Source organism: Ictalurus furcatus, chromosome 24, assembly GCF_023375685.1.
Source record: "Ictalurus furcatus strain D&B chromosome 24, Billie_1.0, whole genome shotgun sequence".
In the NCBI taxonomy this organism is placed as follows: Eukaryota; Metazoa; Chordata; class Actinopteri; order Siluriformes; family Ictaluridae; genus Ictalurus; species Ictalurus furcatus.
In genome coordinates, this window is record NC_071278.1 from 19,588,571 (window position 1) to 19,732,749 (window position 144,179).

At 40.2% G+C, this 144,179-nt stretch overlaps 1 protein-coding gene across 1 annotated transcript; it reads right to left on the reverse strand.

Moving 5' to 3' along the window:
* Positions 1-26,961: 26,961 nt before the first annotated feature.
* On the reverse strand, positions 26,962-76,073 carry tshz1 (teashirt zinc finger homeobox 1). Its single transcript, XM_053612596.1, has 3 exons — positions 75,827-76,073; positions 73,164-73,839; positions 26,962-31,550 (listed from the first exon to the last, which is right to left on the reverse strand). Exons 2-3 carry the CDS (start codon positions 73,201-73,203, stop codon positions 28,180-28,182), a joined length of 3,411 nt encoding a protein of 1,136 aa, XP_053468571.1. The 5' UTR covers positions 73,204-73,839; positions 75,827-76,073; the 3' UTR covers positions 26,962-28,179.
* Between the last annotated feature and the right edge of the window lie 68,106 nt (positions 76,074-144,179).

Consider the following 144,179-nt stretch of genomic DNA (forward strand, 5'->3'; position numbering starts at 1 on the left):
CTACCATCCATACCCATGGCAATGTCAGCTAAGCTTACTAAGAGCTAGCAGTTCAGTGTTCAGTGGTAAGTAAATGCTACCCAGCTAGCTTTCCTGCTAACCTGAGAGGATTTCTCAGAGGATTTTTAAGCAATAAAATATTATCATGTAATATCTAGCCACATGAGGTATAAATAATTTACTTCAGGGGTTTTATTCAGAAACAGAAGACCAGATTGACAAACTACACTGCGCTCATCAATATTGCACAAGTGCTTCCAACTGTTGAGGCTGAAAATATATTTATTCTAACAAAATGATCGTGATAACGTGAAATTATCACGCTGGATTAATCATAAATAGGTGTGTCATCATAAATAAATGATTAATGTTGCTCTAAGTCAGTGGTCAGCAACGCTGTTCCTGGAGCTCTACCTTCCTGAAGACTTTAGCTCCAACCATAAATGTGCTTCTTGATCAAAGAAAACAGGTGTTATATTTTGGTTGGAGATGAAAACAAGCTGAAGTTAAGATCAATAATTAGATCAGATCATATTATGAGTCTAGACTATGAGTTCGGCCTTTTTTTATGTTGTAACTATAGCACCAGCTCATCATTCTGAATCCCAGTGGCTGCCTCACTACACACATCAGCCAAGGCGAGGTGTTCTGCCAGTAGAACTATTTTAACTAGGCAGCTTAATTAGCTGAAAAGATGCCATGATGATATTTTCTGAATCAGGAACGAGCAAGTATCTGAGAATGCTGATGATAACGAGCAAAATAAGGTGCAAAGCAAAGCTGTCATATAACTCTCCTTCTAGCACAAGACACGACAACTAAGAGCTGAAATGTTGGTCAACATCTTACTGATTTTGGTTAAAAACACAAACAGAGTGTAGCTAACTAGCTCGCCATATGTTAATACATTGTTAGCTACCACTTTTTAGTCTAATAAATGAGGTTTTCAGGCAAAAAAAACATGGGACTGGGCAGCACATTGGTGATTTCACGTGCCTGGTGGGCTAGCTAATCAATTTATCTTTTTCCTCCTATTATATTTAAATAAATGGTAAATGGTGCACTTATATAGCGCTTTTATCCAAAGCGCTTTACATTGTGTCTCATTCACTCATTCACACACACTTACACACCAGTGGTAGCAGAGCTGCCATGCTAGGTGCTAACTTGCCATTGGGAGCAACTTGGGGTTCAGTTATATGCATTCGGTATATCCACGACTAAAAAAAAAACTTTAATTTAACAGTTTAACAATTGACCATCCAGCTTAGCTCAGCTGGTAAAATATTGTTGACATAAGAATAATAACAATTGTTTCAGCAAGTAAAATAAATAAATAAATAAATAATAAAACTTTAGTGCCATACAGTACCTTTCAGCTTTATGCATCAAGGGCAAATACAGTTCTAAATTGGCATAACTGAAATTAAACTACATATTCATAAGGAAGGACAGCCTTAAGCAGCAGACCTCTTTAGCATTGTCCTCTAAGCATATGAAATGACTTGACAAAATGGCATATCTGAGGGTAAAAAAAAATGGCACAGCGTCTGCCTGCATGCTTATCAGAGAAGGTGTGTGCTCCTCTTTACCCTTCCACAAAAAGTGACAATGTTTTACATCACAGCTAACAAGAGATGTCCAACAGCTAAAATCAGAGCAACTATAATCACCTACTGGTCAAAATTCCCTTTCCTGGCATGGATATAATCTAAATATACTTTCAGTAAGAATAAGTTGTTCTCCTGCCCTCTAGGCGGTCATGGGGCAGTTTCCGTTAGGGCCGAGTGCTCGTCCAAGGCCCAGGCCATTCTCTCCATATGGCCACACTGCAGCGCTATCAGCAGGGTGCTGCTCGGATCAAAGAGCTCCAAATCACTAGTCCGGCCCGAGGCTCTGTCCTCTACTGCTGCTCATCAACGCTAATACGCCAACAAATTAGCCCAACAACATCGCAATCGGATTAAGCCAAGTCAGATGTCTGTGAAGAAACTCTGACAATTAAGAAATGCTCACTAATGAAGAAGATTAGGGAATGATATTAAAGACATGTTATTTTTAAAAAAATAAACTAAAAAGCTAAGCATTTGCATGTCAGCTCAAGACAGGAGAAATACACTCAGAGAGCCAACGGGTTTATAAAATATTTAATATGCTATTTAGATTTTGCATCTCAGCACGTATATATAACGAGCCCACGGTCACAGTTCTGACACAAAGAGCTTAGCTACATGCATGACTGTTTGATTCACCAGTGTGTCTCTCTACAACCACTATAATACATGGTAAATGGTCTGCACTTATATAGCGCGTTTATCCAAAGCGCTGTACACTGTGTCTCATTCACCCATTCAGACACACACACACACACACTCACACACCAGTGGTAGCAGAGCTGCTACGCAAAGCGATAACTTTCCATCGGGAGCAACTTGGGGTTCAGTGTCTTGCCCAAGGACACTTCGGCATGTGGAGTCACGTGGGCCGGGAATCGAACCGCCAACCCTACGATCAGTGGACGACCCGCTCTACCACCTGAGCCACAGCCACCCATTATATTATATATATTATATATTTATATGTTTATATGGAGCCTATCCAAGGAAACTTGTGGCACAAGGCGGGGATCCCCTGGACAGGGTGCTGACCCATCGCAGAGCACAAACGCACACAATCACACACCCATTCACAAACTACAGACAATTTGGAAATGCCAATCAGCCTACAACGCATGTCTTCGGACTGGTTGAGGAAATCGAAGCACCCAGAGGAAACCCCCAAACCGTAGGGAGAACATTCAAACTCTGCACACACAGGGTAGATGCTAAATTCGAATCCTCAACCCCCAAGGTGCAAACCACTAAGCCAGCGTGCCCCAGGTCCAGTCCAGTCAATCTGGTGTGTTATTATCACACCCAATTCTACAAAGCACCTTTAAGCGATATATTATACTGAGCATCTAACTATACAAGCATCAACCACTGATAACAATTCCTTAACTGTTATTAAGGTCCAGGGTGCGGCAGGGAGCTCCAGGTCCTTGGTTTGATTCTGAACTTGAGTTACTCGAGTCTTGTGTGGTGTTTCACATGTTCTCCCTATGTCCATGTGGGTGTCCTATGGGTTTCCTCCCACCTCCCAAAAATATGCCACTAGGTGGAACGCCAACTCTAAATTGAATGAGTGTGCATGGTGCTCTGTGATGGATTGGTGTCCCATTGAGGGTGTATTCCTGGCTCTGGATTTCCTGTGATGCTGACCAGGATAAAGCAGTTACTGAATATGAATGAATGAAATTATTAAAGCCATAAAATCTGCTGTCATTTTGCTCATTCTGACACTTACAAACTGCTCATGTAAAGCCATATTATTATCCAGGTAGTACATGTATTTGCCATTCTGAATGTGAACGTGATATTAAGGACTTATACTTGTTTGATCGGGTAATATGGAATGAGTTCAGTTCAACAGCCATACATTCATATAAATACTTATAATCAAATTTCTTCACAGAATACGCCATAGCTTCTGTTGCAGAACACTTCCTGTGTGAATTTCCTTAAATATGAACAAGGTTACTAGTCACTCACCCCCTTAAAGTGGGTACCAGACGTGCAGTCTTAATTAAACGCATCAGATACGTTTGGCTATTATGGTAATTAGAAGCCATTATTATAGAGGAAGCTGATATGAGATTTGCCTTTAGGCTGGAGTCTTAACAGTATCCCCCTGCTCTCTCCTTAAACATGACACACAGACCCTCCCTCTGACCTACTTACACACACTCCCCAACCTCAAATAAACACCCTGGACCTTAATGGTGTGGATTTACAATAACTCGGCCTCTTTGAAGAGCATCAAAGCATTTTGTGATTAGTCCGGATCCAGTATTTCACAGCACAATTGTACACTGCGAGTCAAAATGTGCTACAGTGAATCCACCAGGTTTTACAGAAGGTGCCAGTAGTAGAGTCCAACAAGCAATTAAGTTAAAATGATATAGACAGCAATGATATCCTGAAATAATGCAACTATTGTGTGACATTTCAGTGCGAGAACAATCTCATCCAGAAACAGATCGGTCCATATGCCACACTAACACCATACAGTTTCTGCCCTGGCAGCGCTTTCACTCCACTCTATAAATAAACCGTGTGCCAAGCCTGTGCCAGCGTCCCTCTCTCTGTGCCACTCGGACAGGAAGTAGCGCCCAGCACTGCACTCAAAGTCGCTGTGCCAATCCCAGGTACTCCAGGATCCTTTCCCTGAACTCTGTGTGCCCTTGAAAACACTGGCCTTTGCTTACACCTGCCATGCCGTCACGCTGCCACTCATAACACTTTACACACACCACACTGTGATTACACGCCAATGCATGCATGGGCCTAAAAGTGTGTGTGTGTGTGTGTGTGTGTGTGTGTGTATATGTGTTTTTTTGTGGCTCGAAAGGATCACTCCTTAGCTCTTTCTTGCATATTGTAATCATATTAAAGTAATACATGATAGGCAGATTTAGTGTCTTGGCTATTTTTTGTAACTCACAGTTGCCAGGCAGACAAGCAGGGGGAAAAAAACCCATTTCATTTGGTATGTACAGTATGTGTACAATTAAACGCTTCATGGTGGTGTGACATTCTGGATCCCGAAGCCTGCTGCACTACACAGTTAGGCCAAAGCGATCTAGTGAACGGTGAAAGAATTTTTACTAGGTGAATTAATCAGCATGCACAAATGACAGGCTGCAATATACTGTAACTCTACTGCTTACTACACACACCTTGCTGTTAAACATGTCTAGAGAAAAAGACGCCAGTCAGACTCTTACGTGTGGGGCGAGTACAGAACGTCGCAGCTCAATCGTTCACCAAAGATTTATGATTTTTAGTTGAGGGCAGAAATACAATAAGTACTTTCTCTTTTTTAGATGAGGATATGTTCATGGGTTTTGTTAAGTCACTCTCTCATGAGGAACTCATGAGATTTGTTCACTATACACTTTTACATTACATTAGCTACCAATTGATAGCCTTGTCAGGAAACCAAAACATGGAACATTAGAAATTTTACCCAGTGGGCTAGTTTATCTATTTTTTATATTTGTTGACCAAGCTGGTCCACCAGTTTGGTCAACTTCGGCATTTTTTGTCAATTTGTAGCTGATTTTTTAAGCATGAAAAGGACCACTTATACATCAAATTATGTACAAATTTATTGCAATATTTGTACATTTAAAGCCATTCATTTGTACATTTATTTTTTTATATTTACCCCAGTAACCGTTTCCAACATGATCTGCTGAATGTTTGGTCAAGTTTTTCAAAGCTTCTAAAAGAAGTATGGCTGTAATGTTACAAAAATATCCTGGAAATGTTCTGATAACACCAGATTTTCTTTTCTTAGAATGTTTTGAAAGCGTTCCTCACAAGACATGATCGAATACTGTGGAACTGTTGGTGCTAATGTTATTGAAAATGTTTAGGCGCTGTAGAGATTTTATTTTGGGCAGATTATAAGCCAGCACTGAAGGTTTTCCTTTCTTTTTTATATTTCAATTTATTCACTGTTCGACAAGTTCAGTTAGAAGTTTATTAGTACTATAAACAGCAGTTACTTCTTTTTTTGCATTTGTATTGTTTTAACTTTTTATCCAATCTAGAGAGACAAAACTATAAAAGTTAACCTGACCTAGCTCTATCTATGCTAAAAAAATAAAATAAAAAAAAATTAAATAAAAAAATTAATAAACTGATAAACACCACCATGTACTTTACCTGTTACACTTAGGTATCAAAAATGTGCAAAAGTAGGTATACACCTACAAACAAGAAGACAGCAGTCCAAAATCATAAGCAAAAGGCTAATCCAAAAACAGTCCAAAGGGTCAAACCCATAAAACTAAATATTAACTAAGCAATAGAATTAAAAAAAGGAAAAGCAATTCAGGAAAAAAAAAACAAACAAAACAAAACAAAAAAAAACTAGAAATAGATAGTTGAGGGCCATCTACAGCAGAAAATAAACAAACAAGCAGGGGAACAGGCTTCAAAATAAAAAGAAATGCACATCCGTGAGAGAAATATATACTGCTAGTAACTAAAGTGAATGGGCAACAGGTGATTAGGATGATGGAGAACTTGAGTGGGTGTGGCTGCTGGCAGGGGATTCTGGGAATTGGAGTTCATGCAGGATAAAGCGTTCATGACATTAGGAATATTTATACACAATATGTAACCAGAAAACTAAAATAACATTAACGTCTAAAATTGAGAAAGCAGCTGTTACATTACAAAATACCACAGTGCTGTTGAATTCTCTGTTCGGATTGGTCAGAGAGTGTTGATTCATTTTCTATAACAGCTGCTCTGAGAGTAGTTTTAGTTGGTAATATATTATCATTTCTGTAGTACGAGTGTGTATGGTGTAAGAGTGTGTATGGAGTAAGAGTGTGTATGGTGCTCCACATAAACGTGTTTTTTTAAATGGCGTAATTGTTGATATGGTAAAGTTTGATATGGTGAAGGAGTCTCCAGTGTCAGTGCATTTAACAGTCAGAAGTAAAGCTGTAACTTTAAGTCTTCTTATTTCCCAAAGTTTCTATGGTGTATGATGTCTTAAGCCCAAAGTATACTTGTTTTTTTGTGTGTGTGTTTACACGTACACTGGCGTATGTGCACAGTCAAACACATAGCCTTTCGAATTATACTATATTTGACCTTGGTCAACGGCCCTGGGTCACTGTTGCCACTTTGTGGAAGAATTACATAGAGCAAAAGAATTGAATGCGTGTGTGTGGTGCGCGTACAGTACACTCATACTCTGCTGATGACAATGTTTGCGTCACGTGTATCTTTTCTACCAGGCTTTTTGATCAAATTTTTAATTGTTTAAACAAATTTTTTATTGATTTTTTCTGTTGTCTATTGTCTGCTTTTATTTGGTCTAATTCTGTTTCTATTTTACTTTCTGTACTCTGTTCAGCACTTTGGTCAGCGTTGCTGTGTGAAACGTGCTATACAAATAAATTTTACTTACTTACTTACTTTACTTACTGTACACTGTTCCTAGCGTACGTGTAAAAAGTGAAGTATACTTTGGGCTTTAGTGGTTGCCAGGGTTGGGGGTTCGAATCCTCCTTCTGCCCTGTGTGTGGATGGGTTTCCTCCGGGTACTCTGATTTCCTCCACCAGTCCAAAGACATGCGCTGTAAGCTGATTGGCATTTCCAAATTGTCCGTAATGTGTGTATATGTGTGCGATTGTGCTTTGCGATGTCCATGGTGTCCCCGCCTTGTTCCAGGCTCCAGGCTCTCTGTGACCCTGTGTAGGATAACTGGAATGGAAAATGAATGATGAGGCAAAAATCAAGGCACTTCTGTGTTTAAATTGAGTAGACAATTTTTTGTTTTGTTTTGGGGTTTTTTTTTGTTTCTTGTAAAAATAGTATAAAGGTAAAGGCAACTAGAAAATTTCAGTTAGTTTTCATGTGAATTAATCAACTTAGACAAGCGTAATAAGGACGCTGGAAAATGATTCCCCACCTGACCAAGATGGTCTACCAGTTTGGCTAACTTGGGCAGTGTTTGGCAATCATGATTGTTTTTAAGCATGAAAAGGACCAATTATACACCAAATTTATTGCAATATTTGTACATTTAAAGCCACTCATTTGTACATTTATTTTGCTGTGCTGCCGTTCCATTCAAACTTTCCCTCAGATTTGCTTATTGATGGAAGAGGAGCAGTTCCAACTCTAAACTCATAGCAGCATGTGACAGCATTGTAAGCTTCTTAATACTAACACCAGCTGAAGCAATCGTTGTTCATTATTGTCCAAGAAACAGCAAAAGTGACAGCTGTAGATAAACAAAAACACCCAAGAGAGAACACACAATAAACGAACAGTGCAGAGAATAAAGAGCCAGCGCCACAATGGCGGGAAATTGATTTCGAGTTTTGTCAGCCACAATACGGGCGACGTTCCTTCAGAAACACTTCAGAGAACAAAATGTGCTATTAAGACAATAATAGGATTATTATTTCTGTTTGTTTGTTATGGTGGATCAAGTAAATCGGGGTTAAAAGAGAGGAGATTAACTCGCCCTCGTTATCGCCGCTTGACGAAATTAGTGCCAGCCGCACAACTCATCTGCATACGCGTTTATTGTGGTGCGAATCTGCCCCGTTAATTAGACATCGAGAAGAGATCAGGGCCCGTTCTGATAAACACTCAAAGCACCAGCTCCTCGCTGCCTTGGTTTTTTGTGTGGCAGGAGAAACCTGGAGGCTTTGCGACACCTAGACGAGTTCAAGTGTGATAAAGAAGTGGGAGGTGATTTCTTCTTATGTTACATCAGACTCGAAAAGCAGACGCGTGCAAACTCAAGCGTGTCAAAGAGTGTTTGTGCATGTGAGAACACAAGAGGGTGTTTATATATGCATGCAATATGTGTGCACGTGTGTGTGTGTGTGTGTGTGCGTGTGTGTGCGTGTGCGTGTGTGGTTACGTACGAACAAGACACATGACCTTCACATGTGAATAATCCATTTAATACATATAGATATGGATACATACAGTGCCCTCCACTAATATTGGCACCCTTGGTAAATATGAGCAAAGGAAATTGTCTATATTGTTTAAACTTTTGATCTTTTGTTCAAGAAATTCACAAACATACTCTACTCTCATGGATATCAAACAATTGCAAACACAACACAGGTCTATCCGAAAAATATATCTTTGTTAAATATAGGTGTGCAACAATTATTGGCACCCTTTTAGTCAATAACGTGCTACAGCTCATGGAAATCCAAAAGAATCGAGTGCATAAATGAACATACTTTTCAGAAGGTCAACATTTCTGTATTATAAATTCTTTATTCTAATAATTTGAGATACTGGATTTTTGATTTCCATGAGCCGTAAGCCGTAAACATCAAGACTGAAATATTTCACTTTATGTGTAATTAACTTTTCCATGATATTCTCATTTTTTAGATGCACCTGTAGTGCTTTATGTAGTGCTTTATTTTCACATGATTCATTTTTCCTGTTATATATCATTTTTCATGTTTCCATGTTATATATATATATATATATAGATAGATATAGATATAGAGAGAGAGATAGATAGATAGATAGATAGATAGATAGATAGATTATTTTCATGTGTGGTTTTCTCACAATTCATTTTCCACATGATTTCTTTTTTCATTATAGCTTTATTTTTGTGTGATTTTTTAAAAGAATCATTTAACATTTTATATTCACCTGTAATTTCACATTTGCTATTTTCCCATACTTCCTTTATTTACACATTTTCTCACGATTATATTTTGCTTGAATTTTCATGTATTTTCGATTTTTCACTATTATTTTTCACGTTTATTCACTTGTACGATTTCAGTGCCTCATGTGGCGAAATGTACCATCATGTTTTTCACATGTGAAATGTAAGTGATTTTTCTACAAAAGTGTATTCACATGTCCTTCCTTTTCTATATATTAAGTGCTAAATGGAGAACCAGCAGTTTATTATTATTATTATCATCATCATGTGTGAATTGAGAGAGTCCTTGAAGTAGGCTAATTTTTAAGACATGTTGTTCACCATGAGAAGATAATGTGACAGGTTGTTAATTAAAGTTACCAGTACTTGTCATTCGTAGAGGCTAAACATTGCCTACACCTTTTGAGTCATGCTGAAGAAAAAGAAAAGCACGTTCTTGAAGAAACACACACGGTTTTGTCTTAGGGCCTTGCACCCGGGAATAGGTTCGAACTAAAGAGCTGGAATCAGATACATGCACCAGTGAAACATTTATAGGATCACCTGAGGGCAATTGGACGTGTGCTTCACAGCTCACTCTGGCCACTGCAGGTGAGATTCAGGGGGGGACGCCATCTGTCTCGTAGCCAGGATCGTCGCTGGTCTTCTCTCAGGATTTCTTCTTGAATCAGAGGAGGGCTATGGCTACAGTTGCAAAGCAGGTATGGATAAAACAACCAAAATCCCCATTAAAATATAACTACTGTAACTTTACTTCTAATGTCACATAACTACTTGAATAAGATGACACAAATGTACTCACTAGACAGCATGAGATTTACATTTCATATAAAGCAGTGTTGCTGCTTCAGACATGATCAACACCATTAAGGTCAGCAGTAGCAGCTCGTCCACAGTGACACCATTTATATCAGCCGTGCAACAAATTTTAATCTTCGTAATATCCTCATTCACAACTCCACACATTTGCAAATTTCACTGAAATACTACCTGTTTTGTGTAACCAACCATTTTTGGTTGCTATTTGGCAGACGTTAGCCGATGTTCCACTTGCTTGCCTTTCTAGGTCTAGGTGCAATCGTAAGGCGGTGACCTCGCTGCCCCATTTAGATCCATAGAGTTATTATTGTACCTAGTGGTCAAAAATGGGAACAGCAACAAGCGCTAACAGAGGCCCGCTGGGACAGGAATCACACTGCCCCATGCTCTGGTGAGCAGCAACGGACAGGACAGCTAATGGGGTTGCCACATTGGTCTAGTTTAAAAATACTCTGTAGCCGCCAAGTTGTTTCACAGCAAATAATCAGAATTAAATCTATGAATGCCTGCATAGGAGTGGGGCGGAAGAGGTCTAATAATTATGCTAGCACTTAACTGGTTTGCTAAAGGATACTAGATCATGAAGTAAAGGAAATACAATGAAGCATAACACTGGCATGAACCATTACCAGAGAAACTAAAACAATAGAAATGGTGTTATTTATCATAGACCATGGTAATGGTTCTTTCTGGTAATACTTTCTCTGGTAATGGTTCATGCCAGTGTTATGCTGACATATCCAACACAGGTTTTACCACATTTATGTAAACACAGACAAAGTGTAAGTGAAGAAATTGTGTATATGATTAACCCTCTACTGCATAAATTATTAAATTTACATTAAAAAAAAAAAGTTTTCATGGATTTTTATTACTTGAATTACTTGGTAAATTGTTGCTGTATGGCAACAATGTGCAATGGTGGAAAGTATCATATAGTCAGAAATATAGTCATGATTCCAAATACTGCATTTTCCAGACTACAAGAGATTTTTGCCACCTAGTAAGCATGTAAAAGTGTTTAAATGTTTTTCTTTAAGTAGTTTTACCTGAATATTGAACAATTAATCAAATTAATTATGAGATTGCAGAAAAGGAAGTGCACTTCCTGGTCATGTGACATGGCATGCTTTTGTTATGTCTAAGTTAAAGCCCCCTTTTTCCCCCTTTTTCCCCTTTTTTTTTTTTTTGTATCATTACCTATCCAAAAATTGGAGATAGATTAATTGTTGCCATATGTCAACAGCATGCAGTAAAGGGTTAATAGAACCATTAGTATTGTAAGATATATTGCAAAGATTGGGAGAGGTACAGTAGGTGGTACATGTCAAAGTAACATCCACATGAATGCCAGGATCCACCCAAGGTTTACCAGCAGAACATTACCCAGAGCGGCATACCTCCTCCGCCAGCTTGCCTCCTTCCCATAGTGCATCCTGGTTCCAACACTTCAACCTTGTGAGCTGACTGTTCACGTGTTGCCTAATATATCCCACCTTCTTGACAGGTGTCACTGTAACAAGATAATCAATGTTATTCATGTCACCTGCCAGTGGTTTTAATGTAATGGCTTATCACTGTCACGTGAATAATACGTCCTGCATGTAAAAAAAAAACTACAACAACAACATGAAACTAAATGAATCATGTAAAAATTACATATGAAAAACAAAAACGCATGATCTGCATGCAAAAAAAAATTAACATAAATTGAAAAAACCCACATGAAAATCATGTATTTATTCAAATGTGAAGGTTGTGCTTGTTTTCTGTAAAGGACCTTTAGTGTACTATATAATATATGAATATATTGTAGCTCTGAATGGTTTTCACAGCAGACAAAAAGACCAAAATATTCCTTTTTGTTGAAAAACTATATCTGCTAAAGGCAGTCAGAGCTCTGTGTCCAAGTCTCTAGTGTTAAAATAAGATTTTATATTTGGGTTTTAAGTCGACTCTTTCTCGTTCTTCCTTATGTCCGCTCTCACTCTGAGCACAATGTTCTATTCACATGACTGCACTACGAGGTTGGAGGAAATGGGGCTCTACCTTGCATTATTCTCCAAAGAGTAAAATCAGGGGCTCGAGATAGACAAAGTCGACAGAACATCGAGAAACGAACAATATGGCACACTGCATCTACCTTTCTCTCTCTTCCTTCCTCCTTGTTTCACACTCACACTCTGTGTCTGTCTATCTCTGTTTCTCTACTCACTGGCTTGTCCAGCAAGTGTTAAGCATGTGTCCATCACGCAGATCAAAACCCTTTTCCTGCAGCCTGCAGGCCCTCTGGGTAGACAAGCTAAATTAACCCTGTCTCTACCAGAGCACCATGAAGATCCCAGTTAGCAAAGTAATGCTATCTTACATTATTGTTGCCAGACAAGCAGTGCTTTAGAATACATAGCTGTCATTTTGAATTTCTTCTTCTAACACCGATGCTATGATGATAAGCATTTCATTGTTTTAGATGGTAATCAGTTCCAATGACATTTTGTCTCAGCCTCTGGCCACTGGTGTAATGAACAAGCCTGCTAAGAACAGGCAAATGTTCACATTGGCCATGCTGCGATGCTCGGGGCTGAATACCTGTGTAGAACCAAGATGGAAAATCATATGTAAAAGCAAGATCCAGTCACTTATAAAAGCCAAAATCAAATCCAGTGCTCACTTGACTGATCTCTGTTCTAATGCCAGTCGGGAAATAATTCTTAATTCATTCAGTCAGTTTTGTTCTGTTGGTTAAATGTCTTATTATTAATGTCTTTTTTTGGTCTTGTAAACTTTTAAAAACTTTGTCAGATGTTGACTGCGCAGAGTCTAAGAGCTCTTCTCTGTTTTGATGCCAATGTGACAGAAAGCCAAGGCGAGGTTAGAATGTAACCTAAATAATAAACATTCTCATGTCCATCCATCATTCCATCCATCCATCGTATTCTACACAGAGTTGCTGGGGAACCTGGAGCCTATTCTCAGGTAACGGGTCACGAGGCGGGGGACACACACATTCACACACTATGGACAATTTAGAGATGTCAATCAACCTGAAGCACATATCTTTGGACTTGCGGAGTACTCAGAGGAAATCCCCAAAGCACAGGGCATTACATTACATTACAGTTATTCATTTAGCAGACGCTTTTATCCAAAGCGACTTACAAATGAGGAAATACAAGCGAAGCGATATATCAAGCGGAGAACAATACAAGTAGTGCTACTATACAAGCTCTGTAATTGAGTTCTAGAAAAAGCAAATTGCGCAGAGTAGAGGTGTAAGAGCCAGAGTAAGGTGTTTTTTTTTTTCTTTGTTTGTTTTTTTAGGGGTTAGTTAGGTGTTCACGGAAGAGGTGGGTCTTTAGCTGTTTTTTGTAGATAGTGACAAATTCTGTGGTCCGGATTGAGGTTGGAAGTTCATTCCACCACGGAGGGACAGATAGTGTGAAGGTTCTGGAAAGGGACCTTGAGCCACGCTGAGTAGGCACGACTAAGCGTCACTCATTAATCGATCAAACATGCAAACTCTGCCCACACAGCGCAGAGGCGGGGTTTGAACCCCCAACCCCAGAGGTGCAAGGCAAATATGCTAACATGCTTCCTGATATGCTGGGCTATGCAAAGAAAAGAATTTCATTGTGCTGTAATGTATATGTGATTAATAAAGACTCATTAAATCTGGTTTTCCAGACCACCACACATATATTCAGTATAAGTCCCTTTCTCAGGAATACTGGGTGTGTGTGGCAGGAATACACCCTGAGTAGGACACCAGTCCATCACAGAGCACCATGCACACACATTCACATACTTATTTACACCTAGGGGAAATGTAGAATCACCATTCTCTGGGAGGAAACTGGAGAACCTGGAGGACACCCACATGGACACAGCGTGGACGTGCACAGAGACAGAGAAAATATAAGGGCAATATTATAACATTAAGAAGGCTGCATATAACACGTCTCCTGTGTGAAGCAATGTCACACCATAGCTTATTTTTAGACAGATATGCCTTTTCCAACTTTCAAACCCCGGATCTGTTCATCATTCTTTGTGTGCCGCACATGGCTCGGGTGACATGTTTGATTTGTCGACTTGCTGGGTGTGTGTACGTATGTGTGTATAAATACCAGAAGTGACTCTCCTGACAGTGCTTTGTGAGGAGGAAAAGTGAGGATTGCCAGTTCTCGGCTCATCTCCTGGCTCTGACAGTTCTGATCACAGAGTGATGACAGCCTATGATTGTCAAAATACGTGTCGCTGACTGGCAGCACCGACTTTGGCACATACTGAAGCTCAATTTTCCTCTTTCTTTCTGTCTGTCTTCCTTTTTTTTGTCATCCCTCCCTCCTCTCTTGCTCTACGCACTACCCCCCCCCCCCCCCCCCTTGGCATCTCGGTTTGGGTTAACACCAGCCGAATGTGGACAAAGAAACATACGCGGGCGGGAATTAACTCGCCACGTGGTTGTGTGTGTGTGGCTTTGTGTGTTGCGCTGGAGTTGTCACACATTGTGGTGGTGCGGGTGTGTGTGGGCGTGTGCTCTGTTGGAAGTGTTGCACGTCTAAGAGCATGTGCGTGCACGCGTGTATATGTGTGTATGCGAGGTGACAACGAGCAGCGAAGGGACATGTCAGCCCGGGAGTGGAGGCAGCAGTGACTGAGCCATGTTGGAGATAGAGCAGGCCCTGCCTTTCAGATTTGAATAGAGTGAAAAGCGGAACATGAGTGACAGCTTGCCTTGTGGTTGTTGTTTTTCAAAGGGTGTCAATAAAAATAGTGCCGTGTTACAGTGGAGCCTGCCGAGAGGTGTTAAAGAAACACACTTCAGAGAAAGCTCTTTTTTTTTATGAGTGCCTCTGTTGATGGTATTTTAAAAATATTGCTGCTATGCACATGATTAGCTAATGCTTAATATATTTATTTTTTGCTTATTATCCTCACATGAATATCTTTTTTTTTCTCAAACAGGGACCATGGCCTACATTCAGTAGAACACCTTATCCAATATGGCACATATCAGACTATTACAGCAGGGTGCAATTGATATTAAGTCCCTTGAGAGACCATTTTTTCGCTACCCAGAACAAAACAGAACAGGTTCTAGTTCATGTTCCATCAACCTGAAAGACGACAGTAACAAGTGACACCATTGTTAATTCCGACCTGAAAGAATCAGACCGATTTACCAGATTGGACCAGCTGAAATGCTATGACTAACAAAAAGTCGTTCTCTATACGGAGCAAACATAGGCGATACAGGGAGAACATACAAAACTCCATACAGACCGTAATCAGAGCTCAAGATTGAATCCCATCAAGGCACCAACACTTCCTCCTGTGCCAACCATCTATCCATCCATTTTCTGTACCATTTATCAGGGTCGCAGGGAGCTTGGAGCCTATCCCAGGGCACTCGCGGACAAGGTGGGGGACACCCTGGACAGTGTGCCAACCCATTACAGGCCACAATCTGGCACAAACTCACACACTATGGACAATTTACAGTTGCAAATCAGCCTTCAACGCATGTCTATGGTCTAGGGGGAATCTGGAGTACCCAGAGGAAACCTCCAAAGCACAGAGAGAACATGCAAACACAGGGCAGAGGCAGGAATCAAACCACCAAACCTGGAGGTGTGAGGCAAAAATGCTAAAAACTAAGCCACTGTGCAACCCGATTTCGACCAATTGTTGGCAAAAAATCTCTTTAAAGACAGAACCTACAATATAACACATTATATCAACCCAGTGAGGTAACCAATAACAAGCACTGATGTTAGATCAGTAGGTACCACCAACCATACAACTGGAATCTCTGATATCGAACTCGTAACTAATGGAAAAAGCACTGTTCTTGCTTTCTGGTGCCAAAACTTTTGTTATTGTGTGCAGTCAAAAAGGCCTTAAAAGAGGTCCTGTACTAGAACATTCTAGGAAAGCAATAGCTCCATGTGAAGCATGGCACAACATGTTTTTATTATGGATGATGAGGAAGTTTGAAGTGACACCCCCCGATCTATCTACTCCTCTAACTTCCCTATTTATATAAATCCATTCATATGCATGAGACAGGGAACACCAGTGCATTTAACGTTATTGCAAAGATGAACTTCACCCCCTCTGGCAGCTGACAAAGAGAGATTACTTTGGCCGACTGACAGGCGAGTGGCAGCCAGTGCACTAAATCAGCACACGGACAGCATCTATGAAAGTGAAGCTCATCTACAGACTTGTAAAAACGCCTCTCTACTTCACTTTGGGCATTAAGTGGATTGTTTGTCTCCCTATTAATACATCTCTTAAAGAAGCATACGTCCAAGCCAAGCCGATAAAACAGTGGCACGACACACAGTGATTGACGTTCATTAATGGGCCCTTGCTGTTATTTCACTCAATGTGCCCAGTAGACTCGAATAAACTTTGTCCGTGCTTCATCTACGTGTTTAACATGGGCCGTGACTGAGAAATGCACTCTTCACAAGCAAGGAGGCAGTTAACCTTTAAGCAGATGGATAATTCCAACTTGCACTATAAAATTAATAGACTCTAAACATCAGCGCCCACAGCAGTCTGCCATGTCGTCCTGAGCGTGCATATATCATTCATCAGCGAGCACCTGTCCCTGACAGATATGGGACATGTCCTTTTGAAGAATAAAATACGTTAACGGCTGATGCGTTTATGGACCTTGCATACATTCGGGGCATTTCCAAGCTTGAACACTGATGTTGATGCGCCCAGGATTCCATGAAAAATGGAGACATGCTCAAAATGGAACATGGAGTCAGACTGTTTATACGCACCAACCGTTATGTTCATTCAGGATTAGGTGTGGACCTGGGAATGGGGCTGACAGCTAACAGTTGAGTCACTGGTTGTCTTCAAAGACCTATTAAATGCTTCACCAAGCACTTGAATTACCTACTATTCTTTAATGTTGTACTAACATCTTTCAACAAGGTTTTAGCTTGATGGTATTTTCATCCCTGACCTACTGAACAAGCCTTAGGGCTAGTGAACTGGCAAACCAAAGTTCTAGCATTCACTAGAAAGTCTGGTATTTTCCACCTCTAATTGTGACCAATAACCATCAAAAGAACAGGCCAATTAACTTACATTGCAAAATACTAAACAGGGAATTTTTCCATAGCTAACACATCAGGGTATCTGGTATCTCATTTACTCACCACTGACTGCTTTTACGCTTTAATCATTTTTAAAGCTTGGAGACCATGACATTTTTCAATCCAGCAAACTTGCTCCAAAACTGGTCAGTGAGATGTACATTGCAAGAGTTTGTAGCTTGTGGCCAGAGGCAGGGGACACCGTGGATGGGGTGCTCAGCAGGGTTAGGGTTAGGCTAACCCTAACCCTAGGGTTAGGCACAATCACACACCCGTTCACACACTACGTACAATATAAAGATGCTAGTCAGCCTACATTGTATGTCTTTGGACTGGGGGAAGTAACCAGAGTACCCGGAGAAACCCCCCGAAGCACAGGGAGGACATGCAAACTCCACACACACAGGGTGGAGGAAGGAACCGAACCCCCAACGCTAGAGGTGAAAAGCAAGCATGCTAACCACTAAGCCACCGTGCCACCCGCTCTTGAAGAAAAAAATACAGCTCGTCCTGTTTCGTATAAACCACAAAGACCTTCTTGTATCAAAAAAATGTACATCTACAGAATTTACTCTGACTGTTACAAAGCTACGAAACCTTCCAGAAAACTTTATCATATCAATATTTACACATGTTTTAATACCATTATCCACCTTTTTTTTAGTATCATCAGAATCAAGTGTAAAATCATCGCCTTTGAAAATTAGCATCTCTACAAATGGGGTCGTAAGACATATTCTTATAGCTAAAGTATCCTTTAGCACCTCAAGCTAAACATTTTATAATATTTCCTGACTCAGACTTGGTGAATTCTGATGATTCTGCAGTAGTGCGATTTTGTTGGTTTAACCTTTTGACCTCTCTAATTCCGAATGTCCCTTATGACATCAAACATCCATGGAGTATAGAAACACTGGAGGGTTTTGTCTAATTGTTATTTTAAACCATTAAATAATTCGGTCACATTATACCACTCAGCATGGGCCAAAAATGAAATGCCTGAAATCATTCTTAGTCACAGCTTGACCAACCACAACCTACGCCACACCATTTGCATGACATTGGCCCCCGCTGTGTGTGGCTAGCTGCCATTTATCTGACTCCAAACACTACTTAGACCCAACCCCAGGCCTGTGTAGTGTGTTAAGGTAATCAATGAGCCGGGCTCGTTGGAGTGTGCAAGATCTCCTCATTGCCCTGGCCTTGTCAACCTTGTTGTGGTCAAACCAGGACCTTCTCTAAGCCCCCGTACCTTGGCTAATCTTGTTATTACACTTAAGATAAGGATTAGCGCCTGTGCAGGAGGAGGCAGCCACCAATATGACCCCTGATATGCATAATGCATGGATAGATTGATGGATGAAGGGGACAAAATACCTACAGAGCAACAGTGCTGCATACATTAAGTGCTGGGCTGGAAAACAGGAAGAACTCATTCTAAACGTTGATCGATTGGCCGCGGACGCAACGTGAAGGTTTTTATACTGTACATATAAGATGAACTATGGGGGCTTGCAAAGACATAATTAAAGTGTATAGGAATGGATCAGCTTCATTGTAAAGAATGTTCCTATTTATTGCACAGTAGATGTCAGAGGATGGGGAATAGGTATGTGTCCTACAACACTTTCTTTTTTACATTTGATCCTCTGGGCTTTTCTTGTTGCTCGTCCCGACCAGAAATAAGCAGCATTCTGGCGACATAAAGTAACCAGCCATGTCTTTTCTGTCAAATTATGCTGATTCAATTGCATGACAATTGGCACTGGCCTGAAAGGTGATGTCTAACTTGCCAAATAGTGAATCCCAGCTAGGCCCTGTTTGAGGAGGAACCACATTGGCAGGTCCTCTCTTGGACGGAGACTATGATCGCTGCAGTAGCTTTTTGAAACGCAGCCCCTCCGCTTCTCTAGCGTCAAGGGGAAGCAGTCGTTTGAGCCCAGCAGAACTCCCCCATATAAAACCCTTCCATCTCGTCCTCGCACCGATTTCCCCCCCGTCCCAGTGTCCTCTGCTCCTGCTGCACGGCTGACAGCATGCCTGCACACAAACGTGGTGTTACCTCCAAATTATGCGCAAGCGTCCGACATGTGTCAGGACCGCCATGTCTCCGCTGAGCTAATGATGCTGCGCCGGACAGCCCACTGTCCTTCTGACTGTATGCATGAGTGCGAGTCTGTATGTGTGTGTATCTGTGAGCCAAGGCATGTCAACGTCGGTAGGACCCTTCCATCTGATTAAAACAAACCAAAACAAGCAAAGGCATGTGGAAACTAGCATGCACTAGTGTCAGGTTAAGCTAGCGGTGGGGTGGACATGCTCGTGCTCTTTGTACTGGAGAGGATGGTGTGGCATAGAGGGCTAAAATTTTCACTCCCAACCAAAGAGAGGAGGACTGCACTCACATATATCTACACTTCTGATGCATTAGAGCCCAAACCTATGCATTTGTGCAGGAATTATGACAATAGTGATTTTTATTGTTATTTTGACATTTGTTCTACACAATAATGCGAAAAAAGAAAGGAAGTTGAACTCTTCGGGTCTGGATTCACCTATCTTGTGTGTGGTATGCTTACATCATGCAACCTATCAACCTGTCTCTGCTAGAGAGCTGTCATGAACCCCACTGATTTCTTGCTGGTAAGAGGATCAGGGACAGGAATTTTATTATATATTTCTTCATAAATTTGGGTCCAGATCCATACTGCTCTATCATTTTTTTTTTTTTAATTGTTAATTTGCCAACACACAATCTCTCTGTCTTTATTTTTCACTTGCTCTCATTTTTCTTTTTAAAACACCAATTTAAGAAGAGATTGCACCGAATCCCATAGCAACATGTGCAGAGGCTTTTGTTCAGTATGCCGCCCTCTGCAATTACATGCTGTGCAAATATCACTCAGGCCTGGCAAAATTCAATCATTCACTCATGAATGCATGTCAGTAAATCACTTTAAGTGGAAAATATGTGCAGCCACCACAGGAATGGAGGTTTGAAATTATAAGATGTTTGCTTTAAAGAGAGCTCTGCTTGATTTGAATCAAATGTTTAACATTCAAAAAGGAATTGAATATTACAAAAACAAGACTAAGGAGTGAGAATAAATAGTCCTCATGCTGAGGGGAATACGATAAAAGCATTGAATTGAAATGGGGAGGTCGGGAAAAGATGCTCATTCATGTCCAAGTCCTACAGATGCTTTAAAATGCAAAAATAGTGCTTTTTTTATTTTCAGTTCTGAAGTTTTTATGTCCTGCTTGTCTGAGAAAAAAAAAAATCCATTAACACATGGTCGAAGTTAGTATACTGTAGTGTGAAAAAATATGTACACCCCATGGAAATGGTTGTCTTTTTGGACATACTTGGACAAGCAAACATTTGATCATCTTTGAAACAGTGCCTGTTAATAAAGTTGATATACTTGAACCAAACCACAAGGGGAATGAGCTTTTTCAATCATTTATTCAACAGAAATATCAATAGATGTGATATTAATCTAGTGGATTTGCTTGTGTGCTTAGTATCATTATCCTATTTCTTCGGTTCAACCTCAACTTTTGGACAGATGGCCTCACATTTTCTACAAGCATTCTTTGGTATAATGCAGAATTCATGGCTGAATCAATGAATGCAAGCTGTCCAGTCCCTGAGGCAGTGAAGCAACCCCAAACCATAACATTTCCACCACCGTGCTTCACAGTTGGTATGAGGTGATTCTCCTGAAAAGCTGTCTTTGGTCTACACCAAACATGTCTGCTGTTACTGTGGCCAAACAACTCTATCTTTGATTCGTCTGACCAGAGAACATTATTCCAAAAGGCTTGGTCTTTGCCTATATGCTCATTGGCAAACTGTAGTCTTGCAAAGGCTTTTTCCTGGTACGCCTCCCATGCAGGACAAATTTGTCTAATCTCTTTCTGATTGTAGAAGCATGCACTTTGACACCAACAGTTGCAAGACTTACTAACTAATTTTGGGTTTCTTGGAGACTTCTTTTTGCATCAGACCGTCTGCTCTTGGGCTGAATTTGCTGGGACGGACAGCCCTAGCAAAAACAGTACGACAAACTGGCAGTCGTTTGAAATCTGAACCATTTGTAGATTATTTAGATTATTTATCCTTATAGTGGAATGATGTATTTCAAATCATTTGGAGATCTTTTTAAATCCCTTGCCAGACTCATAGACATGCACAACCTTTCTCTGAAGGCCTTACAGAACTCTTTAGATCTTGGCCTGATGACACCACACACCTCAATAGCAAAGGGAACACCACACACTAGATATGAGAGGGGTATAAATAAGACAGGTTCAACCTGCACTCCCTAGGCACGTACTAATCACTGGCATCCAATCATGAACATTCTAATTTTATGGATTTGAAGGTGTGATAAATGTAAGGGTGTACTTACTTATTTCATGTGACTGATCTGTTTTTTGTGAATTGTGAAAATTGCTACAAAATGTCCATTTTATGTGTCATTTCATAGTGTGTAACACCTTTATTAATAGGCACTGATTCAAAGATGATCAAATGCTTGCTTGTCTAAATATGTAAAAAAAAAAAAAAAAAAAAAAAAAGAGGCAAGTTTCAATGGGGTGTACTTATTTTTTCACATGACTGTATGTGGTGGTCTGACAAAAGTCGTTGGATGCCAGTGAGGCAAAATTTTGGAAAAACAGCCAAAAAATGATGGAAAAAAATGGGTGTTTGACAAAGTAGTACTTTGACACGTCAGTTTTAAGAAAACAGAAATATATTTCACCAAAACAATATCAAAAGGTTTTTGTTCAATTGTTTAATCTTGCCTTGGCTATCTGCCTGCAAAAAACATGGGAAACAAGCCAGTCTAAATGCCACACACACTTATTTAGCTATGTGTAATTTCCTCACACAATGAATGTCATGCTTTGATCAAGTTTTTGGATAGCTGCAAGATATAGCAAAATAGATATAAGCCTAATCAATTAGTTTGTAATCAGATACTGACTCGTACAACGGCCACAATGTTCCTGAACCATCATCATCATCATCACCAAAACAGAGATCTTACACACTCTGTACATACAGTACATAGAATACATACAAAAGGGAAACATGTGGAGAGCAAGTAGTTTTCAGAAATATATCTATACATAGAAAATGTTAAGTTTTGCCCATGTTGAATAGTTTTCCCAGGTCACCACACATATAAAAGAGCGCTTCACAGAGGATATGAGAAGTACTGATGCGTCTTTGCAACCCAAGGGTATCCCATCCTACTCACAGTATCAAGACAAGTTAATAGTGTCGAATGAAGCTGATAGAACAACTTGCGTGGGGTTGGTGTGAGGTGTTTATTTTCCGATGACTCACTGTGTAGGTGGACAGCACCAGTATGGAATGTTGGCTTGTTAGCATCAAAAAGATACTGCATGATATACACTACACAAGAACTTTTAGGTAGTTGAGTTGTACAGAGACGTGGTACCTTCTGCCCAAAACCTCAAGTGTTTCGTACAAGATTTGGCAAGATTACGAAGGTCGCTGAGTCCAATGCTGAGGGTCAGAAAATACTAAGCCCTCTTTGTGCTTTTCTAAATCAGAATTGCCAGCGCTTTAGAGAAGAAGGATGAAGTCTTGTCTGCTGCGTGTAAGTGATGAGTAAGAGAAGAGACGGGCTGTCACAGCACACCTGTAGGCCTGCCAGCGGAGTCCATCACGGAGCCAAGATTAAAAACACTGCATCCATTAGGCCCGGTGTCAGCCATCATTATTCGATAAAGGAGCGATTTTGTCACATCTCCATTCTTCACAGCGCCGTCGTTGCTTTGATGAATAACGCACACGTCCCATCTCCAAACACGGCTCACTTTTGACAGCAACACAACCATTTACGGTGCCGACTTCCATCGCGGCGCACGTCAATTCCTAAAGAAACTTCAAATAATTCTCATTGCAATGATCTCGCAGTCCATCACAGGAAGGAATGCAAAGTATTTATTCTGTGAACCGGACGATATGTTCTAGGCCTGTCAATCAAAATGGCCTCACAATTTATCAGCCTCATGTATTTAGCTGACAGGCCTTTGTTTTCTTCTGTGTGCTCAACTGTGATTCAATTTTACTTGATCTGATTCATTTGACAGCCATCATCTGCCTGCGAGATAGACCTAAACGTGGTTCATTTTCGAAAAACAATTTCAGGCTAAACAACATTCAGGAGAGAAAGTGGATTTTAAAGACATGAATATGCTTTTATTTAATTGATTTTGTGTATGTACAGGGACATTTTTTTCATAGCTGTCTCTGTGAATTATAAGATCTTCTGACACACTTAGTTCTGAATGTTTTACTAGCGGTTGCGGATGACAGCTTTGTGAAGAACATTCACCATTATACGTAATATACTACCATTAACATTATGCAGTGCGTAGATTGCATGACTGAGGTGCCATTTGTGTGCCACTGATGTTACATTTACAAATATGCATGTAAGGTAAAGCTAAAAGACATTTATTTTAGTTGATAGTTTTAGCAATTTATGTAATGATAAAATAAATAATAATGAGTCTTTATTGGTCACATATACATTACAGCACAGTAAATTCTTTTCTTCGCATTCCCCAGCATTAGGAAGTTGGGGTCAGAGTGCAGGGTCAGCCATGTACATGTGTATGTTTTAGATAAATGCTTAAAATATTATTACAACCTATATAGCACTTAGAAATCATATTCCCACTGCAACCACACTTTACCTGTGACATACCGTATAATCATTAAAATACTTCCCATAAAATACTTATGTGTGCATGAATGCATGAATCCATTGAACATCTCATGCTTGAAACACCCTTTTCAGTCGTGAGTCATCCCTTTATAGGTTATAATAATATGTATTTTAGTTCCGCAAAATTCAATCAGTCGTGCTGAAAAAATTCACCCTCATGACATATTCGGAATATTCCACACAAATCACAACAGGAAGTTGCCGTCCAAATTTCCTGAAGATCATGATACAAAGAAAAGTAGGCTCTTTCATTCCTTTTTCCTTTATTTTCAATTATATTGTGATAGTGGCTGATTAGATCAATTTTAAAACACAACCCCATTGCCCATACTGTAGATTGAATGCAAATTATTAATTTTAAAAAAATAAGCAAATCATTAGAACATACTTAAGGTCGTCACGCCATTAGCATGGATGAAAATGAACCACACGTTATGTATTTCATAATTATAGGGTAGAAAATAAAATCTCACAGCCGTGTTCCTCATATAAGAGGGAAACAGTTACAGTATAGTCATAGTAAGTAAGGAGCCTTTAAAATATGAGATACTGTTGCCTGAGATGTGTTAAGACACTTTTGAATGGTTAAGTGCATGTTTTTAGATTCAAGGTTGAAATTTTAAGTTGCATTAGAAGAAAAGATGGAGCTACAAATCCTGGAAAAAAGCTACTCTCACAAATAAGCAATTTGCATCTTACTTGCTTATCGGTATGATACAGTACACAAGGTAATAACGTGAAGAAAGAAAATAACGGAAGTGTATTATTCTACTTCTTAATGCTACTGAATATGGAATAATATATTAGAAAAAAATAAAAACAGACTGGCAAAACAAACCTGTGAGGGTGCTTAAATATCTAAATCTCTAAGTGTTTACCTTCTCAGTTGTCTTTAAGCGTTTCACCTTAAGCTTCACCGCTTATATAGAAAGCTAGCTTTAAGGTACAGAACACCAGCTGTGTTCCGTGTGAAGCGATTCAGTGTGAAACACAGCGTTGTTCTATTGTTTCTCAATGCAATGCCTCCGGCAAATGTAAAAGTAAATGGCAGGCAGGCAGGAAGTCGCTCTGTGAAATTCCTCAGGAGAGAAACCTGGCGTGTCCTCTTTATCTTCACTGAGAGTCACGTACCCATGTGTCGGGAAAAATAGAAGGCTTAATTTAATAATACACCTGAATCTGCTAAGTCTCCGAAAGGTATGATTTTAATAACAACGTGTCTTTCATCTTGTTATTCTGGAGGCAAAACTGTGACTTCATGCTTTGTTAAGTCTGTTTAACTCCCAACTTGGTCTCAAGGTTTTCTTGCACCTTCACTTGATTGAAACGGATGGCATAAGCGTTTAACGCTCGTTCTCTCTCGTGCAGATTGGACAATCAGCACTTGACTTTTTTTTTTTTTTTTTTTTTTTAAATGTACATGTACAACACAATTTTATGACCTAGGTTGTAAAATGAATTTTATTTTATGCGTGCGCATTTTGATTTCTGACAAAAGTACATTTCTTGCAGCAAGGACCATTTGAATGACAAATTGCAGTAATTGAAGGAAAGCAGAACTTCGACGCTGAGGCTCGGCATACACACTATGGGACTACTGGGAAATCAAAACATGCCAATTTGAGTGAGATTGTATTCTCAAATAGGACAACTAACCAGAGGTTTGCTACGGTAACTCCCCAAAGCTGCTGCAAATGGAGGATTAGATTATTGTGCAAACACCATGTATATCAGTCATTGGCTCCCTCAGGTTTTCTAACGCTCTAAAGCTCCATTGTCCATAGGCATAATCACCCAGTAATTGAGTTGAAAAGAATAAATTGTTGGATTCCCATAAGATATTGGACATTTTCCTATAAAGTCAGAAAACCTTGAGAAATACCCTGTGGAAATTTTTTTTTTCTTGGAGTAGGCAAATCTGCTTAAATGGCATCTATCTGCTGATGTCCCGGTTGGCTCTCCAGGTACACGCATTGTAACATTTGTTGTGATTATACTAATTTACATAGAATGTATACAGGGATTGTGTTAAATTCCTTAACAAAAGAGGGATCTAGATCTGTGTGTGTGTTTTTGTTCCTGCCTGCAGTCTTGGATAGATAGGTTTAACGGAGATGCATTAAATCCAAATATTCTTTTTTTTTTTTCCTCCTATTTTTGGTGAGTGTGTTTTCAGCAGCATTTGTCCCTGGAAACATTCCCTCATTTACACACAACACAAAATGTTAATGCTGAATTGTCAACTTTCACAAAGGTGAAACTGTACTGGAACATTTAGCCTGAAAAAATGATTTAAATAATGTATTCTATGCTCAGTGTTGGCACACTCTCTGGCTCGTTGAAACCAAATCCCAAAATTTTATCGTTGAACATAGCATTTTGCAGGATGGCATGGTGGTGCGGCTGGGAGCATTACCAGCTCACAGCTGCAGGGTCCCTGGTCTGATACAGCGGCTGGGTTACTGTCTGTGTAGCATTTCATATTTTCCCTGTGTCTGTGTGGGTTTCTCCAGGTCCTCTGCTTTCCTCCCACCTCCCGAAACCATACCAATGGGTAGACTGGTTATACCAAAGGGCTCATAAGTGTGAATGAGTGTGCATGGTGCCCTGTAATGAACGGATTTTTGCCTCTTTCAGGGTGTATTCCTGCCTTGTGCCCAGTGTTCCTGCAATGCTTGACCACAGTCACTTGCCGACTAAAGACAAATGAATGAATACAATTTTGCAGAGATTCTAGGACCCCAATTCGAAATTGTCCAGCCCCACTAGGACTAACTTTGTTTCTCAGAGGGACTTTGGACAGATCTTTTTCTCGAAGGATTTAAGAGTCCCCCCACAGGGACAAACTTCTGAACCCTCCAATGTACTAGACTGAACTTTTTCAACACGCTCTTGCTTGCTGCGAATGCCATAATAACATAATCACATGATCTGAGCAGAACAATTAAAGAATGGAGACTTAGTCAAGAAATCTCAGGATTTATTTTACAATTGAGAGACAAAAACAATATTTTTATGAGTTGATGAGACATTTCACAATGGTATGATTTAAAAACATTGAAATGCACTGGTTTTCCTGTTGTGCATTGCTCTTTTTTCACTCAGGCATTATGTGCATCAGAGGATGCATTCCATCAAACCAATTAATATTAACCACACTGGAGGACCAAAAGGATGAACGTCAGCGCTACTGTTCACATACCGTCTGCATATATATCTATTTACATAATTATTTCCTTTTTGTTTACTATATATAAAATGACAATATAAAAGAATGCACACCATACAAACAAAGCTGCGGCAACTGGCAAGATATGATGATGGAAAAATGTACATGTACATCATTGCAGATCATTTAAATATATATGTACTGTATATAAGGATTTGATTAAGTCTTTACAGGTTAAAATCGAAGCAAACCTATAGAAAGAGAAAAGTCGGTACCAAAGCATACATTTCCAAATTGCTACAGTAAAAAAAGATACTTAACAACAAAACCAACTGATTTAACAAAAACGTTCAAACAAAATCATTTAAAACACAAAGTGTATCATCTGAAGCAGCCAGTCAATCCTTATCCGTTGAAGTTTTAAAGATACAACGCTGCCTTTTGTATATTTTCAGTCATTTAATGGGATGTTGGTATTGTTGGTCTAAAGTCAAATTTGGGAATTTAAGCTCAAAACAATAACTCGATACTCTCTATATATATGCTTTATAGCTTCTGCACACTTGTTTGCTGAAACTGTCAGTTGTTTTAAGAATAAGGGATGATCGATTCAACGAAATGCATGTAGTACTCCTTGTTTTCACATGTTACAGTCTTGTTTTGACCATGCCCATGGATACCATGCTGGTCTCATTCTCAATTCCACAAAGTACAAACAGTGGAAAATTTGTTCAAATCTGGACTCACTAGGGAAAAAAAAACATGCACATAATTAACACATATATAAATACAATACAAAGTAAGATATAGAAATCAACAGAGTGAAAAAAAAAAAAAAAACCCCAGCAACAACTGAAAAGGGAGAGACAGATCATGGTCCAGTCAGGCAGTTGCACAACAAAAGTTTGAATCAGTTTTGACTGAAGGCTCAGTTCGTATGCAGTGCAGAACAGTGATGTAGTGCAATGATTCTCAAGTCAGTCACTTCACTGCCACTGGCCTGCCCCTCTACGCTTTATCTAACTTTTCAAGCTCGGACACAAAGATCAAGTGGTCCTCTGGAGACTTGCCATGCGTTTTGCTGAGGTGCAGCTTAACTGCATGTTTGCTGACAAAAGTCCTATTGCACAGTTTGCACTGATAGATGGAATTAGACTCGTCCTCGTTCAAGCCGAGGGAATTGAAAGTCTTGTCCGTTATCATTTTTGTGACTGCTTGCTGCTCTCTCATAAGGTCTATAGACAACTTTGACAGGTCCTTTAAACTGAAGCCTAAATGAGATTCTAAGTGGCTAATGTAAGTGGAGGGAGTTCTGAACTGGGAGGCGCAGTCACTGCACAAGAACAGAGGCTGGCCGGAGTCGATGTTCTTTAGAAACTTGGTTCCGCCCGTCCGCCTGAGCTGGTACTTCACATTGGCGAGCCAGTGCGAGATTGTGGTCATTGAGAGACCTGTGAACTTACAGATATGTACACGCTCCTGAGGACCCAGGTCTGTGATGACAAACTTCCCCTCTGGAGTTTCACGAAGGCTGGATGCAAACTGAGCCTGTAGGATCAGCAGGTGTTGAGGGTTCCAGTTAGACTGCCTCCCTTTCCTCTTTTGGACATGGGTGAAGTCCTCCAGGGCATCCTCAAATGCACTGCCATCTGCTTCTGACTTCTCCGAGATAGAAGAGGGTGTCGATGACTTTGGTGTCAGGCGGCCTGTGAGGTTTTTCACCATGTCCGAGATGTCCATCAAGGCATTTTCCCTCAGAGGGGAAGACAGCGATTCAGATAAGTTGGAAAGAATGGGTCGATTACTGTTAGGAATTCCACTGTTGCTACTGTTGCTTATGACAGTGGAGGAGCTGTTGTTTGGACGCCCATTGCTGTTCTTGGATTTTGTCAAGTCTATCGGCTGGTCTTCGTTGTCATAGCATCTATTGATGGACTCAACTTGCTTAACCTGAGTTGGACTGTAAAAAGGTTTCTCCACCATGTTGTTGCTGATTTTGTACAGCATTGCTAATGGGTCTAACAATGGGCTGACGGTTTTGGATGCCTTGCCTAAGTGAGTGTTCATGATGGACTGCAGTGCACTGAGATGGTTAACTAAAGGCTGTTCTGGTGAGTGCTCAGTGATTATTCCCAAACTACTGCACCCATTGCTGACCTGCGTTTTGATGGAGTCCATTCCGTTCTTGTCTGGAGTTTCAGCATAATGCTCTATTTGTTCCCCTTCCTTACCAACTGACTCAGTCTCCTCAGTGATGCCATTCTTTGTAGGCTTGCTAAGGTCAGTTGGCTGAGGGAAGTCTTTTTTCTCCTTGGGTACAGGTGATGGTGATGGTGTAGAGACATGTTTTGGGATGCGCTCACAAGGCTTCTCCTCCTTCTCCTTTTTAGACACAATTTTTCCTGTGACTTTCTCCACTAACTCTTCCATGGCTAAGACATTGCTCTTATGGTTTGGAGGTGGGGACGGGCTTCCTGGGGAATGGATGAGGGCACTGGTTTCAGTTGACAAACACTTCAAGCTACTAGCACTGAATGTGGGTTGCATTTTGACACTCTGGACAGCAGCGAGAGACTTCATTGACCCTTGGAGCTGGTAGGCAGCATGGATGCTTGGATAACCACCCCATGTAGGGGTGCCTGTCTGAGCCTTGCTTATTGCACTGGAAACAGTATTTTCCAGAGACTTGAGAATATCAAGACCCTCTTTCGGAGTCTCTTCCAAATCCTCTTCTCTGAGATATTTGTACTGGCCAGGTTTTTCAGAGTTCTCCGGTTTGTCAGATGGGTCCTCCTTTTCTTCTTTAATTTTCCTCTCTGGCTCATTCACCTCTTTTTTCTCCTCATGTGAATCCTTCCTCTCTTCAGTTGTAGAGGTCTGTAACGGAGAGTCTATTTGCGACTTGATAGTTGGAACTGGTAGACGTGTGGTGGTTGGTGGAAGAGGAATGGACTGAATTTTTTCCTCCACCACCGGGTCAAACACTAACTGTTTCCCCTTTTTTGAAGCAGAGTTGGTGACTTTGAGGAAATGTCCTGTCACCATCATATGAGCTGTAAGCTGCTGCAAGGTGTCATGGGAACTTCCACATTCCATACACTTGAGGATCTGGGCTTTTCTGGCTTCAAACTGCCAGGTGTAACTTGCACCGTTCTGATAGCCATATCGATTGTTAGCAGTAACATAGGGATTAGTAACCTTTTGGTCTTTGGTGGGTGTGGATTCTGTCAGTGGAACACCTGTTGTGCTAGTGATGGACTCGGGTGAACAGGGCGACACTAGGTCATGAAAGACTCGTTTTTTGGTAGAGGGCACCAGCTTTGAGGCAAGAGCTGGCATTGGTTCTTTGAGAGGCACTTTCTGGTAGTGTTTTGTTTTGATCATGTGGACACTTAGGTCTTGCAGAGATTCAAATGAGTGTCCACAGTACATGCACTTTAAGACTTTCTGAGCATCCTCTTTGCCCTCCATCTCCATCAAGGAACGCTTCCTTGGCTTGGACCATTTCTTGCCCATGTCATCCTCCTGATCTTTATTGTCATCACGGTAATGGCCTGTTTCATTCATGTGTACTGTGAGGCCTACCAGTGTGTCATAAGCTGCACTGCAGTCCTTGCATCTAAATTTGCTGGCACCAGTAAATACTGGCCCATACAGCTTATTGTTTTGCCGGTACAGTTGCACTGTGCTGAAAAGACTGGGTTCTGGCAGAAGGTGGTATGGTGTATGCTGTAATGTTTTAGCAAGTGCAGCCTGGTGCCAGTCATAAGAGACACTTCCACTACTGGTACCACTTACATTCCCATTGCTATTACTGGTTAAAGTGGTGGCACTGGCAGAAGTGTTGCTTGGGGTGGTGCTGGTTGTGGCACTAACACTAGCTGTGCTAACGCTACTGCTTCCACTGCTGTTAATGTTAGTTGCATGACTATTCATAATGCTATTGCTCCCCTTGTGGTTACTGGTGGTACTGTTGTTGCTGACATTAACTTGTTTGCTTTTTATAATGTCCCTTGTGATGCTAGACCATGAGGCATTCGAGATCAAGTTTGCATAGGCGGCTTTCATCTTTGCCAAGCTGTCTTGCACAGAAAGACCAGGCTCTGTCTCCATGTCCTCATCCCTCTCCTGGCCCTCTTTGGATGAGGTGCTTTTAAAATCGGCCAGGTGGTCGCTGGTGTCACTAAGGGGTGAGCCGTACCCGGCGTCAGGGTTGGTGCCATTGCTGAGAGGGGAGTTCTGGTAGCTCAGCTGCTCACGTGGATCCTCCTCTTCGTTGCACAGGTACTCTGTGTCCTGGCCATCTAAGGAGAGGCCATCATCCTGCAGGTGCTCCTCATCGATCTTGGCTGCCTTCAGCTCGTCCTCAGGCACGTAGGCTGTGAAAACCCAAAGCAGAAAAAAAGAGAAAAAAATGATGATGAAGCAGAAGGTTCAAAAGGAGAGAAAATGCAACTTTCAAAATGGATTAAGTTGTTGAAAGTTATTTTGAGGTTTCTAAGGCATTATTTGATGTATGAAATTTCCCTGCATGTGTGCTTGCACGCCTACATAATGATCCTAAAGAGATTTCTTGTCAATAGTCCTGGCAGAGGACACAGGTTTGCAATTATAAAGTGGCAAACATCCATATCTTGACTATGATAGATAGTATCCTTCACTGCTGAGACTAACAAAGCTATTGAATATTACAGCTCAGCAAGGGTAAAGAAGAGCATGGATGAGCAAGAAAAATAAGTCCCCTTGAGGATGAAAACCAGGGACTACAGCAAAAAAGAACATTATATAAAAAAAATGAGATCAGACAGGTGTTTGGAAAAAAATGCTTCATGGAGTGCCTAGCTGAAAATTAGAAAGCAAAATCCATTTCTACTGAGCATTTATCATGTGAATAACCAGCATTTTTATCCCAATACTACAGATCTTATTACTGCAGAGTTACTGGCCAGATAATGTTGTGGTAAGACTATACTATTGTTGATCGCTTCTTTTATGGTCAAATTTAAACGAGGCCACCGAAATCTCAAATGAATCGCTATGTCTATATCTACATGTCTATAGTAGCTGCCCCATTTACCGGGCAAGTCATACTACCAACACGAAAAGTATGATTTCTCTCTCTGACTCTCTCCCTCGTAGTTAGAGGGCACAGACTGTGAGTGACTTTGATCCAGTTTCCCCCACCACTGTGCCACTCAAGTCAGGCTTTTCTGGGCAGGAGACTGCATCTGAGTTATTGCCAAAGATGCGGTGCTGCACACAGTGTAGTTGGCAGCAGTAGTAGAAGTTCTTGCAGTGTGTCGTGCCGAAGCACGAGTGGAAATGACATGTCTTGTTGTCACGGTCCATGTTGTACTAAATCTCTGGGAGTCCACTGTGTGTGCAGCCTCGGTGTATGTGCATGTCTGAGAATGTATGAGTAAAAAGACAGAGAGAGCAGGGAATGATGGAAAACCTGGACTGGCTTCCACTCTGATTGCGACTGAGAATATTTCGCGTCTGAATGGACCAAATTCTAAGACTGTAAATCATTTTATTTTCTGTTAAGAGCGGTTGTTATGACGCCGTGAGTGCGATGAAGTCGATGAAGATTCATTTTACTGCCTAACAATTAAAGTTCACTTGAGATACTGTTTTCATACTATGATCTAATATAGCATTGAGCTTAAATAAGACCACGGTTAGTCATCAATTAGCCAGGAGATTTGTACAACTCGCCGTACATTCAGTCTCTTTTAATTAGTCTCTGATATCCATTCATTACTGGTTCATGAATGTTGAATTAAATGGAAATTTACCGAAGCACAAAACAAACCCAGCTATTTAAATGAACTTGAATTGTTTAAGGATAGATGGATCATTACCAAATGTTATTAAGTCTGTTATTTAAAGAAATGCCAAGTACGTTTATGATTAAATGATGCGACTTTATGATTTAACACACTGTTGGCAAATAACCTTCTCTTTCTATTATTACATACATCCAAATTGAGATATTGCCAACATGCAACAAAAAATACACCGGGGTTCTCAAATGTAAGGTTTCATTTTCGAGACAAAAAAAACTGTTTCCATGTATTGCAGGCAACATGAGCAGTGACAGAAAACAGAATAATAGCACACTGTCACAGCAGCCAGAAAGATAGAGAAAGGGAAAGAGAGAGGGAAAGAGTTCGAGAGGTACATTATTTCTTTAATTTGCTAAATGAAAAGTGAATAAAGGACCATGAGACCGAGTTTGTAATGAGGAATGGTTGGATTAAATTCCTGTTTCATCAGCTGCCTTCGATCTGCATCAGGAGATAAACAAAATGAGCACCGAAAAACACATCAAAGCACCTCTGCGTCTGTGTGTGTGTGTGTGTGTGTGTGTACGCGTATGTGTGTGTGTTCGGAATGTGTCCAGCACTGAAAAACCCTTTTCTCCCCAATGCAGGAAGTGTGTCTGAGGGGGTTTGTTCTTATCAGCCATTTTGAACACAACACAACACAACACAGCTGAATCTCTAAAAACAGCCTGTACAGGTTTGAAGGCAATCGAAAGAGACAGAGGAGGAAAAGAGGGAGCAGAGGAGGAGACGGCACGAGCGGGGACGCAGGCAGGGAGATAGTGAAGAGAAGGGAACGAGACAGACAGTGTTGAGAGTTGCTCCTTTATCTCAGCGAGCCACCAGCAGCTATCTGTCCTAGATGCCAGGATCCGTCTGAGGCGCTCCAAGCAGATGTGCTGTCAGCTTCAAACAGCGTGCTACTGAGCGTACTGTAATCAGACCGGACGTGATACCTGATGTTTGTTAGCTGCCACTTATGGCTACGTACGAGAAGCTGGGGGAGAGACACAGGAGCAGCTGCAACTGACTGACTGACGCCTGTGTAAAAGGAGGTGTAGTTACTCTTTTTACATTTTTATTAATATGAACCAATGTCTAGCAAGTGTACAGTATATATTAATATTATAGCGACTAATCCTTCATTTAAGTACTTAATTGGCACGACACCGCTGAAGGCTGATCTGAGCTCGGCTTTAAACTTTTCACCGATATCAATCCATGAGGCCCGCTGAGAAATCAAGCAGGCGGCGTAAAGCAACAGCACTCATTGAAATAAACATTACAAACTGTCAAATAACTCAGTTATCGGAAATTGCAGCGAAAGGAATATTCGCCCGGAGGAGCGCAGCCCGGCTAATTCCCTCAAGTCAATGCAGCACTTACGACAGCTTATCACATTAAAACAACAAGAAAAGAGAACTTTCTTCTTCACTATAATTACAGAGAGAGAGAGAGAGAGAGAGAGAGAGAGTGCATACTAGAGAGAGACAAGAGAGAGAGAGAGAGAGAGAGAGAGAGAGGGAACCATTCGCAGGAAGATGGGCAGAAGCTGACACTAAAACGAACACGTCTCTTCAGCCTTTGACGCCACGTGGCGTGTGACAGGCAACGCGTGCTGGCGTGTCACTGTCCGCGCATCAAGCCTTCAAGGCCCGACTTGGCAATTTTTCTTCTTCCTCCCCTCCATCTGCGTCAAGGAGCCGCCAGACGATCGCAACGGCGCTCACACTTAATAACCCAATCAGAAATTTGACTGCTGACATCTTTCATTGAGCCTCTGCTTTTAAGCGTCACGACGAACAAAGAAAGAGGGATTACGGGGGGAGGAGGGGAGGAGGGGGGCCTTGTTGTGTTTGTCAATCAACAAAGTATTTAAAAAAAAAAAAAAAAAAAACATAAAAAAAAATAAAAACCCACACATTGTACTGTCAAGGGTGAGAAAAGGACAGAAGTGTTCAAGAATACATACAATTAAAAGAAGGAGTAGTGATGGAACAGAGGAAGCTGCTGCGCTAGCGGAGAGGAAAGTTCCATTTCTGGATATTGTTCAAAATGAGATGATATAGTTTTAATGAGCTATTAACTACGTTGATAGATGATGAGAACATTTGTGTCCTTTAATTATGTCCTGAATACATTACAGCATTATTTAAAGTTATGCTAAATTTCTTAAAACATTCTTCTTCTTCTTCTTCTTCTTCTTACGTTCTTTCAGAGGAGTTCATTTGTGCTAATACTGAAATGCAAAAATTGTGACTGCAGCATGCTTCCTGTTATTTCTTTAAGAAACAAAGAGAGCAAGCAATCAAATTGAACATGTGAACTAAAAACTGTATTCTTGCATAATAAAATATAAGAGCCAATCAGGTTGCAGTATGCAAATGCAGGATATGCGAAATGCACTGCTTTACCGGGGGAAGATATGGTTAGGTATGTTTACAATTCATTTGAGAATCAAAATGTTTCTGCACCTTTTTCTTTTGTCTACTGACATTTCTGTGAATGTGCCAAGCAGTTTATTATTCAATATAGAAAAATATACATCAAAGTGTATATATACATATATATATTTAAAAGTTACATTTTTATCTAAATCTAAATTTTATCTTCATTTTGATCTAAAAGGAATCGAAAGACATGTTTAGGGATAATGTACAAAGCAATATCTAAAATAATCAGAGGAGATGTGTCAGCTTGTGTTTGTGCATGTGTGTGTGTGTGTGTGTGTGTGTGTGTGTGTGTGTGGTGCAGAAGGAGAGCAAGGCCATCTGTGTCCAGAGCGGAGCTGTCACGGTGGCTGCTGAGACCTCACAGAGTTTGGACAGGTGACACAGCGACGGGACATGAGCAGGACATGAGCAGGTCTCACACACAGATACACACACACACACACACACACACAGTTTCACTGTCACAACCAACAAAGATGAGATGTAGAATATGCCTTCGACACTGAAGACTTTCATCCAAATATCTCATATGTATGTATACACACACACACACACACACACACACACACACACACACACACACACACACCCTACACTAAAGGATCAGCCTTATGCTATGCTGAGCCGACTTACTTTTTCCACATACATGCAACAAAGGTGAAAAAACGGAATGTTTAGTCAGGTAAAGCTTAATTACGTTCAGTAAACACAGCGCTGGTGTTTCACACGTGGCATGTGTGTTTCTTCTGACTCAGTTTTGTTAGACTTTACGAAAGGCCAAAACAATCTTAGATGTATGACGTTCAGGCGTCGTTAAACCATTATTTCTTGGAAACGTGTCCAAAATTTCCAGGGCTGCATCTCCATGGAATCATCTCATTAAAAAGAAAGAAAAAAAAAGTGCAAGATTAGTAATAAACTCTGAATAAATTCAAATGTGGTCACAAACTATAGATTTCTAAGGAATAATACCAAGCTGGCTTTCATTCGTAGGTCTAAACACAGATGTAATGTGATTGGCTGAACTAGAAAACATGCCTGATATGCTAAAGATGACAACATTCACAAACAAGAGATCTTACAAATCTGCATTTGTGTGGCGTTTATTGAAATCAATGTTTACTTGTGCAAATATTTCTGAACATTTATTGATCCATCACCACATAAACTGCTGATTTATGTTTAATTAGACTATTCTGATTCCATACATCTTCTACAGGCTACGGGTTGGATGGATGGATGCCATGAGGTCAGAACAAGCCTGCCAATGTTAATATGTGCACGCATATGGCATGCCCCAAAATCCAGAGAAATGAAACAGGACTGATGCTGAAAGGATGTGTGCAGATGTGCAGAATCCGCCATCAGCCCGAGTGTCTCCTACTACAAGTGGCATCTTCCACCTTTCCACCCCTCCCCTTCCTTATTTATTTATTTTATTTAGCAGGAGAGGGGGCAATCACCGCAGTCATTTGCAGTACTAATGTCCAATTCAGGCGCCTCTCCGTCGGCTGATTTAGCCGGTCAGAGTGGTTTTGGAGTGGCCAGCGGAGAGCCACGCTGTTTAGCCGACATTTTAATGGGAAAACTGGCAAGTCTTATTTGGCTGGCCAATGTGGTTTGTCACCGGGTCTCCATTACATGCCACTCAGCTCTGATGCCTTTGGACAGGTCTGATCAACCCACGTCATATGACCTAGGCGGCCCGCTGAAGTGGCGGACGGTGAGATGGAGAGAGGGATCGCGAGAGCGAGAGGAAGAGGGAGAGAAAATGTGGTGGTGGGGGGGGGGGGGCAGGACACTGAAGGCTGTAAATAAAATGACATTATTATTTCCTCTGTCCTATCATGTAGAAAAGCCAATTATGGTAATGCACAGCATGTCAGTGGGAATGCAGCAATCTCTTTCTCTCTCTGTCTCTCGCCCCCCTCTTTCCGCACGCCGGTTGGAGCGGCGCGATGCTGTTTGATCCAGTCTGCTCATGGCCTGCAGTGATCATGTATGTCTGCTGTAGAATGCTTACAGCCTTCAGTAAGTTTAAAGAAACACTCACTGGACTAGGGATAGGAAAAATAATTGATTCCTCGAAGCATCACCAAAAAAAAAAAAAAAAAAAAAAAATATCAACAGTACCACAGTTTTGGATGAAAATGAAACATGAAGCTAGGCCAAATTTGAATAACTTCTTTTCGTTTTTATCTTAAATTCATTTAAATATTAATGAGTATAATTGTACACAGTCACAGACAACACCACTGTTTGGAGAATTTAAATTTAAATTTAATTTAAAACAATTCATGCTATTTTATTACGTATTTATCATAAATTTGTGTTTCATATGTACATGAATCATTTACGGTGAAGCCACATCCCAAATTAATTTCTAATCACTATGTATGCTCACTACTAAGGGTATAACTTAATGGCATTGAAGAAACTGCATAGTGCACAATACTCCCCTTAAAATAAAACTGCAGTTTGAGATTTGGCCTCGGATTTGAGAGGTATTTGTTGGAAATTGTTAACAATGTACGATGGATTTGATCTAACGTGGATCATCAGGTTTTACACCAACATGTGCGAGTATGCACTGTCATTAAAGCAAACGTGTGAGATAAATGACAGAAATTCCGAAATTCATGTAAATATTTAAAAGTTCTTGATGATAATACAATTTGCAATGAAAATTGTTTGAAAAGAATTCAAAATAGAAGCCCCACACTTTTACTTTTACGATGCGTACTTTTGTTTTTGTTTTTTTGTTTGTTTGGTTGTTGTTGTTTTTTTTTCCCCCAATATTTAATTAACTTATTAACTTAACTAAAAAATCAAAATTAACCTGCACTTATAAGAGAACCTTTACTCCTCAAACGATAGTGTGTGAGAATTTAAACAATCCAAACATGAACTTTTTGCTTTTGAATATGTAAATATATATGTGTGTGTATATATATATATATATATATATATATATATATATAAATATATATATATATATATATATATATATATATATATATATATTTTTAATCAGTGTACAAATTTGTTCTGACAGCCCAAATGAAAAAATACAAGGCTAATGTCTCATGATGGATGAAAACGATAATATTATGTTCTACAAGCAGGAAGTGAGCGTAATGGAAAAATCATGAATTTTCCATGAACCATGTATTAAAATTGAAATCAAAATCAAATCATGAGCATCCATAAATATTCCCACCCCTACTCCTAACATGACTCAAGCCAAGGTTATATGTCCAAAGTGTTCAGTGGATGGTCCTGAAATCTGTCCATCCACGGCTCTGCGTGGGAGTCCAGCACCTATTTAAACCCTTTGTAAGCACTTTTTCCCTGCTCGTAGTGCTGTGTGTGAATGGTGATTAATAATTACAGCCTCCATTTGGAGCGCGGTCACTGATGAATGAACCGTGTGGAGGAGTAACGAGCTCGCTATAGGGATGGACAGATTTCCGGGGGTTCGGATTCGTCCCCCTCGCCCCACCTCCTTCCCCTGGCCCAACGTGAACCTCGGCGCGCAGAAAGCCTTCACATTTTTCATCATCTCGCACACAATCCTTCGCTCTGAGGAGCGTCTTTGTCGTTTTTTTTCTTTTTTTTTTCGCCTCTTTTCACTGCAAGCCACATCTAACTTTATTACAGACTAAACAAAGGGAGGCTTTGAAGTGCAGACAGGCGTTTTTACAGCGACCCAGCCTACCTCTCCTCACCCACCGGCGCTGATCTGGGTTGCTGTGGATACGGTGGAGAGGTGTCTCAAAATGAACGGCGCCATCTCGTCTATAAGTGACGCAGCTCGTGAGAGGCCGGCCCGAGCGGAACAGGCCGCCATATGGCAGGATAACTCCAGGGTCTGGCACAACTGGTGTGCCATTCAGCTTCACGCTCTGCTTTCTCTTTATCTCTTTGCTTTACACTGAGCACGATTAGAAGCCACGTGAAAGGAGATTTTTTTTTTGCCTAATACAAACGTGTCAGGAGTAATTTAGATGAAATCTAGTAATCTTGTAACTTAAAACTATTAAACCAAATTTATATGTGCTTGCTAAAGCCACAAATCAAGTTTTCGTTGGAATATGTAACATTTCTTAAACTGCTGAATGAATCAAATTCAAATATTCACCCACAAATACGAAATATCTTGCTCACCTTGCAGAAAGACATGACTGTTACTGTACACACACACGCGCACGCGCGCGCCCCTGAGTGTCGAGCCCATACTTATGCAAAGCGCGGCCCACTTTGTCATTTAATTTTTAAAAACCCTAAGGTCGTATAACACACTCTCCCTGTCATTTGCAAGCACATTAACTCACTGGCCACGCGACAGCCAAATTATGCTAATGGGCCGCTAAAATGGGTCATATAGACAGTGCATTTTGCATTAGCTTCAAACAATAGGCAGGGAATCAGCGGAGAGGAGAGGCGAGTTCTGCTGTTCTCCTTTAGCCGTGCCGTGACGCTTTCACAACGTACACCACAACAGAGTCCTCGCGCGCCCACGAGCCTGCTAAATGCCGATATCAAAACGCCCGATGAATAATGAAGGAGCTCAATTAGCAGATTGTTAACAGCAATTTACATCAGTGAGGTAATGCGTTCCATCATGTACAGGCCTGGATTGACTGTAAGGGTCTAGTCTTTCAGAGGGGAATGGTGTGACATAACAGTCGTGTGATTTATAAAGCAAAAAAAAAAAAAAAAAAGCGGTCAAATAATTTGTGTCCAATTCCTAAGAGCATGTGTTACAGATTAATATGCAAAATGAATTCGTTAACATTATTAAATTATATACTGTAACCGTCACACACCAAGCAAGTACCAAACAAAAGTAATCTACTTTTTGTCGCTTTTTATGAAAAGTTAATGGACATTAGTCCAAAGACTAATAGACACAAATGTGTGAGTGTAAAAATAATCCTCCATACCAGCAGAGGGCAACAGATTGCCTTTACTGTCATTCATCTTCAGTAACATATTTATTCTGTCAAGGTGGTGGTGGATCCAGAGCCCGAATATCCCTACTACCCTACTACACAGTAGGCGAAAAGCCGTACGCCAAAGGAGTAGTATGTCCGATATCTCAGTATTCATAAAACAGAAGGCGAGAAATACCAAGATGACCTACTGCTTCTACCTCGATTCTGCCGTATGGAACCACTGGACACTGTGGATACTGCGCTATCCCACAATGCAACGGGACTGACACGGAAGAGCTGTCAGAATCTGCGCCGCGTAGTACGTCGGGATTGTATTCATGCTTACCATTTATACTGATCAGTACGTACTGTATCGACAGCCGAGCGGTAGGTACTGAAGGTACTGAATCGAATGCAGTAGGTACTGTCACAGTATGTGATTTCTGATGCAGCCTGGGTTTGAAGCCTGGATGGGACACCAGTTCAGCACACACACCTAGTGGCAATTTCTCATAGTCAATCTACCTACCATCACGGTTCTTGGAGGTGTGAGGAAAGAAGAGAACATATGAAGCTCCACACAGACAGTAACCTGAGCTCAGGATCAAAACTAAGACCCTAAAGGGTGACAAGCTAACAGATAGACACCCTACGGTCCAAAAAAAACACACCTAACTACAAATCTACCTCGTTCACGCATAAGAAGTGAGCTAAATTCATTACACACCAAATTTATGTCCCCTTGGAGACAGAGAGAGAGAGAGAGAGAGAGAGAGAGAGAGAGAGAGACCTGTCTTGTACATTGGGCTAACTTTAAAATTTCAGGCTCAACTCTTCCCCAGTCAAACTACTGACATCCTTTGTGGGATATAAACAGTGAGAAGCTAAAAGCATCTGCAGCTTGGCTAATTAAACACCGAAATTCATGATTGCTGTGTAATTGAGGGCACCTTAACCCAGAGGTCTCACACAAATCATTATCAGCACTTCAACGAGGAAGTGTTTATGGGACGAGTCCGAAATTCGAGCGTATTGCTTCGAATTAAAAGCAGACGTCAAAGGAAGCCTTAATAATGGACGTGAATTAATATGGTGGGCTGAACGAATTAATTAGATTAATTGATTGGGTGTTTCATATTGAGAGTGTTAAGTGGCACAGATTTCTTTGAAAAGCATAAGAATTGCAATGAAACAAATCATCACAGGAATAACACAGGATAACACAATGCAATCTGAAGGTTAATGGCGAAACTACTTAGGACTAAGAGCTGTCATTTCATTTTCATGTTCAAATACCGTTTGAATTTTATAGTATTTGTATTCAAAGGCAAAAAAAGAGAAATCACCAAAATATGTTCATCGTTTAGTCACCTAGTGCATGTCTACTGAAACATGGTTTCAGGTTTGGGTCAAATTCTAATACAGAGGCAGCAACATTGCTAACTTAAAAAACAATCAAAGCAGATTTGAAGCTAACAGAAAAGAAAACAGAGAGAAAAGAGAACAAAGATTTTTTTTTTCTTCAACTGAACTTTGCCATAAAATCCTAGTGTATGTCGTATGTATTTATTTATTTAGCAGCAGAAAAAAAACAGTGAGGCAAAAGTTTGGTGTGATGCTACTTAAAAATTAGCAGCTACTCCATTTTCTTTAAGAGACCAGCCCTGCCCACTAGTTTTCTACTGGCTCACAAGACTGAGGTTTGTGAATTCACAGGTCAAAGTTTACCTCGATACTGTAAAGTCAGAGTGAAACTAGCCGCTAGCAACAGCAAATACATGTTTTTCACACTCCATATCTTTTCCCTTTAGTGACTTATTTTGTGTGTGTGTGTGTGTGTTCGATTTTAATGCTACTTTATGTGGAAAGCTTTAATAAAGACCTACTTTATTAGGTCTTTTCTGTATCACTGTAGTAAGAGCTCAAAAATCCTAAATGCTATGGCTAAATGCTAGATGCTAATACTGCCTCCTCTGGATTTCTTTTGCTAATAAAGTGAGCTTTCACCTTCTATGGTTTATGATATGAACACAGTGTAGCACTACTACTAATGTGTGGAAATCAAATGCATTTTTAAATTTTATATAGATGTTTGAATACTTAACTGCACTTTTAGTAATTTAGTCATTCTTGTTGAATGTGTTTTGTTGCCTATGGTCATATTTTGCCTTAGATCATGTAGTGTGAAAGAAAAAAAGTCATTTCTGCACCCAGGTGCTTCTGCATTGCAGTGCTTTACCCTTTTTCTCTCCTTTTGCTCCCTCGCATGCTCTCTCTGTCCCTTTCCCTCTCCCTCTCAGACTGTGTGTGTGTGTGTGTGTGAGCGGGTGGAGGGCCGTTGTGCGGTCTATAAATCACCTTTCCCCGCTGTCACAGAGGAGCCGTGCAGCTGTGAGACAATGGCCATTAGATCATAAGCACCTCAGTCCCTCCTCCCATCTGCACGTTTTTTTGGGGGTTTTTTTTGCAGATCCTCCCATTTTTTGGCAAGGATCTCGCTTTTTAAAAAAAAATAAAAAATCCGGTCCCAGGTTCAAGCACTTGGAGTTCTCGATGTAACCCAAACATGCCCGAATATCATGGGATGATCTCCTGCGTCATGGCTTTTGAGGAAACACCGATAAGGTTCTATACATGCTGTGCTGAGAGACACAACAGTCTCAAAGCAGACAGAGGACCCCCATGTGGAGAAAGAGAGAGAGAGAGAGAGAGAGAGAGAGAGAGAAAGAGAGAGAGAGAGAGAGAGAGGCGAGGGAGGGGGTGGGGGTTTGGGAGAAAACAGCAGGGAACGAAAATGTTCTTTGTTTCTTTAAATCCCCCATTATGGTGTCTCGACCAGACCATAACCTGTGTTGAGTGTCTGACAGAAAACTCAGCAGACCAAACACACACACTGAGACACACATGTATACACACACACACACACACACACACACACACACAAGCAGCTGCTCCCATTGCCTAGCAACTACCAGGTTGATAGATGATCCTAAAGATGGATAATTGCCATAAATCAGGCAGTTCTGAAGGAGAGTGGAGATGGAAAACAATTAGAGCGGCTGCACTACACCTTGATGACCCGGCACCAACCCCGCTCTATTCTACTCCAACACAATCGCAGCCTTTAATTCTCTCTTTCCCATGGACACGGCCTGCCACCCATTTGAGCTGCTGACAAGGTTTGATGTACAGCTTTACTGCTTAAAACACTGCTAACAGTCAGGGAACTGCTGGGAGAGTGCGTATGGCAATAAAGACCGTACAGGCTTTCTGACAATAAATAGATATTATAATAATAATAATAATAATAATAATAATAACAACAACAAAACAAGATTGTCACACAAAATCATCAAAATCATACTGACGAATTAAAGGGCAATAGGGTAGAAATATAAGGCAATGCTTGAAGATGATATTTAGTAAAACAACTTCTCGCTCTCTAGCTTGCTCATTATGGATCTAAATATGTTAAATGGTAAATGGTAAATGGTAAAAAAACAATACTGTCACAATAAAAAAAATGAAAACAATATCTGTGCGTTTAATTAAATTGTTGACATAACAAGAACAGAAGTATTACACTGTCATATCAGCCACCTGTTTGATGTATATCATGATACTATTTGTAGTGTAGTGAAACCATTGATAAACACACATCTGATCAATTTAAACAGTCCATACAGGAGTTCGCAGAGTTATTTTTTTGTGATTGTTGCGTCCTAAAATGCTTGATTTTTTATTGCGTAAAACGACTTGAATTGGCGGAACTGCACCTGCACGAAACTGTTTTGCGCTGCCTTTCGCAGTGATGTTTGTTGTTAAACGAGACCTATTAGCTGTAGTCATGTTCGATGCACGTGAATCGAAGACGGCTTTGGCCGAATGCGCGTTGTGATAACGAACAAAAGACACAATTTTTTTTTTAAATGGTAAGCTCCGACGAATATTGTGGAGTTTGCTCGATTTTGCATTCTTTTCTGCGATCGCAAAATTGCGAAATCCCGGACGGACCGATTTATAGAAAAAAACAACATAAAGTCTCTTAGTAACATGCTGGGCCTCAACGAAACTTAGCATCGATCCTACAAATCTCCGGAACTGTAGTAATGAATGGCGTTCTTCCTAAAGATCAAAATCTCCTACAGGTATTCAACTGGATTGAGATTTGATGACTGTGAAGGCCAAAGCATATGATTTACATCATTTTCATCCTCATTAAACCATTCAGGGACCTTAGTGCCCTGTAGATGTGGGCATCTTGGAACAAACCACGCCCACGTTTCATCATGGATAGGAACGTGATCAGTCAGAAGGAGTTTTTCATTGGGTCAACAAGTGAAGCCAAACCATGTTAGCAAAAGAAAAATAAACGCCCCCCACACAGCACAAGAGAGCCAGTGTTTTGTTTTATTGTTGTTGTTTTTTTTTTTAATGTGTCACCCATCTGTACAAAACATACAGTATTATAGCCCTAGACAGGTAATAAAGTGCGCACTACTGCAGCCATTTTATCTCCACGTTCCCCCTTAATACTTGGATTCGTTGATGCCAATATATTTTTAGATCGTGTACCACTGCTAAAAGATTATTCACTAAAGCTTTACATTAAGGTTCTCTTAACTGCTATTATTTATCATGAACACTAACACACCCTGTGTGTGTGATTGTGCCCTGCGATGGACTGGCACCCTGTCCAGGGTGTACCCCGCCTTGTGCCCGATGCTCCCTGGATAGACTCCAGGTTCCCCCGCGACCCTGAAAAGGAGTAAGCGGTAGAAGATGGATGGATGGATGGATGGATGGATGGATGGACTAATACACCCTGAGTAACATTATCTAAGTTTCTATTGATGTTATCTTTTTCTTAGAACCAAATGTTCACACCATCAATGAGTAAAACGAAGCCAACGATGACCAACATGAACAACGCCCTAATGAACATGTTTATGCTAGTTAAGGTAAAATTCTCACCTGAGGCTGGAAAGCAACTTCTAATATTTATACCTACAGATCACTTACAGTTCTGTAAATTCTCAACATTTAGGAACGTGCTGTAATTTCATTTGTGCTCATTTATGTGTACTTATTTTTAATCACGGATTGAGTAAACAGTAGTCCGCACGGCTAACACGAACATCCTAGCAGGAAGAGAGAAAACAAAAACCCTAGCGTACGTTGCGTGTCTATATGTGTGTATATGTATGTATATGTATGTATATGTGTGTATGTGTGTATATGTATGTATATGTGTGTATATGTGTGTATATGTGTGTATATGTATGTATATGTATGTATATGTGTGTATATGTGTGTATATGTATGTATATGTATGTATATGTGTGTATATGTGTGTATATGTGTGTATATGTATGTATATGTGTGTATATGTGTGTATATGTATGTATATGTGTGTATATGTGTGTATATGTATGTATATGTGTGTATATGTGTGTATATGTGTGTATATGTGTGTATGTGTGTATATGTGTGTATATGTATGTATATGTATGTATATGTGTGTATATGTGTGTATATGTGTGTATGTGTGTATATGTATGTATATGTATGTATATGTGTGTATATGTGTGTATATGTGTGTATATGTGTGTATATGTGTGTATATGTATGTATATGTGTGTATGTGTGTATATGTATGTATATTTGTGTATATGTGTGTATATGTGTGTATATGTATGTATATGTGTGTATATGTGTGTATATGTGTGTATATGTATGTATGTGTGTGTATGTGTGTATATGTGTGTATATGTGTGTATATGTATGTATATGTGTGTATATGTGTGTATGTGTGTGTATATGTATGTATATGTGTGTATATGTATGTATATGTGTGTATGTGTGTGTATGTGTGTGTATGTGTGTGTATGTGTGTGTATATGTATGTATATGTGTGTATATGTGTGTATATGTGTATATGTGTGTATATGTGTGTATATGTATGTATATGTGTGTATATGTGTGTATATGTGTGTATATGTGTGTATGTGTGTGTATGTGTGTGTATATGTGTGTATATGTGTGTATATGTGTGTATATGTGTATATGTGTGTATATGTGTGTATATGTGTGTATATGTGTGTATATGTATGTATATGTGTGTATATGTATGTATATGTGTGTATATGTGTGTATATGTGTGTATATGTATGTATATGTGTGTATATGTGTGTATGTGTGTGTATGTGTGTGTATATGTATGTATATGTGTGTATATGTGTGTATGTGTGTGTATGTGTGTGTATGTGTGTATATGTGTGTATATGTATGTATATGTGTGTATATGTGTGTGTATATGTATGTATATGTGTGTATATGTGTGTATATGTGTGTATATGTGTGTAAGTATATGACGAGACAGCAATTTGATTTTTTCCCCAAACGGGCGCCGAGAAAAAGTAAACAGCTAGCAAGGTGAAAACTTATCAATTAGCAGCACGACCGTTTTGTTTTTTTTTAACCTATCAAATGGTCTAAACCGTAAATATTGGCACCTCTGTTAGCCAATACAATGTCGTATGTATACAACATTTAAACAAACATCATTTACTACATGCGTTCACTTGGTTTGTTACTTTAGCATTACTTTTGGCTTATTACTCATGATGTTAAAGGAACCTTAAAGTAAAACTTTAGAACTTTTTGTTTGTGTTGTGTCTGAATGACAAGCGCTGGGTGTGGGGCTAGCGTGTCCGTGATTTAATCTCGGCTGAAAGAATGAACCAAAGAGAAAAAAAGAGAGAGATGTAACATGTAACAGAGCTCTATTCAGTGCCCAAAAGTACAGCGAGAGCGGGCTGAGCTATTGCTCACCGTGACGAGCTCTTCTCTCTCTTCTCTCTCTCTCTCTCGCTCTCTGTGCGGCAGAAACGAGGGCTGCAGCGGAGTACAAACACGGTTTGATAGCAGATCATAGATTACGTTGTAAACCATAACAAAAGTGATTGCGATGAGAGCACTTTGTTGAAAAGTTGCTTGAAAGAAGACACGGCTGACGAATTACAGCAATCAACATGCGGCTGCGGAGAATAATTCACCAAAAAAGTACAGGAGGAATCCATGCAAGGGAGACAAAGAAGAAGAAGAAAAAAAAGAAAAAAAAAAACAGGGGGAGTATTGAAAGGAGATGGTCAGCAAAAAAAGAGAGAGAGAGAGAGAGAGAGAGAGAGGAAGGGTGGGAAGCAGATGAAGAGAGCGATTGAGAGGGATATGGAGAGGTGAGAATGGAGGGAGAGAAAAATAGACAGAAGGAGAGAAAGAGTGAGAAAAGAAGAGGGCAGGAAGAGGAAAAAAAAGAGCTTGTGTTCAGGCCACGACCTCACCGGTTCAGTCTAGCTGAGTCTGGTTGCACAATAACCCATCAATCAACTCCCCCAGTACCGTCATCCCTCCCTTTTCTCTCTCGCTCTCACACACACACACACACACACACACACACACACAAATTCCCAGAATCTGACCCTTATGTGACTGGGAAACCCGCACATGCTGGAGACAAATATGGGCAGCAGCCATTCATTTGTGACACCCACCCACTCAGATGCATGCACACACACACACACACACACACACACACACGTGTCATACAGGAATGCTACAACCGAATATTAAAACCTGACATATTTAATTTCACCCGCGATATCATGTTGCATTTTCACATACTTCACATTTCACATAATAAGAAACTACAGTGTTGAGGATGAGGAAACAACGTACATTTCTCTCCTGTGAAGAGATTATGCCTCACTTCCTGTCTGTACAACAGACGTCTAACACAGAACACCATGTTTTAACCATGTGGATGAGACAGCAAGGACTTCTCATCATAAATGTGAGCTCCTCACAGAGTTACTAGCCGGTGTCAGTTTCCTCCTTGGAGTGTGTCTCTGGAGGCCTGGTCTCGTAAATAGCCCCAACCAATCCGGCTCGTAAAGCGGGACATGTCTCAGCACAGTAATCCACGCAGTAATCCGTGCGCCTTGCTATACCGCGTTTCCGATACGACGGCCCGGCGAGGTCCGTGGTCAGACTGGATCTGGTAAAGAGCTGGAAGAGCTGTGGAAGTCGCAGTGCACTGGCAAATGTTTTCTTTCTCAATCAGGAATTTTTCCTTGAATCCCAAATCTAGCACGTGCTGCCTCGTATTAAAAACATCTGTCAATGAATTAATGGAAAACATTGATGCGCTGATCTAAAATCAGAGCTCTCAGTATCAATACCGATACTATTAAATCTTTTCACATTCAAGGAAAAGTCCAGAATGTTTTTCATCCTAGACTCTGTAGCCTATATGTCAATTCCCAGAAATGGGAATTTCAGCAAATTTCCCTGTCCTGGGAAACGAAGAAAAAACTCACATACGAAGAACAAAACTAACTCATAATGGAAGTCTAAGGGCAGCTGTTGGCTTCCAGCATTAAATGTTTAAAATACGCAACTATAATATATGTAGCGTTTTCACAATTACAACTGCTACACTGTAAGAAGGCCTTACCAGTGCTGCTCTTATGGAGTTTTATGGGCACGGTGGCTTAGTGCTAAGCACTGTTAGCACTGTTAGCACTGTTGTCTCACACCTCCAGTGCTGGGGGTTCGAATCTCACCTCCGCCCTCTGTGCGCGGACTTTGTATGTTCTCTCCGTGCTTTGGGGGTTTCCTCCAGGTACTCCGGTTTCCTCCCCCAAAGACATGCGTTGTAGGCTGATTGGCATTTCCAAATTGTCTGTAGTGTGTGAATGGCTGTGTGAATATATTCGATAGTGCCCTGGAATGGATTGGCACCGCATCCAGGGTGTCCTCCGCCTCGTGCCCTGAGTCCCCTGGGATAGACTCCAGGCTCCCTGTGACTCTATGTAGGATAAGCGTTATGGAAAATGGATGGATGCATGGATAAACAGTCAGTTTCACGTTCCCTAAGTTTTGAAAGCAAAGACGTAGTGCCATCTCTAAAAGAATGAATTCACAAAAGTGTTTTATTGATGCCCAACACTTGCCCTTAGACTTTCATGAAGTGTATTTTTAGTAAACTGGGTTTCTGTTGCGTTCTTCCTTTCAGTGCACGGGAACCTGCTCGAATTTTAATACAGTCCATATGCAGTTACCGAATGAAAAAACAACCCAAAAAACATCCCGAATGGCTTCCGAGGGACGCAATAGAAACTCTTCGCAGTCTTGTCGGGAAATCACGGGTTCGAATCCCAATGATGCAACAGCCATCCGTGGCCGGGAGCCAGTGGAGCAAGATCTGACCTGGGAAAGATGGCATACTCTTTCGCTCTCCTCCCTCCTGTCAATCACAGTGACTCTAGCCAATTGTGAGCATCTGGGAGCGCATGTACTGTATGTGTAAGCAGGCAGATAGCGCTTTCCTCCAAGCGTGTTATGCTGCTGTGTGACGGTTTCTTAGAGCAAATATTCTAGTCTAACGAACTGACCAGTAAACGTTGCATCTCAGAAAGAAAGACAACTTAGGAAGAATGTCACATAACCTTTGTGTACTCTAATGATATTGTCATATTTATCAAATTCATGGTATTTATAAAACCATACATCAACTATAAACCAGAACAAACCCAGAACTCAAGTCAACCGAGAAGGCCATTAAAAAGCTGGAGACGTCTCTAGGCTACAACACTGCTATCGTTCCGGACCTGATGATTTACACCCGTATAAACCGATAACAGTGTGTGTCTCTTCTGAAGAATTACTCGGAAATCGGCTCTCCCACTGAATCTTGAATGACTCAACGTGAACTCATCGTGATGTATTCCTCAACGAGAGCAGAGCATTCCCACTCCGAGCGTGGACAAGAACGGGAGGAGACATGTGAAGACGACGAGGAAGCTCGCTTCATCCAGAAGGATCTGGGATAGTGGGCGGACAGAGGAGCGGGGTGTGTGGAGGGTCCGAGAGGAGCATTAAATCATACGGAGGCCCACGCCACACACAGAGGAAGAGAGAGAGAGAGAGAGAGAGAGAGAGAGAGAGAGAGCAGATTTCTCAGGATGGGAGACAGGAAAACATGTCTTACCAGAGCAGTGATAACAGAGAGGCGGAGTGTGTGAGTGTGTATTTGCAATCGAGTGCAAAAGAAAAAAAAAAAGTCCATCTCTCAGCAAAGCATAACATTACTCGAGGAAAAAAGGCATCACAATTTCAAAAGCTTTCCTGAAACAATCTCTCCCAACACACACACACACACACACACACACACTAAACTTTTGCCACCTTCAAACACCCCCGCCCCCCAATCTTGTTCTGTGCCGTGCACCAGGATAATATTCACAATGATAAATGACGCCGTAACTCTGATATCCCCAATCAATCCTGCCTTTAAACATGCATCCTTCTTTGGCAATGTTTGGTGTTAGACTCAGTGAAACGGAGAGACGCGTCCGCTCGACTGACCTCTCGCTGACTGATGCCTGTCAGCTCACATCTATCTGCGAAAATAAATTACGCTTATGAAGACAAAAGAAAAGCCCTGGCCTGTCTCTCACACAGCATACTTACACACACACATGCAGAAGAGTGAGGGAGAGACGGGAGGGAGCGAAAGAGGGGACTGGATGAAAGGATGAGAGGAGACCTAGTGAGAAGAGGTGAGATCGAGAGTGCTCCAGAATGAAACAGTCCGGTGTGTGTGTGTGTGTGTGTGTGTGTGTGTGTGTGTGTTGTGTGAGTGTGGACAGTATGCTTACAATTTTTCACTCCTTCTGTCATGTAACCCAAAGCATACAAACACTCATTTCTAACCTGCTAGAGGTATCAAAAACAATGGAACTCAGCTTCTTCCACTGAACACTAGACCTGTATCGTTTGTGTGGGCTGCAGAAACCCCCCAGAGATCCTTGAATCGTAGCCAATTAACGAACTTTTTTGAAACGAAAAAAAAATAATAATAAGTTACAGTAATGGAAATCACGACCGACCGTGATCAAAGTTCTTGCATGCATTTTTGAGTTCTTATAGTTCCTGGCATGTTTGACTGGCCACGTGATGAATGGACGAGCGATCCAAACCTGAAATAAAAAGTACTCTGTTCCATTTTTGTGCGTTGAATAAAATGCTTGATAACTGCGATAAGTAGATAAAATATCATTGGACGCAAGCCGTGTGCAAAAAATTTGAGATCTCCTGACATATGTGTAATGTCTGAGAAACCATGACACAATGTTCTACACCATTCTGCTTGTTATTTTTGGCTTGGATCACGGAGGTGGATTCGGAGCTAATCCCAGGAACACTGAGCACGAGGTGGGAATATACCCTGGATGGGATGCCAGTCCATCACAGGTCAACCTGCACATACATTCACACCTAGGGAATCTATATAGGCATGTTTTTGGGAGGTAGGAGGAACCCAGAGAACCTGGAGGGAACCCAGAGAACCCGGAAAGAACCCACATGGACATGGAGAGAACATGTATAATCTGTGCTGAATTTGGTTACCCTTTTTTCCCAAAGTACCAAGAGCGAAGTACCAGAGGCATAGGGGTGGAGCTGGAAATAGAAATAGGCAGACAGGACACTTGAATTATACGTGTAACATTTTAAGAAACACTAGCAAGCTGGAGGTGTTTTTCTCTTGGGATTTACATCTTTAACCACCGTGTTTGATCAAATTCCCATCAATTGCAATAATTTTTTTTTTGAAACATAGAAAATTTGATTCGATCAGCTTCTGAGGTGGAGCGGAGGAGCAAATCTAATTAGATCTGGAGTCCAGCATATGGGTTTATCCATTATTGCTACTGGTCTTAGTACAGGAAGTAGTATGACCTCATACTACTTTCATGCGATGGAAAAGCAGACACAGGTATTCAAGGTCTCGACGGTTCTGAACTCGTCCCATGCTGTCACGTTAAAAAGCGCTACACTGCAGTGTAAATAAAGTGGACACTATCTAAAGATCCGCTTCCCCTCCGCCCATGTCTCTACAGAGCACTCGAGCAAAAATACACAGCTTTCTTTGAAGGACTGCTGGATCCTTCCCTAGAGACTCGGGTAATGCGGTGTGAACTGTATTTGACCCTTTCCACCCCCACTATGGACTGGGACAATGAAGAGACTCAGATGGATCCTCTTGTGATCAGCACTCTCTCACCGTCTCGCTTCTGTAGCTCCATACAGCACACCGAGCGCTGGGTCTCTCTAACTATAGCGCATTCCATAATTAGCATGCTGATTAGCCTTAATCAAGCCCATTAACATGTAATACTGATTAAACAATGCCGGTAGTGCTTGTGACACGACCGGTAAACACGGCAAAACATAAATAACTGTAAACAACTGCTGGTAAACAGTCGTGTGAAATATGTTTGGCAGGGAGGAAGAAGTTTGCTGGTTGCGCATGTATGTGTGGGTCAAGAGACGCTGAGAGAGAGTGGGAAAAAGATGGAGAGAAAGAGAGAGAGAGAGAAAGAGAGAGAGAGAGAGAGAGAGAGAACAAGAGGGAGCAATGGTGTTGGGATGACAGAAATATTGCAGGCCTGTTTTTTGGCAACAGGCAAGAAGGTGGGAGGGGACAGCGTGTGTGTGTGTGTGTGTGTGTGTGTGTGTGTGTGTGTGTGAGAGAGAGAGAGAGAAAGAGAGAGAGAGAGAGAGAGAGAGAAATGCTGGAATGAGAGCAGGAGAAAGATGAAGTGAAAGTGTGTTTGTGTGTGTGTGTGTATGTGTGTGTGTGTGCACGCACAGGCAGGGGAGTGAACTCTCCCAGGCTTTGTCATATGAGTTTTCCCAAGCCTTGGCCTCTTTGATAAATGACACATGTCATTCTGTCAGTTTGGGACAGTGCAGCTGGGAGGCCCTCTGATGTATGGCCCCTCTGCAAAAGGAAATCACCGTCTTCTGGCATGGACGCACACCGTGCCCTTTATATAAGACCCCTCCTCCTCCTTTCCTCCTCCTCCATTCCTCCTCTGCCGAAGGAGAGCACTGTAACTCCGGCCGGAGAGTTTTTTTCCCTTCCCTGTGCTTCGGCTCTTTGTGAGGGCCTGAATTGAATGCAGAGATTGATTTAAGGCTGCGAGCCACTGAACACTGCGCGCAGGTCAGTGAGGGGTGTTAGGCGGGGTAAAAAACGCTAATTCCATGGCTCTGGGTTTTCTCGTCCTAACCGCGTGAATGCACACATATGCAGCAGACACGATGTATACATACACACACACACACACACACACATCCACCGGCAAGTCCTGCTGTGTGTTCTAAATTACTGTAACTGCTACTACTGTAATTATAACTAGGGCTGGACAATACTGGCTGAAATGATTCGTTTTAGCGTTAATATAACCCCTTAAAGACCCATCTTGTTATTAATGTGTTATATTTGTATAACTTATTTAGTTATAAGATAGAGAGAACACTATAGGCGTATAGATAGATAGATAGATAGATAGATAGATAGATAGATTGACTGATTGATCGCTTTATTCACACCAAAGGGAAATTCACCAAATAGTAGTAGTAGAAGAACTAATAGTGGGTGGAGTAATAGCAGTAGTAATAGGAGAATTCTATAGATAGATAGATAGATAGATAGATAGATAGATGGATGGATAGATGGATGGACAGACGGATGGATAGATGGATGGATGGACGGATGGATAGATGGAGGGATGGACGGACAGATGGATGGACAGACGGGTGGACAGATGGATGGACGGACGGATGGATGGACGGATGGATAGACGGATGGATGGATGGACGGCTGGATAGAGGGATGGATGGACGGATGGATGGATGGACGGCTGGATAGAGGGATGGATGGACGGATGGATGACGGATGGATAGACGGATGGACGGATGGATGGATAGATGGATCACTTAATTAGAGAGGGAAATTCACCAAATGGTAATAGTAGCAGAACTAATATTGGGTGGAGTAATAGCAGTAGTAATATTAGAAGCAGTATTTAGCAGTAATAGTAATAGTAGGATGAGGTTTAATAGTAGTAACACTAATAGTAGTAGTAATAGTAGTAGCTGTTTTTGTAGTACCAACAGTAGTAGTAGTAGTAATAGTAGTAGTAATAGTATTATAAACAGTACAGTTGTGGTGGTGGTAGTAATACCAGGAGTAGTATTTTCTATTTTGTCTACGTGTCCTGAGAGGTCATTAACATTTCTTCATATTGTATCACATACATTGTGTATAGTGTTCAGCTGGAACGAAAAGTCAAATCAGGCTCAGTGTCTTTACAGTGGTGATCCAAATTTGGTGTGGAGATGAAGAGATAAAAGCCATCGAGGGAGGGGTGGAGAGAGAGAGAGAGAGAGAGAGAGAGAGAGAGAAAGACAGAGAAAGAGGAGGCAGGGGGATGAAATAGAGCCCTACTTGGCATTTTGATGGTTGACGGTTCGCAGGACAGAACAAAACAGGACAAGAAGCGGCGGAACAACACACAACTAACAAAATATCTTCACACAGTCTAAACATGTGCTAAACATGTTCAGTGCGTTACAATCAATCAGCATTTAAAACAAGAAAAAAAGCACACTCGGGCTGACATATTTCAGTGACAGCAGCCGAGAGACTCCTTTCAACTAACACACCACGAGAACAGCACAGAGCCTATAAATCTGCCATTCTGCTCACAAAACACCTCGCACACACACACATACACATACACACACACACACACACACACACACGAACAGACGGCCCGTGAGAAGCAATGACGTTGGTGAGATGGAGAGGAAAGAAAGCTGGTCAACGGTTTAGGGGAAAACCCAAACACACAAACACACACACACACACACACACACACTTTCTCTCTCTCTCTGTCTCTTGCTTTCCTTCTCCTTCTGTCTCTCACGCATACACACACACAAACACACACCTACACACTTGAAGGCACAGAGGTACTACGGTGGCCACCTGGAGGTCGTGAACTCTGCATGACCCCTGCTCTGACTTGCGCAGGCCCGGGAGAATGGGCGAACGGGAGAATAGAGGGGATGAATGAGTGAAGAGTATCATTAACCACTGAGTGATGAGTGTTAGACAGCAATGACACCCATCCCCCACTCCCAATCCTCTCATCCTCACACACGCTCTGGCCCAGCGCAAACAACGCGTTTAATCAACGATTCCGACCGGCGAGTGGATCGGAACGCACGTCTTTTACCATGCTCCGAGTGGAAAACTGTAAACGTGGGTCTGATCCTCTGGATAGCATAACACACACGAGAAATATACAAGACCCAAAACGTTTCCAAGAGAGTTCCAAAAACTGGAAAGCAAAAATAATAATACAATAACATAGCATCATGACACTTATAGCAGTACAGGGCTGGCCAATAACGACATGATATCACAGTATATATATTAACTATAATCACCACACACTTTTTCAGCTGACTCTTAAGTAAGCATTTCTCTTAAATACGTAAACCTATTTATTTTTATTTAGTAATTCATCATTCTTTTGCTATTTACCTGTACCCTGTTAGTGTCTATGTGCATCAGCCGTCATTTGTGCGCAATCGTAATTTCAACAGCTATCCGTACGTTACGTAATAGATGATACGGTGAGGTTTTCTGTGAAGACGTAGTTACTTAGCATTCTTGAAGTGAGTCTCCAGTGTCAGTGCTTTGTAACAGCTTTGTAACTTGAAGTTTTCCAACACTAACAAGTCTGTACGAGGGCTTCGTGGCTCCATGTTCACATGACGAGCTGCAAATGTCGTCTAAACAAAAAAGACATGCCGGTGACGGAATGACGGTTTATAGCTGCTGTAACGTAAATGATAACAGGGACGGTCGTTTTCGGGTTCAACATTAGCCGTAACAATAAATAGATTAAATAAAGATATCAATATTTTCCGTATGATATGATTATCTGATAATAATTGGTAACAGTACCGTGTCATGATGTATTCCTTACACCTTCCCCAGCCCTAAACTCAATATGCCACAATAAAGTGTAACACAATTAACATTGACTACGTTTACATGGACCGCAGTAATCTAATCATTGACCTTATTCTGAATAAGACAATATTGTGATTAAGGTGTTTACATGAGTTGGTTTTAGAATACTCCTTTCATGTTCATGTTTGACATGCTATAGAACATAGTTCGATTAACGGCACACGTCATTACGTCACCGCGCCACGGTGTCCGATGTTCCCTCCAGAATTTCACGTATCAACATACAGTACGTCTTCGTTATGGTACCGTATACAGTTTTGGGTGTTTTTATTTATTTTTTTTTACGAACGCTTTAAGTGCTGTTAATGATTTGTCGTGCTGTACGTGCAAATAGACGACTGCTTGAAGCCGTGGGCTGCGTCCCAAACCGCGTACTTACCGTCTTGCCGTGTGTGTACGTGTCCTGTCACAAAACGCGGTGAAAACTCCCACACGGCATTAATAGTGTGATTAAGGTGTGTACATGTCTGTAATACACGTCCATAATGCGACTAAAACAGGAATACTCCACATGTCTTAATTCCATTTGTGTTTACTTCGAGTGTGACTTTAATCGGATTAAGGTCATTAAAGATCGCTGTTTACATGCTAGTTTCATAATCAGAGTATCGTCTTAATCGGGTTAAGAGTGGATTATTGTTGTCCATGTAAACGCACTGAATGTCCTCACATAACCAGCAAAGACTAGATTTTTTGTTTTCACATACTCTCATGTATACACATACACGCACACAAACTCCCCAGCAGCTGTGTGCAGTGTTGCGCATATTGACGAGTGATGGCTAAAAGTGTTACACTCCCAGCAAAGTGACGGAGCTTCGGTATTTATGACCCACCATCACTGAGGCTCGTCACACACTGCAGCTGCTCTGACGCCCGTAAGTAGGGCTGGATTGCACTGCCATAACCAATTTAACATGGAGATGATGCACTATCCTAGACAAGCTACACACACACACACACACGGATTCTCCTGTGTCTGAGAATAGAGACGGACTAAAAGCCATTCGAAATGTTCACGAGCAGCCAAATTGTAAAACGGAAAAGAAGTGTTTAATTCGTGATACTGATTCGGTTTAACTGAACAAGTCGCAGTAAACAGTAAACAAATCTATTCTCTTCATATTAATAAGAGCGGATGTTTAATTAACGGACTAAAATGCGTTCTGTGTATAGACTTACGCTGCTGAATTCTCAAATCGGATTGGTCAAAAGATTGTTGATTCATTTTCAACAACAGCAGCTCTGACAGTGGTTCGGCTGCCAGGCGAATAGCAGGTTTAGCGCTTGCTCTAATATAGTATCGTTTCTATAGAAACAACTTACACAGGGACATGTCTTTTTTGGGTTCTCGGTAACAATGTATGAACGATTATTTGGAGATGCTTTAGCACAAGAGATAACAGGAAATAACATGAAACCCAGCTTTAAATAGATTTTTTTTTAAAGTATGCCGTGTCATTCGTTAATAAATAAACACATTGTAACTACTGGGAAATGACTGTGGTATAGGAGGAATAAAACATGTCAGTGTATGCATGCTGCTATTGAAAAAGAATTAGTTTCGGTGTAGCAGCAGTAACTCAGCTTCATGTCAGGCCACAGCACACCATATTGCCCATCAGTCAACGAAAGGTTTCTTGTTACATACCGCGCCACATATTATGGAATAAATAAAATACTACCCAAATATGTCCAAGTGAACAAGGTCAGCGCATTAAACTTACATAAACCGTGAATATTTCTAAGCACAGTTAAAAAAAAAAAACAAAACACTCCAGTATCACGTCTTCAATGTACGTATGATTACCAAGGACAAGAATTTCAACACATTTCCCATTACTGAGAAAAGCATGACAACGTGTTTACTCTGAACTGACTTATTAGACTGATTCAGTCTAAGGGCACTGAATTTTGGCAATAACCTGTTAAAATATACACCTATAGATGAGAATTCAAAACTGCATGCACTATATTGTAGCAGTATGCAGGTATGAGTCTTACCAAAGGAGCTCTTTTTTTTAAATTTTTTTTATAAGTTTTATCTAACTTTAAAACATTGAAACAATACAGTATAATAATTCCTTGTAATGTATTTTACTTTGTTTAAATCAGACCCACACCACTACATAATCTATCCCTCTGAAAAAAAAGTAGTCCTATCTATTAAAGAATGAATACAGATTCATGTGATCCATGTGCACATTATTGATTGTCATATTTAAACTGCTCTTAGACTTCCATTATAAGTGAGTTTTCAGTAAACTAGTATGTTCTGAGTGTGTGCTTATATCAGGAGTTGGCATACTCAATTGGCATACTATGGGCCCGGTGTGGTCACAAGCAGGGGCAGACAAGGCAAAGGTAGGCAAGCACCTTAGGGCCTGAGAAGCCAAGGTCCCCCTAAAAATTCACTTATATATATTTTCAAGGTATAATCGAGGTATATAGATAATAGAGGTAAATGAGTGCAATTGAATAGGGCCCTATTCCTATATTTTGCCTAGGTCCCCCAAATCACTAAATCCGCCCCAGGCCCAAAAACATATATATATATTTTTTTTATATATTCTAAACAGAATACTAGAGCTAACTGATGGCTAAAAAATATGAGCTCTAATTCAGCGACTTTTCTAAACAGAACCAGTTGCGGTCAATCGCATTCATTTAGGTACATTTTTTAGCTAAAGACAGTTCATTGGATCAGAGATTAGCTACAGAGATTAGCTAGAGACATTAGCTCGTACACTTTTCGTTTTATTTACCCTCTCTGGTCTGAAGAGCAAACCGACAAAACATGATGTTTTTAATGTTCAACATTAAAAAAAAAAAAGAAAAGAAAAGAAAAGAAAAGAAAAGTAAAGAAAAAGGCCGCAGACGAAAAACAAAATGTTTACCATACATAACGTTACCGCAATACGAAACAAAACCTAACCGCTTTGAATTGTTTTATTTATAGCCATAAACAAAGAATGGTTAAGAATGTAAGGGTAACTGTCGTTGCCGTTCAGTCGTGTTATGTGCTTATCCGGTCCTTTGTAAGAAAGAGATTTTATGCACCCGTACCTTCCAAAATTTTTTACCTGGTTTATACATATTCCAGTATACATATGCGGACATATTTCAGACTCTAGTATTGATGAGTGAGTATATATGCGAGCAACAGAGCCTGTGTCATTCATAAAATCCCTATCTCCTGTCTGCTTCTGTGCATATGGCCTCAATAATGAAACACTGCGATGTGTCAGGCTTTCTCACACTGATAGGAACAGCAGGAAAAGAAGCAGGATCGGTCCCTACGGTTCCCTCCTCTCTTAGACTTGTTGCCTGTATGAGGCTGTCTACACTACCTATCATGTGACTATTTGGCATCTGAGTCCAATCATGTCCGATCTCTATAATTACTGATAAAGTCGAGGCAGAGAGGCGAGTCACGACGTGCTGTCCTGCCTGTAATGAGTAGAAATGCTTCATAAATACACAAACAATACACATTATGCTCATTCAGCCCTGGAATGTACTGGAATGAGCGTAGGATGTTGGATCACATTAGTGATTATGATGCTGACACCAATTACCATATGCTATCAGACAAAATAGTACAGAGGTGAAAAGGAAAAGAAAGAGACAATGGAAGAGATGATGCATGACCGGTAGTGAGAGAGTGTTAATGGTGAACCTTAACTTGTGGTGCCATTTGTGGCTTACTGATATTACATTTACAAAGAAAGTTACAATACATTTGCAATAACTCAGCATGTAGAAAACAGCATTTTGTCTGTCCCAGTCCTCTGTAACTACTTTTTACCTTCAAATATGATCATGAAATTATTTCAAAAATCTAATTTTTGCATCATTTTGTGAATCCGGTGAACATCTCATGCTCAAAACGTCATTTTCTACGAGTCATCTATTACAGCTTGTCAAAAATGTATTGTTCCACAACATTCACTCAGCCCTGTTATTTCAACACAATGGCCACTATGAAATATTCAGAATATTCCAAAACAGGAAATTGCATCTTCTGAATTCCGTGATGATTATGGGAAGAAGAAATTCATTTATTTTCTTTTTTGCAATGCTATGGTCTGACATGGTTGCTTTGAACATATAACCATGTTACCTAAATTATAGACTGAACGTAAATTACAAATTAAACAATTCATCATTTCACGATTTTTTTTTTTTTTTTTTGGATAATGTCCTCATATCATTAGCACTGAAGTTAGTTAAGTACATTTTGTGTTTTTGCTAATTCTGTGCTAAAATACTCAACCCTGTTACTCGAACAGTTAAGTGTGTGGTTATTCTTTAATAAAGTTTTTAATTTGTACGATTTACAAAGGATAAATGGCAGCCCGATCCACCCTAAATATAATAGTCATTGCCCTGTCTGGCGTCCATCTCGAAGCCAAACGGCTCTCGTCGGCCGTATCCATTCCCAGCTGCCTTATCAGCGCTATAAAACTGGTGGCCAAAAAATGATATTCATTACTTCTTGGCCTGCTATCAGTTACATACAAGTTCTCTCCACTGGCTGAAAATTACAGCTACTCCGAGCACTACCTCGCTATTGTCCTACTCCGTGCACCCTGGTCTTTATCGGTGCGGTAATAAAAGACGGGGGGGTGACAGAGTCCTCTTTCACCAGCTTAAAGAGTGATGGACTGCAGATTCAGCCCTAAACACTCCACGAAAAACAGCCAATGAAAGTGTCACGACAGAAACGCTGGAAGTCAAGGCGTTTTCGCGCAACCATTTTAAGACGTGCTTCAAGCTGGCTCATAAAAGAACGAGAGCAGTCTTTATGTGGCCGATTCCGAGCAATGCATTATGGGCTTACAGGGAGAAAGAGAGAGAGAGCGAGCGAGAGAGAGGGTGTTAACTGTGGTTGTCTGCTTCGCTGTTTTATGCTGCTGAGGTTTCGAGAAATGACGAACATGGTGCAGTTCGGGAGGAGATGAAAAAGCATTTTAGCCATGTTAATCACGATCATGCTTGGCATTAATGGCCCAGAACCAACAGGTCTTAGTCCTGAAAATGTTATTAGAGTCTATGAACTGTGAATCGTTGAACTGGCAATGTTTCTGCTGAATCAAATCTGATCTGTAGTCATTGATGTGGCCTCACGATAAAAACTGATTATTGTTTGAAATGTTTTAAATGATGTAGTTTGTGGGTTTTATGATATAGAAGTGATTTTTGCACTTTTTTAAAATTCTTTTCACATCAGATCTACCAAGGAGGAAATCTCTAGTCACCATGATGTCGATAAAACCAACAACATCCAACCAATCAGGCAAGTAGGCAGCTACACTTGCCTGTCAATCACTGTCGGGAATTTTGATTTTCAAAACTTTTTGCAAGTATTGCTGAATATAAACCTTTAAATCGTACAACTTTTCAATCGAAAGCAATACTGCATGAATTGGAGTTTGGTTTTTAGTAAATATGTCAGTAGTTGTTCGAAAAGATTAAAAATACGTTGCTTGTTATTCATCATCTCAATATTTATATTGCAGAGCTCTGTATCATGGGGCAGTGGAGTCTCAGTGGTTAAAGGCTCTGGGTTACTGATCAGAAGGTCAGGAGTTCAAGCTCCAGCACTGCCAAGCTACCACTGTGGAGCCCCTGGGCAAGGCCCTTAACCCTCAATTGCTCAGTTGTATAAATGAGATAAATATAAGTCACTCTGGATAAGAGCGTCTGCCCAATGCCATAAATGTAAATGTAAATCAATCGATACACCAGTTTGTTTTCATATATTGAAAGTCACGCCACGACCTCGACGTGTAGCAGCATATATTATTTTCATCTGGACAGTGCAGCTCTAGTTCCAGATAAGTTTACTATAGGTGTTTTGATCGATCATGGACTCGTAAACCAAAGGAAACGATTGATTTGGATTTTAGGCAATTTCATAAAGGCCAAAGTGTAACCATGACACATCGCCACGTGTCTAGTTTGTTTAAATAAGACAACCCCAATGTATAGCAGTATATTTTAATATGCTTTCCCCCCCATATTACGATTTGCTTGAGTGCTCTTTTGCATATTGGCGTCTGTAGTATTGGAATCTGCGGAGGTCAATATTGTGAGAATGATATATTGCTCAGGCTTGTTGTGGTGTTTTTTTTAACACTGTGGTGTGGTGTCTCATGTCAGATAGACACGACTATAAATCAGTGCTTTAATTGATATGAACTTATATTTTATATGAAAAGGTCCTTTATGAACAGTGAAACAGTTTGAACTGAAGGTCAGTATAATTGCGTATGTATATGTAGGTATGAGGCATATACGTGTAGTGTAAAATCTGGCCACTGTTGTCATTATATACGGAATAAAACATGACAAGGGAAAATAATCAGCAATTGTATGTTGTGATGTGACTCGAATTCGCCAATAATGACAATTTATGACTTATTAAAGAATGATATACCTTTACCTGTGTAACTGAAGTTACACTTATTGGTGTGGAACATCCGTGAAATGCAAATCCCAAACAATCCTGAAGACTTTCCCTTGTTGAGAAAAAACATACAAAGCGCTGACACTTGAGACTCTTTCCATACATGCTAAATAAACTTTTTTTTTTTCTTTTTCAAAACCTTTTACGTGGAGCACTCCTATAGAAATGAATCTTCTGGCCAATCAAATCCGAGACATTTCAATGTGGCATATTTGTATATCTACAGTCTGTAAATGCAGATAAAGATCAAGCTGAATGAAATTGAACTATGTCGCGCAAACATAATGGACTTCAGCAAACACTTCGAGTGTTTCAACAGGTGTCTGTGGGCAGTTTGTCATAAGCTTCTCCTTCCAGCACAATATGCATGGCTTCTTTATACAAAAAGCACAGATGGTCTTCTTACAGCCAGTATCACACTGCTTACTGCTCTATTCTTCACACTGACAATGTAATACAGTACTAATAACATGAATACATACAAAAGACACAACTACCCACACACACACAAAAAAAACAAGCTGTACTGGAGTGTGTTCGGGTCGGCGTTCATTTTAAAATGTGTGTTAAAATATAAAACGTGCTTTTGTCTACGGAGGGACCCGAGTAGGGCTGCGTGCCAGACGATAAAAATACTTCAATCACTGATTTAATCACTGACGTAGTGTGATGCAGCCCAACGTCAAGTGAAGTTACTGGTACCACCCGGAAGTTTATAATTTTCCAATAACCACACACCCCAAAGCGTTTAATTCCTCTTAAATCACAGCAATTTGACAGCAATTACACGTTCTATTTGTTAAAGAATGGCATTTTGTACTTTTTTTTTTTAATCCATTTATACAGTAGTTACATTTCATAAGATAAAATAAGATAAGATAAAATAAGATAAGATAAGATAATACATTATTAATCCCCATATGGAGAAATTTCAATTCATGTTCATAACAAACTGTTAGTTCCTTACGTTATAGAAGCTACTGTATAAACAGTTGTTCCCTCACCAACCTCTCTGTTTCTCTCTTGAAGCTAGTAATGAAATAATAATAATAAGAAGAAGAAGAATTGTTTCTGAGAAACCGAAAAATGTCAAGTCTCCTGTCGTGAAAGACTTTCAAGTGGAGGAAAACTTACTGACTGTTACAAAGCACTGCCACTGGAGACTCCTTCCAGAAATGTTAACCGTCTCCTCAGAAAAAAAAAGTCAACAATGTAAACAACTGGATGTTTTTCGTCGTTAAATAACAACACATTTTTACATCTGTGGAGTGTACAAGTCCCTGTGTAAGTTGTTTCTACAGAAACCGCTCATGTATTAAAGCAAGCACTTTAATGTAAACCTGTGATTTGCCTTGCTGTCAGAGGGGCATTTCTAGAAAATGAATCAACACCTTCTTGACCAATCAGATTTGAGAATTCAGCAGCGCTGTGGTTTAATAAACTGATGTTATGAGGTTAAAGTTTAAAGTATCCTGAACGTGTTTCCACGTATTTTCATCACGCGATTAAAAAGCGACGTACTGTGCTGTCCTAACACCTGGGTGTGTTAGCAGCAGGCTTATAACACACTTCTTTCCATCAGCATCCATCTACTGGCTGCGTCAGATAGGGCTGTATTTCACATCCCACACGTTCATGGCTGTGTGTGTGTGTGTGTGTGTGTGTGTGTGTGTGTGTGTGTGTGTTTGGGGTGGGGGAACTAAAGAGGCCTGTCTGTATTATGGCCACTCATGATGGAGGGTCTAACCGGGTTGCTAACACCGTGCACTAAGATTGTTCTAGACCTCAGGGCCTCGGAGGAAACATATATCCACCTGGCAACAGGGTTGCGAGAGTGTGTGTGTGTGTGTATGTGTGTGTGTGTGTGTGTTTTCGGGTAGATCTAATCACGGGCTAATAACAGCACAGTAGGAGTCGTTGGCCCTCGTAAATCAATGTGCAAAATAATTGCTAATACACTGGTTATCGATTGGCGCTTGGGCGGCTCATTTTGCGAAGGCCGGGGCGAAGAACTAACACAGTGACAAGGGTAAAGTGTTATTTCTGCGGCGCAGAGACAGCTGGGCCGCGCGGACGACTAGGGCACACCGTAATTCTTAATTGACACCTGTCAGGATAATGACTGCAGGCCCAGCTGCTGCGCGAGAATTTCTCTCCACTTCTGTTCATCTGTCAGCTCTAATACCTTTCCGAATGCCACTCCTTTATTCTCGCTCTCTGGCTCTTATTTTAGGCCCCATTCATTCTCTCTCCCTCTCTCTCTCTTTCTCTTTCTCACCGTCTCCACTCTCTCATCGAACTAAAATAGCTGAAAGCTTCTGTTTAAGGATACGAGTTAAGAGGCTGCAACAAAGTACTTTCTCTCACTTTCATCTTGGCCTTTTGTATGTCGCAGGATATTTGGAGTAGGAAGAACGGGGGGCGAGGAACACAGAGTCCCAGGACGGCACTTCCACGAGTTTGAGGAGGCGTTACAACGTGTTTACTGAACATCATCAAAAGGTTTACTTCCATTTCATGTTCATCTGTCGAAGCCAATGTGTATGAGGCTGTTAGCATGGAAGCAATGATACAAAATCTTTCCATCGTGACAACAGTGTGTGTGTGTGTGTGTGTGTGTGTGTGTGTGTGTGTGTGTGTGTGTGTGTGCGCGCACTGCGAAATGCTGGTTTCATCCTTCGCAGGTCAGTAAGCTCATCGTTCTGAGCCAGAGACTCAACACATCAAAAGCTGGACCCCGTGACGCGGTTTAAAGGACGGAGCAGATCTCGAATTGCGCAGATGTGCGAGGAACGCCGATTATCTGCTAGTGTGCTTGCTCGAGTGCTCGAGTTTTCTCCTCGCTGTATAAGCTAGTAAACATCCACATCACCACTTCCCTTCTCCGTGAGGGTGACAAAACGAGAGAACAGAGGAGAGCAGCACAGGACTTAGAGGAGTGAGAGGAGTGAGACGACGTCCCATGGGTTCACGCTGACCTCTGCGTACTCCCCAAGCTCCCAAACTCTCATTACCGGGGCAGGACTTCAGCTTTTCTCTCTTTTGTCCCCCGCCCCCCCACCCCCCAACCCCCACTCCCTCCCATTCTGTCTTCGCTCTGACTCACTGCAGACCAAATTAGCTGAGAAATGAAACATACGGGATCAAAACAGACAGACTGAGAGATGGAGAAAGAAAGAGAGTGAGAGGGACAGAGGGAGAGATAAAATGCAGCTGGCCTCTTTGATAGCTCGAGTTCCCATAATACCGTGCTGCAAGCTTCCACTGGTGTTAAGCTACCTCCTCGCTGTTCCGCATATTCTGATCGGGATGTTGAGTAATTACACACACACACACACACACACACACACACACACACACACACACACATTCAGTGTCCACACTACACATTCATATGATTGATGTTCAACGTAATGTTTATTTTTCAAAATGTCATCACTATTCGAGAAGATGCACCGAGATACGCAGCATATTTTAGCTAGCATTCGTGGTTTGTGTTTGTGAAGACAGCACAAGGACTTCGAATTTGGACAAAACTAATGCAGTGTCATGCGTGTCCTTGTCAAAGAACGCATAATAATCTCATAATCTCATAATTCTGTTCCTCAAGCAAATGTTAAATGAAAGTTCACTTGAATGAAGGATAATTGATTAGTAACATGTTACAGTATTTTATTATCATTATTATTATTACTGTATCACATCGCTGTTGAATTCTTACTCTGATTGGTCGGAAGGTGTTGAATAATATTCTACAACAGCAGCTCAGTATAGTTTGCGCTGCAAGACAAATCACAGGTTTATACAGTATTGATGCACTCGTTCTAATGCGTTATCATCAAAGCAGACACTCCACATTGTTAAAAATATATAAATAACATGTAATTGTTGACATGGTGAAGTTTTCTGTGAAGCTGAAGACTCCTTTTTAGAAGGAGTCTCCAGTGCCAGTTTTCCAACATGGTAACAGCACAAATCGTTTTTTTTTTTTTTTTGTCTTGTTAATGTAAAGAGCGGGGGGGGGGGGGGGGGGGTCGGGGAGTATAAAAAATGTAGTGATAACTTGTTTTGTGGCTGTTTCAAAAACTATAAATGGATTAAAAAAAAGTATGACGTCCTTTAATAAATTAAAAAATGTAACCATTGCCAAATTGCCAAACTGTATAAGAGAAAAAAACACTTCAGGTGTGCTGTTACAGGAAATTAATCAACTTCAGGATGGGAACATTAACCTGGGAACCTGTCATTGTTTACTTTCCAATAACAGCACAACCTGTGGTGTCTTATTCTTTATATACGATAGTGTCATGACAACGTTGACCCATGTGACTAGTCACAGGGCTGTTTCCCATCATACTGTAATAACAAAAATAATATTTATATCCTGATAAATGACATCACAATATAGATATCATGGATGTTGTCAATACTTTTAAACCGCTCACAGTAACAGTGATTTACTTTCTTCAAAAGCGTTACGCTGTGTTCACAACATAATCATAATCATGTTTTAATTTCATGTTCGACTGCCGAAAATGCCTACAGTGGTATAGTATTGTAAAGTAGTATAGTAATGTAGTATTGTAGGCATGGTAACAGTAGGGTGGGGTGCCGTGACGATATAATGTATCGTTACAACACCATATGTTTGTTTTCCCTCCTTTTGCACATCATTTACTTATTATTTGTTTACATAATCTGTAAACGATGTTATAAAAAAAAGTCACTACACTCTTACGTACTTTTTAATTAGTTAATTAATTCGGACCTAAACATGGACCTAAAGATCAAACCTAAATATCACAACGTGTATTGTGTGTATTGCATTTACTTCAAGTATCGTGATATGATTTTTTAAACCATACTGCAAACCCCCAGTCTAATGGTTTGGTATTTATCACAGTATGAACATTACATATAACCACAACCCCAGTTCTCTCTCTCTCTCTCTCTCTCTCTCTCTCTCTCTCTCTCTCTCACACACACACACACACACACACACACACACACACAGGAGTCTGGAGACCTCTAATTCGGTCTGGGACAAGACGGCGAGTTGACATAACTTATGTGGAAACTAAAAACTCCCAATTGTATAAAAGCTCATTATGCTGTGAGCGAGCTCTATTGCACCGCAGCTCTGCATGCAGTCATACCCCTGATGTACGGGAAACCCAAACATATTTTCATTTCGATCTGTGCTTTTCTCCATAAAACCTGTCATCTATCTTCATTACTCAACTCAACCTCGGCAAGCGGCTCGTCGCTCCCGACCGCCCCGACAACTGCATACTCTTTGATTTCCTATAGTCCACCCGCTTTGATCTTGCAAATGCAAATTAAACTATTGCTTTTGAGTGCTGGGCCTAAACATGAATATCGACTGAAGAGGTCAATGTCACCTGTTAATGACAGCAGGCTTGATTCACGGTTACATTATACATTACAGCCTTGCTGCATGCCGATCACTCAGGCTTTTCATGTAATAAACTAGGAATCTATGAAAAACACGGGAAAAGTGGAAAAAGTACAGACATGCGAGTACATTTTATTTAATGTACATTGCCTTTCACTAATATTGGCACCCTTGGTAAATATGAGCGAAAAAGGCTGTGGAAAATTCTCTTTATTGTTTAACCTTTTGCTCTTTTGTTAAAAAATTTCCCCAAAATACTCTGCTCTCATGGATATCAAACAATTGCAAACACAACACAGGTTTATAAAAAAATATATATATCTTTGTTAAATATAGATGTGCAACAATTATTGGCACGCCAATGAATTCATATGAGAAAAATATATTTGAAGTATATTCCCATTCATATTTTACATTTTTTAGAACACCCGGGTGACTAGGAACAGGAAATTGTTCAACCATGACTTCCTGTTTCACAGGGGAATAAATATGGGGTAGCACATAGGCCAAATTCCCTAAGTCATTCATAACAACGGGTAAGAGCGAGGAATATAGCTGTGATGTGCAGTAAAAGGTTGTTGAGCTTCACACAATGAGAAGTGTCTATAAGAAAATAGCACAAGCGTTGAAAATGCCCATTTCCACCATCAGGGCAATAAATAAGAAGTTCCAGTCAACTGGAAATGTTATGAATCAATTGGACGTGTGTCTATATCGTCTCAACGCACTCTGAAGAGGACGGTTCGAGTGGACAAAACATCTCCAAGGATCACAGCTGGAGAACTGCAGATGTTAGTTGTGTCTTGGGGTCAGAAAGTCTCCAAAACTACAATCTGAAGTCACCTACATCACCACAAGCTGTTTGGAAGGGTTTCAAGGAACAAGCCTCTACTCTCATCCAAAAACATACTCGAGCGTCTTCAGTGTGCCGACACGACTGGAACTTCAAATGGGATCGGGTTCTATGGGCAGATGAAACCAGAATAGAGCTTTTTGGTAATAAACACCAGAGGTGCTTTTGGTGCACACAGAGAGGTAGCCATATGGAAAAGTACCTCATGGCCACGGTTAAATATGGAGGAGGATCTTTAATGTTTCGGGGCTGTTTTTCTGCCAGAGGAACTGGACATTTTGTTAGGATACATGGCATCATGGACTCTATCAAATATCAACAGATATTAAATGAAAACCTGACTGCCTCTGCCAGAAAGCTTCAAATGGGCCGTGGTTGGATCTTCCAGCAGGACAATGATCCAAAACATCATCAACATCAACACAGAAACGGTTTACTGACCACAAAATCAAGGTCCTGCCATGACCATCCCAGTCCCCTGACCTGAACCCCATAGAAAACCTGTGGGGTGAACTGAAGAGGAGAGTCCACCAGCGTGGACCATGAGATTTGAAGGATCTGGAGAGATTCTGTATGGAGGAACGGTCTCAGATCCCTCGCCATGTATTCTCCAAACTCACCAGGCGTTATAGGAGAAGACTCGGAGCTGTTATCTTGGCAAAGGGAGCTAGCACAAAGTATTGACTAAAAGGTGCCAATAATTGTTGCACACCTATATTTAACCTATATTTTTTTGATAAACCTGTGTTGTGTTTAAAATTGTTTGATATCCATGACAGCAGACTATTTTTGTGTATTTCTTGAACAAAAGATCAAACGGTTAAACAAAAAAGACAATTTTTCACAGCCGTCTTTGCTCATATTCACCGAGGGTGCCAATATTAATGGATTAATGGAGGCCACTGTAATAAATAATTTCTTTTCTTTTCCCTCCTTTAAAAATGTGTATTAAACTGATTTGTATCCATGTACTGTGTAATTTAAAAATATTTTGTAAGAGTAATTACGATTATGAGAGTAAGCCAAGGTCAGCATAAACAAGTGTGATCCTTTACGGGTGAGCACTGCACACTCTGTAGGGAATAGCAATGCTCACACTACACACACACACACACACACACACATGCACAAAAACACAGCAGGAGCTATCTGTCTATCTGTTTATCTCCTTCATCTGATCCAAAAAAAAAAGAGATTAGAAACATATCTTCAATTAAACAGCACTACTGCAGCCACGATAAATACAAAATTACTCAACGACACACAAAATCCATGTACACACAAAAGCACAGCTACATAAACAACTCTGTCTTTAATCCTCTCCTGAGATTCCTCTAACCAAGCATAATCGCTAAAAGAGTGGTGTGTTTGAAAAAAGTAGTGCACTTGGTTAAGAAGGAGTGCTCAGGGTTTGAGACCCAGGCAGCACGTTCAATAACATACAGGATGGTGGTGATTTAACACCCAGAGATAATGGTGGTGTGTTGACTAAGCACTGCATCTGATTGGGCGAGAGAGTCTGCGGGCCCAGCGGTGCGGTTAAGAGCCAGGATTACCAAGGTCATTAAGCAGCATCGCTGCCGTGACGTGATTAGTCAGGTAGCAAAGTCCATTTGTCACCTGCGCCAGAAAATTGAGTTAATGCGGCACTACGGGCTATGGGAACTGTATAATATCAACTTGATTACATCAAGGCAGCTGCCGAGCTGACACCTAGCCGAATTTGTCAGCTTTAATCGTTAGGCGCTGTCACAAATCCATCAGAAGCTCAGATAATTAGGGCCCCTATCTAACGAAAGCAGCAGACGAACTATTAGCTTTTTTTTTTTTTCCCTGATAATTAAGAAGCCTTTCGTCTTCAGCGAAGGGCCGAGTTTAATGACTCCCTGTGCTGGTTCAAAAACTGTGGCTCCTCGCTGCTTATTTGTCTGGACCTATTCTCAAGCGCCCTGATTTAACCACAGAAAAAAAAAAACAAGCGTACATTTTCAGACCTCATGAGACACGGACTGTTTGAGGTTTTCGAATTAAAGTGAATCTCACACGGTTATGTTTGTGCCCATATATAAGCCAGGACTGTGAAAAAAAAAAAAATATATATATATATATATATATATATAAATAAATAATAATGAAATAAAATGCAGTGCAGTCAATTTTTTGGGAGTCCATCTACCATGGAGGAGACTTCAAAAGGCTTCGAATGTAAATACAGACTTTCGCTCTCCTGTGCTGCTGCTCTGGCTCTGCGCTCGATATGGGAGGCCTGCATGTGTACGCTTCAGAGGAAAGGCAGCAAATCGAAACGAATGGCTGCAGCAGGCCGACACACTCGGCTCCCACTGCACCAACACGACCGGAGCGACGGGCCGAGCGGGGATAATGATTCTGACCAGAAGAGAAAAGAAAAAAAAAAACAACAACACGAGGCTGTAACTGTGAATAAAGCACACCGAGACTGTCTGGAACGGAGGAGGAGCGGAAACAGGACACAGCCGTGTGCCTCAGTCCTCCATAATGAACGCTAAAGTAGTCACGAATCACAGCACGATAACTTTAAAAAAAAATGATGCTCTTTTAAGACTTCCTTTCACTCTTCTCGTTCTCACCTCAAGGTTACACGGACTATTTCGGGTATCCCTGTTTGTTTTGGTTTCGATTGTGCAGAGTGTCATGCCGTGGGATTGATGGAAAACCGGGCCTGCCAAATTCTGATTGACCATAACAGCCAATGATGCATATGGCTGTCAAAAGACAGACAATTAAATCAATATTCACTGCAGGCAGGGGGGTTTGATGGCTTGTTTTTTTTTTTTTAGGTACAACCTGCCAGGTCACATTACCAGCTGCCATCTCACCTCGGAGAGTCTTTAAACTCTTAATGACAGTCTCTCTTTGACTCAGCCAGGTTCGGGAAATAAAATAAAAAATAAAAATCCATTTCACACTGATGCGCCTCAAGTTAGGAGTATGAAATTAAGCCTAGTAAGGACAGGCATGTGCCTAAACGTCAGCGCTTCACTTTAATACCGAGTAGGGTCTCGTGTAACTCAGCTATGCGGTGTCACTGATTTTCGTCTCGTAATTCGGATTTCTGGGCCTAAGTACTACCGAGACGTGTTTTCCTGAATCCTCGTTGTCAATGCTATTCCATCAGAGGGAGCTCTCGTTTCCAAGGGGGGACAGACCTGTCTGTCTCAGAGGAAGGACACGTCCACTGCTAGGCAACTGTCCACTTAGACGAAGCTTCAAAACAAACACTAGGAACAGAAAGTCAGATTAGTAGTAACGAAAGACCGAAGAACTGATTTCGCACGCCGCCTGTTAACAGACAACAATCCATTTCATCCAAAAATGCATTATTATTCATTAAAAAGTCTGTATCTTCTATAAACAAAGAAATGGATGATTTAGTGATAGGACACACCCTGGTTACCTCCTCTCTCTCTCTCTCTCTCTCTCTCTCTCTGCTTCATTTCTATCTGAGATTACAAGAAAAAAGTCCAAGAATGCCTCCCCCTCTTTTCTTTTCTCTCCTCTCCGCCTCATCAGCGGGGGCAAAAGTTGTCCTGCGTGTCCAGGCTCGGGGAAGCGCGCATGCGCGTTTCCATGGTGAATGATTCACTTGATGGTTATCGGGAATGAATAGATCAAAGGCGGCCACGTGACAGGCGATCAATCAAGCATCAAATCCAGGAAGGCAACTACACAGGAGTGCAGAAAACTCTGGAAAAGTGCATTTTATTGTCGGGGGGGGGGGGGGGGCACGATTAGATTCGCATTTTTAACATAGTTTTTAAAACACACACACACACACACACACACACACAAAAAGTTTCTGATTTCAATCCGTATTCACTTTGCCGCTGGATGTAGATCATATACAAGACCGAAAGCATTTGCTTGTAGTAACATGCTTATAGTGTGATTACAGTGAACTCTGTGCGGCCTGTGAGATGCAACTGATATGTTTTGAAACGTTGATGTTTTACAAGCAAACACTTGAACGCATGCGTTCGGTGTGTATGTGTGTGTGTGTGTGTGTGTGCGTGTGTGTGTGTGTGAAAGGGCTTACCTGAAGATCGCCTCGGCGCTTGCTGCTTTCTCCGCGGCATGCTCTTCTCCAACTCTCTCCACTTGACTTTTCATACAGAATCGAAATGCAGGTGACGACAAAAAAAAAAGAAAGGAAATTAAAAAAAGGTCAATCTTGTTCTCGGTCCTTTCTTTTTAACAACCCGGGTCAGGATGTTAGGTTTAATTTCGCATCTGGAGATCTCCTTTATTCTTTTTTTTTTTTTTTTTTTTTGAGTCACTCAGTTGATTTGAAAGTCTCAGCTCGCAGTGTTGCCCAGTTTTTTAATTCTTTATCAAAAAAAAAAGAAGAAGAAGAAGAAGAAAGCAAAGCTTGTTGATGGATCAATCTGTAAACTGCTGCGAAACTGAAGGTAGGACAGTTCACGGCCAGAGCCGTTTGTTGACTCGGTGCATTAGCGGTATCTCCGGTGTCGGTGTGTAACGGCGCACAGCTCGGTCACTGCTGAACAGACGCTCCGTCCATTTCTCCCTGATCGTCCTCGAGCGCGACGTTTCACCGGGACAGCAGTAAAGAAAAGGGAGGAAACTTCCACACACACACACACACCAAAAAAAAAAACCCAACGCAAAAACAACACCCAGTCCGACTGTATTTCCGTCCGTCTCGGCGCTCGTCCCTGGGAGGAGGGCGGCTCAGGATCAGGCTCAGGCTCCTGCACTCGGAGAAAAGACAAGACGGGGACGCGGTTAACGTCAGTCAGTCAGCGGGAACGGCTCGCGCGCGCGGTTTTGGAGGAGCTTTCAGCGTTCAGCTTCCACACGTTGCCTCCGGTATTCACAAACGAGTGTCCGTGCATGCTCGGCCGACATGTGGACAGCTGATCTCGGGCGTGATAAACAAGATTGCAAAAAGAAAGAGAGAGAGAGAGAAATCTAGCCAGGTGCTCTTCCGAAAAGAAGAAGAAGAAGAAGAAAAAAAAAAGCAACTAATTGGTGAAAGTACCGGGAGCGAAACGGTGAGGCTCGAGGCTTCGGCTGGTCGCTGGAGATAAAATATATATATATATATAAGGATCGCACGTTGAAGACGGGAGAGCGTTTCAGACAGTCTCAACTGATAGACAGACGCATCGAGTTGCCTTTCCTGCTCCTCTACACTCCACCCCTCCAGGAGCGTCACTCTGACAGTGAAATCCGAGCTGTCAATCTTTTTAATTGCTCTGTTTTTTTTCTCTCTCCTCTTTCCTCCTCCCGCACAGGGTCGACTGGAGTAAAAAAGGGAAGCTGATTGTTTTGGTTTTTTTGGTTTTTTTTTTGTTTGTTTTTTCTTCTTTCGGAAAACGGATCATATAATAATAATAATAATAATAATAATAATAACAATAATAAACGTCTTTTTTTTATCCTAACGTGTGACTATAACATTCACGCGCGTCTAGTGACATCTCAATGGAAGAAACGGAAAAAAAAAAGACAAGTAGTACTTCACGCGCTTCACTTCACGCACTTCACTTCACGCGCTTCACTTCACTTCACGCACGCTCAAACGCAAGAAGTTTACTGTTTGCAGCATGACGCACTGGTAGGTGTGATCTCTTTTTTTCCAGTTGAAAGTATACTCATTTCATGTTTGCTGCTGAGAAATCTTACTTCACATCACACTTATGATCTGATGACTTTCTCCTTCATCTCTTTGATCGTGCCGCGTGTTTATTATAAGGACGCGGAAAACTTTCACGCCCACAAAACGACCGACTTATGATCCAGTGTTGCGTTTGTGAACACATTATTTGATCATTTCGTGTGGGTTTTTTTTTTCTCTCTCTCCTTTTTTTTGTGTAAAGAACGCGTGGGAAGTTGCAGGATGATTCGTTGCACCTTACTAGGAAGTGAAGCACTTTGCACGGGAAGGGGAGGGACTCCGGGAAATAAGTTCACTGGCCACGTCTGAGAGCGCGTGCTAAATAGTATGGGGTGGAAAGAAAAAAAAAGTACGCTACTGAGCAGCGTGCACACTATTTAATACGCAAAGTATGCACGGCTGCTTGTTAATTAGGCTGCTTATTCCATTGTAATACATGCATAAACTACGTGACGTCTTCCTTGCATTAGCCTATAAAGTGAAGACTGGTTATAAAGCGTTATAACTCAGCAGCACTTTGCTGAGACGAACAAAAGGAGAACTTTTCTTTTCGTTTTTCTTTCTTTCTTCCTTTCTATTTTTCTAGTCGTCGACTCATCACCCATTCTTTTTGAAGTCGATATTGGGGCTGGGTTTGATGTTTTAAGTGATGTTTTTGTAAGGAGGGGTTGGCCTTGAAAGCGCCTGGCGGACGATGCACCTTCCTTCCAGCGGATTTTTAAATAGTCTTCCTTGCGGCGGCTGAGGGGAGCACGCGTGCTTCACACACACACACACACACGCACACACACACACAGAGAGAGAGAGAGAGAGAGAGAGAGAAGAGGATGCTGCTAGCGATCACATGCACGCGAACACCGGACTCATCTATAAGGTATGTATTACAGCGCTCTTGTTTCCGAATTGCAGTGCCTTATAATAAGTGTAACTTCGCTCGCGCGCAGTTGCGGTAACACACATACACACGCACGCGCGCGCGCGTCCATTACGGCGCCTCTAACATGATATACACAATCATGCCAAACCGATTCTTTAGGTGTGGAAAGCGGTCTGCTTACCTTTTATGGAGCAGCGCATCCTTGAGATATTTGCCAGCTGCGCGTTTTACGCTCTTCGCCTGGCAGGCAGAGGCGAATAATAATGCGGAAATATTTCCAAGTTCCGCCCCAGCATCTGTCCATCTATCCACCCATCCATCCACCCATCCATCCGCCCATCCCCGCGTCTCGCGCGAATCTGCCTGTCGCCTGTCGTTGATGCGTCTTACGTCACCGAGCTGCCATCAGAAACTCGTACAAGGGGAAGCGGGACACACACACACACACACACGCCTCAGCATACAACCGGAACGTTGCAACAACAAAAAAAATCTTCCAGCGCGTGGTCGAGTATTGAATATATGCGTTTTGTTGTTGTTGTTGTTGTTGTTTTCTCTCTCTCTCTCTCTCTCTCTCTCTCTCGCGATTCGTAGGCTAGAACAAAATAGTGAAAAAAGAAACAATTTCGTCCTTATTTGAAATACAGTAAGACTGATTTGAAGCATTGGTCTCACTGCACGCACTCTCAGTGTATAAAAAGTGCACTAACGTGGAGTGTTAAGGAAAATAGCCTACTGCTACTAAACAGCACGGTGACTATACAAGGCTCTGCGCTTTATAGGAACTTTATTTACATATAAACCAACCTCTGAAATAAATAACAGCCTACAGAACCTGACCTGAAGAACATCAGGAGCTAAATGTATCCATACACAACCTTTGAATGACCTTTTTATTTTAACTAATGTAGGCTATATTAAATAATTCTACTCGCGTATTATTAGCCTACTATTATTACTACTATTACTATTATTAATAACTTACAACAATCTCACAATCATTTTTTTTACCCTCGAGAATATGATGACCTATATGCGTTAATTAACTTTTTGTGCAAAAACAATAGAAGGGATGTGGCTTTAAAGTCTCACTTTATTTCTCCCGAATCAGTAAAGATGGTCAGAGTTAGTGTGTGTGTGTGTGTGTGAGAGAGAGAGAGAGAGAGAGAGAGAGAGAGAACTCCTCAGGTAAACCACAAGACCACTCTCGCTTTTACGCACAAGTAAACCTGAGTACACACACACACACACACACACACACACACACAGAGAGAGAGAGAGAGAGAGAGAGAGAGAGTCAATCTGTGTATCGATTTAGTACAAAAGACACATGTGGCCTAAGGAGAAAGTTGCTGCGTTTATAGGTGCGCATCTGATTTGCGCATATTTTAATCACTTGGGCTGCGTCCCAAATCCGCACCAAACAATGAGTTAAAAATAGACTAACGCCACATGCACTAGTTATATTAGTATTTTTGTCATACAGTAGTGTAGTGTGAGGATTTGGGACGTAGTCTGCGCTGAAGTTCATCCTCTGAATCATGGGTAAAATCCAGACATTTTGTTTTGGCCATTTGGCTTTTTGTAAGTTTTTTTTTTTTTTTTTTTCTTTTCCATCCGCCATTTTGATATGATAAACCGAACTTATCAGGAAAGTGATTAAAAACAGTGCAGTCAAATGTGTCTTTTCAATCGTGTTGTGGACTATTAGAGTAATTATTAGTCTTTAACACAATTATTAATGAGCAAACACACTCAGGACGCATGCAAACAAAAATATATAAACAGTTTCTCTTTATTCACCAGATGGATTATAGGTTATAACAGATTTTTGCCAGATAAGCTAAGTAAGCATGTGCATGTCTGAGTGTGTGAGGAAGAGAGAGCAAACAGGAGAGATGCATTTTTCTGTGTCTCTGTCCACCTGTGACTATTTTCAGGCACACAATATTATGTAGAAAATCTTATTTTTGCTTTTAGGCTCCTGCACATCTGGATTTTTACCTCTGAGACAGACTTCAGTACATAAGGCTTTATTGGACATTGAAACTTAAATTCTAATAATGAAAAAAAAACAATAAAGCTTAATAAATAAAGCATAATAGAGCTTTTTAAAAAGAGTGCAAAATGTAAATCTAGGTATATTGATTATGAAGAGTTTTAATACTAATATGTTAGTGTTTGTGAGAGGTTGTGACACGACTAAACTCATCTGCGTCAATTATTATTCATAACAGCGTGCAACATCGTCACGTATACATGAATCGACAGGTTTACAGCTTGCTAATCATTCGTCATTTATTCATTTTCCATATTTTCACTCTGTAGTTCTGTAGAACTCTTCTTCTTTTGTTCTGTGGCGTATCTGCGTTTCCATTTTCACACAAACTCTCAGGCTGTGTCGATGACTAACACAAGGTTATTGCTCTTACCTATTAAGTCTAAGGTAGCTGGTGCAGGGATTGGACGTGAAGCACGAGGAGATTCAGGGTGTCCATCTCCGAATGAGATTTTCCTGCACGGATCGTCACATTAGATCAACATTATTATCCGAAATTGCTTGCGAGCTATACGGCGCCATCGTGCATGTCCATAGACACGTCAAAATCTAAAGATCTGAGCATACCATAGAACAGTGTTGTTTTTATTTCTCTGTGTGGGTGGAGAACCTTTGGAGCCTTTTCCAACGACACCGTTTTCTCTTCTGAAAGGAAAAAGAAGCAATTTTTTTTCTTTCTAAAACAACACAGCTTTTAGGTATTTGTGAATTTCTGTTGTTCTTGTTGGAAAGCTGTGTTAAGACTTTACTCATGATATATTTGTGGATGTAAAACAAAGCATCTACACAGATGTGCAAAAAAAAATAGCCAAACTGAAACATCTGTACCATTCTGTGAAGGTTAAACAAGACTGTATATGTCATTTCACCCCATGCTTCACTCACACGGAGATGAAAAGGTTCTTGATCTCCTTTAAGACTTACTAAATCTAATGTCTAATATTTTCATTTTATAGGTGATGACATCATCGTTGAGAACATAGTCAGAGGTCCTCATGCTTATACGATGATTATTACTTAAAAGACACTTACCTATACTTTTAATATTCATGTAAAATATTGTACTGGACTACATTGTTTATTTTTGCACTACAGAATGTTATATTATTAATATATGTATATATGTGGTACGGTTGCCAAACTGGGATATCAGACAACAGGAAAAAGAGTTTAATCATGGATATATTAGGTGTAATTTATGATATTGCATTACAGCAGTTTTACTCAACGTGCTAGCGTTTATAGTGAAGTCATTATTCGCACTGTTAGTACAACTGTATGAGAACCGCTAGAGCAAAAACAACATTTCCTCTCAGGCTATTTTCTAAAAAAGATCAGGGTTTCTGTGTTTAGCGTGATCTGTACTCAGGCACGTTGGAATAATCTTTGTACTACGAAGCATTTGGGGCACAGAACCTTGTACACTAGGGTACTACTAGCTGAATACTATATAACATACTCACCGTTTTATACTATAGTATAGCTATTTAGTAGAAATGGCATGATACCACTTTTCATTTTTCGATACCGATACTCAAACCTTGAATATCAGCCAATACTAATATCCATGATATTATTTTTTTTTTTAACTACTAAGCATTAAAGTGTGTTTTTTTTTTTTTTTAAATTTCACACACAAAAATCACTTACACTGTAAATATAATAAAGCATATACATATAAGTATACATATACTCTAATCAATGCAAACAAAGGAAAAACTGATCAAGTCGCTTTATATGTAAACATTTCCAGTTCCACGAATAAATTTATTTTCCAAATTCAAGTCCAAGCTTTGCCATTTGTTACACAATCTGATATGATTCGATACACTGGGTATTGGATCAGTGCCATTTGTACTATTTATGTAAAATATATAAATATGTTTATATCTTTTTTTCAAAGCCATACCAAATAGCAAAACCGTTTTAGACCTACGTGGTGTACAGCATTAGTATATACAGTACAGTACGTATTTCATTTGTTTTAATAGCCTTGGGTGGAACATGGAATTAAATATTAAACATTTCATAAATATTTTTATGATGATGTATTTGATGTAAGCAAATAAAATAAAAAGGAATTCATTCCTTAGTATATTGAGTATAATAAAATTCAATAAAGATCAATAAAGTACTCTCTATTTTGCAGCTTAAAGAATTCTACATCATAGTGCATCTATATACCAGCTTGGGTCACATGGGACCGAAATACCTCACTGTTACTTCTTGATATACTTGATTCATGCACTTTTTGAACACGATAGATTTGAAAAAAAGTTATTCTATAATGTACAACATGTTCAAACTTCAGTCAAAGTTGGGCCAAATGAGTTTCATTGTCTCATTGACAGGCTGAATCTAAGGATATATGATAAAGAAGAAAACAATAAAGAGCAGGCTTATGACGTGTGGTGAGGACTAGCTGAAAATCCATCAGATAAGGGAGCATAATTAAAATGTCAGCCTGCTCAGAAGAACGAGTCAGTATGTGACCCATCACAGCTTTACATAACTCATTTCTCCTGTAGTTTAACTAAGTACTGATGAAGAAAATCCAAAGTCCTTCCAGCACACAAACTCAAAGTCTTTGCCGCATTACACTTTCATCTCTTCCAGAAAACACAGAAGAAGTTAATATACTGTTGAATATACTGAAAGGGGCATGTCATGAACACGAGCACATTTTAAGTATTGTTAATCCATGTTCTTAACTGTCCAAAGGTAAAAGAGTTGCGTATTAAGTGTTGTTGGTGTGTTTAGCATGATCTGCTTTAGGCCATGTTGTAATTGTCTTTGTACTACAAGGCACTTGGGACACAGAGGCCTGTACACTAGTGTATTCCTACCTATATATCATACTACCTGCTTCCGTAATAAATTTCATTATTCATAATTCAGCGCAGTTCACATTGTTTGCAGTGCTCGTGTAGTCAAATGACTCATAAAACAGCTGCAGCAGTACAAAATTCTAATTATTTCTTCAGAGAAGCTGCTAGAATCTTAAATCTTACATTTTTCAAAAGTACAGCATTAAATAATATGTGAAGTTAGTAATTAGATGCACTGGTATATCAGCAAGCATGATAGCCAGTTTGTAAGCATGATAGTATGTTTATTATCATTCTGACCATCATGCATATTAACTAAAATAGAAATAGAAGTCTATATATATATTATATATATATATATATATATATATATATATATATATATATATATATATATATATATGGTGGTTCAACTGTATTATTATTATTATTATTGTTGTATTTGTCAGTATTATTTGATCTTTGATATACATGTATAAGTATATATTTCATTTATTTTAATCACACTGGGTGAGGAATGAAAATGAATATTTCATAAAATACAGAAAATCATATATATTAGAATGGTGATCTGATTTGTTTTCTTTGCTTGCACAGCTAATAAAGGACTTTGGCTTCTCTTGAAACTTTGCACACTACACATATACTGTATGTATATCTGAACCCTATAATGAACCCCGGTATACTCGCACTATTATTATGTTATGCAGTACCACTAATATCAATAATATCCAAAAGAATATATCTGTTCACAACTTCCAGATGTGGCATGTCATTTGAATTTCTTACTAGCTGTATTTGCTGAAAACTATAGAACACTGCTTAAGCATCCAATTAATTACAAAATATTCGATATTGATTGAAAATATCTTTATAAATCATATATTCATTGGAAAGTTTCAGTTTAAATAAGTTTACTTCAGAAACTTGTGGTAGTAAACAGCATAATAATCTGTCATGCAATACCACAAGTAATAATGTCCAAAAGGCCAAAAAAATATTTCCAGATGTGGCATGTCATTTTTAATTGCCTACTAAATCTACTAGATGCATTTCTACATTATTTATATTCTAACAGCTAGGAGCAGTTTTAACAATTATGGTTTATTTAATGTTTTTTAAAGTGTGTGTATATATATATATATATATATATATATATATATATATATATATATATATATATATATATATATATAATACCAGTTTTTCTAGTCTTATAAATTAGTATTTGCAGTGCTCATGTGCTCATGTAGTGAAGTGTCATACTAAACAGCTGCAGCAGTATAAATATCAGATTTTTTTCCTCTTTAGAGAAGCTGCTAGAATATTTCACTGTTTTTCCGAAAGCACAGCATTGAATAATCTATATGTGAAGTTGTAACTAGATGCCCTGATATACCAGCAAGTGTGATAGCGAGTTGTATGTTTATTATAGTGTGCATATAGAGTTTTTTTCTAATTTCACACATATAATGAGGACATGAATAGATACGAAATGTGTGTATCACTCTCAGTTTTGTGCTTTAAAAAAAAAAAAGTCGGCCATTGCAGCTGACCTGTGGGTCGTGTTCTCTGTACAGACTGCTGTTTTATGTGATACATGTGTTATATATATATATATATATATATATATATATATTTACTGTTTTTATTTAGCATTTTTCATGCATTTTTTCATGAATATTGTATGGTGACTAATTAAAGATACATGCTTTAAACATATAATTGCTCTCCTGTGCTTTGATTTCCTTCATGGCTTTTTAAAGCAAATAGTTCTACATGATTGAATTATGACACCTGTCGGCCTGCTCATTCAAATCATGTGGCAGGACCGCAATGCAGATCCAATGTTGTGCATGCTGAGATGCTTTTCTGCTCACCATGGTTGTAAAGAGTGGTTATTCGAGTTACCGTAACCTTCTTGTGGTCTTGATCAAGTCTGGCCTTTCTCCTCTCACCTCTCCCATGTTTTTTGTTTTGCGCACCATTCTTGGTAAACTTTACAGACTGTTGTGTGAGTTGGGTCAGCAGTTTCTGAAATAATCAAAACAACCTGTACTGCCACATTCAAAGTCACTAAGTCCCTTTTATTCTTCATTCTGATTTCTAAAATGAACAGTCATCTGTATTTGCTTGATTATTTGCATTGCACTGCTGCCACATGATTGGCTCATACACCCGTACAGGAGTTACTATTAAATGACCAATGAGTGTATATGATCATTCAGAATTCAGAACACACTGTAGAAGTGTGCTGTGTGTGTGAACCAGATTTCCTGTTTTCCTACATGTCCTTTTCCTGCATAGCTAAACAAGCTGGACACTATGCTCAGCTTATGATCAGCTCCTGGAACGCATCTGGAGTTAAGCGGCATATTTACCATCTGAGAACATGGTCATTCTGTGTGAGCGTGCTCTTAACGCACGTTTACATCATTTGTTTGCTTAGAGACATGCAAAATCTGCTACAATTAGCATTTTTTTGAGCCATTAAGAAGGAGCTAGTAGCCCTGAAACATTTGCCTGTGTCATTACCACAAGGTGCATAAAGCTTTGACTGGATACAAAGGGAAATGTGCAATATAACACACATCTTGTGGAACTTTCTAGAGGTCCTAGATGCATGTAGTAATGCTTTATATATGTGTGTGACTTTCAAAGTATTAGGCTTTGCATTGAACTGCAATTGTATCTGAATTATGAAGACAAAAACAGATATATATATATATATATATATATATTGGGAGTTCATTATTTAACCGAGAAAATACTAAGAAACAATTGTACATATACCCAATTAACAGCTAGATGTTTTTTTGTTGTTGTTGTTGTTTTTTTGTTTGTTTTTTTAAAGCAGGCACGATATACAATAAAAAAAGCACACACACAACTAGATTTAAGATTAAACTGTATATATATTTATAAATGTGTATATATGACCACATGGACATATCTAAAGTGTGATTTTGCAAATACATGAATGCATGTTTGTGGAATTTTGTAAGCCATTTATTTACAATTTTACATTAAAATTTACATTTAAATTCCATTTGTGTTTGGCTTTCTGATGGTAATTTTTTAAATAATTATATAACTGAAAATGATGACTTATGTACCGGCCTTCTATATTTTCCACTAATCCCCTAGCAGCGTTATCAGATGACAACATATTTGTAGGAAAAAAGGCATAAAAACACATTACTAAACCTTTTAAATTGAATGCTATCACATGATACAGTACAGTTGCATGCAAAAAGTAGCCTCACCCATTTTATTAAAAAATATATATTTATTTGCAAAATAATGGAATTCTGAGAAGTTAAAATTAAATGTGAGTGAGCTACAATTCAAAATATGAGTTAAAATCAACCAAAAAATATTGCTGGTAAAAAAAACAAAACAAGACATAAACCTCTTGATCTAGACCTGATTTGCACTGTATGAGTGTTTATCTCTCAGAGTTATAATATATACATATAACAGGAACAATGGAGGACAAATATTACAACTGAGAGGATACTATTGCCAATCACAGGACATGGAAGAATGATTATTTTATATATATATATATATATATATATATATATATATATAAAGGCAAACAGTGGGCATAAAAGGTTTTTTGTTTCATTATCTATAACTATCACTATCTATAATTTCACACATACACTCTTTGACCAACATTATTAGTTGTGATAATTAAAATAATATCTATGAAACCTAACACATTAAATTTGTTCCTATACATTGCAATATTTTGACCCTAAAAGGATGCAAATTTTTGCTCTTGAACGTACATTACTACCCGAAATCAGTTTTTGTTTAAACGTTTTCTTAATATCAGATGGCTTTCAACGTTTTAGAAAGTAACTGTCCTCATTAGATAAACGTACTGAAAGCAGTAATGATGATAAAAAGGCCTCGTGCTATAAATGTACAAACAAGAATGGGATATTTCCCAGCCCTAAATATTAACATGCTACAATTTAAGATCACAGGCATACGCACAACACCCTTCTCCTTATATGGGCATGCAGAGGAAGAAAACAGGCTGATATATTGCTTTTTCAGCCCCAGATATAGCCCGAGGGCAGCAGTGGAAGCTCTTCGTGTAGCAAAGGAAAGAAAGATCACCTAAATATTCCCGTGGTACTGAAGAACTGCTGCTCCTCTCATATGTCTCATATGTGTGTATATATGTATATATATATATATATATATATATATATATATACATATATACACATACACACACACACACACACACACACACACACATATATATATATATATAGATCTGTGTGAATATGCATACATTTATGCAAATTTATAAGGGATTTATTTTAAGATTTCTATTAAAACCTTTTTTTTTAAAAAAAAATTGGAATTATTTTGTAAATGTAAATTGTAATCATTACAATGTGTTCTGTGGAGCAAGCTTCTACATCTTTGTAAATCAAAGGAGATTTCATTTTTCAAGAAAAAGCCAATCTATACATTAAAAAAAACCCAAACATTTTAAATGAAATACATTGAATGCTATTGGATTATATACAGGTGATTGCAAAAGTTTGCATCCCCCATGGTTGTGGAATGGGGAAAATAAAAATATACCTTTTTTTTTTATTGACAATTTGTTTCTGCAACAATAGAATACGTAAAGAGAGTGAAGAGAAATAAAGATCACCTCCATATTCTCATGGTCCTGGAGAATTGTTTATCCACTCGTGTATAAATCTAGTTTTATTCAAAAGGCCATATATATGTGATCGTTTCCTTTCAGAATCCTCTTCCGTGCTCATAATTATTATAATTTTGTGCAGCTCTATTATAAACTTGGAAGCGATCGATACGATTTAAGCACCAACATGGAGAGTCCCACTAGAATTATTGCTAGTAGGTGAATGCTTAAGCCTCCTGCATAGCGCTGTTCTGAAGAGAGGGAGCTAAAATTAGCCGACACTCTGGCTTCGCTGAACACCATTAAGCAGTGAAAGGGCTGTTTTTATAGGAGTTAGTTTATGGAGGCACCGGAGTGCTCGCACCGTCTCAGCCAAGCCTCCCTCCTCACATCCAGCGAATCCTCGCCCTCGCTGCCAGAAATAGGAGCTTCACACTGACTCAGATAAACGCCTTTTATACGCCTCGTGCCTTTGATCAGAGAGCACGGTCAGGCCGAGCCACCCAGGCCGCCGGAGCTGGTCCAAAAGCAGGCAGGAACATGAACACGGATGCTGTCCTCCTCAATGTGGCTCCTCTGTGTTTTTACTCAAGGTTACACTCAGGAAATCGGAGTCAGGCGGGCACGAATGCCTCAGACGAGTCTGCCAATTCTCACCCCTTGTTTTTTTCTTTCTTTTAGTAGTTACTTAGAATTTCAACCATTTCTCAGCTCATTTTATCTCCACTGCTCCCACTCTCTCTCTCTCTCTCTCTCTCTCTTTCTCTCTCTCTCTCTCACACACACACACACACACACACACACACACATCTGACCCAAGTGCAATTACAAAAATGGTACTAAAGCTAATTCATCACACTCATTTAATCACACTGACAACGCTGTCGGTTGACTAGGTGACATTCCTCAAAATCTGTTTTTAAAACCCCATATGAAAGATTTCCTGTTCTATTCAGCACACACATACGTATACATACACACACACACACACACACACACACACACACACACACCCCACGCACCCCACCCCCGAGTTAACATGTCTCCTTGCGGCTATGGGAGTTCTCGAGTGCACGTTCCCTCCATTGCACTGCGTTTAGGGGGTGAGTGTTAAACCAGCACGAGCTCGAGGAGGAGCTGTCTCGCCGTACTGCATTAATCAAAGGAAATGACAACACGCCCGTCCGTGACGACAGCCGCCGCTCACCTCCCCGCTTCTGCCCTAACTGAGGAGGTGGAGGGAGGCATAACTTTATTAATCAGCTCTCCTGATTAATTGTTATAAAGTGTCACCCATAAATTTTCTTACGATTTAATAATCCTGGCGGAAGACTGAGATGCTCCCCCTTACTCTACCCTTACCCCTACCCCATACCCCTACCCCTACCCCTGATTCTGATTTGCGTTTTTATTGAAGGCTGGAAAGAGCAACGGTTTGCTGATTTCTGCGAAGCAGGATCTCAGTGGCCGGTTTTTCTATTCCTGTCATACATGAAATACAATTATCATCGTAATCTATTTTTAAAACTCCTCATAACAGGCACACACAAACACACACACACACACACACACTCATACTCAGAGGCAACGTATAGACGAGTCACAGCCGATAAGCTCCTTCATCCATTTTACCTGATCATTCTTTTTTTTTTATCCATCAGCTCATTAAGTTGTTTTTAAAACTGAGGATTATATTAGATGCTTGGGCTCGGCTGCTTTTTATATTAAAACATAAATCACCTTATAATCAATCAGTTAGAGACAATGTTGAAACAAATCAGCGCTATCATTATTTCCAGGAGAAACGTCATTAATATGATTTTTATCTGCGATAGCGGGGGACACGATGAGAACGGTTACATATTTTAAAGGATCATTTCAAGTGACCTCATCCATGCAATAGAACATTTTTGTAATACTGTTTCGTTTGTTTTGTTCTTCTGTCGAGAAAACACAGCCACAAAACGTCTAACAGCTTTGCTTTTGCGGCAAGGTAAATGTTTGACAGTTGACATAAACTTATACAGCATTGTATTGAGGCATGCAGCGCTAATGAAGTCTCGCCGTTCTCAAACATAGCTCATGAAATGAACACAACATATTTGCTGTGAAATGTTCAGATGTAATGCAACTGGCAAGTGAGATACACTTTGATGCAAGTGATACACCATTGATGTATAGCTCATTCTTGCTATGTGAAATGCCAATTCTCAACAATGAGGTACACTAAAGAGATGTTTTTATGTCGAGTTATGTTATCAGTAGCATGTGTGTCATCACCATGGACCAGAATTTGAACGCATTATCCTGTAAGGAGAACGAAACCACAAACGGGATACTGTTATTGGAAATATATTGTAGTTGGACATCTAAGGGCAGTATTTGAATACTGTCAGTAAACAAATATGTCACTGCTTAATGCAAATTCATTACCACTCAGTGAAAGTATTCTCTGTAAGAATAGTCAGCGACTGTATTTCAAAAGTCAATATTCATCAACATGTGGGGAAAGTTCAGAGTATTCAGAGTCGGGTTATGCAGCTGCTTATGTTGATTGCCTGAGTGGCCCATTCGGATTATTAAAATGACCTGCGTGTCTTTCATGGCTTGCACCTTTGGGGTTGGGGGTTCGAATCCCGCCTCTGCCCTGTGTGCATGGAGTTTGCATGTTCTCCACGTGCTTCGGGGGTTTCCTCTGGGTACTCGGGTTTCTGGGATAGGCTCCAGGCTCCCCGCGAACCTGTGTAGGATAAGTGTTATGGAAAATGGATGGATGGATGGAGGGAGATCTCCAAGATGGGGTTTTTAAACAACCTATAGACCATCACATTTAAACACAATCACATGCCTTGAAAATACATATTTTTCACAGGTTACTAACACTAAAACATCTGCCCTTAGGCTTTCATGAGTTCAGAGTAAACAGGGTTTCTATTCTCAGTACAGGACAAATGTGTCAGAATTATTGACACTGACAATCTCTATATGTGGATAGAGATTAGAACGAAAATACACCAGAGTATTCCTTATATATGTTTTGTAGTCCATGTTCAACCAATTAACCAGAAAACTAGACTTTGAATCCACACCCACTGCCAGGAGCCCCAGACCAATTTGTAAATGTCCTGTCAGACAGTGTCATAGTCTGGACAGGTGCATTGAGTGACTGCAGGGCAGGAGGAGGCTGAGGATGGACAGGCGCTCTCCCTCCCCTCATTCTCTCACTCTGCCATGGTCAAGGACACAGAGATGAACACGGGCCTGGAGAGCGGCCATCCATCAGGGCAGATGGCTAATAGAAACACCCGATGACAATGATTATCATGACTGAAAACAACGCTCCATAAACATTCAGTGACGCTTGGTGTGTTCTGGGGAAGAGAGGGACTGGGAAGGAAGGGAAGAAAACAGAAAGGTGGAAATGGTGGAAGCATAACAGTGCGAAAAACGATGCTAAGTGATATGAAAGGCATGTGATACGAAGAGGACGTGTTGTTATTGAATTATTACTTGAATAATTCTTACTTGAATAAATAAATTGATTCACAAACACTTTGTCATATTTGCTGTCAAAGACAATGTGCATATTATTAGCATTAAAACTGAATTAGGATTTTTAAATATAGGTGATTTTATCATGTAGTTCCTTTGTATGTATATATAAAAAACCCAACAACATATAGACAAAGTTAAAGTATCACACTATGATGCTGCATTACTGCTGTATATTTGGTCAACATTGTAGCCTGGATCACATACAAATGAACTGAATAGCTGAAGTAAGTCATAATGAATTATTTTCACCCACCTAACAAACTGAGTCAAATCACTTCTGTCAAGAATCGAACATGGTGACAATATTGTTGCTAGGAAATGTGAAACTATTAATGCTGAGCTTATGAGCAGCCCATAGTAGTTAAATCTTTTCTACAAACAATGTGAACGCACAGTGACAATGTAGGCAAGACACAAAGGTCAGGAATATCAACATTTTCCTCAGATGTGTTGGTAAATTATGCCAAAAAAAAAAACTTCTAACACTTAAAAATATAGTTTAACTACACTTTAGAAACCTCTAACAGAACTCCCATGAGTTCTGCCATGCTGAGAAATATCAATATTGCATTACTTCTATTGAACTCGAAGTTGCGTAGCAGTGGATTTCTGAAAAATTCAAGCAGAAGTTAGCTAGTGAATGAGGCGAACAAATTTTCTAGATATCTCATAGCTGTTTAGGTATATATACAAATGATGTGAAGGCATAATGGCAATGGAAACAAGATAACAATGTCAGGAGTATCGCCATTTTCCTCATATGTGTTGGTAAAGAACTAAAAAATGACTCATACATATGAACTTCAAGTTGTGTAGCAATAGATCTCCAAAAACATTTGTGCATAAACTAGCTAAGTGAATGAGGCTAACAGGTAGCTAGTTGGTTCTAACTCTTAAGGATTTTATAGACAAAAACTTCAGGAATATCAACATTTTCTTCAGATATGTTGGTAAGTTACTCAGAAAAGACTCCTAACACTTCAAATTACAGTTTAGCTACGCGTTAGCAACCGCTAACCAAACTCTCATGAGTTCTGCCAAAGTGAGAAATGTATTGTATTACAAATTCTTAACTCCAACTTGTGTAGAAATGGATTTCCTAAAGTAAATAAATAAATAAATTGGTAGTAATGAAGTAGTGGCCTGTTCATATGGATTTTTTTTTTGCATACATGCTAAATTCGAGCCTATTTGAATGTAGCAAATGAATTAGCCATAATGTATTGGCTAAGACTCAGATGCGAGGGTTAAAAAAAACTCGTAGCAATAGCAATAGCAATAGCAGTGTTCTTCAAACATCTTTTTGCCATTATGGTCAACATTCCCAGTTAGACAAAACTAACATCACAGAAACATTTGTGTTCACATCCCTTTAACTCTAACTTTTAGGTACAGAAAATGTGATATGTGAAAATGAACACGAAAATGTGAGAATAATTGAAAATGTGATATGAAAAGCTCCTGAAACCTCAACGCCTATATAAAGAAATGTCTCTGTGAACTTAAAATTGGTAGCTGGGGTATGTTCACTGCAAGGTCAGTGCTAACCGAGAGATAAATGGGTGACTTGAAGGATACAATGGGAAGAACACAGAAGGAAAACATTAAAGAATTCATAAAAAGATCTGCCTGTGATAAAGCTTTATGACCAGTGCCATTGCTATAACAACAGTGAATACACACCACAACAGCAACCAAAGGGTCCCCTTCTGTGGAAAAACGGTGTAGTCCACTCTTTTCTCACACCCTACTTTTTTTTTTTTTTTTAGTATTTTTTCTTATTGTTATTTGCCTATTGGCTAAAAATGAAGACTATGTAGAAGCGTGGAGACATTTCAAAGCAGGAAAGCAGCTTTTCACACACAGAGTTTTTCCTTTCTCTCTCTTTTTCTAATGTTTTTGTCAGAGAAACCCCCACCCGCCTCCCACCCCCAACACCCAACCACACCGCACCCCCATCAGTTTAATTACCCAACATTTGTCTCAGTTTTCTTGAGCTGCGTTTGTTTATCCTGGTGTCATGCCTGACACTGGCCAATTAGTGCAGTGGAACAGTTTAGCCCGAGCGGCGGAGACGCCGGAACGCAGGCAAAATGTTCACTAGAAGGGAGAGGGAAAGGAGAGTGCAGGAAAATTCCAGCAAGGTTGATAAGCTGCCGCATTACAGTAACGATTGATGCGTCTCCTCACTACCTTTAAATTAAACACATTTATATACAGCGGTGGCTATGGGAGAAATTCTAAAATAAGTTTAAAAAAAAAAAAAGTAGTGTATGATGGAGGTGTGTATGATGGAGGTGTGTCAGAGGATGCATTTAGTGATGTATCTGTGAAAATAAATATCTCTTGCTTTTACATTTCCATGCACTGTCAAAAACAGTCGTAGAGACATGCATGCAAACACATACACACACTCACAAACACACACGCCTTTGTGAGCAGCACAGCGAGAAAACAGTGACACCCTCACTTTGATGAAAAACACCCCTGCACTAATAGTCTCTTTAGATGTCTTTCAAAGGCACTGTTATGCCGAAATTAGAATATTTATCTCATTTTGATGGTGGCGGAGTGATTGATGTGTTCTACATGGCACGCTTCAGGTTGTGGAGTATATGAATCTGAAGAGCCAATACATCTCTGGCAAGATAAGCCATTTTTAACCACTCTTGCATGCACAGGCATATCACAGAGCGAGAGTCTGCACACCTGAAGAGAGAGAGAGAGAGAGAGAGAGAGAGAGAGAGAGAGAGAGAGAGAGAGAGAGAGACTTGACATGCACATTACATATTTCCCATTGTTCACCACAGTCAAAGTCCACCAAACCAACACAGATAAGCCACAGATAAATAAATATGCGCAGCGGTCTGCAAAACCCTTTGGCCGGAAAGACAAAAAAAAAAAATATATATATATATATATATATATTTTGGTGAAATATAACATACTTTGACACATCAACTTTAAGAGGCCATAAATATATTACAACAAAATGACATGACAATGGGTTTCATTTATCAAGCTGGATACAAATTGATTTATTCGTAAGAGAATTTCCACAGGAAATGTCATATTCATGAAAATCCCGTAATTTTAGAAAAAATATATCCTACTCTTGCTCCTGAGTGTGTGCCAATTTAGGCATAAGAAGACTAAATAATGTAAACCTTGATAGATTGGCTTCTAAACATATAAATCATGACGAGTTACTTCACATTTATACACCATAACATTAAAACCACCTGCCTATTATTGTGTAGGTCCTGCTTGTGCCGCCAAAACAGCTCTGACCCGTCGAGGCATGGACTCCACAAGACTCCTCAAGGTGTGCTGTGGTATCTGGAACCAAGACATTAGCAGCAGATCCTGCAAGTCCTGTGAGTTGTGAGGTGGGGCCTCTATGGATCAGACTTGTTTATCCAGTACATCCCAGAGATGCTCGATCGGATTGAGATCTGGGGAATTTGGAAACCAAGTCAACATCTTGAACTCTTTGTCATGTTCCTCAAACCGTTCCTGAACAATGTTTGCATGTGTCACGGCGCATTTTCCTGCAGAAAGAGGCCACTGACATTAGGGAATACCGCTGCCATGAAGGGGTGTACTTGGTCTGCACCAATGTTTGGGTAGGTGGTACGTGTCAAAGTAACATCCACATGGATGCCAGGACCCAAGGTTTCCCAGCAGAACATTACCCAGAGCATCATACTGCCTCCACTGGCTTACCTTCTTCCCATAGTGCATCCTGGTGCCTTTTTCCCACCAGGTAAGTGACTCTATGAGACGTTGGAGCCCAGGACCCTGTCGCTGGTGCACTGGTTGAACCACTTATGGTAGGTACTAACTACTGAATACCGGGAACACCCCACAAGGCCTGCCATTTTGGAGATGCTCTGACCCATTCATCTAGCCATCACAAGTTGGCCCTTGTTTTTATTGGCATAGAGGTGAGTCAAAATAAGCTTCACTTCTACCTCTGAGAGCGTTTATACAGGCTGTTCAAATGCCTGGTAACTTACAGGTGATTGGCGTTCATCAACATACTCGTGCAAGTACAAAGAAAATCAATGTTTCCACACAAGTTTACTAAAAGATTGATAACTGAGTCCCAGTGTTTTTATTTACTTTCTAACTTTGTGTTTCTGAAAAAGATCATGTTGTGTCCAGAAGCAGTTTAACAAACGTGGCAGTAACTCAGCCGTCAAAGGTTCTTTGATACATATTAGTCCATTTGCTGAGTCTGAGTCAGAGAGAAATTGATACTTTGGGTTCGTTTGCTGTTTGGTTTGGCCTCACACTGCACATTTTTCACACATGATTACAAATATGCATTGTAGTAGTGTTTCAAAAGTTCAGGTGAGATAGTGAGGTAGTGATCAGTGGCAGCAAATACAGCTAACAATCATCACAATGTCCTGATGGCAGACGGTAGAGGTTGTGTCAGGTAATGCCTTTTTATTTTAAAAGAGTCCAGGTGATTAGCAGACAGGATAACCAGTGCAAAATTAGAAAAAAAAAATGTAGTAGCATACATGGAAACAAAGGCTGCGTCCGAAATAGTGTACTGTGACAGTACGTACTGCATTCGATGCCATTGAAACATTACGTACTAATCAGCGTGTACTTTTGACTCATGTAGTGTCCATCGGTTGCATTCTGCAAAACCTCGCAGTACGCAGTACGCCACCTGGGTATTTCTCGCCTACTGAGAATTCGGACATACTGTACTAGCCCTCTGGCTTTTTGCCTAATGTGTAGTAGTGCTCGGTAGTACACGATTTCGGACGTAGCCTTTGACTTAGTACATGAGGTGAATATGAAAGTCCATAGTTTCTGTTTATAGGGTTGTGGGTGATTGAAAGCAGGTGCGCATAATCAGTAATCAGGTGAGTCTGAACATGGGTGTGTTTTGATCAGCTCCCTAGCTCCCTAGCTTGCGAAATGAGTTTGGGCACTGGTTAGTACCCTGGCTCACTACACATTGGGACACTGATAACTCAATTTCCGGTGACGCAACTATGTACTTGCGTCGTAAAATGTCACCAAAAATGAAAAACATTTCATAAATAATTAAAAATATTTAAGTTTCATATGTCGTATATATTTGTCAGCTTAATCACATGAGTTTCTGTCATGGTACTTGAAGTAGGATCGTAGGCTAACGAGTGGGTTTTTTAAGAAATCATCAAACACTTAGAAGTCGTTAAACTCAAACCGTAAACAAACTGAATATAGAACGTCAAATAAAGTTAAAAATCACTAATGTAAGCAATCATTTGAGACGTACAACAACAATAACAAGCTACTTACATTTGTTGGCTGAGAGTTCGTCTGCCATTTGTCCAAGCTGAGAGGTTTCAGACAACATGATGTCATTTCCAGTAAGGGAACATAGTGAGCATCGATGCTCCCTGGTTTATGCACTGTGGGATTTTTTAGGGAGTGAACGTTCCAGTCCACTGGAAGGATTTTGCAATTGAGACAGCCCTTAAAATGGCCGACTCCCTGATCACTGCCCTGACTACTGAACTAGGGAGCTGATTGAGACATACCCCATGACACACTCACAATGAGGACAATGCGCACACTGTATGTGTTTGGATTCATAGTCCGTGGCAGCCATGTTTGTAGGCCATGGTGCACTCTGGGGAATGGAGTTTGATGCCAATTCTAGCATAGCCATGACACGTTAATGCACAAATCATTCAAGCAAACATCCATACTTGAACTTGTACTCATTTCCCACCTTCTGCTTTGTTGCTATTAGTCAGCGCAAAATAAGTTATTACAGAAATAACTAGCTTTAAACATTTCATTCAGAGTTTATTTTCTCTTTTTGTTTGTTGCTACAAATCTCCAGAACACTTGGCATTTCTGCAGCACTACAGCGCTGTCCTTTTTGCCTCATGGCTAATTTTAGCAGCTTCCATCTACAAACAAATGCTGCAACCCATAATACATGACATGTTTGGTTTATTTCCTGTAGTTAGATCAATTCAGAGTCGAGTCGCTTTCTCGCTGCAGTCGAATCACACTAGGGTTTGATTTGAAGCAGGATGAGACCACCTCGCTCAGACACTCTCAGACCTGTTGTTTTGGACCACACCTGAGTGTGATGGCTGTGTTCTCACCTGCCTAAATGAACAACACTGAGGATGAACACACACACACACACACACAACACTTTCTGAAAGAAGCACAACTGTATCCACATGACTGTGCGTGGAAAATACCAAAACTTCATTGAATTAGATAGAAATTCGGTTAATCTTTTACCCCTTATACTCTACTCAGGTCACTATGATCCATTTGAAATGTTTGAGGAACAACAGAAATCCCTTAAAGTCCCAGTTAATTTGTCAGTTATTCAACTTAAATAATGTTTCAGTAACCACCGTAGGAAATAGGTACATTTATGAGAGAGAGAGAGAGAGAGAGAGAGAGAGAGAGAGAGAGAGAGAGAGAAATGGAAATCAATGACAGGTCCTGGGAGTTCTTTTTTAAAAAAGTGTCTTTCAGCCATAGAAAAATTGAGCTTAACTCAATAGCTTCAGATGTAATTTTTCTAATGAGCCTAAAAAATCATTTTCATAATTGATCAAATTATAATTACAAAAATTATGTTCAGTTCATTTGACCTGAGAGCAACTAGCTGAACTAAAACTATTAAAATAAAAGTGGTGTTTGTAAATGTGAAACCAAAAGGTGATTTTATTGTTCATGTCACATTTTCTTCATCTATTATGAGTGAGGAAATCTCATTTCTGTCACCAGAAATTATGTTCTTTTATGTTCTGCCGCATTACACTTCTGAATTTAATCATGCGAAAACCTTTTTTTTTTTTAAATTATTTTTTTTTTTACTGCTAATGCTTTAGGTGACACTTAATACAAGCTATAATATATATATATATATATATATATATATATATATATATATATATTAGAATACATTATACAATTGTTTTGATTTTCAGGGGTTCATTGTTTTGATTTTGTGGCTTATTGCTAATTATACCACAGTGCTGTTAAATTCTTGATTCTGAAGGTGTTGATTACTTTTCTATAGCTGCAGCTCAGACAGCAGTGCTGGCGAGATTTCAAATCTCAGGTGTATATTCGTGCACTCGTTCTAATACGTTATTGTTTCTACAGTACCACTTCCTTCTGATGCTCCATATATTGTATGATTGTTGCTCCGACGTTTTCTGTAAGGAGATGTTTATTTAACATTAATGGAAGGAGTCTCCAGTGTCAGCGCTTTGTAACTGTCAGTAAGTTTTCCACCATGGGAAAGTCTTCAGGACTTATTTGTGCTTTCTAGTTTATTGGGAATGTGACAAGCTGCATCTTTTTTTTCCTCTTCATGGTATTAACTTCAAGAGAAAGATAGGCACAAAAGGGGGCGCTGGTGAGGGAAGCACTGTTTATAGCTGCTACAACAGGAACTGAAATTGAATGTAACTATAAATGGATAAAGTATAATGAAGTATGATGTGTTTTGTTATGAATTATTATTGATCGTTTTTCTTAAATTGCTGTTGTAAGGGATCACACCATCCTGTCATTGATGATTTTCTGATAACAGCACATTCTGAAGTGCTTTCATTCTTACACAGTGAACAGAACGGGAGAACAGGGCTGGGCAATATGCTGGGCATTCTGATTGATGATATGATATCAATCTCGTGATATTACATCAGTATTATTGTCAGTACTTTTATAACACCGACCAATGTTGTTGGTACTCACAGTATCAAGCATAGTATGATTGGAAAGCCACGTTTTATTCAGTCGGTTTCCTTGTTAAATCAATGATGGCTAAATATCTTGATAGCTCCTGAGATATGCTATTGCATATTAAGTGTTGCTCCATCCATCCTACAGAACACTTAAGTTAATAATACCAAGGATGTATATGACAATATGCCTTAACAGGAATGCATTAAAGGCAGTTCACCATTCCAGTTTGCATGTTCACCTTCTAAACACATCTGGCTTATACTGTCCAGCCAGTCCATCTAGTCTTGTATGTATGGGAAACGTTCGGCTGCTATTGGAGTCTTTGTCACAGCCTGAGGAAAGCGTGTAGCCTGTGGCTCTCCGGCTGAGCCCGAAGCTCCCAATCACACACGCTCATGTCACCCTGCGGCAGCAGTCTCAAACACTTACGCTCACAGAGCGAGGTGTTTGTGTGTGGCACACTCGCTGCTCAGAGCGCCGGCTCCGCCACAAATAGAGCGAGCTCAGAGCACACTGCTGCTTCAGTAGGCGAGAGGGAATTGTATACATACACAACATGCCCAATAACGCATATATATACGAAATGATCTGACGATCTAGCACATCACATAAATGTCTGCTTTTCCTGCTATATCTTTAACAACCTGCTTTATTCATTACTAGTCATTATTAACCCATCCTTGAAAGCAGTGGAAATGCTATTTGAGAAATTGACATCAACATCTTGCTGTATGTCAGTAGAATAGGGAATAGAGAGTAAAAAAGGATGACAGGAGAGGAGAGGTAGAGGAGAGGAGAGGAAAGGAGACGAGGGCAGGGTTCACGTGTATGACGGCATTGCAGCAATGCGAGTGGGCATCAGGCAGATGGACTGTTGACACTGACATAAGGGAAGAAACAACAAAGTCGAACAGACAGGGATAGGGGAGATGAAGGAGTCAAAAAAATACATCTTCCTCCTCCTCTCTGACATTCTGTTGGGCTTGACCTTACCATGCCGGAGCCGTGTCAGAGCCCGAGCACAGACCGACAGCCTCGTCTTCAGTTAAAAGGTCTGATGCAGCTCTCTCACCCCGCAACATAACACACGTCTGCTCTATATACGCTCAGTCTCCATTCCACTGCAGCGTCTCTGATGGCTGCTCAGGTCACGACTTTCAACGTCGAAATATGATATTTATCAAAACTCTTGACTTCACGAGCCAGTGTTGGAATGTCAATTCTAATGCAAATGATTTTTCGTAATCAAGGTGACAGCATTCTTTAGTAAAAACTGTTTTTAAAAAAATAAATATTGGCACCCTTTGAGTGAATTGTTGAAAATGACATAAGGAATATATAAAATATTATACGAAATTGTATATTGTATTTAGTTATTATATATTGCTGGTTACTTATTTTTACTTATTACTATATATTGATATAAGTTATATTAATATGTAATTAAACATTCACATGAAACATGAATGTTCTGTTGCATTATAATTCCAACAGTTTAGAGAACATTAACTTAACTTCCCCTTGAAGATTTCGTGATTTTGCGATCGCAGAAAATGAACAAAAAATCAAGCAAATACTTCAATATACATATGTATTAATTACTACAGATTTGGGCCAAGACTCATCATGTGACGTCATTAAAACGCGCATTCGGCCAAAACCCCTCTACGATTCACGTGCGTTGAACATGAGCACAAGGCATAGGTCTCATTTAACAACAAATACCACTGTGAAAGACCGTGCAAAACAATTTCGGGCAATTGCAATTCCACCAGTTCAAGTAGTTTTCCTGAAATAAAGCACAAAATACGCTGCAGCAAAATCAAGCATTTTTGGCTGCAACAATCAACGAAGACTCAGCGAACTCCGGTACGGACTGATTTAATACGCGTTACTATATTCCTAAAAATATTTAATGCTACTGTTTTTCAGAAAGACAGACACACAGGTGAATAGACAGACAGGCAGACAGATGTACTCTCAGACATATGCCTAGGCAGACAGACAGACAGACAGACAGACGGAAAGGCAGGCAGGCGTTAGACAGACTGACTTAGAGACAGAGATCAACAAAGGGAGATGCAGACAGACAGAAAGACACACAGACAGAGATACAGAAACACAGAAGAGACACAGGCAGATAAAGAGAAGCAGATATGTAAGACAGACAGATACACAGTCACACAGACACAGAGAAACACATATACCGGAGAAGAGACAGTCAAACAGATAGATACCAGGCAGACAAGATATATAGATATGTAGACAGACAGACAGACAGACAGATTGTGAGGCCACACAGGGTCTTTAGTCAGATGGCCTTACAGCATGTGCTCTTATGCACTCTTACAGCTTATTGAGTCATGCAGCAACAATTACAGTGAGCTGGTAAAGTCCCAGAGGAGAGGCAACAAGCTTTTATCCAGCCAAAGCCTCATCTGACCAAAATACACACGCACACACAAACACAAACACACAGACACAGAACCACCCTCAGCACCTCCTTCACACAGTCTGGACTGTAGTGCTACGGGTGCCTATGTGTGTGTGTGTGTGTGTGTGTGTGTGTGTGTGTGTGTGTGTTTATGTGGTGTTAATGGTGCCTGTGAGTGTCAGTATGCTTATGTGGCGTTAAGGGTGCCTGTGAGTGTCAGTATATTTATGTGGCACTAAGGGTGCCTGTGTGTGTGTGTGTGTTTACGTATGTATATGTGTGTAAAAGAAGCTCACCTGCATTGCATCTGGGTCACACATGACTCTCCTTCAACATCCCTCCCTCCTTCCTTTCCTCTCTTCTCACTCCTTTTTAACCCCCTTCCTCTCTTTAGAGTCAGATTTCAAATTCCTCCCTGTGGAAAATCAGGCCCATTAGAAGAGCATTATAAAAATATTATTGACCTTTGCGAAGCGGTGCGACGGCCGGCCCGGAAACAACCTTCTCCGGCGTTTTAAGACTCCTCTCTTCATACGAGATGTTATTAACATATGCCAGGCTTAATAAATGTTCCGTCACTTTATTAAAAAATTTAAGGACAACAGTATAATTTTTATGAACCCATAAAAGGGGCGGTAGTGCATATGAATTTTTTTCACGCATGGTGAACTTTCCAAGCGCTCTCCTTATCAGTTATGTAATAACTCCTGCTTTATGTGAACTCCCCGGTTATATATTTTAGGTCCTCGCCTGCCGATGCTGAGCTGAGAGCGGGAGGTAGATGAAAAGCCGTGGCCCGATGCTGCACCAGCATGGTGGTGTCAGAGGGCATCGATTTCTTACCAATATGTCCGGGCTGCCCAAGGCAAGGTATCTAATCAGCTCTGCCTCTGTAGTTAGAAAACACAGAGAGAGAGAGAGAGAGAAAGAGAGAGACATGTGGAGGACTAGCTCATCTTCTCCATGGTAACGTGCGGAACGAAGGATGGTAAATGGAGGAGAAAGAGGGTGTAATGAGGGGTCATCTACAGGGTAAAGCCGGGCCACGGGGACAAGAGGAAGAAGCTTTTCTGTCTTCTCATACACTCAAATCGCCTCCTTTGGCTCCAATCGTTCTCCTCCTTCAATCTGATATTCCTTTAACCAGTTCTGTGCTATCACTCCACCTCTCATTATCTTTCTTCTTCTATCCCTGCATGTAAGATCGAGGAAAGGATTTTGGTCATTTCCCTTTTGGTATCTGTCTCTCGCTTTCAAACCAGACTCTCTCAATTTGTCTCTTTAGAGGCAGGTCACTGAGGCAGGCTACAGACAGAACCCCAGTAACGGTACTGATTCCTCTTAGGTAACACGTTACAATAACAGTCCATGAATAATCCTGCACTGATACCTGAATTAATACTTACTTAAATATGAACTAATGATGAGTTAGGAATGTACTAATCATAAACTAATGAAAAGCTAACCTTAACTGTGGCGTGAGTCTGATGAATTCCTGCATGAATAACGGCCACCTTAAGTACATGTTAGTATATGTTTGTTAGTTCATGTATCCATTAACACGTAGGGAAAACTAAATCAATCACACATTGTAAAAAAGAATATGAATTAAACGTGCACAATTAAATTTTTAAAAATATATAATTTACCATATGCAGCCGCGTACACAAACATCATTGGATGGCGCTGGATTACTTCCAGAATATACGTTGATCCTGCTTATCAAATGTAGACAGATGCACTAATAATAAACACCAATAATGTAATCTCAATGCCTGCCATTGATGTTTGTCAATCCCTACTAAAGATTTGGGCTTCCCAAAAACAAGTTATACAAAAGCTTCAGTAAATAAGCTCACCTGGATACTGGAGATTTGTACCTAAGAACTGCTGCCATAGTCATAACGACTGCCCTGTGCTCTTATTCACAATCAGCACTGAACATCCTGTAAACACACTCAGTACTGTTTGTCTTCACTCTTCTACACCTGTAATAGAAGAATCCCACTATCACCCAGAAGAGGATCAGAACAGGTTCCTTTCAAGTCTGATGTCGTGTCCGAGTAATGTCTTGTCAGAGCGTTTTTCCTGCCCATGTAAACTCTGGTTTGCGCATTAAAGATCTAAATCTACATCCAGATTTCTGTACAATGCCATATACAAATACACTGAACGTTGAATTTACGTTATTGTAGTGTTTTTAGACAGGACGTGCTAGTTTTGTGATGAAGACGGCGACGGTGTTATTTTAACGGTAACTTGGGCAATTTTACATCTGGGTAATTGTAAAGATTACACCAGAGTTAGAGTGAATACGTTATCAGCAGGGGTGATTAGGCGTGTTTAACACAGTGACATTTCCGTAATGGCATCAAATGATATTTCACTAATAGATTTCATGATGGTAGAAATATACCCGGGTTACAACAAATACATTTTCATTTATTATTTGCCCTTTTCTTTATTTTCTAAATCTTAATGGTAATAAAAGATTTTTGTGAGGCATTCCATTGAATCTATTAATTAGTAGCCATAATTAGTTGTTCTAATTTGTTACTGATAAATGAATTCACTTCATTGTATCTATTTAGAAGTTGGCATTTATACTGAAATGGATTGATGAGTTGTGTACATCCATATACAGACCCGGCTGTAAGATATAGAACAGGATTTTAAAGCTTTGGCTCGATTCAGGCTTAAACCTTTTTTAAAATGACCGCAGATTTTCTGCAGATTTGGGCCAAGACACGTCATGTGACGTCATGAGAACACGTATTCAGCCAAAGCCCTTTTTGAATCATGTGTTTCAAACATGAGAACAGATAGAATGTCTCATTTACCAATAAACATCACTGTCAAAGATGTTTTATTGTTTATAAAAAAATAAAAAATAAAAACAATTTTGTGCAAATGTAATTTCACCAATTCAAGTAGTTTTCTGCAAAAAAAAAAAAAGCACAAAAAACTCCACAGATGGATTTTTTTTTTACACTTTTGGAACCACGGAAAACAGTACCACAAATGTTTGCTAGTAGAAATATACGGAATGGTATGAGATAGAGGCTGGGGTTGATATCTTTCTAGCCCAGACTGTAGATTCTCACAGTTTACATTCCTGGGTTAAAAAAATAATAAAATGGACCAAGCATAAAATGGCAAAATATTAAGGTTTGTGTTGTTAACAACAAACCACTGGTCAGGAAATTAGCAGGAATGAAGCAAATAGCTAAAGTAACTTAGTATGGGGTAATTTTTCCTTCTGATTTCTTTAAATGTTTGAGCCTTATGGGTAAATTTGTGGACATCTTTTTATTTATATGTTTTTATTTATATATTTTAATTTAATTGAATTTAATTTCAATTTTGTACATCCAGACTTTAGTATTAGTTTGAATTTTACATTAAACATTTTACTCATTATCATGATTTCACCTTTGCGTACAAGAAGACTATATAAGTGAATTTCCCTGTTTCTAGCTTTTCCCCAAACAGTTCACTGCACCAAAATTAAATGAGCAAACGGTGGCACAGGATGTCTCAGGAGTGCATTTGTTTAAATCTTGCTAATGGTCTGACCAGTGATTTGTTGTTAAGACCATTAAAAGCTTAATATTTTGCAAATTTGGGGCTTGGTCTATTTTTTATTTTTTTGCCCAAAAAGCTAATTGAATTTACTTAATTCAAATGTGTACATCATTACCACCTGATTAACTTGAGTTCCATTAATACAATTTGTTTTTGTAAATCCAGCATAATGCGACCATGCAATTTCAAAGCCCTGAATAAAATCACACTCTTGTAAAATGCACTCTCACCCAAGCTGAGGACCAAACCTGGGCTAATGCTATAGTGAAACTTTGACACGGACCAGCTGTGCTGCTGTATTATAGCGCCTGTGTTTTAGAGAAGTTCATTTTAATACTACAGTCGTTCTTTGTGTCAGTGCAAACATCCTTGCGAGATTTCATAACGTAATTGGGTCACATTAATACTACTTGAACTGATCACCTTCACTCTACATAACTGAAATAAGTAATTAAAACTTGTTTAAATTAAATTTAGTATAAGCAGTTTAATCACATTTGGAAGAAAAGTGTAATATTTTTATGTAAACTGTGCGTAAAATATTCTCTTAATTCTGACTGAACACGTATTCCTTTTTCAGTCTACCAATGATTACACTTTGCGAAATGTCTTGGTGAAATGTGCACTGAGGCTAATTTATTCGCGCCTGCTTCACTGACGCATCCATAACACATCATCAGGTTTGGCTGAGAAAGTGCATGTGAAATACAATACACATGAAAAAAAGTAGATTACTTTCAAAATGCCATTGGGGGAGAGAAGTAAATCGACAAAGCAGGCATTGTCCAATCAGAGTCCAAAAGTATTGTGTGGTTTGACTGAAATCTGAAGCTGAGTAAAGGAAAGATGCTTTCTTTCCTTTAGTGGTGTTTGCTATTCAGAACAGACACCATCCATCCATCCATCCATCCATCCATCCATCTACTACCGCTTACTCCTTTTCAGGGTCACGGGGAACCTGGAGTCTATCCCAGGGAGCATCGGGCACAAGGCGGGGTACACCCTGGACAGGGTGCCGATCCATCGCAGGGCACACAATCACACACACTCACACACCCATTCATACACTACGGACACTTTGGACACGCCGATCAGCCTACCATGCATGTCTTTGGACTTGGGGGAGGAAACTGGAGTACCCGGAGGAAACCCCTGCAGCACGGGGAGAACATGCAAACTCCGCACCCATAGGGCCACGGTGGGACTCGAACCAATCATGAACGATGTTGCTTTACTGCCTTTCAGTGTGTGTGTTTCTGTGTATTGGTCCGTACAGGAGTTTTTTTTAGATTGATGCAGCCGAAAATGCTTGATTTTGCTGCGGCTTTAAAAAAAAAAAAAACACTTTTATTTGTGATGCAGTTTACAGAGTTTTATTTGAGGAAAACTGCATGAATCGGCAAAATTGCGATTGCACAAAATTGTTTTGTCTTTCCCAGTGATGTTCGCTAGTAAATGAGACCTGTCAGTTGTACTCATGTTCAACGACGTGATTCGAAGCGGGCTTTGACTGAAAGCGCGTTGTGATGACGTCACATGACACGTCTCGGCCCAAATCTGCGGAAAATCTGCGCTGATTATGAAAAATTGGAAGCTCCTCCGAATATTGCGGAGATTGCTTGAATTTGCGTTCATTTCAAATCGCAGAATCCTGGAAGAACTGTGTGTATATGCGTAATAGTTTTACAGCTATGACGAGACACCGTGCTAGAAATCTCAACCATAATGCCTCTGTAATAGTCATTATTTACTTTATTATTATTTTCTTTATTGTTCTCTACTGCAGCACCCATGAGTGTGTGCAAACGAAGAATCTTATTGTACAAGAAACCTCGTGAATGTAGCACCACGCTTTTTAAATCTTGAACATGAAATGTTTCATTGGTTTGTGTTTCCGATGGAAGGTTCTCTCTACTTTAATCCTACGACAGCGGGTGTCCCAGACAGGCTAGTACCACCCTTTTCTGAAAGTGTACTGCTTTTTACCCTAGTAGTTCTGAATTGTTTATTGAATAAATACTCCCTCAACATAGTGCTTGAGATGATCCTAGCTGGGAACAGGTTGGATCTCGTCAGATATCAGCACGTTAATATCGCTGGACAGCGGATTAGTGATAGACTCGAAATATGTTGTTGGATAAACACGGTGTCGAGAGAAGGAATGTCTCCTGTTCATTTGAGTTAACGAGTGCAAGCAAAGATTGAAGGTGTAATCAGCGAACGCTGCCTCGCATTCTCTTTGTGCGTGAAAATGTGAAACCATTTTTATTCAGCTTCCTGTGATAATTGCTTTCTGATGCACCATTTATCTTTATCTCCTTTCTTTCTTTCTCTCCCCTCCTGCTCCTTGTCGTCATCCTCCTCCTCCTTTCCCTCCCTTATTCTCTCTCACTGGTGTGTTTAAACCTCCATCCCCCAGATATTTTAATTAGTCTAACGAGACCTAATTTAACAAATCTCAGCACATGATGGAAAGGGGGAAAAAAAAGTGTTTGATCACGATTTCTTTCCCCTTTGATGCACCTGGCAATATCTTTTGGCGCCGTGTCCTGTTTGGGGTTAAGTGGACATGCAGCTGTTTCTCTAAAGTGCTCCAGGACACAATGTTCATGGTATCCGTTTCCAGAACATTTACAGACAATTTGAAGTTCATGAAGCCCATGCTGCATTTCTATCTATATAATCTATAAAACCATGTGAAGAGGGCTTTGGCAGGAAACCGAGGCATTCATATGTACTCTTACTTTCTGCATTGTGCTCTGCTTTATTAGTCCAGAGCAGCTTGAAGAAGCTTAATGCAGGACTACTGAGCAAATAAGAAGCTTGGAAATGTGAGTCAGAAAAGGAGTGAGGGAGAGAGAAAGAAAGAAGAGATGTCATATAGCTCGCAGTCTCACACTGACGTGTCACACACAAACTGTCCCTGACAGCCCCTAGCCCCGTTGCCCATTGTTCCCCTCTTTGCTTAATTGAGATGCGCAAACATTGACAGAACTCATTTACTGCAGTGGAGAGGTGTGTTTCTTTCCACATTACACAAATTGTTACAATTACACACACACATATTATTTCTTGGTTCGCTGATGGCTTTGTAAATGGACATGCTCTTTTAGTGTTGAAACATGATTTGCGATTTGTTCTTATTTACACAGCAGGCTAGTGTGTGCTGGGAGCTACGAGTTTCCATCGTTAGCTCTCAGGTGTATCCTGAACACACCTTGGAACTGCAGCACCTGGGCAACGAACATGTCAACATCAACCATTTGGATTTAGTGTAATGAAGAAATATGGAGTGATATGTAAGTCAATCTTGTCTTTTTTTTTTCTTTTTTTTTTACCCAATTTCCCCCAATTTTCTCCATTTCCACCCACTAGCTAATTCTCCCTATCAGGTACCAACTGGGGACAGCAAGTCTAACAAGTGCTCCCTCCGAAACATATGAAGGCACATGTGAAGGACAGCTTGAACACACTCAGAGTACACACTTTTGGCCCTTTTCTGCATAAAGAAGCTCACAGCCTCCTATGATTGGTTAGACTGACAGGCGACCATCCATTTCACTGCTCTCTTGGATCACCATCCATAGATGGCTGGGTTACTGTTGGGGGTGAGAGCAGTTAGTGTCTCCTCCAAACATATTCAGCTTTGCTATGATGTAACATGAGTAGCGGTTTGAAAAGATGTGGCTGCTTTAATGCATCTTAACAGAAGCAGGTGTTAGCCTTCACACTTCACAATTATGTGGTTACAAAAGTGAGGAATTTTTAAATGAGCATGCTTATAATGAGAATACTAGCTAGCAAGCTAGCTAGCTCACTAACTGAAGGTAACTATAAGTTAGCCAAATGAGCTACATAATCTGTGATGTCATGTTGTATTAGTTGGTTACATTTTAACCACAAAATGACATATCTGTTAACACAAATGTTTTGCAAATGAAGAAATTTTACATTTATACGAGAGTTTATTCTGCTATGTGTGTCGAATCGTTCACAGTTCAAACTTAGCCAACGTGGGAGAGAGCAGCTCAATTTCCATTTCCAAATGCCTTATTTTAGGAATGCAGATATGCTACGCAAAAAAAATGCTACCTCTTTATTCATTTATTTTCTGTAAGAGCTTTATTTTGGTCAGGGTCATGGTGGGTCTGGAGTCTATCCCAGGAACACTGGCCTTGAGGTGAGAATACACTAAGAATAGGTTCATCGCAGGGGCACCATGCACATACAAATTTATAAGTGTGTGCAGTGTAGAGTAGCCAATCCACCTTCCAGAATGTTTTGGGGAGATGGGAGAAAACCAGAGAGCTTGGAGAATCCTCACATGGATGCAGGGAGAGCATGTTAAACTCCAGGAAGACAGTAACCCAAGGACTGAACCACAGACCTTGGAGCTGTCAGGTGTCTTGGATCAACACTACCCTCTGCTTCACCAAAAAATGTGTCTTTTAAAGGTTTGAATCTTTTCAATTTGAACCTGATCTCATACACAGTCCCCTCTGAAATGATTGGAATGGCAAGGCTAATTCATTTGTTTTTGCTGTAGATGGAAGACAGGTTCTATGTTTTATGTTGTTTAACACATCTCGATGTAAATACCAGGAAATGAAAGCTGAAATCCTAATCCTTTCATCTCATATCTATCGTTTGATCACAAACCCAAATGTCTTTGGTGTATAGCACACAAAAAAATGGAATTGGCCTTCCTGTTCTAGTAAGTTTCAAATTTCTTCTTTTGTCTGGTCCTGGACTGAGCAACAGCTGGGGGAATTTCTGTCCATTCAATAAATCTCAGAAATTACTCTCTTAGCTCTGAGTTCTGAGATGTCTTCAAGAGTATAACACATATCCAGTACCTGTAGACATTTCAAATGACCTGGATGATTCAAAATCATGGTTGAGCTATCAAACAAGCTTCCTGAATTTCAAGTCAGAATTGGAGAATTTTTTTTAAAGGCCCCAGGAGAAGGAGAAACTGTTCTATTTGACATTTGTTAGACACTTTTACCCAAAAAGTCCAAGCAGTTGAGGGTCTTGATCAATTGATCAACTGTCACTCTCTGTCGGTCCTTGGATTTGAATGTATTTGATTTTCTATCTCAGAATCTTAAGCATTAAGATAGCACTACCTATGAACAGTACAATTTATACTGTTACAAAAACAATACCTTGAAACATAACTCTTACAGTTTATCCATGACTATCCATTCTTCACCTCCTTCCCTGTCCATTGGTGTGACACAGCTCCAGCAAGGTGCCGACCCCTTCGGCTTCTTCCTTTATGAGAAACAAAAGCTCTTCTGCCCAGAACGTTCCAGACTCCCTCCCATCCCTCCCTTCTCTCTCACTCTTTATTCTGCTTTGGCTGCTGTCATACTCTTCTCATTAATTCCAGCCTGTCATCCACTAGCCCCGCTGTATCTCCCCAGCAGGTGACAGCTTTCCAATGACTGACAAAGGCTCTTTAGGTGATACAGAAGATCTTCTTCAGGCTGAGTTTTGTAAAGTGCCCCTCAAACGTCACTTTTTTCTCCCCCCGCATGCTGGGAGCCCTCACTCCTATGTTCAGTGGGCCAGAACAGTAAACAGACCTGTGTGTGCTTGTGTGTGTGTTTTCTTTCAGGTCAGTTAAAAAGATGAAGCTTAATCTCAGGCTCTTACGCCCACTCTGCTGCACACTGGCCAAAAAAAATCACTTCCACAGGACTGATTTGCCTTAAAAGACTGGTGCAGGTTGTGATTTCCTGTGGGTGTTTTTCCTTCACGGTCGAGCATGTGTTACATATGTCATGCTAAACCATGTGCAACATGGTTTTGTTTAAGAATATGATATCTCGCAATGAGCAGCATTTGTTTGGTTTGTGTGTAGTGAAGCGTAACGACACTATGCGCTTACTGTAGTTCGTAATGCCGTTCTGCAATGTCATTCTATTCACGAATTCACAGCTTCCTCAAATTAACGTTGAAACACATTATATATGTTTACATTGAAATATTTGGGATGTGTTTCATGATTCTGGGGCTAATTTCTTGATTGGTGCTGCGTTTTCATTATTCCTGTGAGGAATTAGCATTTGTTTGTTGTGTTGATGTCACATGAGGACATTGCAAGCAAGCACAGCTACAACTGGTGTTTAATGGGGGGGGGCAAGACTTTTAAACATAAGTGATAAACATAAGTGATAACAGTCAGGTTTGGTTGTTAGCTCATAAAAAACTAAAGAGCAAGATCTTCCTTCCTCATACACCATTTTACCCTGATGTTCGATATCATATTAATGAGAAATCCAGCAAAGAAGTACCATTGCTCCATTTAGCTCTTAGCTGTAGCAAGAGCAAATTCCTTATCTAATATTAGCATGTTGGCTTAGCGGTTAGCATGTTTGCCTCGCACCTCCAAGGTTGGGGGTTCAAATTCCCACCTCTGCCCTGTGTGCGTGGAGTTCACATGTTCTCCCCGTGCTACGGGGGTTTCTTCCGGTTACTCTGGCTTCCTCCCCCAGTCCAAAGACATGCACTGTAGGCTGACTGGCATCTCCAAATTGTTCATAGTGTGTGAATGGGTGTGCGAGTGTGTGTATGATTGTGCCCTGCGATGGATTGGCACCAAGTCCAGGATGCCCCCTGCCTTGTCTCTCGAATTACATTAGGGTTTGTTTGGAGATTTCTATCTAAGACTCGGTGAGATTCTTTCTGAAAGGAATGCCCTGAAAAATGAACATAAGTATACAAGGAACTGAATACAAGGAACTTTCGCCATGTACATACATTTGAACTTGAACTCAGAAAAGTAATACTCACAATAGTAAAAACAAGCACAGTTCGAGTCAATCATATAGTGAATGTACAGATCTTATATACTGACGTGCTATATACACCATCTTCTTGTCATGCTCTTCTTCATGGAAAGCTTGATGTTTAAAAAAAAATAAGAAGAAGAAAAAGAAAGAAAAAACATGGCAAGTCCAAAAACATTTACATGACAGTACATTAATGTGTCGCCTCAAGGGGAGAATAAGTTCATAAATAAAACTTCAATGCCATGGCTAATTTGTGTCATACCTCAGGATGCCATTTTTCTCTCTTTCTCCTGCACGTGCCCACTCTGTTTCTGGTTGTCGGTGTACCAAATAACGGCCCAGTTGCGCACGTGCGTTTATCTAATTAAAATGTGACACACACTGAGAGTCAAATGAAAGTCGCGGCTGGGGCTCGCCGGAGAGACGGAGAAGAAAAAGCGACTCCTGCTGAACTCACCGCTGGAATAAAGGCACCGTTTGTTAACTGATTCCCACCTTTGTTCTGGTACTGATTTGTGTGTGCATATGTGTGTGTGTGTGTTTAAAGGAGCACATTAACCAGAAAAAGGAAGCAATGGACCTCTACAAACATTAATCAGGATGATACCATAGTGTGTTTTTTCCCCTTTCAGAATCACATCAGGTATTAATAGAATATAGTCCAGACAGACAGGTGACAAATTAAAGGAAAGAAGAAACTGTCTGAGTAAGGTGTTAGGCCACCACGGGTCTCCAGAACAGCTTCAGTGCTTACTGGCATTGATTCTACAAGTCTCTGGTGCATTACTAGAGGGATGAACACCATTCTTCCAAAAGATTTTCCTTCATCTTGTGTTTTGATGATGGTGAGGGAGAGCTAGCAAGCAACAACGCAATGTTACCAAGCAACAAAGTGACATGCGATTGTTAGTTTTCTATGTATGTGCACAAAACGGAGCTGCACTTTCAGCTACAGTGCCACAATTCAACGTTTGAATTGAGATTTTCAAAATTCTACGCAAACGAGGTACAATATGGTAAAGCGACAAATTTAAAATAAAAAAAAACAATTGGCTTGAATGATTCCTTGGGCCAATCGTCCACTCACAGCTTTAGCTCCTACCTGCATTTACTGTTTAACATTCTTATAACTGTGGTTTCATCCTGTAATGTCATATACAACCCCTCATTAAATGTATATAGAAATGTTACAAAGAAAAATAAAGCTTGGAAGAAAGTAGCCGAGGTCGCTGGTGCCTTGGTAGCTAGTAGAGTTAGATTGCTTTGATAATCTGTCGACAAAGCTAGTATGAAGCCAAGCATGTCGAATTTCGTGCAATTAAAAATTTCACACTGATTAGAGCGTTATATATATTTTTTATTTGTGTTTATTGCATTAACTTTAGAAGCTATATATAGCTATTAAGATTTATTATCAAAACCTTGCGCAGTCCCCGCCCACAAGCGACAACAACAGCGGTCTCTACACGCATTCATAATATTGTTCCTCGACTGTAAACAAAAGCTGGCATTTTCCATGTAAATTAAAGGAGTGCATGCGTTCGTCTCAGATGCCCTTTCTGTACTGAGTATTTCTGCTTTTTTATCATCTCTAAGAACATTTCCATTTTCTTTTCTTTTTTTTTTTGTAATTGGGTATCTCATGCATCTGCAATCAATTACAACACATTATATTTGAATAACACTGTCAGCAAATTGAGATTTGATCTTTTCATGTTTGTATTTTCACATAGGAAAGAGGCTAAAGGGTGAAAGGGTAGAAGATAGAAGATGTGTAGCTTTACATATCTATTTGGTGGTCTGGGAAGATCTGTCGGATGTCATCGTGGATGAAGTCTAGAAAACAGACAATAATGTTGAGTTGAGTTGAGTTCTGAACAAATATATAATATACTGTACCTAATGTAAAATGGAAGGAGGATATTTCTCTTCCAAGCCAGTAGAGGTCATGTTCACTGGTATACTAGCACAACCTCAACCTCTGCCGAGGACTTCCAGGTTACTTCCTGGTTTTGAGCTATTTAAGAAACTCAAGTTAGTGAAGTCTTGCCATCTCTTGTGCATCTCATCAGTAATTTCTGAGTTAGTTGTTGTTGTTTGTTGTTCATTGGACCTTTGTCTTGTTATTTGGATTACACTCTGGATTTAGCCATGTTGTATATATTGGACTGTGCCTGCATTTTTCGATCTTGCATTTGAATTACATCTTCACTTTGTTTATTACTCTACTTATTTTTACTCAGATGAGGATGGGTTCCCTTCTGGGTCTGGTTCCTCTCAACGTTTCTTCCTCTTAACATCTTAGAGAGTTTTTCCTTGTCACCGTCGCCACCGGCTCACACAGTTGGGATAAATTCACACACTTAAAATCTGTATCCTGTGTTTATATATTTCTGTAAAGCTGCTTTGAGACAATGACCGTTGTAAAATGCACTATACAAATAAAATTGAATTAAATTGAAATTTGTAAATAAAGACTCCTTGTGTATGGATCCTCACTCTGTGTCTGAGTTGCACTTTGATTCCTCGATGTTGCGAAAACCTAAATATATTTCACCAAATTGATGTACAAAATGTTCTTATTCATTTACTATATAACCCTTTCCCCTGTAAAGATCATAATAGATCAATATAGAGACAGTTTAACAGATGTAGCTGTAAAAACATCCTGCTTTTTTTTTTTTTGGTTTTTTTTTTTTGGTTTTTTTTTTTGCTTTTTATAATTCAAGGAATGTCATGTTTTTTTTTATCAGGTTTTTAGATATGTGCCAGAGCGAAATGAATATAAGCTTAACAGATTTAGTTCATAAGCAGTCTAAACACCAGCTGTCAAATTATCAGCAGTGCAATATTATACAAATGGCAAAATTACTGTTTGAATGCTAATTAAAAAAAAAAAAAAATATATATATATATATATATATATATATATATATATATATATATATATATATATATATATATATATATAGCCAAGTGAACAAAGCACATTGAATGAATTATTATATAAATTATTTCAACACCTGTGTGAGAGTGAAAAATGCTCAGCTGAATCAAGAACAACGATGAAGCTCAAATTCACCAAACGCCATGATTGATATTTACAACAAGTGATAAGACATGTATGGCGCTTGTGATGAAATTACTGACAAATTTTCCATCATAAATGACCATATTTATTGTTTTTATATGTATTTATTGATTCCATACAATATTTCTGAGAAGTGTTATTGTCTTTAAGTAGGATTTAAATTAAACCTTTAAATGTAATTTCCTCTCTTTTCACTTTTAGGTGTAAACAGACTTCAAAATATTAGAACTTTACCAGTAGTTCAGATACACGCAAAAAAGAAAAAAAAAAAGAATAAAAAAAGCATATTTCAGTTCAGTTTTCACCGTTTGAAGGGTTTTCCCATTCCACCACACAATTCTGTCGTCATCTTGCAGCTAGCAGCTAATCTAAATAAGAAACCCTGTTATTGAACAGCATGAGTGACATCAAATATCCCTTTAGAGTTAACATCCAGCAGCTAAACCCAAACAGATAGAAGGGTTAGATGATTTGAAGACCTCATCGCAAACATCTCCCACTTTTAAAAGTCAGCATGATCTAAGGAGGTCATTGCCAAACAGCGCATTGCAAACCTGAGTGAAAGAGAGTGAAAAAATAAAAAAATACTCAGGCTAGTCAAACCTGATGAGAGACGTTGATTTAAACGAGTAGATCTTGCCGTGTCTATTTTCAGCAGATGCAGAAATGAGAGGGAGAGAGAGAGAGAGAGATGGGGGGTGGTGGAGAGGGAGAGAGGGAGAGAAAAAGAGATTCAGCCGAGTGAGTTTATCAGCGTGGCACCTGCTCCAGTACATTCTTGATGAAGCAAAGGTTGTCTTCATTAAGGGCATTAATATTCATGACGCATGGTAATTTTGACACAGAAAAGGTCTCTGTAACCTTTTCTTGTGTGAGAATTTTTTACTTCTCAAGGAAATTACAGTCCGGCAATGACTTAATTAATGCTTGCTTGCTGGGCTGCAGTTTGAAGGCCTGTCAGTTTGGGGCTGCGCTGCCTGTCAGCCCGGCACATGGCTGCACAACACAGAGAGAGATTGAAGGAGAGATGCAGACTACACATCCTCACTCAGAACAAGGCCTCTCTCTCTCTCTCTCTCTCTCTCTCTCTCTCTCTCTCTCTCTCTCTCTCAATCTCTCACTCTCTATTTCAATATACCTCTCTTCTACGGTCCATTTTCTTTTATTGTTTTCATTTCATCAACTTTTCAGAATTATCAACCGTGCCGACTTTTCTTGACCGTGGCTTCTTTTAGATGGTATTTGTCGTGATTAAAACTTTAATGAAAACTGCTACTCAGTTATCACACATCTCCTCTGCCTCAACTCACGGAATCCACGGAATAATTTATTAAACAAAAGCTATTTCATTCAACATTAACCAGGATAGGACACACATATGCATTTCTGTTACTATTACTACTACTGTGTAAGTATTACAAATTTTACTATTACTATTAATAATAATGCAATAATGTTATTAATACTTCTTCTCCTTTTCCTCCTGCCTCTTTCCTTCTTCTTCATCATACTTTCTGAAGTACGTTATTAGACAAATAAATTAACTGAGTCAGTGACTCGTAGTGTATTACACAATAACACACTCAGATAAAAATGTAAACAGCCACTTTGATGTATGCGTTTATGAATAAACGATATATCTAAACTATCTATAGTGATTACACAGTATTTGATAACATTTCTGTTGTGTAATAGTGCAAGACGTTAAAAACTGGTTGTTTATCACACAGTGGTCTTTCATATTACACAATATATAAGTTAAAGTATATAGATGGAGTTTTTCACATTCATTGGTATACAAATAAGAAAACAAATTGGTACAGCAGGTAGAAATGCCATCTCACATCTCATCGTCACTGGTTTTCTCAGGGTTTCCTCTGGGTTCTTTGGTTTCCTCCTACCTCACAAAACGATGCTACTAGGTAGACTGGCTGCTCGAAGTTTCCGTTACATGTGAGTTGGTATTTGAATGTATGTGCATGATGGCCTGCGATGAACTGGCATCCCATCCAGCGTCTATTCCTGCCTTGCATCCAGTGTTCCTGGGACAGATTCAGGATCCACCGTGACCCTGACCAGGATAAAGCAGCTTTCTTCTTCACCTTCATTTATACTCGGGTGAAGCGTGAATATATATATATATATATATATATATATATATATATATATATATATATATATATATATATATATATATATATATAAAACACAGACACACAGAAACGTTTTCACAAATAACAATTGCTAACTGTTTTTGCCCACAAACATCAAGCACACAATAAAAAATGTGAACATAAGCTAGCTTTTCCTTTATCATGTCCCATAAAAATAGCAATTTGCTGAAGCTCTTGTAGCACAATATGGAAGGTGGTGTGCCGTGCTGATAATGTTGAGATGACAGATTGTCCCTACACTGGGAGGTTTTCGAGTCGACGCCGTCGGCTGGGGGAATAAATTGTGTGGAAAGACTGGAGACTGAGACAGGGAGGACACTGAGGATCGGAGGAGAGAACAAGAAAGCGCTGTTTTGCACTACATCAACCCCTGCAGTTAGCGGTGCAAGCTCGGCTGCCGTAATTACACACAGCGGCGGTAATTAGCTCGACATGGCCTCGTCGCTGGCGCAGCCACGTACTCATAGACACTGCCACTCGGTGGTAGAGAGTGCTAATGGGAGACGTGAAGGACTTCCAGCACTCACAGTGGCTTTGGCGGGTCCCTAAAGAGCCTCCGCACATGTTCTTCTACATCTTCCTTTCGTCACAAGTAAAGAGCAGAACCTACGAGCCTTGATGAGGCGCTAACCACACAAACAAAGGAGTTGTTTCAAACGCCTCTCAAGTTTAATTGCTTTGGGAAGCAATCAGAAAGTAGCTCGCACATTCCTACAGCTTGAACAAGTGTCAAGTTTTGATTTTCAGAAATCTTTTCTAAAATGCGAACCACACCTTCTATCCTGGAAGCGAGTACTGAGTAGAACATGTCCCTGTATGCACTCGGAGGAATTAATTACAAATAAAGTTGGCATTGAGAGAACAGAGTCACGCAATCTCTTGTCAGTGAGAAAGAGAGGAAGAGAACAGTATAAATATGTAAATTGTATTGTCACAGCCAGTGCAGATGATTAGGAATGCACTGCTCTTAGAGAGTCAGAGAGAGAGAGAGACGAGAGCTCAGTGGCTGCTGCAGTGCTGTCAGATGCCAAGTCCATGCTTTGATCACTCTCATCGCTCAAAGTGAAAGCTGTCTCCATGACTTAAAATGGGAGAGCTAATGATTTGTTCAGATGGAGGAGTGTAGAAGGAGCGGCTTCTCGGTGTGGGCTGCAGGCCGCACGGAGGGGAACGAGTGTGAGGAACCACAGGAGTGACCAGATGCTCTATGAGGAGTGCAACTCGTTGCAAAGTGCATAGGAATTTCTCAAAGTGTGCCAAATGGCATGGATCACCATTTATGCCGACACTATAGTTAACAACCATTTTGATCATGGCAATGATTTTTGAATAAATTCTATCATCTATAATCTATGCAACTACCCCGTTGCATTGAGCCTGTCCTCACTGTAGCATCAGATTTTTTTTGCCTGGTCTTGCCTGACAGAAGTAGAACCCGTGTGGTCTTCTGCCTTTGTAATCCATCTGCTTCAAGGTTTGGCATGTTGTGTGTTCCATTCTGATATGCTTTTCTGCTCAGCATGGTTATGTCATACAAAGAGTGGTTATTTCAGTTACCTTAGCCCTCATGTCACCTCAAACCAGTCTAACCATTCTGTTCTGAACTCTTCCCTATCTTCAACATGATGGTAACAGATGCCTGACAGCACAGTCAGTCCAGTCACAAAACAATAATATTGACTGTGTGAGATTGAAGCATGCAAATCAGCTGCTGTAGATGTAAGTGGCAAGTACATTTAATGGCTGCTCTGCTCATTATAATACATCCATAAACAGTTTGGTTCAAATTCATTTGTGTATCTTAACAACACAAATCGGCTTTACAGAAACCTGAGTCTAGAACTCTAACGAGCAAGCCGATAGCTATGACAGAGAAGAAAAACTTCCTGAGAACCTTGAGACGAATCCATCCTGAGGGCAACCCTGGATCATGATCTTTAAACAAATATTCAAAATGTAATTATCTCTGTGAAATCCAGGGTGCATTTCCACCTCACGCCCAATGGTCCGATGCTCCACATTTTCCATGACGCTTACCAGTGTTCCCAGGATAGGCCCAGTGAGAAGAAAGAACCCTTGATAGGAACTGGTTCAAACCAGTCATCCTAGCTAACACTGCCATGTAGGAGGATTTAAATCAATCAATAAAAAATAATTATGGGGTGTATTACTGCCTCACTCCTAGTGTTCCCGGTATAGGCGATGGGTCCACCACGACCCTGTCCAGTGTTCAAGGGATAGAGTCTGTATCTACCATGACCCTGTTGGATAAGCTCAGTTAAAAGAAAGAAACCTTGACAGGAACCAGCTTTAAAGCGGAAACATGTCTTCCTAGAGTCTTCCTAGAGTGGAACGTAAATAAATAAAAAAAAAGTAATTACAGGGTGCATTCCTGCCTTACTCCCAGTGCTCTGGGGACAGACTCCGGATCCACTGCAGATCTGACCAGAATAAAACGCTTACTAAAGATGGTTGAATCTTTAGTGAAGTGAATCTGCTTTTACCAAGAAGAGGATGTGTTTCTCTCAAAGTATCTTCCTCATGTCGTCTCAGGAAGAGAAATAAAAAAGTGAATGAATTAAGTAATATCCCTTGAGCAAGGACCTTACCCCTATCTGCTCCAGGGGGATCATGGCTGACCTTGCACTCTGACCCCAACTTCCTAACAAGCTGGGATATGTGAATAGGAAAAAACTGCTATACTGAAATGTATATTTGGCAAATATAGGACTTTCTTCTTCTTCTTGTTCTATAAATTACATAATATACAGTATCTCACAAAAGTTTTTTGTAAATATTTGATTATATCTTTTCATGTGACCACTGAAGAAATGACACTTTGCTACAATGTAAAGTAGGGAGTGTACAGCTTGTGTAACAGTGTAAATTTGCTGTCCCCTCAAAATAACTCAAAACACAGCCATTAATGTCTAAACCGCTGGCAACAAAAGTGAGTACACCCCTAAGTAAAAATGTCCACATTGGGCCCAAAGTGTCAAAATTTTGTGTGGCCACCATTATTTTCTAGCACTGCCTTAACCCTCTTGGGCATGGAGTTCACCGGAGCTTCACATGTTGCCACTGGAGTCCTGGTCCACTCCTCCATGACGACATCACGGAGCTGGTGGATGTTAGAGGCATTGTGCTCCTCCACCTTCCATTTGAGGATACCCCACAGATGCTCAATAGGGTTTAGTCCATCACCTTCACCCTCAGCTTCTTTAGCAAGGCAGTGGTCATCTTGGAGTTGTGTTTGGGGTCGTAAACATGCTGGAATACTGCCCTGCAGCCCAGTCACCGAAGGGAGGGGATCATGCTCTGCTTCAGTGTGTCACAGTACATGCTGGCATTCATGGTTCCCTCAATGAACTGTAGCTCCCTAGTGCCGGCAGCACTCATGCAGCCCCAGACCATGACACTCCCACCACCATGCTTGACTGTAGGCAAGACACACTTGTCTTTGTACTCCTCACCTGGTTGCCGCCACACACGCCTGACACCATCTGAACCAAATAAGATTATCTTGGTCTCATAATCCATGTCCTTAGTCTGCTTGTCTTCAGCAAACTGTTTGCAGGCTTTCTTGTGCATCATCTTTAGAAGAGGCTTCCTTCTCGGACGACAGCCATGCAGACCAATTTGATGCAGTGTGCGGCGTATGGTCTGAGCACTGACAGGCTGACCCCGCACCCCTTGAACCTCTGCAGCAATGCTGGCAGCACTCATACGGCTATTCACTGAGGGAACCATGAATGCCAACATGTACTGTGACATACTGAAGCAGAACATGATCAGTATGCAGTATTCCAGCATGATAACGACCCCAAACACACCTCCAAGACGACCACTGCCTTGCTAAAGAAGCTGAGGGTGAAGGTGATGGACTGGCCAAGCATGTCTCCAGACCTAAACCCTATTGAGCATCTGTGGGGCATCCTCAAATGGAAGGTGGAGGAGCAAAGGGTCTCTAACATCCACCGACTCCGTGATGTCGTCATGGAGGAGAGGAAGAGGACTCCAGTGGCAACCTGTGAAGCTCTGGTGAACTGCTGGCCCAAGAGGGTTAAGGCAGTGCTGGAAAATAATGGTGGCCACACAAAATATTGACACTTTGGGCCCAATTTGGACATTTTCACTTTGGGGTGTACTCACTTTTGTTGCCAGCGGTTTAGACATTAATGGCTGTGTGTTGAGTTATTTTGAGGGGACGGCAAATTTACACTTTTATACACTCTGTACACTCACTACTTTACATTGTAGCAAAGTGTCATTTCTTCAGTGTTGTCACATGAAAAGATATCATCAAATATTTACAAAAATGTGAGGGGTTTACTCACTTTTGTGAGATACTGTATATATATTTTTTTTACAACCCAACCACTTTTTAAATACATTATACATTTCTGAAATGTATTTTAAATACATGTATAAGAGATACTGCCTATCCCTGTTTACACAGAACCACACACTGACAGAACTAAAGATGCTCTTATGTTCACATACATAGTAGACCAATAGGAGTCTCTCTCTCTCTCTCTCTCTCTCTCTCTCTCTCTCTGCTTTTGTCTCCTTTACCTCCTTCGTTTATATATGTATCTATCTATAGTCTAGCAGATGCGACTCCCATTTGTACTTCCCTGACATTCCTGCAGGGGCTTGCTTAAGGATGCAGAAGCCACAGCCAATCGTGCTCGGTGCTCATGGATCAAACTGACACTTGGTCAGCATCAGCAGATTATGAACTATGGGCGTCTGACACTGGTGCATTGTTCTTCCATCTAAATATGAACAATAAGGCCCAGCAAAGGCACCACTGACAGCTTACTCTTGCTTATCACTCCTGTGGTGCGGCTGGATGAGATCTGCTAGGTCTTTCTTTCTTTCTTTCTCTCTCTCTCTCTCTCTCTCTCTCTCTCTCTTTCTCTACACACAAACATACACACTCTATAGCTGTCTTGCTGTGGAATCTACCTACATATTGGAATCCATGACCATAAACACGATCACGAAGCAAAACCAGTGGAACCTATGGGGATTCCAGTATACCTAACGCACAGTGTATTTTTTTTAAACCAGTATTAAATCTTGACAGTAGAGAATTGGTAAGAAGCTTTGGATTCCTGTCACTTAAAAAAGCAAAACAACAACAACAGCAACTCATGGATGGTTTATGGTTTATATGATCAACACAAGCTTCCACAGCTCCAAAGCAAAATGGAACTTCAATACAAATCCACCCTTTTGCAGAGCCCATGTTATCAGAAGCCAGTGGGAATGACATATGTTGAAAATAATAATTAACCTGAGTTTTAGACAAGCAAAGAATGTTGTGATTAATCTCCTGATGTTTACAGAAATGTCTTTAAGACTATAGGGAGTTTGTTTGGTGCATCAACAGGTTGCTAGTCATTGTAAAGTTAACTAAATCGATGAACATTAATCACCACATGAATTCCAGTGCACACGTTGTTGCTAATTACAATAAAATATGTTATAAAACAGTTATAGGAGCACGGTGGCTTAGTGGTTAGCACTCGAGGTTTAGGGGTTTGATTCCTGCCTCCTCCCAGTGTGCGTGGAGTTTGCATGTTCTCCCCGTGCTTTGGGGGTTTCCTCCAGGTACGACGGTTTCCTCCCACCATCCAAAGACATGCGTTGTAGGCTGATTGCCATTTCCTAGTGTGTGAGGGGATGTGAATGTGTTTGCGATTGTGCCCTGCGATGGGTCCAGGGTGTCCCCTGTCTCATGCCCCAAGTTCCCTGGGATAGACTCCAGGCTCTTGCAACCCTGTGTAGGATAAGCGGTACAGAAATGGATGAATGGATGGAACATTTATTTCTGGTCTTGGTAATTTGTTTGGTGGAGCTGCATTCCAAGAGTGTGTATATTTAGCCTAACCACACCGGGACATTTCACTGTGTGTATCACTCCACTCGTCTGTGTTACTCCTGTAGAGTCAGCGGCATCATCTGCGGACATGACAAACGATACTTTTCAGGAATGTAGCTTTTGATTTATAATATGAAAGCTTGTCAGTTGAAGATGGAAACGAAAAAGGGACTCCAATTTTACCAGAAGCATCTTTAACAGGAATGTCCGAATCATTGTCAGATAGCTAGCCAGATAACTTCTATTTCCTTTCGCAGAGCAAAAATAAACAGAACATTTGGAAATATTGTGTCCGAAATGGCAGTTACTCGATATTAATTTCTTGTTTTTAGAGCTGTTGTATAAAAGCAATATCGTGCTCGCAATCGTGCAGTTATACTGAAGATCGACATGGCCCAGATTCACCATAGCTAATCACCAACATGCTGGTATTAGCACCATGCTAATCAGCACCATGGTATCATGTCCGCAGATGATGCCGATGACTCTATAGTAGTAACCAGTTTGAACTAGGAAGTGGAATTTAAGTAGCAAACACAGAGTGGAGCGACACACACGCAGTGAAATGTCCCAGTGTGGTGATACTAAATATAAGCACTCTTGGAATACAACTTGAAAAATAAAAGCTGCTCATGAAGGAATGTCTGTTTATAGCTTCTATAACGTAAGTTATAGCAGGAATTAACTTGTCTCATGGATGTTTGCATGCTGGATAAAAACATGATGTCATTCTTTAAATTTAAAAATGTCATCTTTGGCATATTGGTGTGGTATAAGAGGAATAAAACACTTCAGGAAGTGCTGCTATTAGAAAAGAATCTAAATGTTGATTATTTCCCTATATTAACAAACCCTGTCTTGTTTTATTCTTTACTTATTTCGCTTTCATTTTTGCTTTTTGGATCACATCGATATCAAAACTGTTTTATTAGATATTGCGAAATAAACATATCACACACCTCGATCCCCTCAGAAACACATCGGAGGTGTGAAGGTGTGCAAGGCGACGTGAGGTGAAAAATTAAAATCGGTATTACGTATTTGTTCACAGGAAAGAAATGAATCTGGCTTGCCTCAAACTGTATAAAATAGGAAAATAAAATCATATAGCAGACTGAAATAAAAATTCATTGGGAAACATAAAAAGAGACTAATATGTGGTTAAAACCTCCAGAACCTTCACACTATCTGTCCCTCCGTGGTGGAATGAACTTCCAACCTCAATCCGGACCACAGAATCTGTCACTATCTACAAAAAACAGCTAAAGACCCTCCTCTTCCGTGAACACCTAACTAACCCCATAAAAACAAAAAAAACCAAACAAAAAAAACACCTTACTCTGGCTCTTACACGTCTACTGTGTGCACTTTGCTTCTTCTAGAACTCAATTACAGAGCTTGTATAATAGCACTACTTGTATTGTTCTCCGCTTGATATATCGCTTCGCTTGTATTTCCTCATTTGTAAGTCGCTTTGGATAAAAGCGTCTGCTAAATGAATACATGTAAATGTAAATATTTTTAAAAAAAAACACCCAGGAATGGCATGGAGCCCATATTCTCAATGTACTTGCTGTATATAGATATTGATACAGAAAAAAAAAAAATTGAGATGCTGTCAAGATTGAAACACCCCTTTTTTAAAAAAAATAAATAAATAAAAACTAAAATAGTAAACAGAATTAAAACGGTCCCAGTGTGAGATGCTCAATTCTGTGTCATTTAAAAGTGTACCATGATCTCCTCATCCACCTGAAATGATTCATTATCAGCTCGCAGAAATGGAGCCTGCTGTAACTCCCTGTGAGCTGCACGTGATGCAGTCGCTAATGGAAGAGTGCTTTGAGGAGAGTTCACTCCTAATGTGTCTGCTGTTATGCCCAATTTACACGTGCACTAAACACGTTCAATTAGCAGCCAAGACGATTCCGAGGACGATCCCATTTCAGCGTCTTCCGTTCCGAGTGCATGTCGCGGTACGGTCCATGCTGCGTCGGATTTGGATACCTAAAATTCTCTCTCCCTGAGAGATGATTATATCTTCTCTCTTTCTTTCGCTGTAGACAGTTTCTTCCAGCCTCTCCCTCACTCCCTTTCTCCCTCTCCCTCTCTTTCACATAGACACACACAGCACTCGCTAAGGCATTACTGTCAGTAAGTGTGTCACCGCTCTCCCTCATCCGAGTAAGCTAAATGGAGGAAAGGAGGCGAGCGCGTCACTAACACTCGCATTGAACACCTTGCAAATGCACTAATGGCCTTACTAATGCAGTCTAAACCCACTCGATGGCAACACACACACTCACACACAGTGCTCTCTCAATATATCTAGACATAAACATTGAGTCATATCACTTAAACCAGCTCCTCTGCATGCAAACAAACACGTGCATATGCAATTACACACTGCGGTTCAGTCTTTCCCATAAACCCACACACACACACACACACCCACACACACCCACACACACACATTGTTTGTGTGTGACACGAAGCTGGTGGCATCTCCCATTGCCCTTTTCCTTTTACAATTAGACAGCAGCGGCAGGTTCTCATCAGCTCCCAGCTCTAAATGACTCGAGAGAGTCAGGGCTGTCAGAGGATAAACTCATCACCAGCTGACAGCTACTCATTCCCTCTTTGCCTTACTCTCCTCTTTTCTGTCCTCCCTTCCTCTTTTTTTCCTCCTCTTCTCCTCGGTTTTCCATTTCGACACAAAAGAGAAACATTCATCCAGGTGCCGAAATGATGACATACGATAAAGCAACCGAGTCCAATATAAATATGTGATCCGTTGTATGGTGTGTAGCGTTGCTGACTCACAGCTCCAGGGTTCGAGCCTAAACTCAGCTAACAGTCTGTTCACTGTAAGTCTCGCATCGTTCTATTAATGTCCAAGTGGTTTCCTCTGGGTTCTCTGGTTTCCTCCCACCTCGACAAAACATCCCTGTGGGTATACTGGCTACTCGAAATGGCCCCTTACTGTGAACGCGTGTGGTGCGTGGTTCCCTGTGATGGACTGGCATTGAATACATGATGTATTCCCGCCTCATGAGTTTTCCCGGCATAGGATAGGATCCGTATCCACAACAACCATGCCCAGGATAAAAGCCTTAGTAAAGATGAATGAATGAATGAATGAATGAATGAATGACAGAATATTTGCACTCACTTTTGATCGCAACTTGGCCACATTCTGCACTAAAACTGTCCATGGCTAAACATGTTGTTTTATGCAGGAAAGTGTACAATTCTCCTTCACACATTGGATGTCGCACAAAAAAGGGATAAAAATTGGATTATACAATATTACATTCAGTGTACTGAACATTTTGTATGTTATTCTGCCTGCTTCTCAAAAACCAAGTGCAAATGAGCGCCACGTGTGTTGCTTGGAGCAATTTTACCAGGTGTGCGGTTTCCCATAGAATTATGTGAACTCATGATATTCATATGAATGGTAAATGGTCTGCACTTATATAGCGCTTTTATCCAAAACGCTTTACACTGGTTCTCATTCACCCGTTCACACACACACTCACACACCAATGGTAGCAGAGCTGCCATGCAAGGCGCTGATTTGCCATCGGGAGCAACTTGGGGGTCAGTGTTTTGCCCAAGGACACTTCGGTATGTGGAGTCACGTGGGCCGGAAATCGAACCACCAACCCTACGATTAGTGGACGACCCGCTCTACCACCTGAGACACAGCTGCACTATCATATATATTGTTCATTTATGAAAATATGTAATAGTGTGTGACCATTTCTAGATCTTGGTGAAAGCAATATTTACGCAAACTATGTGCATTAATACTGTTTATCCTCTGGATTTTTTAACTGAAAGTAAGGGACCATTTAGGATCTTAGTGAATGCCCAGTATTTTGTATATTCCAGCTCTATGCTCTATTTTCATGTTGTAGATGGCACCTCTATGCTATAGTACCATTGGCAACTGACTGACTAACCATGGCCCTCCATTTAGAAACCAAAATCCACGTTATTTTTATTTATTTATTTATTTATTTATTTATTTATGGGGGGGGGGTCTTCCAAATGCCTGGAAAATAAAGTTGGTTATGGTGTATAAATTTATATTCTTACAGCAAAATATATTTGTCTGCTTGTCTGCCTGTTGTTTCCTTTAGAATTAATTTAGGAAAAGTGGTTTGACCCTCTTGTCCACATAGCTATCATGTATACAGTAGCAACTTGCTATTGACTAGCCCTTCATCCTGACCTGGCCCAGATGAAACAAAAATCAGAATTTGTGAAACAAAATGAGTGGGGAGTGTGTGTGTGTGTGTGTGTGTGTGTGTGTGTGTGTGTGAGAGAGAGAGAGAGAGAGAGAGAGAGAGAGAGACAGAGACAGAGACAGAGAGAGAGAGAGAGAGAGCGAGAGCGAGCAAAAAGAGTCAGACAACTTTTGAACAGTTTCTTTCAGAAAACAGGAGAGCCTAATAAATATAAATAAATAAATAAATATTACGTTCGGTCATTGCAATAAGTGCAAGCTGATAAAGAAGCGCATGATTTGATTTATTGAGTGCAGGAAGTTATCTTTTTTTAGGTTATACTTAGTGTACTAGTGTGCCTGGGGTACAACATTTGGTGGTACGCCCTGGTCTATGGTATGCTAGTAATAGTTTTGATTCTAAGACTCTGTACTAGCCTTGTACGTTATGTTCTTTTGTTTTGGGGGGGATTTTCCAGCACTATGCAAACTTGTACAAAAACTACATTTATTCTAACTTTTTGCCAGCTTTTGTAGCCTTCTAGACTCCAGTTAGTCAATAATTGATATTTTGTACCACCTGAAAACTGTAGGTCTGAAAGGCATTTCTTTTAGAGAAGATTGCATTTTCTCCTGCTTCTAGTTTGGAAAGAAACTAGATTTTGATTAAGTCTCCCCAAAGGCTACCATTTTGTTAGGGTATAAAAAGATTTATTTATATATTTATTTATTTATTAAATCTGGTGATAAGGCATCCATACACCAACAATCCATGCTGCTACATAATCATGCCAGGTATCCTCTGTGCTACTTTGACTTATGGTCCACCCTTCCAGGGTATGAAATACTTCAACCAGTCGAGTTTATTACCATTTATGTCTCTAGGCTTCATCCCGGAGCAATAATGGCTACATCGCACTCCTCAAACGCAGGGAATTTGTATGGAGAGTCGCTCTTCTGCTCCAGTGATGATTATCAGCTGCTATCTGGAGCTGTGTTTTGTGTAGCAGTCTGCCAAGAGGCTCTCAAGGGCTAAATAAATCCTGATTCCCCTGATATTTCTCTCCCACTGGGGACTTCCTCTCCCAGCCTGGCACTGACGATTTGTGATGCGCTCCTGAGGGAGATGAGCAGAGCAAGCTTGCAACATTCTGCCTCTGACTGACGCTGACGCTCCATCACACGCTGCACTACAGAGAGCGGGAGAGAGGCAGGCCTGTGTGTGGGACAGAGGACAGGAGGACATTTCAGTTTAAATTGGGTGTGTGGGTGGGCTGGGATAAGTATCTGTTTACTGGAGATATGTTTCAAAATGCATTTCTTTAGCCAGCTGATCTGGTTGAACTTACAGGTGGACTTTTAAGTCACAAACACTTTTGTGACTATTATCTGGTGAAATTTTCACATTCAAAGGACAACCCTTAGCCCCTTTTGTACCGTATGTTCTGTAAATGTAAGGAAAAAAGGTTCACCAACATCTATAGAGTTTAATTTCGAAATTAAATTTCATCCAGTGTGATACAAAGTCAAAATAATAACGTGCGGATTCAGATTTTTACATAAATAAATAAATAAAAAATTAATGCCATGCTTCTACATCTGTAGCTGACTGCCTGCCATATTTGTTCAAATGACTATCTGTTTTCCTACAAAGTTAATTTCAGTAGAGAAAGAGAAGAAATACAAGCAAAAAAAGAAAAAAAAGAAAAAAAAGAAAAAACAAACAAACTGAACAATATTGAATTAATGATGGAAGAGATATTTGTCTAGGGGTTGGAGTAAGCTTTCCTGGAGAGAATGAAAGCATTTCTTCCTGTAGGACTGTGTATGGAGAGAGTGAAAGTGTTTCTTTCTGCAGACGTGTGTGTGATTGCAGTGGGGGCAGGATGGTGAGAATGAAATGTGTGTTGTGTGTGAATTTGTAAGCGAATACACTCCCCAGGTTTGCGAGTCAAGGTCAGAGTGGGAACACGTCTCCCCGCCTGCTCCCCTTCCACCCACTGCATACACCTGAATCAAAGCTGACTGGGATGAAAATACCAACACACACACACACATATACTGTACACATACATATATCTACACACACACACACACACACACACATACCTAAACACACAGAGTCAGATGCACACTTGTATGTGTACGTGGGAGCGTGTGGGAGGAGTCTGTTTACATGCAGGTGTTGTTTATATGTGTGTCTTCACTAACTGTTTGGTTATCGGTTGTCATGTGTGCAAATGGTAATTACCACCTAACACATGCCAGAATGTCAACACAGAAGAAATGTAGTGCTCCAGGTAAACACAAAGGTTGGGTGTTAATTAAAACGTATGCTTCGGAATAAAGGAAAAGACTTTTCTACATTATTAGCTCAAAAAGATGTGTTTATCGGCCTACATTTTGCTCTCCATGTCAATCTGCTCTGAAAAATCTAGACAAATCTGAGCAAGCAAAGGAGAGTTCATTATTACATCGGGTAAGCTTTGGGCGCTAGTGATAACAAGGTAAGCTACAACAACAACGGAACGAGTCTTTTACTCCTTGACAGTACCTCCATGTATAGGAAGCCCCGCCTTCCAGAATCCATGATGACCACATTATTTCTGTAGCTAGCTAGCTACTTGTATTCATGCTCATTCATGCAATCAGCCAATCATGTGGCAGCAGCAGCGCCACATGACTTCTAAACTTTAGAATGGGGTCTCAGTGACTTTGACTTTGGCATGGTTGTGGGTGCCAGACTGGTTTGAATATTTAAAAAAAATTGCTGATCTCCTGGGATTTTTACACACAGCAATCACTACAGTTTAAACAGAATGGTGCGAAAAACAAAAAACACCCAGTACACAGCAGTACTATGGCTTGTTCAGAAAGGTCAGAGGAGAATGGCCAGAGTGGTTTGGGCTGACAGGAAGGCTAGGGTAAGTGAAATAACAACTCTTTACAACTGTGCTGAGCAGAAAAGCATCTCAAAATGCTCAACATGTTAAAACTTGAGGTGGATGAGCTACACCAGAGGAAAAGCACACTGGGTCCAACTTCTGTGTAAAGTACAGTATACAAGATGTCTAAATAAACGGTGATGCAAAACTCTGCCTGGGGAAAGGCAAACTCAATAACATTGGGAAAAAATGAAGACAAAAAGCAGGAGATCAGCAGATTAAAAGGTTCAGAATTGTCACTACAGGATGCAAGCGTAACCCTCCGTTACGTGTGTGTTTGTGAAGGGAGGCTAGCGTGACACAAATAACTTCTTGTCAACTGTGGTGAGCAGAAAAGCATCTCAAAATGCTTGACATGTGAAAAAACAGCTCATCACTATGCTTTTTCCCCAAGCAGATTATTTTTCCCTAATCATCAACAGTATCTGGGAATGCAGGCTGTTTAGCACCAAATACTTTCCTTGCATTCTGAGCAAAAAATATATATATGGGGGCGTGTCTATAACATGACTGACAGATGTCCAGCATGGATTGCGTTTTTGTCAGGTGTCTGATTCAGTGTTTCACCAATTATGATTCATTTTGTTCCCAGATATTTCCATGATATTTGTATGGCTAAGACAATTTTGTCTACTAGCCGGACCAAACGTGAAAAACACGTCAAATAGTGATACAAACACCATACGAAAACCTAAAAGATTGTGATGTAGGAAAAAAAAAAAAACATCAGTGAGATAAAAACCAACTCCTTGAATGGAAAGTAGTGGATGTGGACACGTGGTGTGTGTGTATAACAAAAGAATCTTTTTTTGAAGACTGACGACATTTATGAAAATCTTAAGATAAAAGATCATTTTGACTTCATAATAAGGTCATTCTTCCTGTAAATCACCACAGTTTAATTGTCAAAAATGAACAACTTCCAGACTGTTTGAGACAGTACAGTTTTGACAAGTGCACCTTGAAGCGGTAAGAAAATGTACAAACGCTAACCTCACCCATAACGTTAACTTTATATCTTTTCATTTGAATTAAGTCGTGAATTTTACGATTTTACAAATGAAATTTTCTTGAATTCCGAACCTCTGTATCTTCCACTCGCTAGCATTATGCTTCTCTCTCTCTCTCTCTCTCTCTCTCTACCTTTTCTTTTTGACAATTTAATAACCTCAAGTGCTGTCAGGAGTAGCTTTTGAAAAATGGCGTCCATAAACCATAACAGCCTCAATCAGCCAGCAGAGATTCGTCCAGATCCTCTTGTCTCCTGCCTTAATGAAGGATAGTGGAATATGCAGACGGCCCCTTCACTCATTAGCACAAACGCATGTCACTTACTACCTGTGCTTTATGTTTGCGGAGGAGCTGAACCACGCTGAGCGGCATGTTAAAATATTTTAACCTTATTAGAGGACGCAATGAGACCAGCCTGTTGCTCCTGTGCGTGCAGACCATCGCTCATGATTTGCACAGCTTTAATGTTTTACGTCGCACCGGGGATGCAAAAATAAAACCCTTATTTAATCTACAGCTGATTAGTCTAAACCCACGTCCATTATTCTATTCTCCCTTTTACTCTCTTTCCCTTTCTGTCTTTTTCCTAGAGCAGACGATAACACAACAGTGGCGTGTCCAGGTTTTCAAATATAGGGGTGACTATCAGGGCACGAGAACACACTACGGGGTTTCTTTTGTTCTTTCTTTGCCACATAAGGTTCCTCATGTTGTACCTTCAGCACTACAATAAGGATTTAAACCAGCTCGATCCTGATTGGTGAAAAGGTGATGACTGATTTTCTACAGCAGCTCTGACAATAATGATGGCTGTAATTGAAATGACAGTTTTATATTAATGTGCTCGGTCTAATACGTCGCCCTTTCTGTAGCAACTACTCATTTGCAGGGACTTGTATGGTGGACGCTCCACATAATTTAAGACTTATCTAATAATAAATTGATTTTTTTTAAAAACAAACACGTTATTTAACAAAGAAATTTTTTAAAAAATGACAATCGTTGATATGGGTTTGTGTTGAAGTGAAGTTTATTTAACACTGATGGAAGCAGTCTCCAGTGTCAATGCTTTAAAGTAGTCAATACATCTGCCATCTTCAGAAGAAAATAACATTAAAAAAAACATATAAATATAAATAAATAAAAATATTGAACTGTTGCCAAAGACCTTTTCGTGCAATATTAAACACGTAATATTATCATTTACCAAACACGCAATATTATCATTTACTCATGACTACTTGCTTCATATAAAATATTTAAGTATGATTAAAAACAGTATTCAATGAACACATTTCAGCTACGTGACAATAAAATGTGCTCTGAAAATCTCAAGTTGAAACCTGTCATATATCAAGGAGGTAACTCTGGACTTCATTTCCCAGCAGCCCCTGCACCATACTACATCACTGTCACATGACCACCTGCACCTGTATCACGTTTCTGTTTAACAAGCACTCCTAAATATAGCCACTGTTTGTACTGCTTCCTCGTCTTACGTATTGTCTAGCTTGACCCGTGTCCCTGTACCATGTTTTGTTTCATAGTTTATGTTTAGCCTTAGCCACAGTATTTTGCCGAGTTGTCTTAGTGTCTTTGTTTTGTTGTTTGTTTGTTTATTAAACTGTTTGAAGATCTGTGCTTGCTTCCGTATCCAACCTTGTAACGTGACAAACCCTGTGCACAATCATGCGTATACATAGAAGTGTGGTTAGCCAATCAGATTGCAGCCTTCAAGATGCTGAAGTCTGTGGCCAGAAAAGTGCATAAAAGATATCAGACAGTCTGTACCCCATGGGTATAATGTCTAATGCTGAAACTACGTTGTTTGTCATGAAACATCCATGTTTCTACCGTATTTTTTCTTCCTTTTCCATGGTTTTAAATGTCACCGCTGTTTTGCATGCAGGTTTAAGTAAATCCAATTTATTGTGATGTGTATCTTCAAGTTTATCATTGTATCGCCCACCTCTACCTTGTTCCCTCTTTTTCTTTCTCTCTGTTCTCTTTCTGTCACTCTCACTCTGTCTTTTTTTCTCTCCTCTCTTTTCCTTCACCTGTTTTTTTTTTTCCCATTATTTCTCCAGTTGTTGATGACATTCTGAAAATGAAGCCAAAGCTAATTAAACACGTTTTGCAAGAGTAGAAGTGTAAACACAGATTTAAGGCCTGTTGTTGCATGGTTAGAGCCAGGTGTGTGGGCATGTCTGTGGTGGAAGGGGGCTACTTCTGATTCTGCTCTGAATGCTGGGACGCATCAGTAAGTGAAACGTGTCCTACTTTCCCCGACAGATATGACAAGCGTCTTGTTCTCTCACCTTGAGCTTTTTTTTTTTTTCCGCCTCCCTAAAGGTTAGCTGGCTGTGATATTAAGCAGAAGAGAGGCTGATTATGGAGCTTTAGTCTTCTCTCGGGTTGTAGCAGTGAAGTGGGAGGCTGTATGCTGAAGATGGGAGTCAGGAAGTGGACTACAAGACCACACTGACATGTTTACATGGGTTTATCCCAATTACCATTCCTTGCTGTGCATCACGGTCAGGAAACGTAGCTTCGTTTTACATCCTTTGCACAGTTATGGACAGAAAACATTAATATACTGTATATTATTATCAGCTAAGCAGAGTTCTGTGGAGGGCATTGATAAACCGTAATGACAAACTATGTTACACTGGATTCAGTAACTAAAGACCTGTTAATCAATCAATCAATCAATCAATCAATCAATATTAGTCACACTTGAACAGAATGTAGTGGTGTTATTGCCCACCTACACAATCTCCATTTTTCATTTATTTATTTTTCTAAATACTGAATGAAGCTTTATGAAAATAAGTTTGTTGAGCATGACCCACTTTGGAAGCACTGGGATTTAGTGTTCAAGTCTTGCCTTAAAAAGATATCAGCCGACATCAGCAATCTACACTGTGAAAAAAGGCTGTATTGTATGTACAGGTATTTAAATAAAGTTCTGTTCTATTTCTTTACACTATTTTACTATTAAAAACACTATGTACTGTTGATAGACTTTACTAGAAAATACACTGCATCCTGAGGTGTTTAGCTTCAGGGAAGTTATCCAGGACTTCCAGACAGAAGCATTTGAGCAACAATGTCGAGGCACTTGCACCTTGAGTGTAACATTAATTGGATAGTTGTTGTTACTAAGTAGCTAAATACAACAAATATTAGCTAAATTAGCTAAATATAACAAATACATCTCATTCAATTTTCTTTGTATAGTGCTTTTGACAGCATACGATGTCTCAAGCAGCTTCAGAGAACTCAAGATGTAGATTTAGATGCGTAATGAGCAAGCCATAGGTGAAAGTGACAAGGGAAAAACTTAATCTCAAAACTATGAGATTGTGAGTAAGAGTCCTGGGGTGAGTCTTCGTGATTACAGCAGCAGGTACAAATCTACAGTATGCAGGTGGGACGAAAGTAAAGACAGGACTTTGGGAGAATTTGGGGAATTAATATGCTGTTTAATTTAAAAGTTAATGTAAATATAATTCAGCTAAGATAGCTAGCCAGCTTCCTTAACTCTCCAGTAACAGGTTTGGATTGTTGACTTACAAAAAATGCCCAAATTTATTCATGTTTTACAGTTACCGAGTTGATGGTGTAACGCTAAATTACTACTCAGGGTTATATCAATGAAACCACACTTATCTGTCTTATATGTCCATAATTATGTAGACGCCTTACTATTGCACCCACATGTGGGGCTTCCCACAATTATGTGCTTCCAACTGTTGCCACAAAGTTGGAATCACATAATTATTTAGAATATCATTGTATGCTATAGCATTACAATTTCCCTTCACTTGAGCTTGTCCAAACCTGTTCTAGCATGACAGTGCCACTGTGCACAAAGCAAGGTCCAAGGTCAGTCTGGAAGAGCTTGAGTGGCCTGCACCCCAGTCAACACCTTTGGGATGAATTGGAATGCTGATTGCGTTCAAAGTTTCCATGATTGACGTCAGTGCCCTACCTCAGTAACGCTCTTGAGGTTGAATGAGCACAAATCCCCGTACAGTATGTTGTATAATGTCCAAGGGCTTCAGGGTAAAGTAATGCAGATGGACTTGTAGAATGTTAGCAGCATGCCATGTTACCATGGTGAGATCAGTATAGTGGATTAAGCAGCATTGTACTATTCACTGAGCATGAAAAGGTGTGCGAGTGTGAGAGTTAAGAGGGTGTTTTGAATTGATAGACCCACGACAGTTGAGTGGATGAGAAGGTTGATGGCTCTGGGGTAGTCTGGCAGTGTAGGTGTTGATCCACCTGTAGCGCAGGAAACTTGATGATGTGGTGGCAGGAGTGTATTAGATCGCTGGAGATGGTGGTAGCACTGTGTAGGCAGCGGGTGCTCTAGATATCCTCGAGAGCCGGCAGCTGGGATTCTTTGAGCGCAGTTGCGGGGCTTTCCTCTTCGCAGCAGCGCAGCTGGTGTACCATGTTGAGATGCTGTAGGCGAGAATGAGCTCCTTGAGCATACTCCTTGTTGATTTTTACTTTCTTGAGTAACCTCTGAAAATTGAGCTGCTCCTGTTCCCTCATTACCAGTGCTGTGGTGTTGACCATCCATGACAGGTCCTCTGATGCACAGGAACTTAAAGCTTGAGACTGATCACGAGACACTGGTTTCCCATCACTCCAGGGCTAAATGATCAGCTTATAAGAGAAGTGCTCATGTAAACAGTATACAATGTATCGATTACATCACATATAATGAAATGAATGAAACGATTTTTAGTGCATGCATAATGTTAACCTTCAGAAACTCAAACAGTGACAGTGTTATTTTTAAACTGTGCACTTGAACACTTATAAAGGAATCTGATTATTGACAAAACCCTGAATTTTAATGTACTAAATACTAATTATCACTAATTAGTACTACAAGTACGAAATATCATGAATCTAGTAATATATATCTAGTATTTCCAATTATAAGATTTGAATAAACTCTATTTTTAGATATGTTTTACTCATTTCAAGCTCGAAATGTTCTTATTCTGTTGCCAGATCATTTTGCTTCTTTCAAGCAAAATGATGTTCTAATAAAATAAAACAGCTTGAAATGTGTAAATATATCTAGAAAATAGGCTTAATCGTCTAATATTTGTTCTATAATTATCTCATAACGGGAAATATGAGATAATTTCCTTTTATTGAAGATATCATTACTTGCTAAGATATCACTTTTTGCAGTGTTCGATTGAATCATCGGTAAAATTAGATTTATTATATTGTTTTTGTTTTTTTTTCAGTTATCTGACTATTTGCACATGTAACGCATTCATTGAAAACATGCATGCCAACCATAATGTGTTATAATTAGGATAAATGTTTGTCAACTTAGAGGAGAGAGAAAAGAGAGAAATGGCACGGGTAAATATATAAATAAATGCAACATTAATCAATGTGAAGTAAGAATGGAACAACTTCTAACAGGTAAATTAGCGCCTTCACTTTTGTGTCAAAAAATTAATTGTATTCCTTTGCAGCTTTCCCTATGAGATATTGAAATGGGATGTAAAGTAGGGAAAAGTATGTGGGCCACTGATTGTGCTAATTGATGCGTTCAGGGTGATGTCTGGGGGGCTGGGAGGGAGGCGGCTGTGCCACGCTGGGGATGTCAATGACTTTAAAGACGCCGACGTATCTGCCTTCCAAATTTAAAACCTTAATCAAAAACCATGAGCACGGATATGAAGAGAAGTCAGCGTGAGGCCTCTCATTCGGATGCGCTGTGGGGCTCTGTCACTGAACACACTCGCCAACTTGTCTCAGCGCTTTACCAGACTCGCTTAAACAACCAATAAACTTTCAGATGAGAGCAGCATTTACTGTGAATGTGAATTGGCCTATAAAACAAGTGTAAAACTTTATAATAACGACATTTCATAAGACACCCTTTAACCCTTCTTCTTTAACAAATTAAACTTCGTTTTTTACTCACTTTTCAACACTGGATCTAAGAAAAGATGCATTTAACCATTCGAATAAAAAAATGTGTTAACGGCTAACAATATCACATCATTTTACAAGGTTTCTTTGCTGACAGTGGCTGCATTTGGCTCTTACGTGACTAAAAATAGACTAAATGCATAATATCTATGAGGACATTAAGGACATTCTAATAATTAACTTCAAATGTATTTCTTTATGTAATAGTTTACATTCTATAATTTGTGTAACAGGCAGTGTTGGGCAAGATACTCCACTACAGATGACTAATTACTACTTTAAAATTGCAATTTGATGACGTTACTGATTACTGTGTGGAAAAAGTTCTCAGATTACTAATTACTTTACTTTCAAGTTACTTTTAAAACATATCAAACTTACAAAAATACACCACAAAAAAAGGTGGATTTCTCATAACACTTGCCTCGGGTGTTGTTACTGTTTGTAGCACTACCAGAGCGATGAAATATAAAACTTTTCTAACTAGGCGAGTTTGGTGTCGCTAGCCAAGGGGAGGCACAAGCAAGCTTTAGCGGCTACAGTACCATGCAAAGTACATTATCTTTCCTTATGCACCGCTCATATCATATTCATATAAACTTGAACTCATAGACATTTACACACCTTGTTTTCCTGCTCAGCATGAGAGGAGGTTACTGTTTCAGTTTCAACACATTTACTGGTTTAAAAAAAAATCGCTGTATATCAATTTTTCATCACATTGAATTGAGAGCTTTCAGCCAATAAGACATGAATGTTTCCACGTATTTTCCTGATTAGTCTCGCCTCCATTTGCTGAAGATATGAAATTACAACACGCAGTGTTGTGTTACAGACGTTCAGTTACATAGTGACAAACCGTGCCAAGTGGAGAATTATTCAGGGCTAAAGAAAAAATCTTCAGGGCTGCAGCCCCCAATGCCCAGGCCGGGTTACGCCCCAGGCAGCCGTGCAAAACTTGATTTATTTTAAAAATGCATTTTACTTAATATTGTTTTCTTAACAATAAATTTGTAATGCAAGTAACGTAATTGTATTGACATCAGTCACCGTAATCAAATTATATCAGTTTAAAATGTTATGCGTTACATTACTGTGTTATCACAAAAGGTAATTAGAATCAGTAACGTGTCACTTTGTAACATATTATTACCCAACTCTGGTAACAGGTTTGTAGATTCAAAGTGAAAAAAAGAAGAACCTGCAAGAACATGATTTTCTTCTTCACATGATCTTCAGGAAATCCAGATGATGCAACTTCCTTTTGAACATGTAACTTGTGGATTATTTCACAGGGGTGAATGTGTGCAACAGGGTTGAGTAAATGTTGTGGGACTAAAATGTACATTTAAAGTAGTAGTAATAATAATAATAATAATAATAATAATAATAATAATAATAATTACAAGTCCATCCATCTATTTCCCATAGCATTTATCCTACACAGGGTCATTGGGGAACTATCAGGGAACTCGGGGCACAAGGCGGGGGACAACCTGGATGGGGTGCCAAACCATCATGGGGCACAATCACACACGTTCACACACTACAGACACTACACTGCATGTATTTGGACTGAGGGAGGAAACCGGAGTACCTGGACGAAACCCCATGAACACCTGAAAAACATACAAGCTCCACACACAAGGCAGAGGTTGGATTTGAGCTCCCAACCCCGGAGGTGCGAGGTCAATGAGCTAACCACTGAGCCACCGTTCCCCCTTTACAAGTCTAATAGTTAAAATGTTGTGAATGTACATAACATTTTATCACCTACCGTAATTATTATTATCCATCTTACACATGACGTCTACAGTTTAGCCACAACGTTTAAGATTTTTGACCTCCTGTGATGGCGATACAGTAGACACTTGAAAGCTACGTTTTTTTCAGCTTTTTCAGATAAAACCGAACAAATGTGGATAAAAGTTGTATCTCAGAAAAGGCAATTCACTGAAGGGAAAAGGATGCAGGATATGAAAGATGCATTTGATTCAGGTAGCGTTTACTTTTGCTTCGCTTTACCTAGGTGAACTTCAACCTGTGAATTTACAAGCCTCAGTCTTTGTGAGCCAATAGAAAACAAGAAGGCGGGACTGTGGTGTCTTTTGACAGTAAAAAAAAAAAAAAAAAAAAAAAGAACGAAAATGGAGGCGCTCTGTGTCATACATGCTGTTATTCTATTCTATTCTGTGTGAGAATAGCTTGCTTCAGGCCTCATTTTACTGACCTGATCTAATTAAAACATTTTTAGGGGGACAATGTGGTTGAATTTTTTTGAGTTTAATAAAAAAATAAAATGATAAGAAAAAGGTTTGAACCCACCTCTAAACCTAACCTTAACCTGTAACTTTTTATACTTCATGAGAATCATTACACATTTCCAAGTGTGAATCCATTTTGCTTTTCACAGATAATAATGAGAATCATAAGTATGTGTAGCTGAAGGTTAGTACTAATGAAGCTACCAACACCCACTCTATATTCTCTCCATCCTGCAAAGACCAGAACACAGCAATCTGAAAGAGAGAGAGAGAGAGAGAGAGAAACTTATCTCAGGCGACTTCAACAACTTCATTTTCACAGTGTCAAAATTTGTTTAGACTCTTAAGCCACAAGTCAAGAGACAGCACCTGAAAAAAAAATACACTTGTTAATAAAAATTCATAGAATCTGCTCAGCCGGAGAAATAGATGGTGGCTGCGGGGTCACATTGCATCTCTGGCGGAGAGGTCAGGGAGCATGCACACTTCTAAAACAAGACAGTGCGTTTTCATGCATCATGTAGCAGATAAAGATTTTCGCTATTGAGCTGACTCGTCTCTGGGGCGGCAGCGCAGGGCCCCCGGTTCAGCCCTGACTCTCGCTTTGTGTTAATTCTGTCTAGGTGTCATCACTCTTTCTTTCTCTCCTCTGTGTCACACTCTCCATCTTGTATTCCTCATTGGATAACACTACTGACATTCCCCGTGTTGGGACTTGCACATACGAACGCACATGTTTGATTTGTCTTGCACTAGAAGAGGCATACACTAAACGCGGATGTCATGGCTATTTTACATGCCCCCTTTATTCAAGCTTAACGCGATTATTCTAGCAAAACGACAGGCATTTGATCCGGGCTAGCAGCGTTCCAGGAAAACGCTGCTCGAGGCTAGCATTCGTCATGTGTGGAAATTATATATCGAATGCATTCTTGTTTATGACATCATACGACAGGATGAAATATAAGCCGAGATGGGACGCGCTGATTACCGTCCCTTGCTCCTGTTTTCATTATAAAGCGCAAAAAGATTTCTAATAAAAAGATTACAGTGTACGCTACCTTCACTGCAATGTCCTGGAGTGAATTTATCATAGATGGGACACCGTGTCTTCCTATCCCATCACTGGGAAATAGATATACACTGTGTTTTGTGGGTGCAGGTTGCTTTTCGCAAAAGCAGTCTAGATTTCAGGGGTGGCAAAGGTGGGCCAAAAGAGGAGGCACCAGCTAATTATACACAGGACAAGGTTGCCTTTGCAGAATGTGGTTGTTCCTTGGTGGACACATAATGATGTTCCTGATACTCAAAGTGTTTGTTCAGCAGTGATGACGTCATCATGTCATGAATCATCATGTCCTGGATGATTCATTTACTCTTCAAAATTGTATAAATCATAATAATTTTTGGTTTGAGGTCAGGGTTGGGGTGGCAAGTAGAACACCTTGTGCACCCTATACTAGGGATTCTTTCTGCATTTCTTACCAAGGAACCTTCTGCTTCAACGGACCCCTTGGACTTTAAAATAAATTTCATGGACCCCCTAATCAGTTAGTTATTTTAAAACCCCTGGTTGCAAAAAAATTGAGAAGATCAATAAAAGACAGTCAGTAAAAACAAATGAATAAGTCTGTTATAAGATTAGTCAGGACACTGTTGGGTTTCTGTGTGTAGAGTTTCGTGACTCTGTGTTTAGCTGCTGGTGAGAAGTGTGATGAGAAAGGGGAGGGATGTGAGCCCCCTGCTGGGCGAACAATTCACACCTCTCTACCACAACACTGGTACAGAGATAAAATGGACAGCACAGCAAAAGATTTTTTGAGAGTAAAACACTGTATACAACTGCCAGAATAAAATGAAACCTAGGGGGCTATGTAAAACAGAAAAAAAAAAAAAAATCTTGAAAAACTGGAAATTATTAAAGCCCCGAGTGTGGAGTGTGACATCAGAAATAAATTCAATGCTGAACATGAACATTTTTTTTTTTTTTTTTTTTTGTCTCTGGTAAAAACAGTTAAATAAATACAGCACGAATTACAGATACGAATAAGAGAGTTGTTTTTTTAGAACGCTTGCTAGAAGTGTTCACATGGTATCTGATTGAGATTAGAGGTGTGCATCGGGACTGGGAGCCAAACTGGATGCAACAAATAAGTGCTTTACTTTCATGCAAGAGTGAGCAAACAGTTAGGTAAGAAGCTTGTGAGACAGTGAAACATTTACATATCTGGCAAGATTTGTCCTATCAGCCAGAGTTGCGAGTTCGGATCACGATGATGCCACACCCATCTGTGGTCGGGAGCCAAGGGATCGTAATTTGCCGTGCTCTTTGGGGTGGGAGGGTCTAGATACACCTTCTCTCCCTGTCTCCCTTAGGTGTCACAGGGACACTAGTAAATCATGTGATAGTGCTTTCCTCAAAGTGTGTTACAATGCATGATTATAACACCTTCAGTTTTAGGCCACACCCATTTTTGAGCAGATAAAGATATGGGTATTCGGAGCACTAAACATACAGACTCATACAGATTGTGGCATTGAGTTACACCCCTAATACACACACACTTTTTTTTTGGCATAAATTATTACAGCTATTAAACGTTTCACTGAGAAAACACTTTAGCTCCATGTTGACATAATTTACAGGCCAAATTGTTATTGAGTTATTTAGGTTTGGTTTAAACCCATTCAATTGAAGTGACTAAGAAGCTAAAACTACAGGATAATTACTCAATAATAAATATAACTTTGATAACAGTGGGTTATAATTTCCAGCACTGTTCAAAATATTATATTCATGGACCCCCTGGCTATGATTCATGGAGCCCTGAGGATTCCTGGACCAAACTTTGAGAACCACCGCCCTATACCAGTGTCACTTTCCCACTCTGTAATATTTCCCTTTAACACAATCTAGGAGCTCACCCAATTACCAAACCATAACAATATAAGCCGTAGACCTCACATCTAAATTAAGTTGAAGCACACAGGCATATGAAGCGTGTATGTATGATAACTATGCATCAGGGAGATCTAAATATTCCACCTTCATCCTCATTTTGTCTTGTTCTTTGCGAGACAAGCTGTAAAAGCCGGCAGGATTGTGCCTGTGCTCCTCAGTGTCAGTGGTTGCTCGAAGCAGCTGTGGTCCCAGAGGCAGACCCTCACTCACTCCTGCCTCCACCAACGACAGAGCGAGACTTTCTCCCTTCGGAATGTGGAGCAGCGTGAAAAGAGAAAGAGAGTGAGACCGAGAGAAAGAGCAGAGTGAGACAGGGAAGAAAGAGCGCGCGGAGGCTGCACCGTCTGCCTGCAGTGAGAACCCACGCTGGGTTTTTATGGCCTCTCGTTCTACCTCTGTATTACTGCCTCGGCTGCTCGTCCGCATTAACTTAATGTTGCACATCTTATCTATTTATTTATCCGACGCCACAATCTGCTCGCATGCAACGAATCGCTCGAGGAGCACCCAAGGAAAGATTATGGCGAACCTTGAATTTTGAATCGATGTGAATAAACCAAGCTCATTTCCCATAACTGTTATGGTGTGAATGTTATAATGCTAATTGGTTATGGACACAAAAGTGTGTATTTTCCCGCAGTCTCTGTCTCTGGCACAGCAGTCCTGCTGTGCAGATCTGCAAAATAACTTAAACTAGGGTCTGATTGCAAATCAAGAGCGAACGCTAGCTTGGCGCTGATTGTTAAAGGGATCACTGTGTAGAAACGCCGCTCCTCGTTTAGGACGAAAAAAGCGATCTGCCTTGAAGTCCAGACAACAGCAGGACTCTGCTTCTTAAACGACTGGGACATCAAAGCTCTCCATGACGCGCATCTGTCTTTGACTTCCTGCAACTGACACCACGTATAAATTTCTCCTTCCTTAGAAGCTGGCGCCACTGAGCAGCGCTCACCATCGCCATCGTGATAATGATCCTAATCACCCGTGAAGCCTAGTATTTCAAGATTAGCCATTTTTAACACCTTTTTGCTGCATTTTTTAAAATAAAAATATTTGTTGAATATATAATATTTTAAATGAGCAATGCCCTTGAGGAATGTTCTGCATTCAGAAGAAGACGAAGCAAAGAGATAATATGCATTTATAATTGGTGTGCTGTTCTGTTTTTTTTTTTGTTGTTGTTTTTTTTTGTTAAATATTTCTTCTTGTTAGAATGTGACTGTTGGCAAGCAAAACAAGACAAGTTGTCTGTGCAACATTCTTGAAGAGAGAGAGAGAGAGAGAGAGAGAGAGAGGGAAAAAAAGAAGAGTGCACTCACTCGTCCCTCTAACCTACCCCCCCCCCCCATCAGTTCCCCTGCCCACTGATTTATGAGTTCACCCTACACTATTGTTTACTGTTAATTGCTATTAAATTATACCACAGTTTCATGCAAGATGACATTTTGGCTCAGGTAGATATACTGCTTCTTTCAGTTTCACCCAGTGTGAATTCAAATAGCATCCCAGCCCATGAATTTGAATGTAAATGCTTTTATTAAAAAAAAAAAAAGGTGGTGGTGGTGGCGGTGGTGGGGTGGGAGGGGTTGTGGATGAGATAAAACCCTCGTGGACAGCATGACAGACACGCATATGTTCATCAGAGAGACATCCCGGCAGCTAAAGGGGAGAGACCCGGGCAAAACAATGGGCTCGGACAGCAGCACAATGGCTTCATTAGGAGGGTTAACATTATCAAGGCAAAAGCGATAGAGAAGGAAATACCAAAGCCCGACCGAGTTCTGGAACCTTCCCGAGGACACGGCTGGCACGGAGACCGTCGTCGTGAGGATGGGGTAATTCCGAGTGGCGATCTGATGCTCATTAAAAAGTAGGCCCTGACAAGATGAGATGGAGAAGACGGCATGGCAGAGAACAAAAATACCAAATGAGGACAAGGACATCTGAGAAAGAAGCACAATTAATGGCAACTTCTTTTTTCCTATGATGTGTACCTGTCAGATGTCTCCAAAAGACAACATGCCATATCTTATTTATTTATATATATATATATATATATATATATATATATATATAAGTATAAATGAGAACCCTTTAAGGTTTGATGTTGAATGCTACAACAGGGTTTTTCTATTTAAGAACCCATAAATATCCAAAGAAGCCTTGAGAAATCATTTTGCTAACACTGTTCTGCTGAATAACCAGTGGTTCACAGCCAGTGTTGCTAGGATGTTCCTCCAAAATTGAAACATCACTTGAAACCTAAGGGTTTGACGGTCAGTCATACTATTTAGGGAGTGTTCCAATCCAAACCTAAACTGTTGGCATCATTAATGACTGAATTGGTGTTGAATTGATACTGGAGGCCAGAGACAATTTAGCAAAACACGCAGCAAAAATACAATAACAAAAATTTGCAAAAATACAATAGATCGAAGAGTATATCCAATTCTCTTAACTGCTCAACAATTTTATCTCTGAGCAGACTGTTTAGACAGAATCACTGAGGTGTAAAAGTGGTAGCTATACTACGTTGTTTGGTTTATGTCCCAAACTTTCAGTAAAGGGTGTGTAAAACCTGTACACCAGTATGGACAGTGGTACTGCTATGTGCCAGAGTAGCATGCAATACAGAACAGAGAGGATCTCCCATTTCTTTAACGGCGCCTCCTCGTTTCCTTTCCATTCTTCCCTTCCTTATTTCTTAGCTCCTCCCTTTGAGGAAGTGGAGAAAGCATGAAGGACTCAAGGAAAGGAGAACAAATTCATTTAACAAATGAAGCATTCACTGAAGCGTCACTTTAAAGAGTCTGACGTGAATTCAGTTATTGATGAATTATAGATGACACGTATTAAATAAAGCATTAGTACACAGGTTCGTTACTCAGCTACAGAAACTGTGTAGTTTTACTTAAACAAGATTCGACTTATTACCTGACTTTGCCGTTTATTTAAGCAAGGCATTTTCACTGAATTTCTTCCAAGGATTTTATTTGTATCCCTTTTTTATTTAATTAAGATGATTCATTTTGTAGGGGGGCATGGTGGCTTCATGCTTAGCACTGTTTCCTCGCACCTCTGGGGTTGGGGGTTCAAATCCTGCCTCCGCCCTGTGTGTGCTCGGAGTTTGCATGTTCTCCCTGTGCTTCGGGGGTTTCTTCTGGTACTCCAGTTTCCTCCCCAATCCAAAGACATGCATTGTGGTCTGACTGGCATTTCCAAACTGGCAGCATTTTGAGGTTTTGGAAGCACCCATTTGATATCTTCTGCCGTTTTTGTGTCTTTAGGTTTGTTTTTTTACAAATTCAGACTACTGCCCCTAGTGGTGTGGAGAGTTATTTCCATTCAGTCAGGTGCTGATATCAGGGTTCATGATATCTAAATGCAGCTTGGTTGGAACTAGCGCTTGTCGTGAGCTTGCTATGTCATGGCCTTAAAACTTAGTTGCTTGTATTTAACATAATGTTGAAGTAGAAGAACATTCATTAATGTGTCCTGTAGAATAACTGCAGACTGAAACCCCTGGAACTCCTGAAACCATGAACCTGTGCCTAATGTACTTGCCTGACGCAACAGTGTGAGGATCACTGGGCTGGATCAATCTCGTCCCCACTGACTGAGTTTTAAGTGCTGGCCCCCTGCTCGCATTCTGCATCAGGAGAGCTGTCACGCTGTACATACAATCAATTAAAGAAATTAGCCTGCTCACCCCCCCTAACCAACCCTCCTACACACTCTCATCAACATGCTCGCTGACGGACAGGAGAGGAGAGACACGTCTCCCCTCAACAGCTGGCTCCGAGTGACATCGGCACAGGAGGAAACATCTGGAAGGACACCTGCCAGCCTACCTACATGGGAGAGTAAGATAACTGACATGTAGACAATGGGAAAAAAACACACTTACTGTGAACGTGTTAAAGTGTGAGTGACTAGCCTTCAAAGCATATTAATATTTACAAAAACATTGACGCCTAGCATTCAATCAAAGAGCACGGTTAATCTAATTACAATGTGTACTTATTGTTTATCGAATGAGCACGCCTAGAGTTAATTACACAAGTGCTGTGGCTCAGTATAGACCAGTACAGGCTGCTCGCAATGCCGCTCTCCCTACAGGGCTCAAAGCAAACATTGTCTCAGAGTAAAGAAAGTGAGGCTTTAAAAATAGGTTATGCCAGGAAATTCAGTATCTCACGAACGTTATCACCACATCTCAAACACACGCTCTAAATCAGAGGGCTGAATGGACTTGTAAGTGTTGCGACCGTCGATAAAGTACCATCTTAACCTTAAGCT

Excerpts from the sequence above, each read along its gene's own strand:
- tshz1 (XM_053612596.1), bottom strand. The coding sequence starts at position 73,203 with ATGCCGCGGAGAAAGCAGCAAGCGCCGAGGCGATCTTCAG. Across the intron at positions 31,551-73,163 it reads AGCGCCGAGGCGATCTTCAG|CCTACGTGCCTGAGGACGAG; the intron begins GTAAGCCCTTTC and ends GGGTTTTCACAG.